This window comes from Phyllostomus discolor, chromosome 2 (assembly GCF_004126475.2).
Source record: "Phyllostomus discolor isolate MPI-MPIP mPhyDis1 chromosome 2, mPhyDis1.pri.v3, whole genome shotgun sequence".
Taxonomy (NCBI): Eukaryota; Metazoa; Chordata; class Mammalia; order Chiroptera; family Phyllostomidae; genus Phyllostomus; species Phyllostomus discolor.
In genome coordinates this window covers 192757025-192876111 of record NC_040904.2, presented here as the reverse complement: position 1 = coordinate 192876111, position 119087 = coordinate 192757025, and the positions used below count along the sequence as shown (strand labels likewise).

General features: G+C 38.5%; 5 protein-coding genes, 1 long non-coding RNA gene and 1 other non-coding gene across 11 annotated transcripts in view; 4 read left to right on the top strand and 3 right to left on the bottom strand.

Annotated features, from left to right (window-relative positions):
- Positions 1 to 2329: 2329 nt before the first annotated feature.
- On the bottom strand, positions 2330 to 24678 carry CLEC1A (C-type lectin domain family 1 member A). Of its 2 annotated transcripts, none has more exons than XM_028533231.2 (7): positions 24327 to 24678; positions 19678 to 19800; positions 9276 to 9374; positions 7742 to 7918; positions 5229 to 5380; positions 4417 to 4535; positions 2330 to 3340 (listed from the first exon to the last, which is right to left on the bottom strand). In XM_028533231.2, exons 1-7 carry the CDS (start codon positions 24505 to 24507, stop codon positions 3160 to 3162), a joined length of 1032 nt encoding a protein of 343 aa, XP_028389032.2. In that variant the 5' UTR covers positions 24508 to 24678; the 3' UTR covers positions 2330 to 3159. The 2 variants fall into 2 exon arrangements, with proteins under 2 accessions (XP_028389032.2, XP_035875246.1); XM_036019353.1 differs by having other exon boundaries at positions 4417 to 4532.
- A 6408-nt stretch (positions 24679 to 31086) lies between these two features.
- CLEC7A (C-type lectin domain containing 7A) lies at positions 31087 to 45979 on the bottom strand. Of its 4 annotated transcripts, XM_028533230.2 has the most exons (6): positions 45767 to 45972; positions 43885 to 43983; positions 40903 to 41040; positions 39247 to 39398; positions 37562 to 37680; positions 31087 to 31830 (listed from the first exon to the last, which is right to left on the bottom strand). In XM_028533230.2, exons 1-6 carry the CDS (start codon positions 45849 to 45851, stop codon positions 31695 to 31697), a joined length of 729 nt encoding a protein of 242 aa, XP_028389031.1. In that variant the 5' UTR covers positions 45852 to 45972; the 3' UTR covers positions 31087 to 31694. The 4 variants fall into 4 exon arrangements, with proteins under 4 accessions (XP_028389031.1, XP_035875243.1, XP_035875244.1 ...); XM_036019350.1 differs by lacking the exon at positions 40903 to 41040 and having other exon boundaries at positions 45767 to 45971; XM_036019351.1 differs by lacking the exon at positions 37562 to 37680 and having other exon boundaries at positions 31753 to 31830; positions 45767 to 45979.
- An 18723-nt stretch (positions 45980 to 64702) lies between these two features.
- OLR1 (oxidized low density lipoprotein receptor 1) lies at positions 64703 to 76788 on the bottom strand. Its single transcript, XM_036019349.1, has 6 exons — positions 76629 to 76788; positions 73113 to 73214; positions 71461 to 71706; positions 67264 to 67403; positions 66845 to 66960; positions 64703 to 66566 (listed from the first exon to the last, which is right to left on the bottom strand). Exons 1-6 carry the CDS (start codon positions 76648 to 76650, stop codon positions 66362 to 66364), a joined length of 831 nt encoding a protein of 276 aa, XP_035875242.1. The 5' UTR covers positions 76651 to 76788; the 3' UTR covers positions 64703 to 66361.
- On the top strand, positions 72268 to 92485 carry LOC118499144. Its single transcript, XR_004901664.1, has 3 exons — positions 72268 to 72281; positions 80017 to 80022; positions 91395 to 92485. It is a non-coding gene; the product is annotated as an uncharacterized LOC118499144 (long non-coding RNA).
- TMEM52B (transmembrane protein 52B) lies at positions 84625 to 90898 on the top strand. Its single transcript, XM_028533165.2, has 5 exons — positions 84625 to 85235; positions 87053 to 87099; positions 88757 to 88795; positions 89335 to 89501; positions 90426 to 90898. Exons 1-5 carry the CDS (start codon positions 85182 to 85184, stop codon positions 90668 to 90670), a joined length of 552 nt encoding a protein of 183 aa, XP_028388966.2. The 5' UTR covers positions 84625 to 85181; the 3' UTR covers positions 90671 to 90898.
- On the top strand, positions 92343 to 92449 carry LOC114514205. Its single transcript, XR_003685942.1, has one exon. It is a non-coding gene; the product is annotated as a U6 spliceosomal RNA (small nuclear RNA).
- A 19645-nt stretch (positions 92486 to 112130) lies between the features above and the next one.
- The window catches only part of GABARAPL1 (GABA type A receptor associated protein like 1), a 7986-nt gene continuing 1029 nt past the window's right edge, over positions 112131 to 119087 (top strand). The window contains exons 1-4 of the mRNA XM_028532652.2: positions 112131 to 112512; positions 116680 to 116758; positions 117825 to 117943; positions 118844 to 119087. The exon at positions 118844 to 119087 is cut by the window's right edge and continues 1029 nt beyond it. Of these exons, the coding sequence (XP_028388453.1) occupies positions 112423 to 112512; positions 116680 to 116758; positions 117825 to 117943; positions 118844 to 118909 (354 nt within the window). The 5' untranslated portion in view covers positions 112131 to 112422 and the 3' untranslated portion in view covers positions 118910 to 119087. The remainder of the gene's footprint in view (positions 112513 to 116679; positions 116759 to 117824; positions 117944 to 118843) is intronic.

Genomic DNA, 119087 nt, shown 5'->3' with positions numbered 1-119087 from the left:
TTACGGGTGGAAGATGTTTTTCCCGCAGGTTGCTTTTGGCCCAGATTATCAAGAGCTTTTTCAAAACAATGGAAAGAGACTGAGCCTTCGCTTGGCCATAACCAGTTCCATACCCTAGTCCCACCAATAAATAAATTGGGCATCTTGAGTCATCTCACTGAGTTCCGAGTCAGCTCTTAAAACAGGGGAAAGAAAAAGAAACATAAACCTCTACCCTACAAATGTAAAGAGGCCTTTGTAATGTTGTATGGTTAAAGTACATTAAGTGTGTAAAAAGAAAAACATTAGACTAGTAAGATTGAAAGAACAATAGGAAGTAGTATTAGATTCTAATAATCTAGTCACACAGTGAACCTTGTAAAAAGTTATGCACACTTTAAATCAGATTATGCCACTTTTTGTATTTTTCAAAAATGACAAGAATCCCTTTACAAAGTATTTGCCTCTCACATATTAAACCCTGAGACAACCTGCTAGACTTCCTATTTATTTCATAATCTGTTTATATCCCTGAAGTAAAAGCTCTCATTATACTTCTCTCACACTTCCTGCTGTTACAGGGCTCATGGCCTGTTTCCTGTTGATAAGTTTTAAGAGCTGGTTCAATATCCTCAGGAAAAGAAAGAGCTCATTGTGTACTCTGGGGAATTCAGGTTTACCAGGAAAGGCCACGTTCCTCGTTTGACTTTTCCTGCAACTTCTTCAGAATTACCTAAACACACAAGGTCTTCTCTTGCTAAAAAATCAATTCATGGGGGCTGCCTTCTCTGATTCTCAATGGGAAATTGATCTCAGCAAACCATATTTTCAAATTCATTATGATTACTTTCTAGTCATAGAATTATTTTACTTGTGGAGAGAATGTTGTGTCATACTCCTTTTCTGTTTTTTGAAATATTTGCTCAGAGTGTGATCAGTATTGTGAGTTTTGTTATACAGATGAGGGGATTACTGAGGGCAAAGATGTAGGAAAATAAGCTAAAAAATAGCCCAAAATGCCAAATAATTCTTATATTTTCCTTCTTCACTGTCTAAAGAGACACTTCACCTTAGACTGCAGATTTTTACTGAGAATACTACTCAATACCCACCCTTGGCAGCTGGACTCTTTCAGGCAGTGTCATTTAATGAGACTCTGCTCATCCAACCCTGAACACAGGGGTCAAAACTTATGTGTCTGTCTCTATTTGACAAGTCAGTCCACATCATTTGATTTTCTCATATTAACCATTATTTTCTTGCTTCAGTAGCAAGGCGTAAATAACACTTACCTGCTTAATGAAAGGCCTTATCCATATTTCTTGTTATGTACTTAGTACATTAACTGTGGGCATTAAATATCTGCACTCATCATAGAAAATATTCAGCAATATCCACAGCTCCCCAATGCAGGTGTATCTACAATTTGTTCATGAACACAGATCTCCAAAGAAGGTTATTTACGCTTGTTTGTGCTCCTCTATATTTTAAAATACCTGCTTTTTGCATATTTTAATATCCTTTAAATTTTATATTACAATTTAAATTATGGGACTAATTTCACATTTACCTTATTTCAGGTAACATTTCAGCAACATGAGGAAACTGTAAATATTTCCACTTTATATTTAATGAAATAAGCTTCTTGAAATAAAGTACTTTTATAATAATAAATTAAAATTAGGCATCTAAAATTTCTGCTTTATGATCACAAATGCAGTTCTCTTTGCACAACACAATAAATCAACACAAAATTTTTTTAACATTGAAAAATTTCCTAGCTAACAGGCAGAAAATTGAAAGGAAAAAATCTTAAGAAAGAAATCTATAATTCGTGATTGATGTGCATATTGCCATCCTGAGAGAGGGCCACCTCCACAAGAAGCCAGCTATGTATGTCACAGTCTCTCACTTCCCATGACCTGACTGAATGACTTGCCCTATTGCAATTCAGTTCACTCACCTTGAGCCACATGTTGATGGCAATCTGCCTGCCTCAAAGGATTTCATGTTAAAAACTGTTAAAACCATCCTCTTGAAGACAGCATGTATCTCAAAGACTTCTTATTTTCATCAAATATTCAAATAATTAGTACTCTTGTAGAGCCCAAAGTCTCAGTAAAGTGCAATCAGAACACTGACTTTTATGATCTTTTGAAGACCATTTACACACTGAATTTTTCCCGAAATCACAAATGCATTCTGAAATCACACATACTTCACATTATTTTAATTTATTATTATTAAATCTTTAGTACCTGAGGATATAAACATGGATCAAATGAAGAAAATATAAAATAAAACCAAACTATTCCAGATGCACATAAATAGACCGATTTTTGTTCTGGTCTTCAGTCTCTGAAGTGAGCATCAAGGATAGTAATTTTGACATGGAACTAGGTTGACAATATTTCTATCACAGAAGAAATTCCTTGGGGAAGGAGACAATCACTGGAATCTTAAATAGACATAGGGAGATAGGTTTGTAAAAGGTAAGATTCTAATAAAAAGAATTAGCCTGGTGAGAAGCAGGCCATGGACACAGCAGATGGGCTCTTTCCTGACAGATTGAGAAGGGAAAAAAATAACTTAAGCAAAAAAACCCCCAAACAAACCACAAATCAGTTGTGTACTTGGTAGCACAGTATCAGATTTCTCATGGACTAATTGATTGTTAGCACAAAGGATGTTACATACATTTATTTCTTCCATGTAAGTCCCTCACTCCTCTAAATATTAAGGAAGACATGGAAAAAGGGAAATGTTATTAGATGTTGAGAGGGAAGAACACTAGGAAGTTATCTCAAAATCAAGAAAGTGGCTAGTAATTTTATGGGTTTCCAGGACCAGTTGGTGATACATAATTGAGATTTCTTCATGCTGGTAAATATGTTCATGAACTCCCAAGCTCAGAAGTGCTGGTGATCTTGAGCTAAAAACATGAAAATCCTTCTTGTGCCAGTTGAGGGATTGCCTTTCCTGATCTTTTTTCCATTTCCTATGTCTCAAACATCCTTTGCCTTGACCTTGCTTTGGTTCAAGCTTTTGTTGAATTGTTGTATAAACGTGGGTCAAATGAAAGAGAATAGTTTGAAACCAAGTACACACAAAAAGATGAACTTTTCTTCTGATCTTCAGTTTGTCTGAAGGGAGTGCAAAGTTGTAGTTGCAGCTAGAGAGTTAATTAATTCCATGTAGTGGTTCAGAGGAGCTAAGGAGTCTCTCTACCTTGACTGTGGCCGCCATTTTTTCACATGCACACCGTCTCAACTCTTGGCAGTTTTTGGAGAAAACCTTTCCATTGAGGATGGTTACACAGTCCCTGTCTCTTACGCTGGTTATATCTGTTATAATCCTAAACCTTAAAAAAGAAAAAAAAAAGTTAATTTATTTACTGTTTATTTCTAAAAAGAAATACTAAGAACTTAGAAAGTAGGTAAGAAATACTCCTAGCTTGGTAAAATTATAGCAAAGGTGCCCAGAATGAGTTTACAGGGAAGATGGAGTCACCAAGCTTTCTTTTCAGCCCTTCAATTTCCATAATCATTCTCAGAAGCATCAGGTCACCCAAAACAACAAAAATAGTTTCTACCTAAAACTATGATACATGTTATAGTCCAACTTTAACATGTAATTTTATAGTTATCTGAGAAATTAACCTACCTTCTCTGTGACTCAGTTTACTTAACTATACAATAAAAATGATTATGTTGCATATGCCCTATTTCCTAGAAAAATAAATCCTATTTGTACATAGAGAAGAGAGGTGTCTTTTCAAATATGGCTTTAAATTATAATATATTTTAGCATCAATATTACACTGTCTTACATTTCAAAGAATATCATGCCTACTCTTATCCAAATTACATAAGTAGAACTAACTTTTGATAGCAATATTATTTATATTGCCAGTAAATCTATCCTCAGACACTGCATTTTTTAAGATGTGCTCCCTATTTCAGCGCACTGAAAGCCAAGAAATCTGAGGTCTTACACTATCTCTGGGTATTGACAAGTTGCGAAGTTTTGTGACCTTAGGCAAGTCACTATCACAACCTGGGCTTCAGTTTATTAATCCATAAAAGATCCATTTATTCTCATACTCTCTCTCTCTCTGTCTCTCTCTCTTTCTCCCCCTTTCTTTTTCAGTGAATTCCAGACAATTTTAATGCTCCAAGAAACTTCAGGGCCTGAAATGAAACTTCCTGAAAGCAACCAGACAAAGAACTTTCTCTACTATTGTATTAACACTTTTTATCTGTCTCCCTCACTGGTTCAGAAGCCATTAAGGAGCAAGCAGTTTTATAAATCCTTGGACACCCTCCTACAAATAAAGTATCTAATACAAAGCAGATGTTCAATTAATGCTTGTTGAACCAACTTGCTGCAGTGCCTCTCTATTCCATGCCTTTCCCACAAAATATTCTGATGGCTTACGGTTCAGAAGTATATGGTGTTCCATCAACCCACAGCCAGGCCTTGTCAGTGCAGTTGCGCGATAGCCCTATCCAGTAAGAGTAGTAAAACTCCGAGTAGCTGTGAGGCATGGCAAACTGCTGAAAAGGCACAAAAGAAAATGTTTAGCTTCTAGAGATGTTACAATAACATACATATACAGAGATGTGTAGTGCCAACCAACACTTTTAATATAAGAACACACGACTCCTGCCTCACACAGATAGTAGTACACATCAGAGGAAAGCATCTATGCTAAGGTCAGTTAATTTTGTCCAAATTAAAGAATTTCATTTGTCTTTATAAGTGCAGAAGATATACTAATATTCCGAAACCAAGAATCACATCAATCAAGCTTTTTAAGTGACCTGTTACTTTCAAATCACAGGATGAACACTGAGATTTGATGTAAAAATATGGGAGGCAGATTTACAAAGAGATGTGAAGTGATTCTGGGAAATGGAAGGAAAAAATGCAGGAATGCGGGAGTAACCTTTATAAATACATGTAAAAGGGACTGACCAGGAGGGAGAAGAGAACAATGAATACAATTTAGTGTCAAAAGAGGTAGAAGCAGAATTTGAAAAGATGGTTTATGTCTCATACTAGGAAAGGGAGAAAGAGAAATGTTTGTATGTTTTCATATACATAAGTGTGTATAAATTGATATATATCCCTGATTGAAATAAATGGAGAGTCTGTGAACCCTGACTGTCTAGATTCTTCTTGCATAGCTGTTTCAAAGACATCTTTTTGAGAATACTTCAAACACCGATCAAAACTCAGGACCTTACCAAGATTTCTTGTGTGTTTATCTTCAGCATGGTTGAGTTCTCAGCAATACAGAAATAGTCACAGTCCTGCCAGCTCTTGCTCTCTTTGTAGAATTGGTAGCATTTGTCCCCATACCATTTCCACTTTTCTGGGCAAGGGCTACACCTGTGCTCTTGGAAAGAAACCGATTTTAATAAGTTATTTTTTACCCAGGTCTGTTTTCTTTCCTCTCTTGAAATTACGTAGTATTTGATAAGCCAATAAAGAATGGATTCCCTTTCTCTTAGATATTCAATTGCCCAGGCAATGATACCTACAAATGTTTACCTAGCACCCATTATACACCAAGAATTGTGATTGGCCCTGAGCATACAGTGGAAATTAAAACAGAGACTACTGGCTTTCATGGATACTGAATCTAGCTCTTCCTTGTTCTTGGCTATGCAATTCAGTATACAGAGAGGATGTTCGATACATAAAGAAATTTTTGTATATTCAGAAACTCAGCATGCATTACACTTAAGAAACAATTGAAGTTTTTGCAATTTTATTCTTCCAAATCCTCTTATATACTAGTAAAAAGATTTTTTAATGCAATATACAAGCCTGTCCAGAAAATATCCAGCCATATACTATGAAAAATAGAGATATTTATTGAAGAAGATAAAAGATACAGGAAACATTGTACATGGGACAATGACACCACAGGCCCCTTCAAAGTAGGCACCTTGGGACCTCACACAGGTCTTTGTTGATTGCAGCCTGTACACGTTGAACATGCTTAAGTGTTCTGCTTATTGCAGGCCCTCCAGATCGTGGATCACTTTCAAAAGATTCTCAACCATCTTGGAAGCATTTGCACCACACTTTTATGTGCTCTCCACTCATTGCATCCTCCCTGAAAGGCTTCTGAATCATCTGAATAATTTCCATGGAGAAATGTTCAAGCTTAATGCAAAATTTGATGCAGATTCGTCGCTCTGTTCACTCAGTCATTTTGAATGGATGGCCACACAGTACACATGCTCACTCAATGGCATCTACCACACCCCCTGACTAGTACAGTGAAGTTGTCATTGTTCACACATGTGCATTCCAGTCCACTTTCCTTGGCTGCTAGGTTACATAGATGTCACACAAACTGTTCTTGTTATATTAACAATAGCTGGACTCTTTCCTGACAGACCTCAGTATATCAATAAGATATGAATTCTTTTCTCTTTCTAAACACAAGTAAATAAAATGTTAGAAAAAAAATAAATATTAAGACAAGTATTAATTGGAATGCTAAATCTCTATGTATCAGAAATTAAGATGAATGCCAAAGTTAGAGAATTAAGTGCATAGGTCAAGAGTAAGGTAGGTTACTGTGGGAAGTGGTTGTAAATATAGGAGCTAAGCCCTGACAGCTGTGGCTTTAGTACATATGTGGGAACATGGCTGTTGGCCTTTGAGAGTTGGGGACCCATAACTGAGTCCTTTGTGGGTATATGGTGAGATAGGAACTCAATAACTCCATTAAAATATCTTTATTATAAAAAACAATTTGGTGTCAAAATGTTAGCATGTTAAAATCTGAGTGGTCAATACAAATGGGTATTATATTATTGTTTGTATTTTTCTGTATATATGAAATATTCCATAAGGTAAAACAAAGTTTTAAACAAATAAATAATTTGCGAGATTTCTTAGTCAGTTTATATCTCTGGCCTATATGTTATCTCTTGTATACCAAACTGCCTCTCCATATCTCCACTTGGATATCTAAGTTATATGTATGTCAAATTCAACTTGCCCAAAACAGCATTCCTGGTTTCCTACTTTCCCCTTTATAACCACAGAATTCTTCCCCACTTTACTTGATCACACCCCTATGCCTCTTGTTGCTTTGCCCCAAAACTTTGGAGCTACCTTTGGCTGTCACGACCCTTTTCTCTCACAACCCATTTATTCCATCATGTGCTCATCTCCACTAGTCATATTCTAGTTTGAGCCACTAATATCTCTTACCTGGATTGCTGCAATAGCCATCTCATATGGTTTCTCTGTCCCTGTCCTTCCCTTTTCCAGTCTATCAATATATTTGCAGAGGGAGCCTTTAAAAATTCACATCAGACATGTAATGAATCCTCATCTTGCTCAAAGTAGAAGCCAAATCCCTTACAATGTCCCCTGATGTCATAAATAATACCTACCTCACTTTCTATTGGTCTTCTACTCACTCCCTCCAGGTAACAGGCTCCTTATTATTCCTTGAATATGAAGATACATTCACATCATAGGACTCTTGCGTGGTCTGAAATGTCTGAATTTCAAGAATCCCTTCATGTATTATTGCACAGATGTGTTTGAGCTAAATGATCCCAATAACCGGACACAATCTGTATGCTCAAAGTATTAAGTTTGTCAGACACCTAGTTAAATAATGCAGCTATTTAATTAATACATTGGTTCCCTGGTACACTGATGGGAAAGTCAGCCCTATGTTGACAGATGTCGTGAGGGCAGAGGGAGCCCAGTGACCAGGACTCACCTCCAGTTTTGTTATAGAGCTCACGACAGAATTTTTCAGCCACACGCTGCAGAGTTTCAACAAGCTTCCTTTTCTGGTCTTGGAGAGATTGCAACTGTTGAGAGAGATTCTCCAAATTTTCTTCCATTGTAGAAATGCTGTCTTTCTGAGTATTGGAGAGCTGGTAGAACTGAAAAACTAACCCAAGTTATCAAGTCAGACTAGACTGTTTATTTCTTCATTTCTATTTCTATTTTCTACATATGAAAAAGATAAAACAGTATATTGTTTATGATCTCAGGTTCTGAGATCTTATATTACATATTCAAGGTTGAAATGTGGTACATACTAAATACTATTTTTGTGGACAAGTAAATTTTCCAAGTATGCTTTCTTATGTGGAGTCATAGTAACGGTTTCTAACTTCAGGAATGAATTCCTTAATCATATTTACTGTTTAATAAATATTTGTGTATATTCTCAAACCGGTACTCAACACTAAACTACAAATCTATGCATCTTTTGAGCATTACATTGAGAATTGACAATGTGCATTGTTACCTCCTTCAGTCATTAAAATGGTCATATTACCATTTCTATATTTTTGCACATTTGCACTTTGGCTCAGTGAGAATAAGTAGGTTAATATCACTTGGCTAAAATATTTCCACACTTAGGGTTAAAACCCAAGGTCTCAAATTTAAGATAAAAGCCCTTTATGAATCATGAGCATTGCTTTACATCCCTAAAATGAATGGTGGTTGCAAAACAATAGTTATATTAAAATAAAATAGAAATTTTGGGGTCAGGGTAAAAACATTAATTTTGTAATTATAAAGTTTATGATAACAAAAGTTTGAAAATTTCCTATGGATCAAATTTTTGACATTAAAACCTGCTCTTTGATGTAACCTTTTATCTTGCACCACCTTCTTCAACCATTCTGGGAAACATGGCTGTAGTGTCTTGATCCGATGAAGAAAATGTGCCCACTTCCTTTTTTAAGTTTTTGAACTTGTCCTTGCTAGTTTGTAATTGACCTTATGCATGAATTTTTCCTTTTTAACTTTCATAGGCTTTTTTGCAAAATGATTTTATAACTTCCTGGACCTTTTGAAAAATATTACGGTGATTAAGGACGTGGTCTGTCTTCCTTATATTGCGGAGCTGGGATATGAAGGAAATCTCTTCCCTCTGTATCAGCCCAATGAGCCAGGCATGCTAAGAGCAACGACCACTGCAGCTCTTTTGTGGAAAGGAAGGAGCTGAAGCATGTGTTTATTAAAAATATTTGATTTTAAGTCCTGGCATATAAACAAAGAGATAAAAAACTTCTTATCTCAAAAAGAATATAAAAGTCCAGCTGACAAATGATTTCTGTATTTTAATGCTTCTTTCACTGCTCACCGTTTAAATAGATACTTTAGAATAAGGTACACTGAATTATTCATAGGTTGTAGAATTAAAGTGTAAAGAAATATTCCATAACGAATATTTCTCTTCCTAGACAAACCTCGGAGCCTGGATCCTCCCCCAAGTCAGAGTGCAGACTTACACACAAACCCCAGTGCGGCCAGGCCAATCAGCAGCACCAGGCACAAAAGGAGCAGGGTCAAGGCCACTGGACGCCAAGCCGAAGAGGGAGGCCGGCTCTCTGCAGGGAATAAAGGAAAGGCAGGGTTGCACTTTTTCATCCTCTTGGATGCATGTCAGCTTCAAGCGAGAGAGGAGCTGGTTCTGGGAAAGGGCACATTCTACAGGACAACAGTAATCAGGGACTAGATCACATTCCTTCTGTCCTCAGAAAAACATTGTCCGAAACCTGTGGGCCAAGCCTCACTTACCAGGGTTGGATTCTTTCACATGCCCCACCCACTTCTATTCCCCACACCCACCCGGTCCTGCTTTGTAGTAATCAAGTCATGCATTCCTGTTACCTTTATATAGTCATTTATATAACTTTTTTCATGTCAGAATATGAGTTATAAAAGACTCATGTAAATGTCTTAACAAAGAATAATTTTTTTACATCATCAGAGAAGAGATGAAGTTAATTTTTTATCACTTTTGCAAAACACCATCTTTCCCAAATTTCCATAAATGCTTTTCCCAAAAAGCAAACTTTTTTTCAGTAAAGGGAAACGATCATTTTACTGTTTCTTTTGGGGATTTCTTTGTCAAAAGTTCCTCTTTGATAATGATTTTATTTGTTCATTAAATTATAGCTTTCCCAAAAGAGATGGAAACATGACCATCAATTTCTCAAGAGAGAGATCCAAGCTATCTCAATTGTGAGCCAATTAAGTAATAAAAAAGCTATAGATAATATCCCTTGCCCACACCCCCACAAATTTACCATGTGGTAATTTTAGGGGTTCCACTTAGTGGAAAATAAGCCCATCACCTAATGAGGTCAGCCACTGATCTGAATGACCTCTTGTGATAGGTGACAAGGAGGACTCCTAACCAGTGCAGGTAGCATCCAGCTTCATGATTAAAATGAGACAAAGGGAGAGAGAAACCCTCAAACACACTGATTTCTTCATGACTTGTGAGTCTAACTTTACTGGGAATTCAAGTCAGATTCTAAAACAGAAAGATTAAAGATATGTAAGTTCATGTCCTCTTTAGAAAAGTCCACCACAGAATGTATTCTAGCTATAGAAACTTGTACAATACTAACTATTATTTACAAACAGGGAATGAGAAGTGGTCAAGATATGTAGAAGTAGAAAATATCGTCACTGTCCTTTGGAATTTAGAACCTAGTAGGAAATCATGGAGCAGGCATTCATACATTTTAAAATGTGATTCTTAATTTTTTCTTAATAATAATCTCCTTTAAAAAATTTTCAATGGCTTGCATTACAATTCTAATAAAATCCAAATCACTTTCCATAAAGACTCAAGTTGATGTTTTTTTAAAAAATGGAAGTTTGATTATTGTACTTCCCAACTTAAACTAAACACTTCCAATAGCTTTATTGCACTTAGAATAAAATTCTGTAAGACCCTTTTTCATCTAGACCCTACCTGGTCCTCTCATCCCTTTCTGTACCACCCTGCCCTCAGGCAAATGCTCCACTCACTGTGGCTTCTGTTTATCCTTGAAACAAACAAGCTTGTCCCTGTTTCAGTGCCTTTGTGTTAACTCTGCCTCTTCCCCAGCATCAATTAATCCACAGCTGGGTTTATTGAAAGGCTACTTCCAGGTATTCAGCTTTAGGTTTAAATGGCACATCCTTAGGGGAGGACCAGGTGTCCACCTCTAGCACATTACCCCACTGTGTATGTTTTTTAAAAATAAGATTATTAAGTGTCATGTTCATGATTTTTGTTTGTTTTTCTCTATCTCCTCCTCCTTGGATGTACGCTTCATTAAAAGACTGTGCTCTTGTCTACCTTGTTCAGCATTGTATTTCCAGTACTGAAAATTGAGCCTGGTGCGGAAGGGCCGAATACATATTTGAGTGAATAAATGAATGAAGAATGAAATCATAAAAAATGAATATTACCTAAACTACCTATTTTTTACAAAGGCACAGATTATCTCCAGTTAAACCTTACACATTGATTAATTTAAATCTATTGACTTTTCATCAATCTTTCTGTCAGCAGAGGGCAGACTTGGTAAATTCATCTCCTACCTGTACTGGATTCTATCCACTGACGTGGGATTCTGAATCTTGAAGAGATCTGAGAGATCTGGCCTGTGTGTCTGGTCTAAATTTTCCTGGAAACTTATGACTTCCCAAGACATTGACCTTTAAAGTATCTCAGATTAGCTGAGCATAAACACACAAGAGTAGAAACATCTTCTCCAAAACCCCAGGACTTTTTTAAAGTTCTACACAGCCAAAGAACATCAACCAGATGGATGTTTCTACATTCCGGAGATACATGTGCATCTGTGGACCAGCCACCAGGGTAGCTTTATTTTTCTCCATGTCTCTTATTACCATCAGATATAGTATATGTCTTATTTCTTTTGGTTTACATCTGCCTTACCCAGTAGAAAGCAAGTTCTGTCATTAAAAGAACATTGTTTGTTTAGCACATAGAACATCAGTTGAAATACATTCAGTTAATGTCTAATGAATGAAAGAATGAATGAATGTGTCTATTATACATAAGTATCTGTTAAATGCTTGTCTCCCCCTGCTCAGACCTATTTATATTGATACACATGTAAGGGCATAATTTTTAAAAACTAGTGTCCCTTTTTATGATTAATAATTCTTTGGACAAATTGAAAGTAATACAAAGGTAAAAAATAAAAACTATGAAATCAACCAAGTTATTTATTCTTTAAGAAAACTGTTTTTCTATATATAATAATATTAGGGGTAAGGAAGGTGTTGATTTTCTGTCCAAAGGATTAATAAGCATAAGCTTAAATCCTTATTGTGAAGTGAAGGCATGGACTTTAGGGATTAAAACATTATTTAATATAATAATTATATCCATGCAAAGAATAAATACACAATCCTTCCTAAAGCTGCTTCTGGGACAGAATGGGAAAGAAATGTAGCATATCTTTTGTTAAGGAAACAAAGTTTAAAAAATTAACTTCTAAGGGAATCATCTTGATCATTTGGGAATTTTTCTACTCTGACTTCTCTTTCTCTCTCTTTTTCTCTCCCTCCTTCTCTCTTCTTCCCTTCCCCCCCTTCTCCCTAAGTATTCAAAATATCTTCCTGTTTTAGCTAAAGATCCAGAGAAACAAAACCCTATGGAGTTTCTATAGCAAGTATGGTTATTTCTAAGAAACTAAACTTTCAGATGGAAAGACTATGAAGTTGCAAGCTTCACTTTTTCTTTTCCCCTCTCTGGGTATTTTTCCCTAACTGCGGGTTTAATATTCCTGAGTTTTAGTCCAAGGCCCCTGATTACAATGAGGTCTCTCTCTAGGGACTACCCCCACCTAAAAATAAGAAAAATAAGCTGCTTCAGTTTGGCTTGGCTTCATCGCATCTTTGTTTTTTGGAAGAGAACCCTATGCTGTCTCCTGAGGCATGTTTAGAAAAAGGTGTGGACAGGCAAAGGAATGATATAAACATCCCTAGGAATAATAGATATATATAGAAAAAAAGCAGTCATCTTCTGTATTCTCTTACTATAACTATACTATAAAAGGCTACAGTGCTAAGGTCAAGTTTTAAATACAAATTCCTCTGTAGCTATGAGAAACTTTGTGGATGAAGAAAGTTGTCACACTAAACCAGTTACTCTTCACCAGGCATTAGAGAGGGAAAATTGTACACACCCCCATTCTCTGGGCCTCTAAGAAATGAAACAGACATTACTAAATTAGTCAATTAGTATGCCTCCAAAATGGAAAGGATCATAAAAACTGGGAGAGACAAAGAGAATTTAAATAATTTGCATAAAGCCACCCTGTGCAAACTAGTTAAACTAAATTGCCACACTTAACACCACACTTTGTAAACTCTCCTGTGAACCAGGACTCAGAGAAACAGGGGTTAACATTTTAGAAAATACATATCTCATTCTTTAGTTCACTGTTCTTTTAATATTTTTCAATTATTGCTAGCTTACATCTGATCTTTGGATGTATTTTTGAATTTTTAAATTTTTTGGAAACTTCTGGTTTCCTTAATCTTTGCATGTAGCACATAGCAAACCTCCTCATAGGAGAGTGTTTGAAGCCCTTGGGTTGAGAGCATTTTTCAGTGTTCATAAGAATGCATGTTTCCTTTCTCTTATGAGTCTAGTTCAATGTTTGCTAGTTACATTCTCTCTAAAAGCAAAATGGTATTATTCTTCCTACAATTTCAATAGAATACACATCTGAAAATGTATATTATTTCCAGAATATGCCAAGTTTCTTATTTACAGTGATTAGATTTAGAAACTCAATTGTATTTTTTCTTTTGAGTAAAATTTAAGTGAGTCAATTTTATATCCCAGTCAAGGAATTTCATTTCTGAAATATGTATAATGCAAAACAACTATTAATGACAGTTGCTAATATTCCATGAGTTACTGAGATACATGCCTTATAAGTCATCTCATCTCTCCTTATGAAGACTGTAGGAGGTTGATGCTATTGTCATCCGCATTTCACAGATAGGCAATTGAGTCCCAGAAGGCTTAGCTTACTTACCCAAGAACATATAGCGTCTGATAATAATACTTATCTAATAATACTTATCAAGGGTGTTATAGCACCCTATAGAAATAGCTGTGCTATTTCATTTCAATCTCCCAAAAATTATTCAGGAGGGCAGTATTTTTTACCTTAATTGGATAAGAAATCTGAAGTACTGAGGAGTTACTTCATTTGCTTAGGGTTGAATAGCTAGTAAGTGGGGGAGACAGAAGGGCTGCCTAAGGACTCTCATTCTAGTGCTGAATGTTTCAAATCACTTTCTCATCCACCCAACAAATCCCACATTAATATTTGCCTCATACGGCAGTTCCATACAGTGTTATAGAAAGGCTCTAAGGTTTTGTCACTTGTAAATCTTTACCTCTATATAGTAAAATCTCAGTAATAGTCACCTTAAACAATACATTCTTCATTCTACCTCCAAAGTGAACATTATAATGTATATAAATTTAATCTCTTCCTTAAAGAAACAAAGTTTCTTAGCATGCTACATAAAGCCCTGCACAGTAGGATCCCATCCTACATTTTGCCTCACCTGCCCAAATCTCCCTCATTCACCGCTCCCTTCGAGGACTAACCCTTCATCATCCCAATTGTTTACCTTGTCATCATGTTTCACTTGTCTGACAATTCCTCAAATTTTCTTATCCTCATCTAAGTTCCAATCCAAAACTAACACTTCATCTTTTCCCTCTGAACTCTTGTCATTCTTAGTTTTACCCATGATTACACTGCACCAAGCTAGTTCCTCACCCCTCTGTTTTTACCTTTGCACATGTGGCCCTCACAATGGAAAGGCCAGCCAGTGCCTCATCTCATTCTACCTGAAAAACTTGGGCTCAGCCTTACAGACCAGGTCAAATGTCAACTTGTGTGTATTCAAAAATACACACATGAATAAACACAGTAAGTTATTCATTCCTATTTGCTTGTGGCCTCTTACATAGATTCCATAGTACTACATAACATTTTCTTAGAATTATTGATTCAGATTATTCCTTCTGCTTCTCTAAGCACCTAAAATAGATTCTCTATAGTGTCTACCATAAGGCTTGATATTTAGTAGTATGCTTAAAAGATTTATTGAGTTGATTAGATATGATTTATGCCATTAACACTTCCAAAGTGTTAATGTTATAGTTGAGAAAATAAAGCTAAAAAGGCAAGAAAATTATTGTCATTAATATAAGTAATGAAAAGTGGAACTTGAATTTGTCAATGATTTTTATTCATTAAATCCAAATAGGTTTTCATATTCATTTTGATAAGATTACATTTAATCTTCTGCAGGAATTTTGACCCATCAGTTTTACATCATCTTCTCTCTCCCCAATATATTAGTTGTGTGAAGTGTTTCAATTGTACATTTTTCAAGCTACAATTGATTTAGAACCTCCCAGACCTTAAATAATATTAAAAAATACTCACGTAGCTCCATAATACCTTAGCTCTAACATACTATCTTTTTGCTTTATATGTAGGCTATTGAAAGAAAGGAGAAAAATAAAAAAGAGAAAATGATGAATTATTTATTTTAACTATTAGTTGCTTTCAAATCCATGCTCTTAAAAATGACCAATATTCTATTTTCCTTTTTATTGTTAAACAACAAATTATTTGTAGCCTTCCTCTTACATGAACTCTCTGCAGCATTGATTGTTGTTTTTAGAATTCACTATTCACTACTGTTGACTTTTCCATTTGTTTTACTGTCTCTTGGCTTCCTAGATGCCTCCCTCTCCTGGTCCACTTCTGCCACTGACCTATTGAAGTCCTTTGCCCAGCTAGCTCCTCAATATTGCATTTCCTAAAGTTCTTTCATTAGCATTCTTCTTCTCCTTTTTTATTTTGCTTTTTGATTTTATATTCCCTTCCTCAGTAATATCACTCATTCTCAGAAAGTTTAACTCCTACCCAATACTGACAATTTTCACATAAATATGTAGCTCAGAATCCTTACCTCCAACCCACATACTATATATACAAGTGTCTCTGGGCAATACCAGCTGTATGTCCCTTCTCTTACTGGCATCTCACACTCACACTGAATTCATCATCTTTCCTATTCTGCTTGTAGTTTCCATTTCAGCTTGCAGCACCATCTACATAGTGTCAGCTGGAACATAGTCAACCTATGCTCTCCCTTTCCTTCTCTTCCCACTTGTACCCAGTCACCAATTCTTTAAACTCTTCCTCCTCCCATCTTTCATATCTGATTTCTTCTCTTTATTCCAATAGTACCTCAGGTCAGGTTCTTCTAATACCATGCTTATCCTAGAGCAAAATCTGTATTAGTTGATCCAATTTCATACTCCTGCAACCCATCCTTCTCATTTTAGCCCTGATGGTCTTCTAAAAACTCAAAATGGATTATGTTACTACTGGTTTAGATCCTTCAGTTAACTCATTTTACCTGCTGAATAGAATCAGAATACCTCAATGTGACATAAAAGGTGTTCTTTAACTTTCCAGACTTACCCTGTCATCGAGCTTCCCCCTCTCCAACTCCACACCTCAGCCATAACATATTGCTTATACTTCTCCGAAACACAAAGTTAATGAAGACCTCTTTGGCTTTCTCTTGTGTGTCTGCCCACAGGGCACCCAGATCTTTAAACCTTCCCATTCCTGCTTCCATATCATGAGGAACATCTCAAAGTCAACCCAACTGAATGGTTACCCCCTCTTTCAAAACTTCCCTGATACCCTCTTCCCCTACCACACAGAAGTGACCAAGGTCTCCATTGTCCCATGTGAATGCTTCCATCACGGCACTTATCACACTTACTGCTGAGTTGGGAACTGTATTAGAATTTAAGTTTTCTCATTGGCAGGGATCATATCACGTTTGGCATTATATCCTCAGTACTTTGTATCAGGTCTGGGAATAGCATGACCCCAAGCATAAATTTTTGGAAAGAAGGCATGAGGGTATTAACTTGTATTTTTGCTTTCTATCTTCCTAATTGTTTAGTCATATTTTAAAAATACAAACAAGTTTATATTGAAAAAATGAAAATCTAGAAAATAAATATGTGCATATCACTTATTTTTATTAATTCTAAAATGTTATAGTTGTAATTGTCTCACAGTATTATGTTGGACCTGAATCCTCTGCATTGCCAAAAAAAGGAGAAAAAAATCCCACAAATTTTTTACTCTGTCTTCTAAGCAACAAAAGTATTTCAGTCTATTTTTCTAAGAAACAGACTTCGATAGTGACATTGCTCTAAATACTTGCATTATCACAAGATGAAAACAAGTTATCATACATGGAAGGTAAGATAACTATTGTTGGCCAAAAAGTTCATTTGTTTTTTCATAAGATTGCTCTAGCAGTGCTTAGTTGTCTTTAACTTTATTTTAAATAATTTTGTTAGATTGTATTGTGACAGCTGTCATATCAGTGTGCATTTAAAAACAAGCTGATCAAAATTGGTGAATTTTTGTGTAGCCATTTTAATATTGAAGATGGAACAAACAAGCAACATTTTTGGCATATTATGCTTTATTATTTCAAGAAAGGTAAAAGTGCAAATGAAACACACACACAAAAAAAGACGTGTGCTGTGTATGGGGAAGGTGCTGTGACTGATGTAGCACGTGAAAGGTGGTTTGTGAAGTTCTGTGCTACAGACTTCTTGCTGGATGATGCTCCATGGTCAGGTAGACCAGTTGAAGTTGATAGCGATCAAACTGAAGCATTAATTGAGATCAGTCAACATTCTGTCATACAGGAGATAGCCAGCATACTCAAAATACCCAAATAAATAAAGTTATTGATGAAAATGAAAAATATATATTCTACTTTACAGAAAAAAAAATACGGACTTTTTGGCCAACCCAGTATTTTCTGATGCCATGTTTTCTTGGAAGACACTGCTTTGTAACCTCTACTCCTGTTTCAACTTCCACTTCTTACAAAAATGTTGCCAGATGTTTTAGTGAGTGTTTTATTCCACTCCACCTCCCTCTCCACCCTCAATCCTCAGCAGAATTTATTTGTACACCCTGTTCCTCATCATGCTGATCACTAATCCTTGTGAGAGTTCCTGGCTCTCATCAAAGGTGAAACGCGAAGTTATACACAAACCACTTAAAACTACAGCCCTAAACTCCAGCTCTTCACAGGATTTGTTGGAGGAAAACTGTCATATCCTATGACATGTATATAGTGGCTGCAGAAACTGACATTCCAAAGTTGTCACTTCGGTTCACACCCAGGAGGCTGGAAATCCCCCAGTATTCCCTCACAGCCTACTGGAGAGTTTAGGAAAAAAAAAACAAAAACTCACATCAGTGATTTTTGGTGGCAGATCATTCAATAAATAGAAGTTGAATGGAAAGGTTTAGTAGGAGAAAGGAATAAAACCTAAAGAAAAATGGGAGACAACATGAAAAAAGTGTGTGTATAGATTCACAAAGGTGAAGTAAAGCAGGATATGGTTAATAGAGAAAGGACATGTTAAGATACAGACAGTAAGTGAGGATTTCTCAGATACAGACTGACACAAAAATGTAAACAGAACCTTTTAGGAATTCTCAAGGGAATGGGTCACTGGAAAGAAACTCACATTTTTGGTGTGTGTGCAATGTACCAAGGACTTTACATGGCTTATCAACCTAAGTACTCATAGCCACCCTATATGTGAGGATTTGTTGTGTCTATGTAATATTAGTTAAAGTTAATATGAAATAACATGTATAAAACACTTAAAGCAATACCAGGCACATGTTAACCACTATGTGCATGTTTATCATCATTAGTATTTTATAAATGAAGAAACTGAGGGCCCATAATATTTAAGTAACATGTCCAACATCACACAATTTTTTAGTAAGTGACTTACCTGGTACTAGAACCTAGTCCTGTCTGTGTGGTAGTGTGAGGCCTTTTCACTGGACCTCAGGACACATTTTTACCTTAGATTGGCTGAGTTGCCTGGGAAATAAAATCCTTCTCTATGCATGTGAATTATCTCTTCTATAGACTAAAAACGTATATTTTGTTAATATGTCACAGAGTGAATCATTGAAAATAAGAGCAAAAGATGGAAGCTAAATGTAACAGAAGTTAAATAGTTTTATAATTTAATTCAATCATCTCAATAGTACTCTGGAACTCAGTAGAACAAAAGGGAAGAGGCGATGAAATGTAATTGCACTTGAGGCCACCATATAAATCACTGGATCACAGAATGTCAGAGCTGAAGCGACCTTAGAAGGCATTTGCTTTAATCCTCCCCTCATTTCACAGATGATAAAGCCAAACAGCTGATGCTGATATGACTCTCCCAAGTCCTCACTACTTCACAGTGCAGAACAATTATTACAAAATACCAGGTTTGATGTATCTGCTTGGAAACCTCACTCCAAAGCCATGAGTGCAAAACTAACAAAAAGGTAGCCTTTATAATCTAAGTGTCCAGATCAGATCACAGATGGTAAATAAAACAGCACTGGACTTGGCCTTCAATGGGATGGCAGGGAGGGGAAGGCACAGTGCTTTGCTTGTACATACTCTCGCACCTCTGTATGCTCTGCCTAACTGGTAAGGTGAAACAACACACCCTCGAATGCAAAGCACTTTGCCAGCAAGAGAACCTTAGAAAAACAAACATCTGTGTATATACTGAGTTTAATTTTTCAGATGTTCATATAGGAGGTCACATGCAAGAGGTGGAAAATGAAGGGTTCACATTAATTGTACATCATGAGAACATTCATCTACCTTCCCTCTATTTTGTACATTCCTTGGAGAGGCAGCTTATCTCATGCATTTCTCAAAGGATCTGGCCAATTTGGACCCCAGGAAACAGAGTACCTGTGTGCCCACGCTCTGGATGATGAGATGTAGTAGAAGCTCGAGAGTGCAGGCTCATGGTGGTGTCCCCATCAGCATCCAGGATGTTTCTCGTGCTGCTGTACTTGGCCTGCATCGGGATTCCTGCAGAGGTGAGGGTGAGCTGTGGTTAAATTGCTCCCCAGTGCCTGGCTTCTATGAGACAGTTCAGGAACCAAGGCACTGACAGGCATTCCTGATGTTCTTCTCTTCCAGCAAGTAGCAGGGAAGCCTCTGACTTCAGTTCCTGCCTGGCGAGGCCCAACCCCTCTGTACTCTGAATGCCAAATTGGTCAGGCAAAAGGGAAATCGCATGTGTTTTCTATTTGGGCGGTCTTCGTCTGAACAATTACCGAAGGGGCTGTGCCTCTCAGATCTCTTTTGCTCATCTGTTTGTACTTCCTGTTTAACTGCGTACAGGAGGCAGCACCTTACGACTGCAGAGGGATTCCTTCAGACTCTGAAAAACAACCATCTCTCAGAGGGATATGTTATGTACTTCTTACTCATCACACATTCACTGAGTCACTTAGCTTGAGTTTAACCTCTCTGTATCTTTGAGAAAGCAGAAGAGACTATAGGACCAGCCTCTTCCTTTCTCTAAGGCTATAGTACAAAAGCATCTTGTACATAGAATGTCAGCACAAAGGAGTGCTTTTGAGGGTATCCAACTGATTCACTCTTTCATTTTACAAAAAGGGAGATTGAGCTAGGTGAGAAATGGCTCTAAAGTCACATAGCTGCTGGGTGAGAGAATTAGCTTTAAAAATGCTTTCTGGTTGTCAACTCAATATTCTTTCTTCTTACAGTGTGTGGACTCAATTTAACATTTTTATAGCACATCAGGTACATCACGATCATGAACACATTTTACTGGAAGTAAAGACTTTTGGAATTATAACTCAAAGTTTTTAGGAAGACTTTAGTCTTCCTGTGACTTTAGGAAGCTAGGTAACAATTTGTGCCTAAACATCCTAAGCAGGGAAGGAAATGAGGTTTGTTTCAGATAATGTCCAAAAATTCCAAATCAGTACAATAGTATTATATTATTCTACTAATACTTTTCTATATTTGGAGAAACAGCTTGGCTAAATCAAGCATACTAAATATAGAGTACAGAAGGTCCTTGGATTAGAGGAGCCAGCCCTTATGAGGGATGCATCAGGGATTATATTGTGGATTCATCGTGTCACAAGCGATGTATTGTTTATTCTAAGTAAAACAAAACTAAAGAGACATTTCTCTTGTACAATGCCTTGTAAAAAGTAGGATATAAAAACTTATTTGGTCATTTTCCTTGAGTCGGTGTGTTAGAAAGTTTATAGAAGAGAAGGTAGTAAAATTTTTGAAGGAAACAGTAAGTGAAGCACATAATAAGAATGAAGAAGGAAGAAAGAATTTTAGAAATCCAAACAGCTGGGACCTGAAAAATATACATTTAGGAAGTACTAATAATTAAGATTCTAGTGAAGCAGCAATTAGAACCATTTTCCAAACATCAGTGATTCATGTAGATCCTTGACAATTTTTGCCAAAAAATCTGTATTAACATTTTGCTACATGTCTTTAAATAATTTTTTCAACAATGACAAAAATATTTTTGAACACTTACATTAATGCTGCTACTACTTTATGTGGCATATCAGTATAAAATAAAACTCTCTGTCCTTTTAGAGCCTATAGTCTATGGAGGAAAGCAGATGGTATGCAAGAAAGATGGTAAGTAAACAGCAGAGTTAACTAGACTATGATAATATATGAAAATATATGGAGGATAAGGGAGATTAAAAATATACAGGTAGGAAGGTTGCTAGTTTTAAATAAGGTACAGTTGGTCACATTAAGAAATAATAACTTGAAATAGGTGAAAGGCCTGCAAATTTCTGGGGTAAGAATCAGTCAGATAAGACAACAGGGAAGATCAAAAGCTGAGGTAGAAGCATGCCAGGTATGGATGAGAAACAATAGAGAAACCAATGTCCTAAGTGCAATGAGAGAAGAGATAGATTAGCTCAAAGGAGTAAGGTGGGCCACAGTAATTGTCTTATAGACAATTTAAAGGTCTTTTGCTTTTTTTTTCACTCTGAGATATATAGGAATTCATAGAGAGTTTTAGTGAAAGGCTGACATAATTTGTTTTAAATATAATGGAATCACTTTGTTATGTTTAGAAATATTGTGTTGGCCAAAAAAATCCATATTTTTTTCTGTAAAAGACACACTTTTCATTTTCACCAATAACTTTATTTATTTGAATGTTTGAGTATGCCAGCTATCTCCCCTGTGATAGAATGTTAATTGATCTCAATTAATGTCTGGATTTGATCGCTATCAACTTCAACTGGTCTACCTGACCATGGAACATCATCTAGCAAGAATTCTCTAGCATGGAACTTCCCAAACCACTTTTGATACATTCAATCAATCACATCACCTTCTCCATACACTGCACAGATCTTTGTGTGTGTGTGTGTTTCAGTTGCATTTTTACCTTTCTTGAAATAATAAAGCATAATACACCAAAATGTTCCTTATTTTTTTTCATCTTCAATATTAAAATGGCTACACAAAAATTCACCAATTTTGATAAGTTTTTTTTAATGTACACTGATATGACAGCTGTCATAATACAACATAACAAAATTATTTCAAATGCAGTTAAAGACAACTAAGTGCTACTAGAGCCATCTTACAGAAAAAAAAAATGAATGAACTTTTAGTCAACCCACTAGCTATAGAAGGACAAGGTGAATGCTAGGAGAACACTTAAAAAATTATTGCAATAGCTTAAAGAAGATAAGATGGTGTTTTCTCATTACTCATCTTGAGTTTACCCTTTAACCATAATTTCAGCTAGCAGCTATTTTCCTTTTCTGTGTCTTGGAAAATTGTGGATGCTGATCATTCCCATGTGCATTTCCATGTTACCTGTGGTATAAACGTGTGTTAACACATCAGGCATAACATGCCTTGGACAACCTAGAGCAATCTTCCTTAACACCATCATTGTCATTTTCATGCTCTTATGTTTAACTCATAGGTTATCATTGCCGAGTTTGTCCTAGGAAAGTAAAGCTGGACATTTGGCATCCATAATTATTGTCCTGGATTTTTATGATTCTTTGAAATCATCCACTTCATCCTGGGGACTAAGGAGAAACAAATCAAACCAAAAACAATGATCAAATATATGGCATCTCTTCGAAATTCCACCTTGTGTCTTAATTTAATTCTCACCCTGATTTATCTTTCCTGTGTCTTGGTTTCTTTTCAGAGAGTGACAAAACAGGTTTGTATATTTAAAAACTACTGTAAATTCACCAAAAACATGTATTTTCTTCTCTTTGATTTTTAAATATTTCAGATTCTAATTTTACTCTTCAACACAAAACTACTCCACTAGCTCTTCCCCGGTGCCAAACTCATCATCATTTTGGTGCAAAGACTAATTATGATAGTGTTTATTATACACATCACATAATTTGGCGGCCAAAGTTTGTTTGGCATTTTTTAAGTGAAACTTGGCCCTGAGTGGTGTGGCTCAGTGAATTGAGTGCCAGTCTATGAACTGAAAGGTAGCTGATTCTATTCCTAGTCAGGGCACATGCCTGGGTTGTGAGCCAGGGCCCTACTTGGGGACATGGAAGAGGCAACGGAGTAATGTAGCTCTCAAACATTATGTCAATGTTTCTCTCCCACTCTTTCTCCCTCCCTTCTCCTCTATCTAAAAATAAATAAATAAATAAATAAAAATAAAGTGAAATTGGCATTACATAAAATTTATCATTTTAAAATAAAAATCCAGGGACTTGAAACAATTTCTGTTCACATATTGGTAAACATGGGGCGGTAGTAAATGCCTCTCCAATAATATGGAAATCCCCACTGGAAATAAAAATAGCACAGTGATAAAATTTAAAGGAAAATAAGAAAAAGATAAATCATCAAGTGAGAAAATATAGTTATGCTCCAATAATACCTTTTTATAGTAATTATTAAGGAATTGCTGAAAACTGCAAAATAGTAATCATAAAAATAATAAAATGTGTTTTACATTCCAAAATGTTAATACCACCACTAATAAAATTGATTAATTTTTATATTCATTACCAGGTCTTCTTTTTGATTGATGGTATTTGAAAAGGAGAAAGTGAAGATGTGCTACCAAAGAGTTTTGGTACAAAAGGTGGAGTAGGTAGAGCTGTGCTCACCTCTTCCCATGACCAAATCAAAATTAGAACTAAATTATAGAACAATCAACCTGGAGGACCATCTGAAGACAAGATGAATAGAAGCTCTAAAACTAAGGACATAAAAAAGAAGACACTTCAAGACTGGTAGAAAAGGCAAAAATGCAAAATGGACTGGCCCCACACCCACATGTGTCAGCTGAGAATAGGAAGGGATATCTCAGCTGCAGAGGTTCCTCCTTGAGGAGCAAAGGGTCCCAGCTCTATACTAGGCTCCCCAGCCCATAATCCTAGTACCAGGAAGAAGACCCCACGAAACATCTGATTGTGAAAATCAGAGGCGATTCCATCTCTCCAAGTGAGAAGAAAGGCTGCTAGAAACCCAGGGATTTTCTTAGAGGGCCGGCAGACAAACACACAAACACGCTCCCACTCACTCACCCTGGGCTCTGGCAGAGGGACAGAACCTCAGAGTCTTCAGAGGCAAATGGAGAGAAACCGAGTTGTGTGGCCCCAGTGGAGGGGCTGGAGGGATGACTGCCATTGTCCTTGTGTTGAGTCCTTCTCTAATGCTGCTGGCAGGCAGACACCATCTTTCCTGTGTTAAGCTTTCCCCCAACATGGCCAAATCTGAGTCTGCACTAGCCTGGGGAATTCTACTTGCCCTACCCTGATGACTTTCTGAGACTCCACCCCATCTGACTCCCAAACCACCTCTGGCTCTTTCATAGGCAGGCAGCCAGCCTTAGCTCACAATCATCTTTTGTTAAAAATTCTTGAGGGGTTCCAGTCAAGCTTGAGTTGTGTGGCTTCAGGGAAAGGGTCACTATTGTCCCTGCGTTGAGCCGTCTGCCCACATAACCAAATCTGAATCTGCATCATCCTGATGAACTCCACTCACTCCACCCTCATAACTCTCTGAGACTCCAACCAACCACAAAAGTCCAAAGATGTCCAGGCAGGTGGCGGCCAGCCTCAGTGTGCACTATGACATTTTATGAGTGGCCACAGGCTCAGCACTGACACCAAATCTGAATATAGATTAACCTGATAAACAGGACTCCCCTCACCCTGGCAACTCTCACAGACCCTGCCTCACCCTACTCACATACCTTTGGGCTCTTACAGAGGCTGAGCCTTATAAGCAACAAACAGGCAGCAGCAGGTCTCAGGATGCCTTGTGACTTTTGCTGACCTTCTCAGGCCCAGTACTGGTAGCAGCTGACCTCAGTTTGCAGTGTGGACTTTTCCATGTTCACCCAGGTCCAACACAGGCAGCTACCAAGTACAGATCACTTTGTAGCTTCTAATAGGTGGCCCCAGGCTACTAAAAAGCAGCATTTAACATTGGCCTGAACTGGTGACTCCCAAGAGGCCTCAGAACCAACATATCTGATGGCCAGCTTCAGAACACAGCAGAATACCATCTGATTAGCTCCACAAATGGCTCTTCCAAAGGGTGGTAAGCAGGCGCCAGACCCTGCAGAGGCAAATCCTGCTCTGTAGGGTAAGCCCCCACACAGCAGCTCACATGCTGTGGCTATGGCAAATACAGACAGCCTGGGGGTCGATCTTACCCACTGATGTGCCAATAGCAATCGAGGCTCAGCTACAATAGGATGGCATACATAACCCACACAAGGGACTCTCCTGAAGAACCCAGCTCAGGTGATCACAGAGTTTGTGCCACTGGGCAAAACAGGGCACCTAATACATAAGGTCACCCTGCCAGAGGGGCAATTTAGTAGATCTACCTGATATAGGAACAGACAAAAAGGAAGCCAAAATAAGGAGACAAACATCCCAAATTGAACAACAAAAGAAATGTCCAGAAAAAAAAATAAAATAGAGGGAAACAATCTATAAGACATAGATTTCAAAACAGGAAATTCAAGGAACTTAGTGAGAATTTCAAAAAGGAGATATTATGCATTAAAAAAGGACATAAAGACAATTTAAAAAGCAGTAAAAAATGAAGACTACAATAACTGAAATAAAGAATATACTAGAGAAAATCAGTAGATTAGATGAAGCAGAAGATCAATTCAATGATTTGGAACATAAGGTAGCAGAAAACAATCAGGGCAGCTAAAAGAAAAAAGAATTTAAAAAATGAGGATAGCTTAAGGAACTTCTGAGACAACATCAAGCATAGCAACATTTGTATCACAGGAAATAACAGAAGGAGAAGAAAGAGAGCAAGAGATTGAGAATCCATTTGAATAAATAATATCTGAAAACTTCCTTATCCTGGTAAAGAAAAAGAACGCATGAGTCCAAGAAGCACAGAGAGTCCCAACATGTATCCAAAAAGGCCCACACCAAGACACATCATAATTAAAATGCCAAAGGTTAAAGACAGAAAATCTTAAGAGCAGCATGAGAAAATTGGTTACTTATCTACAAGGGAACTCCCATAAGACTGTCAGCTGATTTCTCAACAGAAACTTTGCAGATCAAAAGAGATTGGCACAAAATATTTAAAATATCCAACATGCCCTTAAATGACACAATAGACCAGGTGGATTTAATTGATATTTTTAGAACATTTTACCTGAAGCAGCAGAAAATACATTCATTTCAAGTGCACATGCAATATTTACTGGGACAGACCACATGTAATGCCATGAAACAAGTTGCAATAAATATAAGAAGATTGAAATTATATTATGCATTTTCTCTGGTCACAATGGTATAAAACTAGAAAGGACTTACAACCAATACTGCCTTACCCAGCAAGGCAAACATTTAAAATAGAAGGAGAAATAAAGAGCTTTCCAGACAAGAAACCTGAAGGAGTTCATTACCACCAAACCAGTGTTACAAGGAATGTCAAAGACACTTCTTCAAGAAGAAGAAGAAGAAAAAGAATGTAATTATGAATATTAAAATGGCAATAACTGTGTACCTATCAATAATCACTGTAAATGTAAATAGAATGAGTGTTCCAATCAAGAAATAGGGTAGCTGAATGGATAAGAAAACAAGACCCACATATATGCTGCCTACCAAAGACCCACTTCAGATCAAAAGACACAGAGACTGAAAGTAAAGGAGTAGAAAAATGTACTTCATACAAATGAAAACAAAACAAAACAAAACAAAAAACTGGGATATCAATCTGACAAAATAAACTTCAAAACAAAAGGTATATAGTAAGAGACAATGAAAAACATTTCATAATGATAAAGGGATCTGTTCAACAAGAGGATATAACCCTTGTAAACATTTACTCACCCAGCATAGGAGCACCTAAACATATACAGAAAATACTGATGGACATAAAGGAAGAGATCTCTAGGAATACAGTCACAGTAGGGGACTTTAATACCCATTGACTTCAATGGATAGATCTTCTAGGTAGAAACTCAACAAGGAAACTGTGGCCTTAATTGACACACTAGACCAGATGGATTTAATCGATATTTTTATAGCATTTCATCTAAAGCAGCAAAACATACATTCTTTTCAAGTTCACATGAAACATTTTCTATGACAGACCTCTTGTTAAGCTGGAATACTAGTCTCAATAAATTTAAGATTAAATATATATAATGCATCTTCTCTGGCCACAATGATATGAAACAAGAAATCAAATGCAAGAAAAAAAAACGGAAAAACACACAAACACATGGAGGTTAAATAACATGCTACTAAACAATGAATGGGTTAGAAGTAAGATCAAAGAAGAAATCAAACAATACATTGAGACAAATGGAAATGAAACCACAATGACCCTAAATCTCTGAAACACAGTGAAAGCAGTCCTAAAAGGGGAAATTCAGAGCCACACAGGCCAACCTCACAAACCAAGAAAAATCTCAAGTTAACCATCTAACATTACACTTAAGGGAACTATAAAAAGAATAGTAAATCACAAAGTGAGTAGAAGAAAGGAAATAATAAAGTTCAGAGTGGAAATAAATGATTCTTAAAAAATAGAAAAAATCAAGGCTAGTTCTTCAAAAAAATAAACAAAATCCTATAACCATACCCATTAAGGAAAAGAGGAATAAAACCCAAAGAAATAAAATTAGAAATAAAAGAGGAGAAATGGTAACTGACACCACAGAATATGAAGGATTATAAGAAATTACTACAAACAATTATATGTCGACAAATTAGACAATGAATTGGCATAAATGGATACATTTCTAGAAACATACAATCTTCCAAGACTGAATCAAAAAGAAACACAAAATCTGAACACATGGATTACTAGCAGCATAATCAAATCAATAATCAAAAAACTCCCAACAAACAAAAATCCTGAACTGGATGGCTTTACAGGTAAATTTTACCAAGCATTCAAAGAATAATTAACATCTATTATTCCAAATTATTCCAAAATAATTCAAAAGAAGGGAAGGCTCCCAGTCTCATATTATGAAGCCCCAATTATCCTGATTTCAAAACCAGACAAAGACATTACAAAAATAATTATCAGCTAACATCCCTGATGACCATAGATGCAAAACTCCTTAACAAAATATTAGCAAACTGAATTTAGCAATACATTTGAAAGATCACTCATCATATCCCAGTGGTATTTATTCCTGAGATACAAAGTTGGTTCAATACCCACAAATCAATTAACATGATATACCACATAAACAAAATGAAGAATAAATTTCATATGATCATATCAACAGATGTAGAAAAAACATCTGAGAAAATATAGCATCCATTTATGACAAAAACTCTCAGCAAAATGGGAATACAGGGAACAAACCTCAATATAAGGTCATATATAAAGGTCATATATGACAAAGTCACAGCTAAGTGATTTCCTTAAGATCAGGATTAAGACAGGTTGTCCACTTTTATCACTTTTATTCAACATAATACAGAAATAATACCGAAGGACCTACTCATAGCAATCAAAGGAAAAAAAAGGCATCCAAATTGGAAAGAAGTAAAACTGTTATTATTTGCAGATGACATGGCACAATACATAGAAAACCCTAAAGATCCCATCAAAAACTATTAGAACGAATAAATGAATTCAATAAAGTAGCAGGATGCAAAATGAATATTCAGAAATTAATCACATTTGATATACCAATAACATACTATCAGAAAGAGAAATTAAGAAAATAATTCCATTTACAATTACATCCAAAAAAATAATATCTAGCAATAAACTTAACCAAAGAGGTAAAAGACACATACTAAGAAAATTATCAAATATTGAAGAAGATACAACAAATAAATGGAAGTCTATACTATGCTCATGGATAGAAGGAATTAGCACCATTCAAATGTCCATACTACCCAAAGCAATCGATAGATTCAATGCAATCTCTATCAAAATATCAATGGCACTTTTCACAGAACTAGAAGAAATAATTCTAATATTTATATGAAACCACAAGAGATGTGAATGGCCAAGGCAATCTTGAGAAAAAAAGTTGGAAATTTTATTCTACCTACATTATAAGGCTGTAGTAATCAAAACAGCATAATAATGGAAAAGAACAGAGAGTCCAGAAGTACACTCAGACCAATGTGGTCAATTAGATTATGATAAAGAATCAAAATATACAGTGGACTAAAAGCAGTTTATTCAATAAATAGTGTTGAGAAAATAAGACAGATACATACAAAAAAAATGAAACTAAATTACATTCTTTCAACATACAGAAGGATAAAGTCAAAATGGATTAAAGACTTAAATGTAAATCCCTAAACCATAAAACTCCTAGAAAAAAACATAGGCAATAAACTACCATTGCTCTCAGTAATGTATTTTCTGACATATCTCCCCAGGTGATGGAAAATAAAGAAAGAATAAACAAATGGCACTACATCAAACTCAGAAAGCCACTTTTGCATAGTAAAAAAAATCAAGAAAACAAAAAGACAAGTTACTAATTGGGAGAATATATTTTCCAATGATACATCAACAAGAGGTTAATATGTAAAGTTTATAAAGAACTTATGCAACCTAACAAAAAGTTACCCTGGCCAGTGTGCCTCAGATGGTTGGTCGTTGTCCTGCAAACCAAAATGTCATAGGTTTAATTCTTCATCAGAGCACATGCTTGGGTTGCAGGCTCTGTGCTCTGCCCTCACTGGGGCACTTGCAAAAGGCAAAAGACAATCAATCGACATTTTTCCCTCACATCATTGTTTCTCTCCCTCTCTTTCTCCCTCCTTTCTCCTCTCTCTAAAATAAAATAAAAGTTATAAAAAATACGGAAAATGGGCAGGAGATCTGAATACACATTTCTCCAAAGAGGACATACAGATGGCTAATAGACATAAGAAAAATGCTCAAAATCACTATCAGAGAAATGAAAATTAAAACCACCATAAGATAGCACCTCAAACCTGCCAAATTGCTAACAGCAAGTGCAGTGAGGATGTGGAGAAAAAGGAACTCTTGTCCGTTGTTAGTGGGAATGCAAATTGGGTCAGTCACTATGGAAAACAACAAGGAGGGCCCTCAGAAAATTAAAAATATGACTTATTTCTCATCAATTATACTTCTGGGTATTTATCTGAAGAAATCCAAAACACAATTCAAAAAGATATTTGCACCTCTGTGTGCATTGCAATGTTATTTACAACAGCCAAGATATGGAAGCAAACTAAGTGCCCATCAGTAGATAATTGGGTGATGAGGGGTGATACATATGTACAATGGAATACTACTTGGCCATGAAAATGAAATTTTACCATTTGTGGAAACATGGATGCACCTTGAAGGTATTACACTTTGCAAAATAAGTCACAGAAAGACAAACACTGCATTATTTTATTTACATGTGTGATCTGAAGTACAAAATGAGTCAGCAAATGAAATGAGCAGGCTCAGAGATACAGAGAGCAAACTGATGGGTGCTAAAGGGGAGGGTCCTTGGAGGGCCAGATGGAAAAGGTGAAGGATTAATAAGTACAAATTGACCATTATGAAATAGTCCCAGGGATGTAAAGTGCAGCATAGGGAATATAGTCAAAAATATTGTAATGACTATGTATAGTTCCAGGTGTGTTAGAATTGCCAGTGGGATTAATCTGTAAACTATATAAATGTCTGTACACCTGAAGCTAATATAAAATAATATTGAATGCCAACTGGAATTGAAAAATAAAAAATGGAAAAAAATGTAACTAAACAGCAAAAACAAAAAAGGAGAAAGCTTTCTTTTAAGAGCAGTTTTCCTACAATGTCACATTATAGGAAACTTTATCATTCAGAGATGTTGGAGACATTTTCTGGGCTATTTGATTGAGATAAAAAGGTGGAATTGCTGCTTGTTATGGGCTTTTGATCACAATCATGATCATATTGACAAACAAAATAATAAAATAGCTCTGATTACAGTACAGTATTTTTTTTTCATTTCTTCATTCAGAATTGCATTGTGCCTTCCACCTGTGTCGGCTGCACTGCTGTAAGTGGAGGAACAAATCCCAGCAACACATCGTGTCTACTCCAGTGACACTTTTTCAGGTCAAGAATGACTCTGGGAGAGCCAGGAATTAAGATGTCCTCGAAACACCGAGCAATTGTGGTTAGTCCTAGGTAAGTGCCATGTCAATCGTAGAATAAATATTCAAGTTCTGCTGCTCTGATTCTATTTTTTGGGTTCTTTTAATTAGAACATAATATTGAACTACCGATAGAGTTAATGTGCAAAAAATCACAGTCTTTCCACTCAGTTTTTTGGCTAACATTAAAGATGACTGGGCTCTTTTGATAGTCAAAGCATTTACTTTGACTTCAAATACCCTTCTTTCCTGTGTTCTGTCCTCCTCACTGTCTTGCACATTTCTCTCTGCTCCTTCATGTCAACACCCCCATCATTGTACTGATTGCTTCTTCTCACAAATACTGTAGGAGGGTATATTACACTGCTGGTCATAAATTATTGACATGTGCATCCATACACAGTGATGAAATGAGATTTCCTGGGTAGCTGTGCTTCTGATTTGAAACCTGTTAAAATAAAAGACAATGAGGTAGTTAGAACAAACATTAAAAATACTGTCTACTGTCTACACGATGCTGAAATAAACTGGTGAAGATATTGATAAAAAGTTTCTGAAGTGTTTATATCATCAAAAGAGGGGACTTGAATTTAGATTGTAGTTCTCAAATGGTGACATACCATTCATTATTAAGGCATGAAAATGACTAAAAATGTAGTTTATTGAATTTATTGGGGTGACATTGATTAATGAAACTATGTAAGTTTCAAGTGTACAACTCAGTAAAACATCATCTTCACACTGCATTGTGCACCCACTACCCAAAATCAAGTTTCTTTCTGCCACCATTGATCCCCCTTTTGACCTCTTCCACTGCCCCCCACCCTCCTTTCCCTTTGGAAAACATCATATTGTGTGTTTTTTTCTTAATAGCTTCACCTTTTGACCCAGCACCTCACCCTCTGATAGCTGTGTCTGTTCTCTGTATCTATGAGATTGTTTCTAGTTTGTTGGTTCATTTTGTTCATTGAAGTTCACATATAAGGAAAATCATATGGTACTTGTCCTTCTCTGACTAGCTTATTTCACTTAGTACAAAACTCTCTAGGTCTACCCATGCCATCACAAAAGGTAAGATTTCCCTTTTTTATGACCAAGTAGTATTCTAGTGTGTAAATGTACCCTTTTTTATCCCCTTATCTACAGATGTGTACTTGGGCTGCTTATACTTTTAAGAACTACCACCAGTTGCATAAAATTAAATAAAGGTTATGACAAAAAATTAATATTCTATAGATGGCTCTTTGCTTATTTGTCAAACTCTTACCTAGAAGTATATTTATCAAATAAAACAACATTTAGTGAAATTACTATTGGGTATATTAGAGAGTAGACCAAGTAGAAAAATTATTGCTAAAAGGGATCTGGAACTAAATCAAGAATCAGAGATATTAAAAGCCACTTAAAGAAAAGGCCAAAAAACCCTATACATTTTAATGCATCTTGAGGGCAGAATTATGTTAGAGGACCATGTCAGATAATTACAATAACAACCATGGGTGAGTGGAAGCATGGCTCTGTTCTATTTGCCTTTCAGTCTCCTGAAGGAGCAGCGCTAATTAGTCAGGGAGGGCATTGCTGAGCCTTGGTGTGAAAACTGTAGCCATACTCTTCATCCTGCATATCTATCTTGTCATGGGCCTGGGCTTGGAGGACTGACAGGATTCTTCTGAAAAACAAGTGAGCTAAGAGCGTAAAACAATTTTGAACCAGGCCTCAGGGAGAATTCTGACCAGTGTTCTCTAAAAAATTTTTTTGACATTCAAGAGGGTTTGGATATCAAAGAGCTAGATTAAGTGACAGCCACCCCAAAATCCTAGGCATAGTAACGTATCAAAATATTAAGTTAGGCCCACTCTTGTGATTTTAGAAAGAGCACAGTATTTCTGATATATCTTGGCAGGCAAGGGAAGCACATGAAAGGATAAAGAAATGGCACTACGTTAAACTAAAAAGTTTTTTCACGGCAAAGGAAACCATCAAGAAAACAAAAAGACAACCTACTTATTAAAAGAAGAGATTTCCCAATGATATATTTGATACAAGGTTATTATTCAAAAATTATAGAGAAATCATACAACTTAACGATAAAAAATAAGTAATACAATTGAAAAATGGACAGTGGAAATGAATACATATTTCTCCAAAGATTACATATAGATAGCCAGTAGACATATGAAAAGGTGCTCAAAATCACTAATCATCAGAGAAATGAAAATTAAAACCACCATGAGATATTATCTCATACCTGTCAGAATGGCTATCATCAGTAAATCAACAAACAAGTTTTGGTAAGGATGTGGAGGAAGGGGAACCCTTGTGCATTATTGGTGGGAATGCAGAGTGATGCAGTCACTGTGGAAAGCAATATGGATTTACTTCAAAGCACCAAAAATGAATGTGCCTTATGACCCAACAATTCCACCTATGGAAATATATCCAAAGAATCCCAAAATACTACTTTAAAAGATATATGCACCCCTATGTGCATTGCAGTGTTATTTACAATAGCCGAGATATAGAAGCAACCCAAGTGCTAATCACTATTTGATTAAATAAAGAGGTGGTATAAACAATGGAATATTACTAGGCCTTAAAAAAGAATGACCTCTTAAAATTTGTGACAACATGGCTGGACCTTGAGGGTATTATTTGAAGTAAAAGAAGTCAGACAAAGAAAGACAAATACCATATGATTTCACTTATATGTGTAATCTAAAGAATAAAATAAATAACAACAGCAACAATAAACAGAAACAGGCTCATAGATACAGAAAACAGGCTGATGGTTGCCAGATAAAAGAGAAAGCTGGAGGGCTGGATGAAAAATGTGAAGAAATTAAAAATCACAGATTGGTAGTCAATAATATAATAATAACTATGCAGGGTGCTAGGTGGGTACTACCATTATCAGGGAGATTACTTCATAAAGCATACAAATGTCTAACCACTATATTGTATCTGAAACTAATATAGAATAACATAAAATATCAAAATAAAAAATAAAATGTATTTTACTCCACTTGACAAAATAGGAAGAGCCCACTAGTTATATGTTAAAATACCAAAAGAAAACTCAAGACAAATAAGTGCTATAGAAATGTAGGATATGTATTTTGTCAAGAATGCTTGTTAATAAATTCACTGTGCTTGTGCTAGTGGAAGGTGGCACAGTTAAGTGGCGTTAAAATCAAAACACAGTCATACTCAGCACTTTGACTTGATCTCACCCAAGAGTACCTACCAGAAGCAAATGAGAAACCACTCTGTAAACTTCAAATTAATTCTGTAAATATTTAAGGCCGGGGTCGGGGGGCAAGGGCTAGGTGGGGTGGGCAAATAGGGGGAAATGGGGAACATCTGTAATAGCATCAACAATAAAAAATAATGTTAAGCACACTGTCAAAAATAATCAGGCATATAAGGAAGTAAAAGGACATGAATGAAAAATGGGAAAAAATATAGTGGAAACAGAAACATATGAGTATAATATGTTGGAATTATCAAAGATAAATGTTAAACAACTATATATTTTTGGAGTGAAAAGAAAGTATTGCAATGATGAAAGCAAGCTAAGAATTGTAAATAGTGGTGGGGTAGATTTTAGAAAGAACTAAGTTGGAATTATAGAAATGAAATAGTCATTAATCAAAATGTAATTCCATGGATACTTATAACAGCAGAATATAAACAGATGAGAAAAAATTAACTGGAAGACATATGACAAGTAAATAAATAGATTAAAGAAAAAATGATAAAAATATAGGAAAAAATAAAGAAGACATAAAATGTTGTGAGTGGTTTTATAATGCATATAACTGGGACCCCAGAAGAAAGGAAGATAGGGTAGACATGCCATCTGGAGAAAGCATGGCTGAGTTATCCCAAATCTGAAAAGAAACATCAGATTTAATGCATTTATGACCTTCAAACAGCTGAACTTTTAAAAGCAATAGTAAAAAATAGAACACACTATAATAATACCTTTGAATGGCAGAGAGAAAGCCACAGCTGTCTAATTTTAAGAGAAATATTTTTTAGAAAAAGTTGAAATAACACAGTTTTAGACAAATAGAGAGTTCAACTCTAAAATTTTAACTCTAAAGGAAATATTAAAGAGAATCTTCAATTTGAAGGAAAATGATTTAAAATGGAAGGTAGGAAAGACATAAGGGAATAAGAAGAAAAGGAAATCATAAATATGTGGAAATATCTGGATGAACTGACAGCATAAACCTACACATCTAAGTCTATATATATCTAATAATATGGCTTCAGTACAGCAACTAAAATGTTTGCAGAATTTAAAGTAGAATCACAGTGGAAGATTTTAATATAAGTCTCCCAGTACAGGAAGAAGAAGCAGATAAAAAATCAGAGAACTTCAATCACACTTAGTAGGGTTTTCTTTTTTTTTCATTTTTACCACAATGGAGTTAAGCTGAAACTTAAAGCCAAAACTTCTTCCTTTGAAAGAATAATTAAATTGGATGACACACACACTGAGATTAATGGGCAAAAAGAGCCAGCTGTGTAGACACACACTCAGACACAAACATGCACCCTAATAATAGAAACCTAAAAGGGGAGCATACCATATTTTACCATGTATAATGTGCACTTTTTTGCCCAAATTTTTGAGGGAAAAATAAGGATGTGCATTATACATGGGTAATATTAATTCTGTATCTATATAAATGTTTTAAATTCTTTTATATATGCTTATGCATTAAAAGTATAACTCTAGAAAGCAATAACAATATATGTATGCAAAATAATACCCTGGAATATGATCATCATTTTTATATATAAGTAAAAAATTGAATTTAAAAATTAAAATGAAAATTTTTTTCCCTGAAAGTTTGGGTCAAAAACGTGGGTGTGCATTATACAGGGCAAAATATGGTAAGTTCATATTCTGCAGATATTAAGAAGAAAATGAATGACCATTGAGGTGAGGAAGATTTCAGCTCTGTGATGACTAATTTTATGTGTCAGCTTCACTAGCCACACTCATATTAAACAGTATTTCTAAGTGTCTGTGAGGGAGCTTCTGGATGAAATTAGTGTTTGACCAGTGAGCTCAGTAAAGTAGATTGCCCTCTCAAATGTAAGGGGGGCATCATCCAATTCATTGAGTGCCTAAATGCAACAATAAAATGAAGGAAGGAAGGATCTGTCCCTTTTTTGCTGCTTCTGCCGTTGTGTGAGCTAAGATAGCTCAGCTCATCTCACCTTGTCCTGCCCCACTGCTGGGTTTCACACCATCGACTCCCCTGGTTCTCAGCCCTTTATGCTTGGACTGAATTACACCATAGGCTTTCCTGGGTCTCAGTTTGCAGAGGGCAGATCATGGAACTTCTCAGCCTCCACAGTCATGTGAGTCAATTTCTCATAACAAATCTCTGTATATGAATTCTCCCTCATTGTGTGTTTATTGGGGGGTCTCCAGAGAAGACTTATGTAGATCTATATAGATCTCCTATTGGTTATGTTTCTCTGAAGAACCCGGATTTACTTACACACAATGAGGAAGAATTTATAATCATGCAAGTGTGAAAAATGTTTAAAGAACTTTATAAAATATGAAATGCAGTTGCTTTTAAAATTAATGATAATAGTTTGTATTACACATTTACTATGTGCAAAACACTATGCTAAGTGATTTTACTTTTTTATTTCCTTTATCTCAAAATCCTGAGAGGTAGCTGCTATTTTCTTTCTTATCTATAGGTGAAGAAAGAGGATCCCTGACAGGTTAAGCAAAGTATCCAGTTTCACACAGGAGTGGGCTAATCACTGACTCAAGCTGAGACATGACTTAAGCCCATGCTCCTCACCACAGTTTTACACTAACCAACAGTGACTGCTCCATACTGAACAACTTCAAACATGTGGCTGAGGCTCTCCTGAAGAGAAAGATGAGGGAACTCATGCTGAAAACACTAAATGGCCACTCAGCTCTTTTTGACTGCAAAAAGAGAAAAGAAGAGGGAAGAGCTCTGCTTCCCTCTTCTTTTCTTTTTTTCTTGGCTCATTTTTTTCTTTCTCCCCATCAGTATCCATGGTTCTCTTTGTCTTTCTTATATATGGTCAACACAAAGTCAGATTCTTAACTATTCGACATGCTCTTTCCTTTCTGAGAAAGGGTATGAGACATTGTCTCTCTAGATACTTACAGTTCCGAAGAGAATATTGAGCCATCCTCCCAGAGCCATGGTCCTTCAGTCTGAGTGCGAGAGAGCCCTATCCAAAATGAATGAAGAGGAGAGGAAGACATTTCCTTCACTATGAATTTCTGTAGGGAAACATAAATACAAATATATGTCAAGAAGAGAGAGAGGTAATCAGAGCTGATAGAGATAAAGGCAAATACAGAGAAGAGACAGAGGGAAACTCTTCTAGACGTTGAGAAAGAGACAACAAAATGAATCACCCTGGTGAAGGATGTATGCATACACTGGCATCAATTCTTGAATGCCAGTGAGTGTCTCAAAAAGCATATTTCATTTACTCAGAGGCATTGTTGTTTCATTTTCCACAAAGAATATATCCAAAATGTCAAAACTGTACTCCTTTTATTCAATCTACCTGACAAAATCCATGGTCCCCTTGGCAACTTTCATGGATGATTAATCACTATCTTTTCCTCAAGTTAGAAATATAAATTTATAGGACCTCTGTCAAGAAATGCTTCTCCAAGTTGGATGACAAAATAAAAACAATGTAAGGTGACTGCATGTTTTATGAGTAAGTAACTTGGGGTTTAATGAGGACATTTGAATCGTTGACAAATGTAGCACATGTAGTGGCAATAGCAGAAAACCCTAAAATCCACACAGACTTCCAGTTCCTTTCTTTCTCTTGGCCATACCTAAACCTTCATTAATGCTTATGTGAACTACAACTGTTGGGTAACACAAGATAGAAACAAAAAATAATTGAAAGGAGTGAAAATTAATGTAGAAATTATTGATTGTCTAGATTTATAGCGTAGGATGTTTCCACACTATTAACCTTTCTTATAGCACATCTAAGTTCTAGCCTTCATTAATGATGCACTATAAACCCCATGTTTTCTGTAAAACTTTTCCTGTCCGCAGAAATCTCTCTCTAAATTCCTATCGCACTTGTTGCCAATATCAAATATTTAACTTTTAATAGCTGTTGTTTCTTTTTTCTTACAAATTATCTGAGCATTGCAATATCAAGTGTGCTCTTTAAACCTCTCTACCTTTCCTAGTATCTTGTAAAGAATAAATAATTTATAAATATATAATACCATTGCTGCTATTTTTCTTGATAATTATGATGACAAGGGGAAGAACGGTCTCTCACCAAATTTAAAAACTGAAATCTAAACTCACAAAAATAAGTAGTGACCTGATTATTATAGTCATGAAAACTTGCAGTGTATTTGGAAGGAATTGCTTTAAAATACAACATGCTTATTTTTTAATCAATTAATTAAAAAGAAATGCATATATTAAAAACATTACCCACTTAATGCATGCTATTATAACAGTTATGGAGAACATTTTTTAAAGATTTTATTTATTTACTTCTAGAGAGAGGAAAAGGAGGGAGAGAGAGTGGGAGAGAAATATCAATGTGTGGTTGCCTCTCACATGCCCTCTGCAGGGGCCTGGCCCTCAACCCTGGCACGTGCCCTGAGTGGGAATTGAACCAGCAACCTTTTGGTTCCCAGGCCAGCACTCAATCCACTGAGACACACCAGCCAAGGCAATTATGGAGAATATTAAAAATCACTTTGTCTTAGGGAAAATTATCATTATCTGGAACCTACCTCTATCTTTCTGCTCAGTATAGACCACTAATAATTACAACAGAAATCTACACTTACCAATTCTTCTGAACTGTCTATCTTCAGGAGATAAGAGCCCAGCTGAGAACATTGTCTTTTACTTTCATTCCAGGAATACAGTATTGAGCTAAACAGATAACAGCTGTTCTCATGTGCAACCCACGTAGGAGGACAAGGGCTGGGAACACCTCCTGGAAATGAAAGATAAATATGATGTGATTTACATCACAACATTTCACTCTTTCAGTGCAGGCACCATCCATCCTGAGTGTACAATAAATAATTAGTGAATCAGTCCTGGCTGGCGTAGCTCAGTGGATTGAGCGCGGGCTGCGAACCAAAGTGTTGCAGGTTCAATTCCCAGTCAGAGTACATGCCTGGGTTGCAGGCCATGACCCCCAGCAACCCCACATTCATGTTTCTCTCTCTCTCTCTCTCTCCCTCCCTTCCCTCTCTAAAAATAAATAAAATAAAAATCTTTAAAAAATAATTAGTGAATCACCATTAAAACATTTCATTTTCAATTCAAATGATAAGAATATGACTTTATGAAAGAGGCCACATTGAAATGCCCCAATTCATTTAAAATTAAAAATGAATTAACTATTGAAGTGTTTCAGATAGTCAGACTTCCTTTTCTTCTTGTCTACCAATCCTTCAAATTCAGTCCAGAACTCCTTTTCTTCAAAACTTTTAAAATAAATCAACTCAAAATCAATCATTGAGTAATTTCGTGTTAACTTATTTTATAAATGTGAGATCCATTTCAGATGCTAATTTTCCACATGAGAAAAGTATTAAAACAAATATTCACATTACAGTGTACTTCTGTTTTGTATTGTTAGCTACTTGATGCAAAGCATGAGGAAGAATGTGTTCAGAGACAGAAAATTAAAGTAAAAATATTTTTATTGTCAATTATAATGAAATGAGAAGATCAAGTGTGTATAAATTGTAATAAAATCAATAAAATTGTATGGTGAAAGAAAAACAGCCCTGGCTGGTGTGGCTCAGTGGTTGAGTGCTGGCCTGTGAACCAAAAGGTTGCCAGTTCTGTTCCCAATCATGGTACCTGCCTGGTTGCAGGCCAGGTCCCCATTGAGGACAGGTGAGGGGCAACCACACATTGATGTTTCTCTCCCACTCTTTCTCCTTCCCTCCTCATCTGTATAAATAAATACATAATACATAAATGCATAAAAAAGAAAAGCAGATTTAACCAGTGTTTGCGGGAACATAGCTATTAGTTTTTTCTCTTCTACATGTATATAGTTTTGCTCTTAATTCTCATCAACATTTGTCTTCTTTCCTTTCTCTCTCCCTTTCTTCCTTTATGATGTGCTATTTCTTATTCTTACTGAATCACTTTAAAATGTCAGTTCCGCAAGGTGGAAAACATATTCCAAATTATACAATCTCCTGTAGGCCTAAACACACAGACAGTGATAAATTAGTTACTGGTTTAAAAAAAATTCAAGGCAGAACTGTCCAGCCAAGTGCATGGGGCGTTTATGACATCATTTTATCATATACGTGACAGGATCATGTTGACTGAGACAATACTGGTGTGAGCTCTCCTTCAAGGCACAACTGCTACATGTAAAAATGCTCTCTTCACCTCCCCCTCCAGGCCAAACACCAATAATTACCCCTCCCAAATCAATAATTCTATTATTCATTTAACTCCACCCTTGCCTGTGGTTGTGAGAGCCTTGGTAGAAGCCACACTGTCTTCTAAAGATGATTGTGTGGGTTGACTGTGGTTCTCTTTATTTCTTGATGGAAAATTGTTATTCTTCAGTGGGTTGCTTCCTGAATTGGATCTCCAAATACCTTCATTTACCAACAACAATAGTGACAAAAGGGTCATTCTAGTATGTTTGAAAATTGAAATTCCAAAGCCCATATTTTTGTTGTAATACAAAGACTAATTCAAAAGAATGCATGCACCCTTACATTCACTCCAGTGTTATTTACAATCACACAGATATGGAAGCAACCCAAGTAACCATCAATGGACAAGTAGATAAAAAAGCTGTGGTATATACACACAATGGAATATTATTCGGCCATAAAAAAGAATGAAATGTTAGAGAGTGTTATGCTAACTGAAATAAGTCAGACAGAGAAAGACAAATACCATGTGATGTCACTTATGTATGGAATCTAAAGAAGAGAATAAGCAAACAAATAAAACAGAAACAGATTCCTAGACGCAGAGAATACAGATTGATGATTGCCATAAGAGAGGGGGTAAAAAGGTGAAGAAATGCAAAGCAATACATTTTTGATTAATGATAAAGAGATAACATTTTGCTGATGAAGAAATAAAGATAGATTATATATATATGTGTGTGTGTGTGTGTGTGTATATATCCCTGGCTGGCGTAGCTCAGTGGATTGAGCGCAGGCTGCAAACCAGTGTTGCAGGTTTGATTCCCAGTCAGGGCACATGCCTGGGTCGCAGGCCACAGCCCCCAGCAACCGCACATTGATGTTTCTCTCTCTCCCTCCCTTTCCTCTCTGAAAATAAATAAATAAAATCTTTAAAAAAAGATAGATAATACATAAATAAAATAGATAATAGATTAAATAGATGGAAAAAGTAACTTCCTTGAAGATGGTATAGTAAAAAAAAAGAAAGAAGAAAAAATGAAGCAGTTAGAGAAGAAAAAAGAATATTAAGGATAAAGAAAGAACAAAGGAAGTAAAGTCAATTGGAGCCATAATAGATTTGAAATAGTAATAAATCTTCTATCTTGTGTATTTAAAAAATGAGAGCTCCTTGACAACCTTCCCAGTACCTGTAACATACACTGTACTCAATAAACATTTGAATAATTAAAAAATTTAATAAAGACTCTCTGAAAACAAAATATTTTATTGACAATAGGATACAAGAAATATAAAATCTAAGAAAATTTATTCATTCATTACAAAATATCTACTTAGTGTCTCAGGTAATTTCTGGTATTCAGTGGAGTTTAGATTAAAGATAAGATGTAAAATGGTTTTCTTAAATCATGAGGCATAAAAATAGCTTATAGTCTCATTAGGGAATATATTTTATTAGGAAGATAGCACCACTTTGTACTTTCTTTGTCACCTCCACTGGGTTCCTTCCATTAATTTTTCCTGGTAATTCTGGTTTTGAAACCAGCTCTTCAAGGAAGGTAGAAGAGTAATATAGGTCAGGTCTTGAGTTTTTTAAGACAGATTTGCCTAAATTCTTAATCATGGTCCTACCACTAACTAGATTATAATTTTAGAAAAGTAAACTAGCCCCCTAATCTCTTACTTCCCTTATAAATAAAATCAGAATTAACAGCAGCAACTCAATAGAGGTAAATATAGACTTAATTAAATGATGCAACCAAGCTTTTAAAATAGTGTCTGGCACATTATAAATGTTAAATATATGTTGTACTTACACCACCCCCACTTCCCAGCTGCTTTTCCATATGAATGGCTGGTCTCAGACTTCACAACTTCCTAAATTCTCTTAAACAACAGTTGGCCTTAGTAAGCCACAGGTCTGGAACTAGAAGCTTAGATTCACAATTTGGCTTCACCTGGAAATCTCTAAGCCCAGCACAAGTAGCAGCTATCTCAGATTGCTTTATAACTCAGGCAGAGTAGTCCTGGGCAAAACACAGGTTGGGGCTGATCTTGGCCTGCACCACCTGGGAAACCCCAGGGCCAGCGCACCAGTGGACAGCTACAGACCACAATGGGGTACCACCACTCTGCCCCTGCATAGCTGATCCTCCACAGAGGGAAGAGGGTTTCTACCTAATACATAGAAGCTGGCAAAATGAGGAGACAAACAAACATGGTTCAACTGAGAGAACAGATTAAAACTTCAGAAAAAGAGCTAAAGAAAATGGAGATAAGTTATCAGATGAAAAGTTCAAAACAGTTTACATGGATGCTCAAAGAACTTCGTGAGGACCTCAACAACATAAAAAAGACCCAGGGAGAAACGAAGGATACACTAATTAAAATAAAAAACAATTTACAAGGAAATAACAGTAGAGTGGATGAGTCTGAGAATCAAATCAATGATTTGGAATATAAGGAAGCAAAAAATAACCAATCAAAACAATAGGAAGAAAAAAGAATCCAAAAAAAAAAATGGGAGGATAGTGTAAACAGTCTGCCAGACAACTTTTAGCAATCCAACATTTGCTTCATAGGGATGCCAGAAGAAAAGAAAAAAAAAATGAGTAATTGAAAAATCTACTTGAAAAAATAATGAAAGGAAATTCCCTAATTTGATGAAGGAAATAGACATGCAAATCCAGGAGCACAGAGAATCCCAAACAATGCAAAGAGGGCCACTCCAAGACACATCCTAATTAAAATGCCAAAGTTTAAAGATAAAGAGATGGGAGGGTGGGGTGGGAGAATGGGTGAAGAGGTGAGAGGGTTAAGAAGTACAAATAGGTAGTTACAGAATAGCCATGAGGCTTTAAAGTACAGTATAGGAAAGGGAGTAGCCAAAGAACTTATACACATGACCCATGGACATGAACAAGGGTGGGGGATTGCCTGAGGGAGCAGGGGATACTGGGTACAGGGGTGCAAGGGGGGAAAATCAGGACAGCTGTAATAGCATAATCAATAAGATAAAACTTTAAAAAATATCTGTTGTTAATCTTCTCCAACAATACGTACCCATTGTACCCAGGACCACAGCTAGCACCAGTATTACCAAACACAGAATTCCAAATGTCACAGCAATGAAACGCCAAGGAGGAGATGCAGCACAAAGTCCTGAAGGAGCCAGAAAGAGCAGGGATTGAGTGAAGAAATAGGATGGTGGGTCACAGAGCACTTCAGTTCTACAATTCATCAAAACCTGGAAAATTCTGAAGCTAGACATTAATCATTGATACCCAAATTATCTAGCTATCTAGGTTCTGGAACTGTAATTTAAGCACAGTGCCTTGAGAGCTATGCACACCTAGTTTCAGTTCCACACTGATGTCTATTTGTCTCGATGTCACCAGGATTCTTGAAATCCTGCTCATTCTTAGAAGAGACAGCTTAATGTAGGGGAAGTAACATTGGTTACTAAGGATGATCTTCCATTTTCGCATAGACATTGCTTGATTTGGGGCATATTACTTCCTTTATTTTTTCACTTCTCTGTGAAAAATGAGGTAATACTTCAAAGGATTATTGTGGGAATTAAACAAGCTAACACGTGGAAAGTCATCTTGTTTGGAGACTACTGGAAAATTATAGGTAACTCACTGTTCGTCTACACACATCTGTAAAAACACACACCTCTCTACCTCTTACATCATCCAGTTTTTCCACTCTTTCCCAAAAGGTTACCCAAGAAAAGAATTGTGTAAGTGGAGAGTAAAATAATTGTGCAATGTGAATGACCGCAAAGCAGAAGAGACAAAATTATGATGTCAAAACCTGTGAATAATCTCTTTCTTGATAACAGGGAACTTATTCAATTTTAACTTTACCATATCAAGAACAATTTACCTTTGACTGAGAATAAGCAATAAGAACATTTCAAAGAGTTGTCAAATAGGAGAACTATAGAGGGGACTAAATGGTTCATTCTGGGAAGAGAGAGATTTCTCAATGCTCTTCTCCATATTTCACTTCTTTTTCATTTTGTCTAAGACTCATGTTTTACTAATAGGACCTTTTCATCTAACACAAATATTTTCTCCATTGGTATACAAAGAATTGCCGTTGGTTAAAAACAATAGTCCAAATCAAGCTTTTACTACAAAAAAAAAAATTCTTATTGAGGATTCTAAATCCTATAGTTTCCGTTTTCTCTTTGGCCTTTACCATAAAATCACAGGTTTGTTTTTATCTCTTACCTCCTTTCAATCTTTTCATTCTTCTCTTTTTAAAAAATATTTTGCTTATTTATTTTTAGAGCTAGGGGAAGGGAGAGAGAAAGAGAGGGAGAGAAACATCAATGTGTAAGAGAAATATTGATCTGGTTGCCGTTTGCACACGCCCCAGCCAGGGACCTGGCCTGCAACCTGAGCATGTGTCCTGAGCAGTACTCAAACTGGTGATCTTTGGTTTGAGGGGCAGTGCTCAACCAACTAAGCCACACTACTGAGGGCTCATTGTTCTCTTTCTTATTTCCAGTATCCTGATATTGTTTATCAGGATACACTTATACACTTTAAGTTTCTTTGACCTCCATTCTACAATTTACTTCCATCAAACAAACAAATCACTCCTATTGAAAGGAGTGACTCCTATTCTTTTATTTTTGCAGTTCATCATACTTTTATTCCTAGCTCCTCACTGTTGACCTATCTATTTCTATGGAACAGCTAGTGTGAGTATTTTCTGTCATCATCATCATTATTTTCAATATTAATAATTGGTCACTGAATGGTTGTTATGAGAAAAAGCTTAGTGCACATTCAAATTATCTTTAGTGGCTTCAGAAAACATTTTAAAATATATTAATAAAACCTCTACCACTCACAAGCCTCTTAAATTTTTTCTGCTTAAGTGTTGAGTTGTTGAGAATGAAAACGTTGAAAGCAGACAGAAAAAATACCTTTCTCTGAGGACACAGGTCTTCCGCTGAAACCTCGAGAGCTGAACTCCAACTGAGTATATCCATCTTCATCCAAATTTTCCATTGTTCTATTGGGTTTCTCAACTGGCAGAGCATTCAAGAGCTCTTCCCTCTCTTCTAAGACAACTGCCTGTGGACAAAAGAGGATCTATGAGTCAACTCATGTGAGACACATACAGATTGAGCTTTAGCAAGTTGAGCTTAAGTAGTCCAACCAGTTATCCAAAAACAGGAAATGTAAAGTAAGCTGGAAGTGCTCATCTCTACTTAGATCCTGTTTCTGAGACTGATGACTCTTAAGAAAAGTATGAGGCAGCACAATAAACAGGTGTTTACTTCAGAACAGAAATAAGAAACATGAAAACATTAATGTCTTATGTTATTTTCATTACTTTCACAAGTAAATTTGACATCAGAAATTGACTTGACCTATGTAAATTATCAAACAATTTTGGTACCTTAAGTTTACCATACATTTGTTTTACTATATACTTATTCACTTATTCATGTACTCATTCATTCACCAAACATATTGAATATCTATCTTTTCAAATGGCAGGGGCTGGGGATATAAGGATAAAGAAGAAAATTATTATCTGACAGAGGAAACCTATAGATGGGTAGATGAGGGATGCCATAAAGAGGTACATTGTTGTAACAACACAGAGATGAAGTAAATTTCTTTAGATTTGTCAGGGATTAATAATACAAAGTATAAATTATTTATTGAACAATTACTATGACCTAGGTACTACCCGGTAAGCATGTATTCTCATTCAATCCTAATTTCCCAACAAGTCCATGTGATAGGTATTACTGTTCCTATTTTTAAATGAAAAAGATAAGACAGAAATTTTAGTCCCTTGCTCAGTTTTAAGAAGCTAATAAAAATATTGAAGTAAGGAATCAAACCAAAGTCTACTCTTGCTGCAAAACTTATGATCTTTTCTGTTTTGCTGCACTGCTTCCTTCACCATTTGTACGTACACTTACATTGCAAGCTCCATTACAGAGAATTCTGAGACTGAAGTATTATGCTAAATGTTTCATTTTTTTCTCTATTCCAATTGTCATAGTAATGCCCCCCAAAACACTTATCAGTGCTGGGAACTAGAGAGGTATCCAACTGGTTTACAAAACTTTGAAGCAAGCCAAATGAAGGAAGAATACGAGTGACATTGAAGCAATGAGGACAGAATTCCTTCAGTAAGACAATTACAATAGAAAAGAGGACCCAACTTAACTGAATTCAACTTCCCCAAAATAGAGACATTTTAAAGTCTGGAGTATGCCAAGGAAAAAGCACTGAATAGCATTAAGGGAAGTTAATCCATGTGACTAGGCCATCTGGATTTTTTTGTTTGTTTTTTGTTCTTTTGTTTTCATCACCATTTATCCTCCTACACCCTCTTCTAACTCCACCTCCACCACCACCCTGCAATCACCATACTGTTCAACACATCCATTAATTCTTTCTCTCTGTTTTTTCTTTTTTGCTCAATCCCTCCACACCCACACCCTGCCCAAAGCCTGCTCTCTGAGTCTGTGTCTATTCTGAGCATTAGCTCAGTTTGTTTATTAGATTCCACATACGAGTGAAATCATATCATACTTGTCTTTCTTTAACTGGCTTATCCTGCTTAGCATAATGTTCTCTGAGATCAAGAATATGAGGCCTAGCTAGAAAAAGTCCAGCTATTGTTAACATAACAAGAATGGTTTGTGTGACATCGATGTAACCTGGCAGCAAGGAGAGTGAACTGGAATGTGCATGTGTGAACAATGATGACTTCACTGTACTAGTCAGTGGGGACAGTAGATGCCATTAAGTGAGCATGTGCACTGTGTGGCCATCGCATTCAAAATGACTGAGCAAGTAGAGCAACAAATCTGCATCATATTTTGCATTAAGCCCTGGCTGGTGTGGCTCAATGGATTGAGGGCTGACCTGCAATTCGAAAGCTCGCTGGTACAATTTCCAGTCATAGCACATGCCTGGATAGTGGGCCAGGTCCCCATTTGGGGGCATGCGAGAGGCATCTGATTGTTTCTCTCCCACATCGATGTCTTTCTCCCTTTCTTCCTCTCTTTCTAAAAATAAATAAATAAAATATTTTTTAAAATTTTGTGTTAAGCTTGAACATTCCTCCACAGAAATTATTTGGATGGTTCAGAAGGCCGCAGCTATGGGCAACTGGTAATTTGCAGCTTCATCACGACAATGTGCCATCTCATGCATCACATCTCATGCAGCCCTTTTAGGCAAAACATCAAATCACCCAGGTGACTCAGCCCCCCTACAGCCCAGATTTGGCACCCTGTGACTTCTGGCTTTTCCCAAAACTGAAATCACCTTTGAAAGGGAAGAAATTACAGACAATTGATGAGATTCAGGAAAATATGACAGGGCAACTGATGGTGATTGGAAGAACAGTGTGAGGCCCCAAGGTGCCTACTTTGAAGGGGACTGAAGCATCATTGTCCTATGTACAATGTTTTTTGTATCTTCTTCAATAAACTTCTTTCATATTATATAGCTAGATACCTCTGGATAGACCTTTTACGCTGGAAGGAATAAAAGTAGTTTAGATAAAATAGAAGATCAAGTCAGCTATTTGGAATACAAAGTAGAAAAAAATACCCAATCAGAGTAGCAAAAAGAAAAAAAGAATTTTAAAAAATGAGAATAGTTTAAGTGACTTTTGGGACAACATATGGTGTCACGTGTACATAATGTCACATCTGCATTTAGGGGCACCAGAAGGAAGAGAGAGAGAGAGAGAGAGAGAGCGTGCACACAAAGGATCAAGAACCTATTCGAAGAAATAACGACAGAAAACTTCCCTAACCTGGTGAAGGAAAAAGACATATAAGTCCAGGAAGTGCAGACAGTCTCAAACAAGATGGACCCAAAAAAGCCCACATCATGACAAATCACAATTAAAATGCCAAGGGTTAAAGATGTAGAGAGAATCCTAAAAGCTGCAAGAGGAAGTTACCTGCATGGATTTGTTAATTACAGTTATCCAGAAGAGAAACTTCTGTGATGACAGGAAGCAGCAGTGCCTGCTGAAGCTGGGTAGTGCATCCACTGAAGTTACACACCCTTATTCTGTCTTCCACAGGGACTGGGAAAGCAAGAGTTACCTCCCGAATTCCCTGAATGTTTGCATCCAAAGAGCTGTCTCCAAGGTCCTTAAAGAAAGTTTTGGGTGGTAGATTCTCATCTCAAAGGGCAGAGAAAGGATTTATGATTGCAAGCTTTCTAAAATAACTGCTCTAAGAGGAGCCTGTCTATCCCTAAGTTTTGACTGAAATCAACAACAAATTCTCCTGGAAGAACTGAGTTAACTGAGCTACCCAGCCAGGGCAAACATTGAGCTCTTTCTTAGGCAGGCATTTTTAGTGTTACCTGGGGTTACTTTTAGTGGGATTCTTGGGTTCCCCAAGATGAAAATTAAGGGGAAATCCCAGAGAAATTTTTAGACAGATTTTATTAAGCTTATGCGAAAACTCAAGGAGGCAGCATGGAGAAAAGGAATGTCCTCTGAACTGGCTTGAGGGCTGGCCACTTTTGTAAGTTGGGGACAAAGCAGGCTTGTGCAAAATGGTGGGCTTCTGGAAAAGGAGGGCTTGTGAAGGGTTTGGGAGTGGAATTTTCCAGGTCAGGGTCAGGTTCCTTATCCCTCTGTGAGGTAGCTAGGCAACTATCTTTGCGCCTGCTCCATAGGGACAAGATGGTACTGTTGCTCATTACCGCCGCATCAGAAAGGCTGTGTAGCCGTTGTACCTTGGTCATCTGCGCATGCAGGTCAGTAGGTTAAGCATGCAGTTAGAAGAAAGATACAATCAGCTACCTCTGCATTTTTGAGTAGGGAGTGGAAGACTGGTGACATTTTTACCATCAGTTTAGCCCGTGTTTTTTCTGACCACCTAGTCTTGACTTGACTTCCTTGTCACCTCCTATTTTCCATCCTGGGCCCAAGTGTCTCTGCTGTCTCAGCAGGGGCATGAGCTTGAACTGCTAGATGCCATGCCACAGGGTGTCAACAAGTCTCGTAGTGCAAAGATTTGGACGAAGCTGCTAAATGCCAAGAGTTCTGCAGTTCTCACTAACACACATCAAAATGAAAGAGAGTGCAATGAAGAGCATGTATGACAGTTTCTTTCCCTAATCCAACCTGCCAAAGAGCTTTACTAACTTTAATTTAGGCATTATAGTACTATGGGCTCTGAGTTCGCTGTTAATGAGTCAACAATATGTACTAATTAAGGTGTCTTTAAACAGCAACATATGTCAAACAAGTTTCTACATTAACCTGTCAACAGAAACGTGAGCAGATGCTCATAGGAACCTAACCCTATATTTTCCCCAGAAGCAATAATTATTCAGTGTTTTCTGTGAATTTATACAACTTGACTACCATGAGTTACAAAAAATTGACAGTGTAGATAAATAAACAGATAGTTTTAAAATTTAACAGTAAACAGTAAACTTTAAAAGTTTAAAGCTTTGGCCAACAAAAGCTATTTTCAGGGAATATTTTATCACTGACATTGTTTAGTATCGCTGGTACTTGTTGATAATAAGAGGCAGACTAACTTTCCATACAATTTACCATTTTTAAATTCTCTACAGACAATTCACCACCATCCATTTATTGCCTGCTTAACACTCCCTAGGATACCTTCTCTTCCCTATAAGGATCCAGATAATTTAAGGCCCACTATCTTTCTAACTTCATTTTCTAACCATCTTCCCTTCATTATCTTGGTACACTGTCCTGCTTTTTTATCACAAGAACATTGTAGGGGACCGGTTTGTTTCAATCTGGCAAATGTGACTCAGCTCTGTATGGAAAACCTACAGAAGCCAAGTGGTGGGCAGGAGCCAGACCCTCAAACCAAGTTTTCCCGTGGGAATCAGGCCTAGAAAATGCATACAGACTGTTATGGCTTGCTCTTGCTAAAACTCCATCATCCTGGTCTAAAACAACAAATGTGCATTATCTATCTTCAAGGTAACTTGCAAAGCTTGTGTGAATTTTCCCAAGGACAGAGCTAATCAGCTAACCGCCTTCCCTATCTGCATGTTACTTTCATTCCCTTGAATGTACCTAAAATGTAGACAATAATATTCTATGTAATAGATAATAAAGTCTTCTTTGATGTAAAACCTAAGAAAAACATAAAAAAGCTTGTCTAGGCAAGGGTCGAGGTGCTCTCCCCTTGAAATAGTGGCCATGCTGTCCACTTTTTCTCCACAGGATTGCTGTCCCCTGTGCATTTATTCTCGTCTTCAGCCACAATAGGCGGGACTCTGCTGGCCAGAGTCCACCACAGAACACACCGAATTGTTCTTGTCTCAGGGACTTTGGACTTACACTTGGGCTGGAATGCTTTGCCTTCAGGACTTTGCATGGTAGGATTTTTCTTGATAATCAGTTTTCAGTTCAACTATCACCCTCTCCAAAAAGTCTTACCTTACTACTCAGTCTGAATCAGAATACAATCAGGGTGCCTGCCAATCTATTTCAATCACATAATACAGTTTTTCTCTTTTTTTTTTCAAAGCACTTTGCAATATCCTAATATATCTCATCTGTTTAGGAATAGGCTCACCTGTCCACTTGTTTGTAAGGCCCATAATCTTAAAATCTTGCTTGTCTTGGTTACTGATACTTTCCAAAAACCTAGACTAACTTCTGATTCATTGTAGTTTATCAATTCATATATGTTGGGTTGATGTATAAAAGAATATATAGGAGTGAATGAGGATACTTTAAAAGTAATAATATATGTACAGAATAATCAACCCAAGATAAGGCAACTTAATTGCATAACGGAAAAATACGCATGTCATTGGAAGGATTTCTAAATCCAAAGTCCACGTTCTAATGAAGGCATCACGTTGCCTTGTTTCTGATTCTGTCTCTTATTTCTTGAGCAAGTTTATATGTGTTGTTTGAGTTTCCCAGCTTGTTTCCTCACCAGTGACATGCTGATGGGTCTTAAATCTCTGTTGTGATATTTGGGTGGTATGTAAGGGAAGTCCCGGATAACAAAGATGAAAACGGGTTCTCTGTGGTGTAGGATGGAAGTCAGGATGCAGTAATCAGGTAGGAGTGAATTAGGTGATGGCGCCATCTGCTGCTTTATATTAGAAATTTCAAGGCAAGTTAGAGGAATTTAATCTGTTTTATTCACTTGTGAATAAAATCAAAGAATCTCTGTAGGCTGTACTTGACTCATGCTAAAATTGTGACTTTCACTCTGCTTAAAGGAATCTCTGTTTCTTCACCTCTAAGGAACTGTGGCTGTTAGGAGGTATCTTCTATTATGAGCAGCCATTGGATTCCTTTAACAATTACTACATCTGTTTATTTTATTTTTGATTTCTGCAACCATATTGTAAGTTTCAGAGGACAGGAAACTTATCTTTTTACTACTAATACCCAGCATCTACAGTAGTACTTGCATGAATTAAATAAATGAATAAAATATCACAAATGTAGATCTTTTAATGTGTTTATTTTCTTCCTCCACAGAGGACTGTAAGCACCATGAGAATAGTTTCCATGTGTATGCATTACTGTCTACCCAGTTAGCACTAAAGAAGGAAGGCATTTGATAGAGAGTTTTTTTTCCTGAGAAACATTTTATTTTATTTTTTAACCTTTTTTATTGTTGTTCAAGTACAGTTGTCTCCATTTTCCCCATACAACTCCCCCTCAATCCAGCCATCCCCACTTCCCACCCTTGAGCCTACCCCCTCTGGTTTTGTCCATGTGTCTTTTGTAGATGTTCCTGAAAACCCTTCCCCCTTTCTTAAATGAATGAATGAACCAAATAAATAAGAAAAACTTCTATTACACATCTCTTTGTCAAACTAAACTAAAATAACTTGGAGAAACCAAAATATCTGGATACTATTACTTTGGTATTTAAGTTACTGGAGTACACACAGTAATATGTCGCCCAACGACAGGGATTGTTGAGAAATGCTCCATTAGGTGATCTTGGCATCACAGAGTCCGCTTACACAGACTTGGACGGTCTCACCTAGGCTGCACGGTACAGTCTATTGCTCCTAGGCTACCAGCCTCTACGGCATGTCACTGTACTGAGTACTGTAGGCAATTACAACACAATGCTAGGTATTTATGTATCTGAACATACCTAGACTTAGAAAAAGTACACAAAAATGTGGTAGAAAAGATTGAAAAAAAAGTATACTTGTGTAGGGCGCTCACTGTCAATGAAGCTTGCAGGGCTGGAAGTTGCTCTGGGTGAGTCAGTGAGTAGCTGTGAGTGAATGTGAAGGACTGTGGACCTTATAAAAACACTGTACACTTAGGCTACACTACATCGATTAAAATTATTTTCATTTCTTCAGAAATAGCCTCAACTGACTGTAAATTTTTACTGTAAACACTTAACTTTTTCTTATTTTAGTATATAATCTTTATTGTGTTTTTTCCATGACCATTAAGTCCCCTGATTTCCCCCACCCCCTAGCTTATTATTATTTTTTTTGGTTATTGACTTTAAGCTAAGGGTAACACTTAGCTTAAAACATAAACACAATGTACAGCCCTACAAATTATTTTCCTTCTTTATATCTTTATTTTATAAGCTTTTTTCTATTGTTAATTTTGTTTTTTTACTTTCTAACCTTTTTGTTAAAACTGAGACACAAACATACAAATTCGCTTAGACTTACACAGGGTTAGGATCATCAGTATCACTGCCGCCCACCTCTCCATCTTGTCCCACTGGAAGGTCCTCAGCTGCCATCTCCTAGGATGGCAAGGCCTTCTTCTGGAACACCTCCTGAAGGACTTGCCTGAGGCCTTCCTTGAGGAGGTGTCACTCTTTTCAGAAATATGTCCCTGGTGGTTGCTTGTTTTCTTTTCTTTTTAATCATAGTTTTGTTTGTAAGCTGATAATGCACCTTGAATAATTCTCTCTAATAATGGACACCTTTTGGTATTAGAGTGCATGTTTAAAAGCTTTTAAAGGAGCGTATTGAGGTCTGCAAAAGCTTCCACTAAACCCTTCACTGTCAATTGCTTGGGGGTAGTCTTCTCTTGCAGTTTTCTTTTCTCTTGCCTCTTTGGCTATGCATCCTAGTCCTGGTTCCAATGACAGCTCATTAGGCAGTTCCTCGGGAACTGCCTGTTGGAATTCCTCAATGTCATTCTCATCCACACTCAGGTTTAAAGTTTTCTGCCATCTCAGTCACTTTTTTGATTTTTGCAACTTCCTCATCTTTGCCAAATTCTTTGAATTCATGGCAGAACCTCTTGAGTGTTTTTTTCCAGGTATCAGTCACACACTTCTCGTTGACATCTCAAGTCCACACAAGGTTCTTGATGCAGTCATAGATGTAATCCTTCCAGAATTGCATCAGTATCTTCTCAGTGTCTTTTTTAGTAGGAGCAATACCCTGGACAAAAGTCACCCTTAGAATATAGGCATTAAAAGTTGCTACAACTCCTTGATTCATTGGCTGGATCAAAGAGATGGTATTTGAAATAAGAGACACCATTTTGAAATTGGGAAGAAGATCACCAATAAAAGGAGGATTTCAGGGACATTATCAACAATAAGCTTAATCTTAAAAGGTCTGTGTTTTTCCAAACAATACCTCATTTCACTGGCATAGCAATTCAAAGGGGCATCTTAGAAGATGAGCTGGGCCATGTGGAGAGCAGGATCAATAAAATGGCATCGGTCTGGTCAAGGAACATAAAGTATATAAAACAAAATGGACTCATTCATGTCAACCAAGATGGCTGCCAGTCAGCCATGACACTTTGGTTCAAGAGGGAAACTATCTAAGTCAGAGCAGATGCATCTGGCAAGGAGGCACACCTCAGATATGTGCACATGTGGTAGAGGAGACATGTCTGCAGGGGAACCACCCACAGACAGGCTCTTGGGGAAATTCCACACTTGTCATCAAGGGTGTCAAGCAGAATAGCCATGTACCACCTACAGGCTCATGGGAAAGTTCCACATTTGGCATCAGGGGTGCCAAGACATTATTCAAAAAGACCCAGAAGGGTGGAGTGCACAACTTTTAAGTTATAACTGAGGCAAGTTCCAGGCCACTGCTGAGTCAGCCAAGCTCCACACACCAGAGTGCTGCTCCATGCCACACTGATCTCCCTTGACATTGGCTGCTGGAGGTTCTGCCCTGCTGGATCGGAGACCTCATCTGCCCTGCGGCCCACCTGGTTCTGGAGATCCCTAGTGATCCTTCCTTGCAAGATGCTGACAACTCCCTTGACCATAGTACTGTCTCCCACACCTGCAGACTGAGACTCTTGGACTCAGGGTCATTATCCCCCATGGATTGCTCTGTGTGTGTGTTATAGTTCTCTTAGTTTGTTAGAGTGTGAGTAGCATATTAATGTATATTGATGTTTTACTTTGAATGAACCTGTGTTCAGTAACACTGAGTGCATAACATAGTTATTGCATGTGACTCTTCTCTGTTCCTTGGTGCCAGGCTGCTCAGCAGGCAGTTAGCTGAGCAGTTGCCTGGCTGACTTATAAGAAAGACTATATCACGAACCTACACTCGTGACAGGCCATCAAGGACTTACTGCTCCTGTAGCACACTGGCAGTGTGTGCTTATTAATCTGTTTCAAGGCTCTCAGGTTCTCACTGTGACAGATCACAAAGGGTTTCAATTTGTAGCCTGCAACACTGTCTGCAAGCAACATTGTCATCCTGTCCTTGAAAGCCTTGAAACCTTGAAGCCTTGACATTGACTTGATCTCTTTATCAATGAAACTTCTTTTAGGCATCTGTTTCCAGAATAAGGACATTTCATCCATTATGTAATAAATGATGAGTCTTGAATTGTTTAAATCACCCAGAGCTAGCAAGCAATTAAACACTGTAGGTGGGTCCAGCCTTTTCTTTCAACATCATAACAAACTTTTTACATTGGCTGTGATCTTCGTGGTGCTGACAGGGATACACTTCTGTATCTCGCCTGTAACCCAGGTCATTAGAAGTTTCTCTGTGACTTAAACAGACCCTTCTCAATTTTTTTTGGCAGGGTATCTCATTGCCTTCGATGAAGCTGATGCTTTAGCAGTGTCTCTCACTTTGTTCTTCTCTTCAAGATCATAGATATGGTGAAATGTGTGAAGGGTGAGCAGTAACTATCACAGATTCTCCATTTTTGTAGCCCTAATCACTTTTAATTTTGTTTTCAGATCAACACTTGATGTAACCTCTTACTGGCAAGATCAGCAGAGGACTTGGTATGCTTAGGGGCCACAGTAAATCTAATAACACAAGACTAAAATGCAAGAGAAAATGATGCAATCAAGAGACACTGTAAACACAGGATGTATGAGGCTGCTGCCAGCGTAACATGCCCTACTGTTTTGCAGTAAACTTTTTTTGTAAGTAGAGCAAGTTTACTCTAAAATAATGATAAAAAGTATTGTATAGTAAATACATGAACCAGTTACATAGTTGTTTGTTATCATTATAAAGTACTATGTACTATATACATAGCTGTATGTGCTTTCATACAACTGGAAGCACAGTAGGTTTATTTACACCACAGACACGTGAGTAATACATGCACTACAACATCATGACGGCTGTGATGTCACTGGGTAGGATTTTTTCACTTCATTATAATCTTATGGGACCACCGTGGTATAACTGGTTTGTGGTTGACTGAAACACCACTATGCCACTCATGACTACAATCAGGTATTTTATTTACTTGTATTTTTTTTAATTTAAATTATTTTATTGTTGTTCAAGTACAGGCATCTGTATTTTCTCCCCACCCCTCCTCCCATACCCCCAAACCCACCTCTCTCCCTTGCTTCCACCCTCTCCCTTGGTTTTGTCCATGTGTCCTTTATATTAGTTCCTGAAAACCCTTCTCCCTACTGTCACCTCCCCTCTCCACTCTGGCCACCATCAGATTGTTCTTAATTTCAATGCCTTGGGTTATATTTTGTTTGCTTTTTTGTTGTTGTTGATTATGTGGTATTTTAAAATTATCTGTTAATCATTCCACATCATTTTCAAAATATAACATACATGCTTAATAAGATGGGCACAATATTTAGGGAAAAAGTTGCTTATTTAATTATTTTAAATGTTTGCATTTGTTGTAAATAAATTAAAACGTTAGTGCTATCTCTACTTTTTTTTTTTTGTAAAGTACAGTACAGGAAATGGAGAAGCCAATGGTGTGGGGATTGCCTGAGGGAGTAGGGGGTGCTGGGTGGAGGGGACCAAAGGGGAAAAATTAGGACAACTGTAATAGCATAATCAATAAAATATAATTAAAATAAAAAAATAAAAAATACAATTAAAATAAAAAATTAGAGCTATCTCAGCATATCGCAGAAAAGAGCTTAGCAAATGAAGATGATTTGATGTTTCTGAAACTATTGAGGTAGATTCCTGCTGTCAGTTTTACAGGATGCTTCACTGAACTTAAATTATTTATATTATTATTAAATTTGTCATTCTCTAAGAGTAGGATTATAAATTATCTGTTGACTATGCTCTTAATGAAATAATGAACTAAGAAAGAGCTGAGGTATATGACTGCTCACTTTATTATAAGATGGACCAATAAGTTTAAATGTATCCTAAACAAGGACCAATTTAATAATTTCAAAGCCACTCTGATTTCATTATGGTCCAGATACAAGTCATATGCTTAGCACTCCTACTTAGAGTTGTGAGTTTTCCAATTGTGCAAATGCTTAGAACCACTTCTCTCTCATTACAAAAAAGTTGTTCCCAGAAACCTAGAGGCCCATCAGTTTCTGGTTTGTGGCACCTTTCACACGTTAATACTTTGTGCACCATGCATAAGGATGAGTGAGTACACAGAGGTGGAGGTTCGGAGGACTTTGTAAGTAAATGTAGACCTGAAAAAGATATACTTGGAGATAATTGCGATATAAAGATCAGATATTTTAAATTCACTCCTTTAACTTGTTGAGATTTAAAAACTTGAGCTGTTAAGCATACATACCCTGCTCAAGTTTCCAAACCACAACAGCCTAAGTCTGTGAAATACTCTAAGGTAAACCAGTATTTAAAACAATATTCATTTAAACACCATCTATTCCCACACTGACCCAAATGCCTTGCAGATCCCTAATCTACTCAGGATATCTCTACAAAGAAGAAACTGAAGAAATCCTGAACAATACTTTCTCTGGTTAAGAAAATAAATGCCAAGTCAGGGTAGTTCTACAACACACTATTTTAACAATGACACAGCAAATTCCAAGCAATGCTGATAAACACAATTAAACCTAAATTAAGAAAGTATGTTATTTGGTCAATTTTCTGTAATAGGTTAAGAATTTACTATCAAAAACAGAAACACTTTAAGGACCTCATAAAGACAGGGGAAAAAAATAACTAATACAATAAATAGCTGATATTTTTTTAATTCTTACCAAATCCTAGGCACTATTTGAAGTATTATATGAATATCCATTAACTAACATATAGGACATTAGGATCTATAAGTTACTAGTGTTATTTCTATCATTTAATTAAGAAAATCAAGGTAATAAGATGTTAAGTAACTTGACTTAGATAACAGAAATTAAGTGATTGAGATTTAAATTCAGGTAGTCCAAATTCAGAGTCATTGTACACTTCTTTAATGGCATGGAAAAAAAACACGGCATGAACAATAAATTTATAACAGGGGTTAGCAAACTTTTTTTGCGAAGGACGAGAAAGTAAATATTTTTAGATTTTTGCAAAAGATGACAGAGTAAATATTTTTGGACTGTGGATCACTTACAGTCTCTGCTGCATGTTTGTTAAATGACACTTTAAAATGTGAAAACCAGCCTTAGATTTCAGGGCATACATAAATAGGATGCAGCCCAAAAGCTGTAGTTGTAGCCTTGAGTTAAACAATGACAAGGATAAATAACATTTGTGTGGTTGGGATAAACAAGCCGCGTAAAAACCAAGCGACAGAAGGAAATCCCTAAGATAGATCAGATTGGGGTAATTGCTTCTGAACCTAAGATCTGGGAAGACAACATCTATAAAAACTGGAGACAGAAATAGGGAGGATGATAGGACCATGACTCACAGGCACTATCAGCTTGACTAAAGAAAATAGCTTTGACATCGACGTTGAAATAGAAACTATACCAGTTACAGAGGCGAAAAAATTCATCTTCTGGCCTTGATCTAATATTTTTTCCAGGGATCCTTTCAGCTCAACATGTCTTTGTTCAGAGATATCAGTAACTCCAACAGAAAGAGAAACTTAAGTACCCAATTGCAAAATCTTTCTCCTGGACTTTTGCCTAGAACTAAGATAGAGAAGCAAAAACTGGACTTACCTTCCAGCCTGGCACAACCAAATAAACACAAACAGGAGAAAATATATAAAGGAGGAATTATTTTAAGAAAACACTGGGTATGAGGAGTAAAAAAAAAACAATGATCTATGAAAGATGAAAACAAAGAAGGTGAGTTCTGTCATTGCCCAGCTGACCATGTTTACACAGTTTGCAAGCCACACACAGGGAAGGGGAACTGAGGAGCATATTGGAAAACACTTCAATTGAGAAAGACAAAGGCAGCAAGCATTCAGAGGAGAACACACAAGAGAAGACATGAGCTGCACAGATGGAGAACCCCAGAGATCTGCAGAGGGTCTTCCATGAGGTGTCAATAAGGTACAGATCAGAACATCAGTGTGAGGGAGCCAAAAGAGGGACAGGGGAAAGAACCATACAAAAGCAATAAAAGAAACAATAACCAGTGTTCACACAGATCAGAGAAAAGTGCCCCTTCCCTATAGCAAGGCTGGAAAAGATCATAATTTATGGAATATTGGATAGAACACTCAGAAATCTTCCCTTCTTTGTGGAGAATAATTAACCCAAGACTGAGAATTTCTTGCTACTACCTAACAATCATAAAAGCAATACCCAGGAGCATCACTGTGTTCTATATAACTTAAAAACATCTGACAAGCCCTGGCTGCTGTAGCTCAGTGGACTGAGCACAGGCTGGGAACCAAAGTCTCCCAGGTTCGATTCCCAGCCAGGGTACATTCCTGGGTTGCAGGCCATAACCCCCAGCAACCCCACATTGATGTTTCTCTCTCCCTCTCTCTCTCTCTATCTCCCTCCCTTCCCTCTCTAAAAATAAATAAATAAAATCTTTAAAACAAGAAAAAAGTCTGACAGTAAAACTCGGGGATATTTATAGAAACACAATAAAAGCTAGCATTGATCTACGTAAAATTAACCATGTCTGAATTTCAATCAAAAATTAGCAAGCATGCAAAGAGTCAGAAAAACAAGGCCCTGTGGGAGATAAGGTCATAAGGTGAAAAATAAAACCAATTCATAAGTTAGAATTAAAAGACATGAATGTTAAAATGGTTAATACTATCCTAATATAGTCATATATTTTTAAAAGCTACATGGAGACATAAAAGAAAATTTTAAAAAGCACCCTTCTAGAGAGACAAACACTAAAAATAGTGAGGTTAAAAAATGTACTGTATGGTATTAATGATGGATTAGACACCTACAGAACAAACTGATAAATTTGAAGATATAACAATAGAAACTATCGAAAATAAAATGAGAGAAAATAATTTTAAAAGGAAAGGAATGAAGGGAAGGAGGGAAGAAGAAAGCAAGAAGCATTAGGGTGCTGTGGGATAACTTCTGGCAGCCGAATGAGCATGTAGTTGGAGCCCCTTAACAGGGCGTGGGGTGTGGGGAGTGAGAAAAAGGGAGGACAGAAACAAGTATTCAAAGAGATAATAGCTTAGTAGCTTAAATCTTTATAAACTTCATGAAAAGGCAAGAGGAATTCCTCACAAACAGATGTGCACTGCAGGAAATGATAAAGTCCCTTAAGAAAAATGAAAATGTCACACTGTGATACTTTGGATCTAGAAAAATGATAAAGAGCACCCAAAATAGTAACTGAATGGGTACGTAATTTTTTCTTATTCTTTCAATATTTTTAAGAGATTTTATTTATTTATTTTTAGAACGGGAAGGGAGGGAGAAAGAGAGAGAGAGAGAAACATCAATGTGCGGTTGCTGGGGGCTGTGGCCTGCAACTCAGGCATGTACCCTGACGGGGAATCGAACCTGCAATGCTTTGGTTCACAGTCCGCACTCAATCCACTGAGCTACGCCAGCCAGGGCATTCTTTAAATATTTTAAAAAGATTATTTACTGATAAAACAAAAGTAACAACTATGTATTTTGGTGTTTATAACATATAAACATGTTATGTGTTATATGTTATATGTTATACATGTTATATAAACACGTATGGCAACATTTAGCATGAAGGCTGAGAGAAGAGAAATGGGAGTATGCTGTCATAAGGCTGTATTCCTGTATATGATATCATATACAGTGAGTTATAATGTACAGGTATGTGATAAATTCTGAAATGACTACTAAAATAACAAAACCAATGGTAAGAGGTAATAAGACAAGGATGAAATAAAAGTGGGATAGTAAATAATATTTAATTAATACAAAAGAAAGCAGTATAAAAGAAAACACAAATGAGTTGAGACAAAATGAAAACAAATATAAATATAATAGAAATCTAATTATATAAAAATTACATTAAATGCAAATAGCTTAAATGTTCAAACTAAAGCCAGAAATTATTGAATTGCATAAAATAGCAAGATGACTATATCGCACTTAGAAGGAACACCAAGTATAAAGACAAAAACATAGTTTAAAAGTAAAAGGATGGAAAAGGCAGCAGTGCCTGTATTAATTGCACTCAAATAAATTTCAGAACAAGTCAGAGGTATAGATGTTCATTTCATAATTATATAGGGCATAACTTATTAAGAGGGACTAACAAACCATGATATTTATGTCTCTATTACCAGACCTTCAAATTAAGCAAAGCAAAACTGGTAAAACTGCAAGAAAAACAGACAAAACTATAATTATAGTGAGAGGCTTAGATGCTCTTCTTTCAATAATTGATACAGTAACAGACAAAAAATCAGTAAGTATATAGCAGAGATGAACTGAGTTATCAGCTACCTTCATCCAATGTATGTTTTCAGAAAACTCTCCTCAGCAGCTGCAGAATAACCATTCTACTTAGGTGCACATAGAACATTCACCAACAAGTCTCAATAAGTTTAAAGATTCTAGTCATAAGGAGTATGTTTTCCACTATAATAGAAATAAATTGTAAACTGATTAATGATCTCTGAAAAAAAATCCCCAAATTTATAGAAACAAGTAACACACTTTAAAACAGCCAATGGATCAAAGAAGTACTTAACAAGAAAAAGTAGCAAGTATTTTGACTGAATGGACATGAAAACACAACATATCACTAAGTCTGTTGCATACCACTAAAACAATATTTCAGGGGAATTATAACATTACATTGCTGTATTTGAAAGGAAGAATGATCTTAAAACAATGAACTCAGCTACCATATTTTAAAAAGACACTAGAAAAAGAACAGCAAATCAAAATATAATTAAGTAGAAGAAAGCAGTAACAATTAAGTAGAAACTAATACAATAGAAACAAAAATAGTAATAGTGAAAGTAATCCAATAAAACAAAAAGTTTCCTCAAGAATAAAAAATATTTTTTACAAATGAACAACATCAGGAATGAGAGAATTTGCATCACTACAGATTTCAGATATTTTAAAATAATAAGAAAACAATTTTAAATGTTATAACAATAACATTTAAACATCTTACATGAAATGGACAAATTCCTTAAAAAACACTGATCACTGAAGCTTACTCAAAAGGGAATCATTTATCTAGCACTACATGTATTAAAGCAATTGAATTTGTAGTTTAAAATCTTACAACAGCCCTGGCTAGTATGGCTCAGTATATTGAGCACCAGCCCGAGAGCCGAAAGGTCTCAATTCTTTCAGTTCACTTGTTCAGTTCCCAGCCAGGGCACATGCCTGGGTTATGGACCAGGTCCCCAGACGGGGGTGTGCAAGAGGCAACAGATTGATATCTCTCTCACACATTGATGTTTCTCTCTCTTTTTCTCTCTCCCTTCCCCATCTCTAAAAATAATAAAATCTTTAAAAAAATTAAAGTAAGATCTTACAACAAAGAATACCCATGCCCAGATGACATTAGTGGTCAACTGTAATAAACATTCAATAAACAAATAGTACCAATTCTACATAAAATCTTCCAGCAAATTGACATAGATAAATAACTTTTCTGAAAAATAAACCAGAACAGTACAAGAAAAGTAGTTGTTCATGTTGAAAATATTAATAAATAATAATACAAGAATAAACTCTGTGTTTTACATATTCACAATTATAAAATTACTTTTGCCCCACCCGGTATATCAACATCTTTTATTAACATAGTTGAAAAAATCCTAAACCAAATTTTAGGGGATTTAATCTACTTACTTATTTAAATGACAATACTCGTAAATCACAAGAATCCAAGGTTGGTTTAACATCCTAAAACTAAGCCCTGGCTGGCGTAGCTCAGTGGATTGAGTGTGGGCTGTGAACGAAAGTGTCACAGGTTCGATTCCCAGTCAGGGTACATGCCTGGGTTGCAGGCCATGACCCCCAGCAACCACACATTGATGTTTCTCTCTCTCTCTCTATCTCCCTCCCTTCCCTCTCTAAAAATAAATAAATAAAATCTTTTAAAAAACATTCTAAAACTAATCAATGTAATTCTTCACATTAAAACACTGAAAAATAGAAAAACTAAATGATCATCTCAATAGGTATAGAGGAAGTATTAGACAAAATCAACACTCATTCCTGATAAAATTTCTTGGCATCTTAGGAATAAAAGGGAACTTCTTCAAACTGATAAGGGACATTTATGAAAAGTATACAGTTTACACCACACTCAATGGTTCAACATTGAGTGATTTCTTCCCAAGATCAAGAACAAAATAAGGATGTACACTTTCACCACTTTTATTCAACATTGAACTGGAGGTTCTAGTCTATTAAAACAGGCGAAGAAAAGAAATAAACAGCATCCAAGTTGGAAAGAAATAAAAGTGTTTTTATTAGCACACAACATCATTATATAAGTAGAAAATCCAAGAAATCCACAAAAATATTACCAGAATAAGTGAGCTTATGAAGTTTCAGAACACTGTTAAATATAAAATTATATTGTAATTTTGTATGCTAACAACAGAAATTAAAGTTACAAATTATTACAAGACCATCTATGGTAGCATCAAAAATATGAACTATACAAGGATAATCTAGAAAAATATATGAAACATCTGTACAGAGAATATTATAAAACACTGCTTAGAGAAATCAAAGAACACTAAAGTAAATGGAGAGATATACTTTTTTCATGAGTTTAACAAATAAAGATTTTTGAGATTTCAATATTCCCTAAATTTGTCTATAGGTTTAATGCAATTACATTAAAAATTTCTAAAGCTTTTTTTACAAATTCAGAAATTCAAAAATTTACAAAGAAATGCAAAAACCTAGATAAGTCAAAACAAGTTTAAAAAACATTAGACTAGCACTATGTTATTTCAAGATATATTTAAAAAACTGCAGGATTCAAAGTAGCATGGTAGAGTAAAAATATACAAGTTGATCAATGGAACAGAACTAAGTCCAGAAACAAACCCATGCAAAAATGGATAACTGATTGTTGGCAAAATGAAAGGCATTGTAGTGAAAAACAAATATTCTTTTCAGCAAATGTTGCTAAAATAATTGACTATCCATAAGTAAAAAAAAAAAGCCTTTGACACATAACTCACAAAAACTCAAAATTAGTCTCAGGTTTCTATGTAAAATCTGAAACTATAAAATGTCTAGAAGCAGCCCTGGGTGGTGTGGTTCAGTGGGTTGAACAAGTTTTTCAAGAAATTTGTAGGTGATTTTATCTAAGAAAATGTACAGATAATAAACAATCACAAAAGAAGATGCTTAAAATCATTCTCCATTTAGGAAATGCAAAGTAAAGCTAAAATGATATACCGTGGTATATCTATTAGAATAGTTAAAATTACAAAACTGATTATACCAAGTATAGACAACGATGCAGTGGAATTGGAGCATTAGTACACTGCTAGTAGGAATGTAACAAGCTACAACTTTGGAAAATAGTGTGGCAGTCTCTTAAGTAGCTAAACATACACTTAGTGAATGATTCAGACTTTACACTCTTAAATATTTACTCAAGAGAAATTCTGTTCATACAAAACTTAAACACGAATGTTCATAGCAGCTTTATTTCTATTAGTTCTTTTCAAGAATCCAAATGGTATCAACAGGTAAAAGGATAGACAAATTGTGGTCTATTCACACACAAGAAAAATATTCAACATTTAAAAGGAATGAAAAATTAATACAAACAAAAAGATAGATGAATCTTAAAATAGTTATGCTAAGTAAAAATAGCTAGAGAAAAAAGGCATACTGTATGATTTCATTCATATAATGTACTACAAAATTCGCCCTGAGATTGAACTGGTGGTTGCCTGGGGAAGAAGTATTAAGGAGGAACATGATGAAACTTTGAAGGGTGATGGACATGCTCACTGTCCTGTTTGTAGTGACGATTTCAAGGGAACAAGTTTACAAATGCGAAAAATTGTTGATTGTGCATTTAAAATACATGCACTGAAAGTAGAAGGAATATTTCCAATTCCATTTGGTATCTCTATACATGACTCAGTTTGTTCCACACTTGAGTGTCATTATTTTTTGGTCCTGTATGTTTCTGCACTATAACACAGTGAAACATATTGAGAAGAGTTTATCTATAAAAGTTATGTACTTTAGGGGGGAAAATTAACTTTTTTTCCTTCTGGGGCACCCACCCCATGAATCTAACAAATACTGTTTGAAAGAATTAAAGGCAGTAAGTTGTCCTTTGGTAGAGAAAAGGTGAAGAAATGACTGATTTAAGAATTAATTGTAAACTAGTTCACAGAAAAGACCATCAGACTTCGAAGTATTTCCCAGGACATCCCAATTGCACCAAAATGTGAAGATATGGGGGTGTGCGTATGTGTGTGTGTGTGTGTGTGTGTGTGTGTATGTGGAGAGCCTGGAGAGAGACCCGGACTTCAAAGACCAACAAGTGGTAGCTTTTGATGTTGAGAACATGAGCTTCTTGATTGCAGTATGGCCTTTCCTCTTTCTTACTTGTTCACGTGCTCTGTTTCCCATGCATTCTTCCCTTTTTTCCTCCTCTGTTGCAGTTGGGCAACCCCTCCCTTTTCTTTCTTCTGTGCAGGTTTGGAAGGGTGAGGAGAAGATGGCACTAAGGTAGAAAGGGTTCCCAAGGCTTGGAGAGGAGCGAAACTTTAAAATAAACAAGGAAGAGGGACCAAAGTTTGGCTGGGAGGCTTTAGACCAGCTAGGTAAAAAAAAAAAAATGTAGACATAGAATCAAAACTTTTGTCATACAGGTGTCAGGCAGCTGGAGGCCCGCTCTGCTAAGAAGCTCTGTGGTCTCCGGACATCTGTTCTCAGGGCTCTCATGGTTTGCACCAGACGGGGAAGAATAGCTTAAATTCCAGAAAAGCGTTCAAAGATCGGCTCCTCCATTTCTTCCAGAGACTTCGAATTCACTGTGCTCTCAATAAGAGTCGCCTTCTTCTGACATATACTGTATGCAGTTAAAATGCAGTTGTCAGCAAAAACAGCTCCCCTTTGTAGATAGGCACAAGTGTCTAAAGGATTCCTCTGGGAAATAGCTCCCTGGAGTCTCAACCTGGAGGTGGGGACAAAAGAAAAAAGAAAAAAGAGAGAGAGAGAGAAGAAAGAAACAAAAGTAGATTACTGCCACCTTGTGTTAGGAATTTACTCTTGTCTCAAAGTTTCAAATCAGTAATAACTGGAAAGCTCTGGAGAAGGCCAGCCCCCTGTGTGAGAGGGGTGGGGAAAGAGACTCTCAGAAATTCCCTGAGCTTCTCTCTGGCATGAAAAGCACTCTTTGTGGAATGCTGCAGTAACTTCACTAGGAGGTTGGACAAAGAACGGGAAACTTACACGTTGGGCATCAAAGGAGAACCATCCTCCCAGAGCCATGAGTAGCTTGGTTTCCTCCGAGACAACCCCGTCCAGAATGGGAAATTGGAATGGGCACTTGCTTGCTTGATGAATTCCTGTGGGGAGCAACATTTCTGAGTTGATGTTGGAGTCAGCATGGTTGTTTTACAGATTCACAAAACTAAAGAGTCAAAAGAGATCTTCGACATCCTCTCAATGGTTTCACAGAAATGTTTACTGAAGCGCAGAGATACTCCATAACCTGTCCTTCAAAGGTCATGTATGGAATTTGTGGCTAGGCTAGGCTAGTAAACAGATATTCTGATTCTCAAACAGAGACTCTTCCACACAGGACCTAAACCTGATTGATTTCCCTCTAAGCCAATACAGCAATCCAACACGCATCCTTAAAAACTCACCAGATCGTATGTGGTATTAATTTTCAGCAACTGGGCACCCAAAGACAAGCAGTTTTCCTGGCTTTTTTTCCAGTTAAATGGGTCAGCGGGAAAGAAGTAGCAGTTTTTTTCATGCCAGAGCCAGTCTTGGGGACAAGGACCTAGGAAGTGTGAAATATCTAATCAGTGAGTTATGCCTGAATAAAAATATTTCTATAATTCTTAAGTCTCCCCTCAAGATTCTCACATGAATACCATCAATTCTTAATTAGATTTACACTCAGATTCTGCAAATAACTCAATAGCTATAGAGTCTTAATGTCTCTGTTTTCTGGAGTAAAAGAAAAAACACTCTGATTTTATTAACCTAAACTAGAAAGCAAGGTTGTTAAAAACAAGGCTTGGGCTGGGATGTAATTTTAGAATCTGGTCTATTTTTTTTTAAATTAAGTTTGGGAAAATGAAAGTGAAAGGTGGGGAAATAAGTACTCAATACCTATTCTGCTTTTTAAAATAGTATGCCTATGTATTGTAAAACTTCATATCCTTGAATAATGAATTCAAGCTTAAATATCATGCCTCCTAATTTAGCTCCTGTGTGGTTCTTGAGTGCTTGAGTTGTGGCTAGTCTGCATTAAGATGTGCTGTAAGTATAAAATAAATGCATGATTTTGAAAACTTAATATGAAAAATGTAAAGTATCCCATGAATAATTTTTATACTGATTAGTGCTGAAAAACTCTTAAATACATTGGGTTAAATAAAATATGTTACTAAAATTAATTTCATCTGTTTCTAACTTTTAAGTGTGGTTACTAGGATATTTAACGATGCATACGTGGCACACACTCTATTTCCTTTGAATACAGATGTTCTATGAAGAACTGTGTATTGATGAAAGTGAACATCTTCATTTGAGTAAGATTTCAGAAAATAGGGAGTTTTCAGTTACAAAATCCTCACAGACTCCAAAAAACCCAAATGAGGGTCTAGGAAATAAACAAAATATGCCAATGTCTATGTTTATGGATATTTTAAAGAATCTGCCAAATCCTCTTCCTTCTCCTCTTCTTCCCCCTCCCCATCAATCATCATCATCATCATCATCATCTCTTCTTTGTGTTAGTAGCACTTGGAATCACTTTAATAAGAAACAGAGTCCTTTGGTCCATGCTATGACTAAAAGTGAAAAATACCAAAATCCTTGAGAAAGGCAGCCTTTTAATGTATATTATCATTGTGGCATAAAATCACTAGATAAACTTTTAAGAGCAGACTTTATCAGAGGACAAAGCAGGAGGGTGCTGAACTATGGAGGAGAAAGTGAATGAAACCAGGCATAAAAAGGCCAGGATGGAAGCAATGAAAGCAAATTTTATTGTATTTTTCAATTAGCCTAGTCCCGTCATTTCATGTAAAAGGAAAGAATATACAGGGGTGGAAAAAAATAGGTTCACAGTTTGAGTACACAAAACACAGAGTTTACTCTTGTATTATTATTTATTTATTACTGTATTATTTATTATTATTAACCTACTTTTAGCCCACCCATGTATTTCATTTTTGTAAACTAAAAGGCAGTATAAGCAAGTTTGTTAAGCTATGGCAAAGTGAGAAAGATATCTCCAAATATGGTATTCAAACAGTCTGTATTTATTTTAAGTATTATGTATGTAATCATCATTTAATTATGATTTTTATTTACCAAACGCAGAAATGGTTGGCAATATTCTATGTATATTAACTCATCTAATCCTCATAACAACACTGGGGCATAGGTTCCATTCACTTTCTTCACTTGACAGAGAAAATGGGAACTGGAAACTCGTGCGTCTGTTGACCTCACACTATTTGTCAAATGTCTGAGTTGGAGTCAATGCAGGAAATATTCTTTTTTTAAAAGATTTTATTTATTTTATTTTTAGACAAAGGGGAAGGGAGGGAGAAAGAGAGGCAGGGAAACATCAGTGTGGTTGCCTCTCACACGCCCCCTACTGGGGACCTGGCCTGCAACCCAGGCATGTGCCCTGACTGGGAATCAAACAGGCAACCCTTTGGTTTGCAGGCTGGCGCTCAATCCACTGCACCACACCAACCAGGGCAGGAAATATTCTTTATGTTCCTCAAGGCAATTGATATATAACCTTGGGGTAAACCTGGCAGTTTTAAGAAACTACTTGGGTAATAATTTTGTATACTGGAGGTTGAGAACCACCACTTATTCTGGGGCTAAATGTGAATGAAGTCTGTTACTGTGAAGACCCTGAATCTTTCCAGCTGGATGACCTCAAGCAAACCACATATGGCAATTTCTCAGAGTTCCTCTCTCTTCATATACACTCTGAGGACCCCAGACTTGTTGGTAAGAAAGACAAAATTTGTCTTTCAGAATACTGCGATTTTTGTGACAATCCTTAAGTAAGTTAATCAAACTTGAGAAAACTGACACTTATTTGCATATGGTATTTTATTATTAATGTTTTTTGAGAATCTTCTCAAATCTGCTTGATAAAAAGACAGTACTGTATTTAGTATTACAACTAGCCTTTATCTGACACTGTCAAGGAATGGAGCACATTACCCAGTTTATCTGCCTGTGAAAGACATACCACTTAATCTTTTTAATTAGTTATCCAGTCCTGGAATCTTTCAGAGATGGTTCTGTGTGTTTCTGACATAAATTTAATTCCGTGCCACTGATAAAATACAAAAATATTTTTACAGCTCCACCTTTGAAATAAACCTTTGGCTGGCATGTAGCTATGTGTGCTTACATAATCATTTGTATCCTTGATATAGTAGCTTCTTCCTTTAAACCGTCTTTGAAATGGAGTCAACAACTCCCTCCTTAAAGAGATAAAATACGTGGTTGACACTAGCTAAAGATTAGTTTGTCTATAAATTTCTGCTTATTTTGAAATTTAAATAACCTTGTAAATGTTAGAAGGATTTATAAACTGCAAAACTTTATACGAAACAACTGATCATCATTATTATCATTTAACTTATCTAGATTTCAGTTTTTCATCTATAAAACAAAAGGATCTATGGTTATCTGTGAATTGTTATTACATAATATTTATCCAAAGAAATGACAAGGTTGAGATTCCCTGAGTGTACAGCTGAGAAACTGGAGCAATGCATGCTTATTAGTGGAAGTTATTAATGCTTAGCGTAGGATTCCATACGCCTTCAAGGCAGTAACATACTCCATCTCACACCCCCCACCTCTCATTATGACTAAAATCATATGCAGGACAATTACACATCACAGAAAGACTAAACAAATCAGATCATTTCTGTAATAACCTCAGAGTTCACATTTTCATCTCCTTCATTTAGGTGTTACTATTTCTACCTGCCTCCTAGAATTCATTACACAGCTGAGATCAATTCAGTCCTTCTGACATAAACTGACTACCTGGGCCCCTCATATTTTTGTCTTAGTGAAGTACCTACCTAACACTTCCAAGCCAGCCTATCTTCGTTGACTCAATTTAAGTTGATCTAGTACAATCATGGCTGCTGTGGCTCCGTGGTTTGAGCACCAGCCTGTGAACTGAAAGGTCTTAGGTTTGATTTCTGGTCAAAGTACATGCCTGAGTTGCAGGCCAGGTCCCCAGCTGGGGGTGTGTGTGAGGCCACCAATCAATGTTTCTCTCACACAGGATGTTTCTCTCCTTGTCTCCCTCCCTCCCTTCCTCTGTCTTTAAAAATAAATAAATAAAATGTTTAAAAAAGGAAAAAAGTAAATTGATGTTGTACACTTTAAGAAATAGTGCCATAGAATAAAGCTGATATGGAGGTAGGAGTTCCAACAACAAAGGAGGCTGTTCAGAAAAGAAATCAATGATTAGGTACCTTGGAATGGAAAGAGAAGTGAATCGGTGGCAAGCAGTAAGGGTAGAAGGATTCTTCCAGAGAAATCTCAAAACTAGAATTTTAAAATGAAATTAAACTCCTATGAGGAAAGAAAACTTAAATCTACCAAAAGTGTGCTTAATTAAACCAGATACTTTAAGAATTTGATGTAGGATAGGGTGAGGATGACAGATACAGAGAACTTGCGGTAAAGAACATATGAAATGATGTATAACATTATGTAACTAATGATATATATATATCAATATGCTAATTTTGTGCCTAGAGGCTTTTCAAAAAAAAAAATAGTTAAGATTAGCTTCCAATACCTCTCCTGAACCCCTCTCTCACCCATACCTGAAAAATTTGCTGCTTTCTTCAGAGCTTCTTGGAGATTCAGGTTCTGCTGATAAAGTTCTGCTTGTTTTTGTGATTTCTCTTCCAGCTTCTGGGCAAGTGTTTCAACTGTTTCCTTGAGTTCCCTCTGTTGTTCGTAGCAAGCTTTTTCTCCCTGCTTCTGGGCTAACAGCTGTCCCTCCAGTACATTTTCCTGGTGAGTCAGGTTCGCTTGCTGTTTCTTTAGAAGGTCAGACACCTGGGATACTAAATTATAGCTGAATTAAAACTTCATTTCCAATCTATTGACAACAGATAAAGTGCTGGAAAATGACCCAAATTTACTCAAACACTACAGATTTCAAAGTTATTTGATATCCCTGCAATACATATATTTTTTATGATCAGGAAATTTCACACACACCATAATTTAAAAAAAATTATTTTCAATGTTTTATTTGCTGTTGAGAGTTACACACAAGTTAAAAGAAATCCCAAGATAAGTATCAGTGGCATAAATAAAATATAGACAGCCTAAAAATAGCCAGTCACCCACCAGACTCACTGACTATTAAGAAGAATGTCGTTAATGATTTACTGTATTTGTGTCTTCATTCCTCTGACCTCTCTCTACCCTTTCAGACTTCCTACTTTTATTTAAGAACTATGACACTCACTCCATTTTTTGAGACACCCTCCCACAGAATTATATTAAGTGGCTGTGTCACAGAGTCTCAAACTTTTTTTTGTTTGTTTTTTGCTGGAGCATATTTTAGGCAAGATGGGTGAAATAAAGGTTATGAAATCAAGCAGGCAACACACGTTAAGGGCCAAGTATCTCAGTTCTAGACGTTTGCTGGTTCAGTAAGAAGCAGTCTCCTTGCCTGGAAGGCCAGATTTAACCTTGTAGTAAAGTGGTCAGAGCCTCAGAGAAAGACCCTTCCAATCACCATCACTAGTCAAAAGCTCTTCTCTCAGTCATTAGGAAAGACCTTGGTGTTTATCGAAAAAATAAATGGTTTGTGACCTCAAACGACAACTGGAAAACAAATAGCACTTTAAAGGCCTTAATAACCTGGGTCTAGATAGCTACAATTACTTAGATCTACAACCTAAGAACACAGGTGGAGTAGGTGGATAATTGGCATCGTTTTCTTTCCCTCTTGGCCACTCTCATCCTTCTTTCATTTCTTTTCCGCTGAACAACCTCTTTCCTGTATGCTCATACTATAAATTTAAAATATATTTATTTTAAATGTTTTATTTATTAAAATTCTGTTCTTGTTCTTAACTTTAAATTAGCATTTAATTATCTCTATTAAAACTCAACATGAGTTAAATGAGGTTTCTTTTACTTTTGGATCTCTCAGATGACCTTGTGGATAATTAGCTTCAAATTATGTTCTTCCTCATTATTTTTGGATTTATGTAGGCTCTGTCTATGAAGCTATGAAAACTAATTGCAACAAAACCTATGATTCCTAATCTTCATTCCCTGCCTCAATTTGAGAGACTAGCACAATATACCCATTCACCTTCCCACTCATTCTAAAAACAGTTTGCCTAAAGTGTATCTAAATCAAGGTTGTTTGTGGGTATTCTGAAACCAACTTGCAAACCATGATTGTAAATTCTCATTTTTTACTCTATCACTTCCCCATGTCAGCACTTACATTGTGTTGTCAGCATTATAACGGTCACAATAAACCCAGAAAAAGAATCCCCAGAGTCCACAGCCACGGGGCACCACCACCGGGAAGAAAGCAAATGAGGACCTAGAGTGACAGAAGAAAATCAGACAGATGAAAAGGACAGAGGCAAATAATCAAGCAATTCTTTGGATCTTGTCTGTGCCTGGTGCTTTGCATTACTTACTTCTAGTCCTTCCAAGGACTCTGCAATAATTCATTACCCATATTACAGATGAAAGCCTGGACAATTCAAGATATTAAGCAATTTACTCATTGTCACACAACTGATACGATAGAAAATCAGATGTTTGACTCTATGTATCTGATTCGAAAGGTTACACAGCTACTTTGGCTACTCCCCTGACAATGACTCTTCAAGAAACCCTCAGTCCAGCTGGATTGCATCAACTTTACCCACAGAACAGAGAATCTGATGTTTTTATAGACCAAGTCTGTGCATGTACACATGCACACACAAGTACATGCAGTGTGTATTACACCACATACCACAACATACCACAAATGAGGGTCTGATGTAAAGCAAATAAACTTTAGTCAGTTAATTAACTGATATCGTCTTAAAGAATTACAAGATAATTTTGTTCTATTAACCTTTATTCCACTAAAATTACATATAGGAAACTGAGATTATTGAGCAAAGAAAAACTAGAAATGAAACCTCAATACTCACTTGACTTATATTAATATTATGTTCTATACTTACAGCAGCTGTGGTCCTATTGTTATAAGAAAAAATTCACCATGAATTTACAAGCACAGAAATTATGTAACTCGAGTGTGTGTGTTTAATTATGTGTTCTACCACCTAACAAAAGGACAGACATTTTGGTTCAGCAGGAAAATATCTCATGTATTTGGACTCCACACCTTGTGAGATAAAACAAGTAAGGCATTGATAATGTCCTCTTGTACATACAAATAAGGAAATGGAAAGATTTAGTGACTTTCTAAGATCACACAGACATTAAGGTCTGGGCATAAGTATTTAATTCAATTGTAAGTAGCTACGTGACTTGGAACATCACATTACAAAATACCCAGTGTGAATGCGTAGTGATCTAAATCAATCAGTGGTCAAATACATTCATAGTTGTCATGTGTCAGAAGCACTTCTGTTAGGCCCCGCAGATGATACAAACAAAACAGAAATTTTGATAGAAAGGAATATGCCTCATTTACTGATTCAGACTTATTAAGGTCCTAGAGTGTGTGTGGCAGTTAGTAGAGACGAAGTAGAAAATAGTTGTGTCTTGTGCAAATGACCTAATCCTACTCTCAGGGGCAAATATGTCTGTGTCAGTCTTTCAAACAACATTGCCCTTGGTCACTATCTTAAAGGTACAGTCTGTAGATGATCAAGTATGTCCAACGTTCTTGAATGATGAAACACTGCTGAGGTTCTAGAAGTCACGGGACCCACACCAGTGCAGGGAAGGCACATGTTCCGTTTTCTACAGTCCACCCTTCGTCCTGTCTCCTTGATCGGTAGAGAGCACTCACCAACTCCTCGCTCCTCCTATCGATCATCTAATCAGAAGCAATCAGATGTATGGTAGGTGATGATCTACACAGGTTCTAAGAAATAATTTACTTAATAATTGTACTAATAGTCAGGCAACCAGTAAATACTGGAGAATATAATGAATGAATGAATGAATGAATGAGCAAATGTCTACTGTTAATTCAAAGATTTATCTATAAATGCCATACTGCTTTTATATTAGGCTAAATTCATCAGCTAAAATGTTAAATTATTACACGTTCACACTTGTTTTTGCTATTGAGAGAAATTTTCATTTTGTTGATGGAACATCCCCTGGAATGTCTTATCTAACTTTGTATGGCTTCGTTTGTATAACTTTCCTTTTTTATATTTTATTCCTTTCTCTCAAAATGGATATAAGATAAAAGGCAATCTATCTAGATTGTCTATGGATTTTGGGATTATAAATTAACTTTTACTTAAGCAGTTTAACTACTGTGTATATTAAACAAATAATTTTTCAAAAATGGTATGTAATAAACAAATTATGCTATACTATACTGGATATTATTTTATCCATTTTGTATAATTCATAAAATATATATTTTTGCAGTGCCTCAAGGACTATTACAAAATTGGCTTGTATAAACTGGGTAAATTCAACATTTTTTGACCCATCTGATGCATTGGATCTTACTCGTCATTCTAGACAATAATGGGAGATCATGATACAATCCTAGTTCTACCATTTACTAGTGCATTAAAGTGGATAATTCAGTGAACCCTGCTCCCCAGCTAGTTCTCCATAAAAGGATGATTATAACCTAATGTTGGGAACCACCTGCCTGGTTTCAGAAACTGTAACCCCCATGGCTAAGGCTGAGTAAAGAGACCTTGGGGCCATAAGTCACTAAGGAGACAAAGCTTATCCCCCAGGCAGGAGCACCGCCTCTGCCCCCTTTTACTTTCACCCTGCTTGGCCCAGGTGGATGACTGGTTAGCCAATGATGAGTAAGGTTCCTCAAGGGAAAGGATGACCTAAGACAAGCATGGTCACCAAGGGGCCCTCAAGGAAGGACTTGGGGAGGTGCAATAGAAAAGAGGGGGTGATGGACCCTCGACCCTCGGCTTTGTCATAACCCGAGTCTCATTTCTGTCTGTAAGAACTCTCCTAATCTCTTGGCTGCCTTACTTCCCCTGCTAGATTTAGCCTGAAACAACGTCAGGAGGGTGGTGCAGCCCTGTGCTGGAAAGGGCAGGTTCCCCAGGGCGATTGGGCCTCAGAAGAATGCATAAAATCCTGTGAAACCTGCTTTGCTAAGAGTGTCCTTAGTTTTCTGATAAGGGTCCAAACATAAAATGAGTTTGTTCCCCAAAGTTTTATAGCCCTTTATCTAACTGACCCTGACTCAGAATAAGCCTTCAGAGTTCTTTGTATGTTATCTGTTGTTTGATCCTTACTGCCTGACATGATTGATGAGCTTTACCTATATTCCTAAGCAAATTGAACCCAATGTAAACCCATTGAGGAACAGGCTCCTGGCCCCTTCTCCTTTGAGAGGTCGACCACCTTTCCTCCCCAAGCAGATCAGGTCTTAGTAGACTAATTCTCATCCGTGGCGGACAGGGTAGGGGCGGCGGATGGGCTCTGTGGGCAGAGTCCCCCCTACAGCCTTAATCTCAAGGAGTGAAGATTCAGGGAACTAATGCAAGTAAGTGAAGAGCATAGAACATAGTAAATGTTCAGTAAAAGTTATCACCATTGTCTACTACACCATCATGCAAACCAAATTAGTTCATTCTCCTTCATCATCATCATCTTTATGATCATCATTTCCATTGTATTCAACTTGCTTTTCTTTTAAGTAAAAGTATATTAATTCTTTACTCTCAAGCATTTTAAGTTTCTAATCCTATATTTCAGTTTAATTCACATGTTTTAAGTTAATCCTCTGCCGATTCTGCCCCTGTACACATACACCCACTCCTAGTACCTTGTATAGCTTTTCTCTCCATTTGCCTTCTTATCAGGTTGGTCCTTCATAGTCTGCTCTTGAGGTCATCACAAGTCATATCCCAGATTCATTCCAAGAATGAGAAAGTGAAGCAGTCAGGACCTCTACAAAGTGAAATGTGACGAGCTTTGGCTGGAGTGTTTAACTAGTGACTGCCTATCACTAAGCAGAGTGACTCAATCATTGGTTAGGAGGAATGGAGATGGCTTTTTGCCCTTCATGTTTGCTGACGCAAATTCTTGGGTTATTTCTATTGCAGGCAGGGAACAGTGGTGATTCTGATAGTATTTCAGGATATTTCACTAAGTGATTTATTGATATAGGAAAACTGTACCTATTTCAACATGGCATTAGAGGAGAGGAAGTGCTTACCCAGTCTTCAGGATAAGGGTACTGAATTCAAATGGGTGACCGATACACTGAATTTGTGAAGAAGTGTATGCACTTGGACCAGCCTTGATTCCAGTGCTCCCTAATTTTGCTTGTTTTTCACCTTGTAGGTAAGGTGTATCTCTATACTGTATTGCCTTTTTTTGTGCAGGGTATCTGAGACCAAACTCGAAAACAGCTATCTACCATTTAAAGTGTTACTCTATGACACAATTCTATATACACCCACAGATACAAAATCTAAGAATGTAACAAATATATTCCAGTCAAATAGCCTGAACATATCAGTGTTACTTACCTTTATCACTCAAGCCCTATCTATCCCAATCCCCTTGACTAGGAGTGCCAGGAAGCAAGATTGGATCCATCTCTGCATATACCATGGCGACTTTCACATAATTAGAATCTCAGGAGATTGTTTTTATTTTAAGATTTTATTTATTTATTTTTAGAGAGGGAAGGGAGGGAGAAAGAGAGAGAGAGAGAGAGACATCAATGTGCAGTTGCGGGGGCTGTGGCCTGAAACCCAGGCATGTGCCCTGACTGGGAATCGAACCTGTGATGCTTTGGTTTGCAGACCGAGCTCAATCCACTGAGCTATGCCAGCCAGTTTTTTTTTTTTTTATCAGAAGATTGTTTTTAATAATGAATTAATAAATACTGAAATGATACCAAAATGATGATGCATGTTATCATCCCCACAGTGACTCAGTTATTTCATATCCTATCATATTCTCGTGGTGGTGAAGTGAGACATGTAAGTACACTTGTTGATGAAATTGGACATGGGACATATTTCTGGTGAGCACATCATCTCCTAGCATTAGTGGCAAAATGGGCACCAGATATTACCAGAGTTGGGACCTCAGTTCTTGAGTTTGACAATGGAAGAATCAGAGCTAAGGAATTCAAATTATAAGTGAAAGTTTATTAGAAATATGACAGAGGCCGTGGATGTGAGCCAGTAGGGCTGTGTCAGCTCAAGAAATGAGTTAGAGGCCAAGAGGAGGTCCTTGGATTTAGGAGAGAGAAAGGCAAAGGTAATGTGCCTGGGAGGAAGAAGAGGGAGAAGGGAAAGGTGTGGTGTGCTACAGAGGGGAGGAGCTCCTGCTGGGTCATTTGTCTTAGGGTTTTTGTCTGTTTTCCAAAGGGCTAAAGGCAGGAATTCTAGGGGAGGTTTTAGGGGAGGATCTCGACCAAATATTCATCAGCTTTATGCTGATGTGCCAAGAAGAGACTTATTCCCAGACTTCATCTGTCCATGAGTATGGTTGACACAAATGGTACTAATTAGACCTCTGTTATCTTTCGGAGTAGGGTGATTTAAACTATTTACCCTCTGGGTGGGATGAGGTGGAAACCACTTACTCTTAAGTGTCCTTGGTTAAGGAACACAGGATTTTGTGATTTACTAGGCTGTAAACCGCTTGGCCATTTACCTATGTCTCAGTTTTCTCTCTTGTCCTGGCTTCCTCACCTATCTGACTGGTATATAATATAGTTTATGGATTATGGTGGTAAGAAGTGTTTCAAAAGGACATATGTGACTATGTTTAAAGCACCCAAAGATACACACAGCACCAGAAACAATTGTATTCTTTTTAAAAGAGATTTTGTTTATTTACTTTAGAGGATGGGGAAGGGAGGGAGAAAGAGAGGGAGTGACACATCAGTGTATGGTTGCCTTTATTTTAGCACACCCCATACTGGGATATGGCTTGCAACACAGGCATGTGCCCCTGACTGGGAATCAAACCAGTAATGCTTTGGTTCACAAGCCTGCGTTCAATCCACTGAGCTACACCAGCCAGGGCCAGAATTGTTTTCCTAAGAGGAGGCCTAAGATTGAGCTAGATCTCTTACTTGTTTTTTTGCTTGTTTGTTTTTTTAGGTTGTAAGTAAATATTTCTTTTAATTTTTAATTTTTTAGAAGTATGTATGAAATGTTACTTCATTGTTAGCACTTTTAATATTTGACAATTTGAGAAGATTTCTATATCTATTTCTACTAGAGAGATGTCATATTATGTCTCTTACCATTTGTATTTTTTTCTTTTGTGATTTTGTGGTTATGTCCTTAATATGTTTTTCTAATGGTGTTCATATTTCCTTTTTAAAATACTATTTAAGTTGTTACAGTTGTTCCCCCTTTCTCTCACCTTCTCCTCCATCACCCAGCCTCACCTTCGCCCCACCCCCAGCCAATCCCCACAGTGGTTGTCCACGTCCCTGAGCTGTGCATAAAGGTCCTTGGTTAAACCTTTCACCACCTTTCTTCCCTTCCTCCCCAACCCCTCCTTTCCCTCAGCTGTCAATCTGTTCTATGTATCTAAGCTTCTGTGATTTTTCGTTTCTTAGTTTATTGTGTTCATCAGATTCCACATATAAGTGAGTACATCTCTCAGACCTCTGATATTCACCACCACACTTCAACAGCAAGACTCGAGAGAGCATAATCATCCATGTTTGGAGGGGTCAACACTCATGGAAGTCACACTAAATAGTTCAGGACCTGGTAAAGAGCTCTATAAATCCTATACGTACTTCAAATACAATACATTTTTTTTCTTTAAAAAATCTTCTCTAGTTAGCATCTCCAAGTAGAATTATCATCATCAACTCCTTTTCTCCCCTTATTTAATGTATCTAGCAGTGCTTGTATCAATTTTCAATTCCATTAATGTTATTTCACCTCACCAACTAAATCACAAATCCTTTAATAGTAAAGATAGACCCGTTTATGTTAAGAAAATTCATTCTTCCCTCCCAGCCTGGCATATCATAAAAACTGTGTAATATTCTGCAAAGAATAGATAGTTAATATATGAGATTCTTAATTGTAAACACATAGCACAAGCTGGATTTTTTTAAGTACAAAGAAATTTAACAGAAATCTATTTTAGTTCCTTTATTTTGAGGAAGTGGAGCAGAAGCTCAGAAAGTTTAGGTGGTTTGCTGAATAACTCTTTTTTATAAGATGCCAGTCAAGAGCTCGGCTCATAGTTTTTTCCATTATGTCAGTTAATTGAAAACAAAAACATAGGTGATGGCTGACGTAGTATACATTCAGTATGAACATTCTTGAAATAACTCAGTGAGAGACTTTTCAGGTCCCTGAGGCAGAGACAATGCACTCTCTGGAAGACTTTAACAGTACAGTGTGAGGTAGAGAACACCCAACCAGGGTCACCCTCAACATTTTTCTGACTTCTCTCAAACTAGGAGCTCATATGGAGGAGCCACAATATGGAAAGTTTGACAGTCGCCATCTTCTGGGTGATCTGGCTCCTCAGAACAGCCTTTTATGCCTTTCCCTACTCAAGCCTGTCAGAAAAAAGTGGGCTGCTCTTTGTTTGGGGTAAAAGTTATCTAACAAGACACTTGCCATTTTCACCATTTTCAGGTATACAGTTCAGTGGCATTGAATGCATTCACATTGATGTACATTCACATCACCACGCTTCATCCCCAGAACTTTTTCATCTTCTGCAGTGGAAATTCTGTATTTATTAAACGGTAACTCCTGTGATGGCTATTTTTGTGTGTGGACTTCTCTGGGCCACAGGGTGCCCAGATATTTGGTCAAACATTGTTCTGAGTGTTTCTTTGAGTATATTTTGGGGTAAGATTGATATTTTAATGATGGGAATAAAGCATCCCTCCATCCTTAGTGCGATGACTGGGCCTCATCCCATCATTTCAAAGCCTAAGTAGAACAAAAAGGCTGACTCTACTCCAAATAAGTAAATTTCTCCAGCAGACAGCCTTTGGATTGGAACTGTGTCACTGGTTTTCCAGGGTCTCAGATTTGCCAGTCTCTATACTTGCATAAGTCAATTTATTATAATTAATCTCTTTCTCAGTATATACATCCTATTGGTTCTGTTTGTCTGGAGGACCTTGACTAATAAAATGTCTCTCTCCTTCTTTCTCCCAGGTCCTGGACAGCACCATTCTATTCTCCGTCTCCATGAACTTGCTACTGTAGGTACCTTACATAAGTGAAAGTATGGAATGTTTACCCTGTTGTATCTGACTTATTTCACTGAGCATGATGTCTTCAAGATTCATCCAAATTATAGCATGTATCAGAATGTTCTTCTTTTTGAAGACTAAATAATTTTCCATTGTATATATAGACCACACTTGGTTTATCCATTCATTCATTGGCAGACACACTGGATTCCCCCTGTTTTTAAAGATCCAGGCGGGTAATTCCATTATCCTTGTGTGACAGACAGCTGGGCAGACTTGACAGACTTTAAGTGGCTCTCATTATCCCTGCCACCTTGTAACAGGGTGCAGCCAAGAGGGGATTCCCAAATAGGGATTTGTAACAGGGTCTGGAAGAGGTTGGAGATAATTGGTTCCACACCTTAGGGCCACACCTGCCCAGAATGCTGGCAGCTGTAGCCAATTGTGGGAGGAGCCAGAAATGGGGCTGCAGAAGAAGATTGGTGCTGGGATTTAAACCCAGCGAGGCAGCCAGCCATTTCGCATCTCTTTCTTTTGGGACCACATGTCTCTTTTTTGGGACCACACATCTGTTTAGGACTATGCAGCTTTGGTGTCTTGATTGGGACCATGCGGCGTGGGTGAGAGTCAGGACCACGAGGCTTTGGAAGTGCTCCCTTTTGCCACGTGGAGGGTGCTGGGAGGACTGTGTGCATTTGTGAGAGACTTTAGTTTGTGTTATTTTGAATGAATAATAAATTCCTTTCCTTTTCACTGAATCTCTAGTATTAAGAGATGTCTTTCCTCTGGTGGCGGACATAATGAACCTGGGGGGTTCCTTTTGGTAATAGTATATCGTCCCAGGTCCCCCCTTGTTGCTCTGTAACAACCTCATAGTCACGACCTTGGGTAATCTCCTCACTTTGAATGTGGGTGCAATTTGTGTCTGGGAGTGTGACAAAGGTGATGGAATGTATGTGGATTACATATGGGAGAGTTTCTCTCCCTCTTCTCTTTCTCTGCCTAGATTTAAAGAAGCAAACTTACATGAATATGACTACCGCAAAGAAATGAATTTGCTAGAAACAGCTTGGAAGTGTATTTCTCTCTAGTTGCACCTTCCTATGAGAACACAGTCCAGCAAACACCTTGATGGCAGCCTCATGTGACCCCAAGGAGAGAACTCGCCTAAGCTGTGCCCACACTTCTGTCTCACAGACAGTGTGAAAAAATACATGCTGTTTTGCAATAGCTGTTCATATAATCTGTGGTAATGTATTACAAGGCACATAAAACTAATACTCCTATGACAAACTTCATCCTCCTATTTTGTTAAACTTCCTTAAACTTAATCTTGTTGCTGACTTTCAAGACTGTGAAGTTGCCAGTTAATCCTCAAGCTGAAAAACTGACTCATCTGCTAGAGACACTTTGCAGTGGAGGGGTTGCAAAATGGGACTGGGTTCTTCTACCATATTACTCATTTTTGAAGCCAGGATCGTGGCTCACTGCTCAGCTCTTTATAATTCATGCTTGATGCTTCAGAGTAATAATAGTCCTGACCTCTATTTCACCAAGGCACAGAGAGGAAGGGAATCTGGTCACCTGATTTAGGCAAGGTCAAAAGGAGAATATTCAAAGGAGCCACGACTAAGTAATTCTTTAGCCCCACATGTTACAGCTATTGTATAACAATTCTCTGAAGCGTAGATGAAAAGGCCTGTGTGCATGTCCCCTCCATTGGTTCCACTCCAAGTCCTTAACGGCCTGTGTATAAGCTAATGATTCACAAGCTTAATGGATATGAGATTGTGTAGGATCATAACAAGATCAGTCCCCTTTCCCGCAGCTACCTGCCCTTCCATTGTGTACCTTCTTCAGTCTTCCCTCTTCTATGGGGCTGAGCTCAGAGCTAAAATTGTCACTTCCATTAGGATAAACAAAAAGTTTATTCCTCCAGGAAATAATCCAGTGAGGTAAAAAAAAAAAAAAAGGTGGCACTAGTAATTCTAAGAAAAGTAGCTAGGAGGTCATTAACAGAATCCTATTTTGTTCAAACCTGTAAAGAAGCTGTAGGGCAGAAAGTTGATGGTAATCACATGGCAGGAAAGTGCTCTGGGAGGGAAAGAAAGTCATGTTAATTGGCAAACCTGTTTGTGCAGGTGAAGGCAGGCATGATCAGGAGAAGAGATGGCCAGGGTAGCAAGGGAAACTATCCATGAATTGAAATGTCAGAAAAGGTAAAACATGGTCATGGTAACAAAGATAAGCATGGAGGACATCAGTTAGCCATGAAGGTGAAGGTCACTGGTAAAACTTGGTGGAAATCAAGGTCATCATAGTTAACACTTATAAAATGCTTATCAGGATGATTATATGCATTTTACACACATTAACTTGTTTAATCTCCATAAATCTATGAAGAAAGATCATCATTATTATCACCGCATTTTATATATAATGAAACTTAACCAACAGAGAGATGTAATAACTTGCCCAATATAGCACAGTTAGTAGGTGAGAAAACATTTATTTAATCCCAGAAAACCAAGCTGGATTCTTAGCCATGATGCACTACTGTCTTTCTGACAAAAGAAAGAAGAAGAAAGGGTGAATGATGCTGCCCATGTACATGGCAAGAAATATTATAATTAAAATGCCTTTGTGTCTCGAATTGCATTTTCTCCATAAAACAAGATCTACGGCAGGTCAAGCGGACATTCCACTCCTGTTTTATGAATGAGAAAATTAAGGACTGGAAAAATGACCTAATAACTCAGTGCAGGGCCTAGATTAGAGTTCTGCTCTCCTTTTCCTGTGAAATGCCCCTGACCTTTGCCCAGCTTTCTGCTAAAATCTGGAAAATCCTGTTCACCAAACACCAACTTTCTTACCCTTTTTTTTTTAAGTAAAAAAATGGTGCTGTTTGGTAGTTTTGAAACTGATTTCAAATCATTAATGTCACATTAGGCTTTTCTCTCACTGTTTGATTTCCTTAGTTAAGAAAAAAAATTAAGTTTATATTCTCCATCCTCCCACATTGCCATGCTGTGTGAGGGCTCTTAGAATCAATCCCACTCAATAATTTCCCTTAAAAAAGGATCTGAAAGGCAGTTTCATTCTGTTTGTATGAAATAAATATATCTTCATAAATTAATGTCTGAGTTTCTTATGAAATACTTTGTGTTAAAAATTTTCCATACTTAGTATTAAGTAAGAGATTACCAACTTAGGTACAAATCATTTAAATGACATTTATTTGTTCCTACAGATATGTTTCTTTACAAACATTCTATGATTCTATGCCTTTTCCATATGTGCTTAATTTTACTCTTAACTTAGATTTTATTTGCGAGAGAGAAATGTTTTGAAACCCAGTTTGTTTTTTTAAAATATGTCTGTCTGACTTATGTGTTTCAGTGGGAATTTAAGTCAGAGTGGAGGGGGGTTTCATGGACAACCCAGAAATTCTAATCTTTAAATCTGCTCTCTCCAAAGATGGGGTGGATTTCCAGTTCATTTGGCAAACTCTCAATCCCACTCCAATGATTGGAAATAAATGACCCAGAACCAGGAGAGTTGATTATCAACACAGCGAAGGGGTTGGGGGTGGGTTCAAAGAGTAAGAGAGGAGGGCTGATCACGTGAAGGATGAGTGAATGGAGTTTGGCAGGGTGCGTTCAACCTTCAACAGTCACTCTGGTGCGCTGTGGCGAAGAACCCGGAGCGTCACTTCTTTTCTGATGGAGAAGAGCCGTCTGCCTTGGATCCTCCTCCAAGTCAAGTTTTTCATCACTGCCTAGAAATACTTAATTCGGAAGACTGATCAGTCCACCTCGAATGTCTTCCTTTTGCCGGCAGTGGGAGAAACTTAGTGACATGTAGAAAGGATTAAGAGTAAAAGGAAAGAAAAGACCAAGGAAGCAAATGTGGAGACCCTAAAACCAGAAATAGAAATAAAGAAGCCAGGATGAAAGGGATGGGGAAGACTACAGAAAATAAAAGCCCAGGGGAATAAGAGAAGAGAGAGAGAGAGAGAGAGAAAGAGAGAGAGAAAATAGTGATTTACTGCTAAGAAAAGTTTCTCTCCTAAGTTCTGTAGGTCAAGAAGTCAGACAAGGCACAGAGCATGGAAAGGAGGTAGGAGACGCCCAGTGAGCAATCCTCAAGAAGCAGGAGCTCAGCCCGATGGGAGTGAAAGTCCACGCCATCTTGGTCTCTGCCCTGGTCTATTTCATCCAGGTAAGTTTTGAAAATACAGGAATAAAGTTTTTGTTTCTTTCCTCAGATAACCCAACTCTTAGAAGAATCTGGGGGGAAAGGAATGAGGGGGAAAGACATACCTAAAACCAAGGGGGGAGTAGGAAATGAGTAACTGGAATGTTCCCTCAGTGTTGTAGGGTGACATAGCATGGGTGCGACGAATGACATCTGTGAAACAGGACAGGTATCAGGGTGACCATAGATACAAGTAAGATAGCTCCAGCAACTCGCAAGTGCTGCTTCTGAATGTTTACATTTGAACATCTGCTTCGTCTCTCAAATATCCAAGTAAATTATCACAACTAGCTATATAATTTTCCTAAACAGAGTTTCCCACGTCAGCCCTAATATTATTCTTGAAGTTTGTAGGAGCCTCCAGATAAGAAATAAGAGAAGAGGGAAAACACTTCAAAAATACTTGGGATCTTTTATTTCTTCCCACTAAAATTCGGAAGCCCCTGAGTAACTAACTCTTTAACTGGGAAAGGGGTCACTGGCTTGAGGGATTCTGGACGATTATCAAGGGGAAGTTTTCAGAGCTATGAAATCTATTAAGGAGAGCAAATGAAGAAACTGCCTGCAAGCAGGTTCCTGTACAGCTAGCTCCCAGGAGGGAGGGGGCTATCAGTTTCACTTCCTATATAACAGTTAAACTAATTTCTGAAAATCCATTTCTTTTTCTTTTTTTTACTTGTTGCTTCCTTTTCTCTCCCTTGACCTTTCCTCCCTTTTCTTTTCTTTTTTTCTTGTCTTTTTGCAACAGACTTGAAACAGGCATTTTATTTTCTGAGAAATTTAGGCATTTTCAGCCTTTAGTCAAGAAAATGAAACAAAGTTCCAAGGCTGGGTTGAAGAAACATAATTTGTCATGCTAGTGGCCAACTATTTTAAACTGAAACAAAACCCCAAGGTTCTCACATGTTATCAGTGGAGGAGGACAGCTGTTAGTCTTTTTGCAAAACCTTTTCTCATGTCATGAGTATGTGTGTGTCCACCCACCCACAAAATCCCAATAAGCATAAATCTGTCACTTTTAGAGGACTTTTGTGGTCTTAGTTGTTGATTTTGTGAAATGTTGAGTCCTTCAAGTTATTGGAAGAGAGTAGCTATTCAATAAATACGTCTTCCTCCTCCTTCTTCTCTCATATAGTGAGTTATTGATGTACTGAGGGATGAAAAGGAGCAGTGGGTTAGAATTCAATTTGCCCTGGGAAAGAGTTAGGAAGGCAATAACAACACCCTAGGCTGAAGGGGCAGATCAGGAAATTTCTGTGAGAAACAGATTGATATAAAGGTTGCCTCTCATTCACACAGGCAGTGATGCTTAGCCCCACTACCACCCAAAAAAAGAAAAAAGAAGAAGAGAAAAGAAAAAAAGAGAGAGAAAGAGACAGAGAAAGGAAAGAAGGAAGGGAGGGAGCGAGGGAGAGAGAGAAAGAGAGAAGAAAGAAAGAAAAGAAAGGAAGGAAGGAAGGAAGGAAGGAAAGAGAAAGAGAGAAAGAAAAAGAAAGAAAGAAAGAGAAAGAAAGAAAGGAAGGAAGGAAGGAAACAGATTAGAAATTTGCTCTTCTAGGTTCTCCCCACTCAAATGTAGCAGTTCATAGGCATGGAAGAGATGAAAACAAATAGTGCTAAACATGGCTGACCTTATGACCTTGTCCTTGTATGTATTCTGCCCTCACCAGCTGATCCAACAGCATAGTCATGAGGGACGGATAGGCTGCTGGGCAGAGATGATCAGACCATTTCCCTGTCTGAGACCATTTCCCTGTCTGAGACCATTTCCCTTCCTACAGCTTCTTCCTTGGGCAAGATGTGAAGAGAACTGTGTCAGTCCTGAACAGTAAGTATCTGAGAGTCCAAATTAGGAGGAAGGAGAGACAGACATAAACATCAATACACAGAATAGGGTCAAGATGTCATCAGATATCTGTGACTTCCCTTATTTCTACTTAAATGAGCATCAGTTTATTTATCTCACAGACTGATTACCCTAAAAAAGACATGCATATGAGTCATTCTAAGTACTCAAAATAATACTGCTGATAGCATTTTCTTCCAAAGCCAATCATTGCTTCACAGTAGCAGACTTAATCTCAATTTATGCTGTCATAGAGATGTCCAGTAAACTTTCTTACTCTCGTGTCTCAGTGACTCATCAAGACCAACTGGATTCAATATCTTAGTCACAGGCAGATAGATGCATTTGGGTGATTTCCAAAGATGCATCACCACTTCAAATCTAAAGAACATTTTCTATTTTTTAGGACAGGTTAATATTTATTACAGACTTATTTATACTTTGAAATAGTCCATAATGTAAACCTGTCACACTTAAGTCTTATGTAGACATGGAGGACATAGATAAAAAGGGAAAAAAATCATCCAGTTGGAGGTAAACCAGTAAAAAGAAAGTCAGGGACAGTTTGGATAAAAGACTTACTCAGGCTGAAGGAAAACACATATTGAGCCATGGGAAGGGTTTCCCAATAGCCAAGTGTGTTACACCCAAGAAAAATGGGGATGGCTGTGGTTCCTTTCATAGCATCTCAGAGGTTTTAGACCTCACTGTAGGAAGTCGTTTTTAACGGAATCAGAATTGTGATGTGGTAGCACTAGAAAGGGCTTTAACAAATGGGGAATGTGAGAAAACCCAGAGGAGACATTGTTCAGTGAAGAGCCCAACTGTATGCTCCAGAAGAGATGTAGAATGCATTTCAGTACATTTCAGTAGATCAATGTATCAGAAAGCATTATTAATTTTACTCATCTTTATAAGTAAACATTTTTCTCCCTTCCCCTTCCCATTCCTGAGCTTATCCTATATTCCTTCTCTTATATAATCCATATTTTTTTATCCCTATAGAGAAGATTTATGACTGTGCTAGTTAATTCAGAAATATTTACTTAGTTTTCATCATGGTGAAGTTGGTTTCTACATTTTCCCCCTGTTTTGTTTGGCCTCAGCCATAATGTATATCAGTTTTGATTCTTAATGTGAAAATTTAAGACCTTTTTTATGGTGGGAGTTTTTATGGCTTTTTGGTGGCCTTTTTTTTTCAACAACTTGCAAAACATAAATTACAAAAGTTGTTGCCTTGCTTTCATACTTATAACTGAAATTATCTTTATGTTTAAATTTATTGACCTCAAACTTATAGAAACATTAACTTTCACATCCACTTTCAAACTCACTCTCTGTACATTAGCATTGGAAGTTCTTTCTTGGTAACTGTCACCATACGTTTTACAATGGTCATGGTTATATTTTCTGTTAATACTATTTCATGACCACTACTTTGGTCTATCTTAAAGTGACTTACAAAATGATTTGCACAATGCCATCTATAGCATAAAACTATTTAAAGCATCCCATTACATGATAGATTCAGCTGGTTACATTGAAGTCAGCATAACCTGTAATGCTTTTGTTACAAGAAGGTATCATAACAGGCATTGACTATATTTTTATTGCAAAAAACTTTGTTCTTTCTTCATAGTTGCCTGACCACAGACTGGGTACATCTCTGGTATATATGGTAAGTTTTAGCTATAATACCTACAAAGATATTAGTAACGGACTTTATTTTTCTCAGAGGTATATATGTTTTTAGTTTTTTTAGTTGTAAAATATCTGACAGCAGGAAAATAAATGTGTGTGCGACAACCAGCCTACTTAACCTGCATCACATGGAATCATGATGCTTTTCCTCATCACTACCCTATGTGACAATATGCCAGGATTTCCTATTTCAATACCACCTCCCCGGCCACATCAACAGCTTATTGTGTACATTCTCAGATCAATTCTAGCAGAAGCCTTGTGGAGATTACTTCAGTTAAGTAAAAAGCAGCCTTCCAAACCACATGAAATCTCTTGCTAATTGTTCAACAGATTGACTTAGTCTTGCTGACAAAATAAGGAAGAATGTATGTGAAGTGAAAGCCTTGCAATTAAAAACCTTATAATTACTCTGTAAAGAACCAAAATGCAGACACGGAAGGCTGCTTGTGCCAAGGTTGGGAAACAAAGCAGGTCCCAGGGCCCTCACTGCCTGCTGCCTGGGGCTCCTCGCAGGTTGCTGGTGGTCATCGGAGCGCTGCTTCTCCTGTGTGGCCTGACTTCCGTGTGCTTCCGCTGCTGTCTGAGTCGCCAGCAAAGGGGGGAAGATGAGGGCCGGCCACCCTACGAAGTGACGGTCATCGCTTTTGATCACGATAGCACTCTCCAGAGCACGATCACTTGTGAGTACTCTCACATTATATGTGGGAAGTGAACCCAGGTTTAAACAAATGATTAGGATGGCACAGTGGTATAAAAACACTAATTGGGTACCAAAGATTCTAGACCTCAGAGTGAATTGAATCACCAGAAACCTGACAAGGCAGTGACCTGGTCTCTCACGCATGCTGTGTTCGCAAATGTTGGTCCTGCCTGATGATAGAGGGAAGGGGAAATGAAATGCTGGAGACAATGTCGGAAGTGTTTTGTAAGAAGAATTACCCAGTCCATACTTATTTTAAGCTCTGACCATATCCCTTTTCAAAAAAATAACTTGGATTTTGTAAAAACCTATATTTTCTATCTATATTTGTATATATTTAGAGAAATTTGTCATCTGTACTCTCGGTTGTTTATTCTCCAAGTCTTGATTCACTAAGTATGAGCCCCAATATCCCTTTGATCATCATAAGACATTTTATTTTCTCCTGGTCTCTTCTTTATATTATATCCTTTATTAAAACTGAAGAGTAAATACCAGGCAGAACAGCACATGGCAAAACACTTGTGATATTTATTTTGCAAAGAGAATAATCTTTCCTGCCTCCCAGTTCTCACAGTCATTTTGAGAAAAGATAAATAAGACAAGAATAAATATTTCAAAGGAGTGTGCAGTATCAATGGATTGGTCTAAAAGGTTGTAAATCTAACAAGGGTGAGAGATGGGAGCACAATTTCAGTTATTCGAGGATGCCAGAGGAGACAGAATCTTCCAGCAGAAAATGAAATCGGTTTCTAAGCAAGCTTCACAGGATTTTTCACAACATCTGTGGCAAAGACTGACAGTGAGTTTGGACACTTGTTAAGAGTAAAGGGAAATTGTGTTGTAAGTCTGGGTTCTGAGGATGTCGGGTTTACTTTAGCTCCATTCCTTCTCCCCTCACCAGCCCTGCAGTCAGTGTTTGGCCCTGCAGCTCGGAGGATCCTGGCGGTGGCCCACTCCCACAGCTCCCTGGGCCAGCTGGCCTCCTCCGGGGACACCCTCCCTGGGTATGAGGAAGCTCTTCACATGAGTCGCTTCACCGTTGCAAGGTGTGGGCAGAAAGCACCTGACCTACCCCCAGTGCCAGAAGAAAGGCAGCTGCCTCCCATGGAGAAGGAATCTCCTCAAGTAGAACACTCTTCAAATTGACGGGAACTTTGGTTTTATAAATAGGATGGGGTATCCCTACAGTTGGTAAAGATAGACAAATGGAGCTTTTTTTAAATTACCTTTCAGAAGATTTAGGATGACCTCTAAACACCATTCGGTAGGAAAGCTGGATTCCAAGTCTTCATTTCCAGCCACATATATATTCTGGTGTGGAATGCTCTAATCAGGAACTTCCATTCTTTATCCAATACCAAAATTTGCAGCTAACCTCTAGCAATGCTGACTACTACCAAACCAGAAAAGCATCAAAGTTGCTTGGATTCCTTCAACTATTGAATTCGTTTACCCAAAGGACACTGCGAGTTGCTTTTCTCTGCCAGCTCATAGATAGAATACACTTGAGGAGAAAGACAGTTGTAAGCATTAATGCACCAAATTCATGCTTTCTCTTGAGAGAATACCCACTTTTATACTCAGTGACAATGATAACCTTGGATATCACATAATACTTAACTGGCTTACAGGTATGGGCTAGGAGAACACAGTATATACTGAAGTGCCAAATATGAAGGTCTTTCTCTCATGTTGGTCATACCTACCGGTGGTCTTGGACACAGCGCAGAGTGCAGTAACAGTTCTATTCCTTTTTCAGTTCCCCTGCCATGAACACACGCATGCACGCACGTGCTTGTGCTTGCACACACAAACTGAAAGAAGGGCATTGCTTTGCTTCTCTCCTCCTTCCTGCTTTGACTACTTAAAGCCAAGAGTCTGTAGTGGTGGCATTTACTGCCACCTAGTGTAGCCATAATAGAAATGCATTCTCCTATTGGAGCCAATCTGCACTCATCTCCAGCTCTGACTGAACTAAGACTGGATGAGATCCTTCCCAAGGCACCATCCTGTTGAGTAATGTTAACCCTTCCACCTGACATACTACATCTAAAATATACTACTATATTTGGTGAAAAACTGCTCACAGTGACCTTAGATAACTCAATGAAATCATTAAAGCACAGTCTTCTCATCCGTAAGATAGGCAGGCGATAGTAATATCTCACAGCTTTGTTGCAAGGATCAAATAAGCTAAATATATGTGACAAGATTTGTAAAGTAGTATGTGCATGTATTTTTGTTATTCTTGATACAGATGTCTAATTTTTACTTTGCTTGTTATGATTTTACTGAAAATTATGTTCTGACTTGTCCTTTTGCTGTGTTATTGCTAAATCATACCTGAAGTAGCTTTGTTTCATCAATAATATTTGTTAATTGAGGTAAACAACTACAGATATGTGATTCCTCTTAATATGCTCTGTGTAGAGGTAATGAACAGATTTATCAGAAAACTTTTTTTTTAAAGCAATTAGCTCCAATACTCAGGGAGACATTACAGCGCCTAGGGATGGCTGATTAATGTAGTGCCTCATTAAATATATTTTTTGGAGGAATGCTCACTCACCCCAGCCAGAGGGGAAATTTCCCAAATATAAACTTGCTGGTAATCTGCATTTATCCTGAGTCATTTATCAAATTGCCTCTGGAAATTGTTGAAATGCATGACTCGTTAATAGCACCTGAGGTGGCCTTGTTGTGCCACTGCCACATGAATCACTTCATTACCACACATGCCATAAAATATTCTTGGTTTAATCATTCTGCAAGACCATAGTCATAAGTTAAAATGTCATCAGGTATAAAAAGATCTCGGGTACTCACTTCAGCAGCACATAGGCTAAAACAGAAACGATACAGAGAAGATTAGCATGGCCCCCATGCAAGGATGACTCACAAGCTGGTGAAGTGGTCCGTATTTTTATAGATAAACAAAAATAAAAAAGATCTGGGAAGAAATCTTGTCTTGTTTTAAAGAGATCTCTCTGCCCCACCCCTCCCTGCCCCTTGGCCCTTCTCTTTGTCCATGTGGAGTTCCCTCGTGTCACCATTCCATTTTGTCACCAGCTAGTAGCACTCCTTGGCTTCATTTCTTTATCCTCTCAATGTAAGACAACAGTTAATCAGCTCAATCGCTTTCGCCACTGTTCTCAAAATATTTTAACCCCATTAAACTTTCCTCACACCTATTATTCAAACTTTAAATGTTGGTTCAATGAAGCTAACTGATTTTCCCCCAAAACCTACACTGCTGTGCAGAGAGCTGCAGAAAGTCTCTCAACTCTGTTGATTGAGGTCATTTACAAGGTCATGGTTTCCAACACTCCTGAACCATTTACCATTTCTTCTAGATTTTTCTTTAGTCATTTCCACATTCCTTTCAGTAGTAATTTGAATTTCAATATCTCTCTTCAAACTTAACCTACTCATTAATTCTGGAAAGGGGATTTGTCCTCCTAGTTTAGAGAGAAAATCAAAGCTTTCAAATACCTTCCTAGCTCAAGGCTACAACCCTTGGGGATCTGTACCTCTCCTTTCCTCTTCCTTCTGGTCTCAATTAAATAAATCTATTTAATTGATTTAAATCATATTATTGGGAAGCCTGCCTGCTTCCCAATAATAACACTTCTGATTGTGCTTTGTATTAACTTGATTTGACAGTTTATGCATTCAACAGGTATTATTTAGAAAATCATGCTAATAGTGCAGAGGCAGCTGGGGGTATAAAAGTGTATAAGAAATACAGGTATCTGATTCCTGGTCCTTGCAGAGCTTAAGAAAAAGCAAAAATAAAATGATTGCAAACACGAACACTGTAAAGAACTCTTGGGAAAGGCAGAGTGATGGAAGTGCATGTTCAAAGATACAGTAGAGTTTGGTAAATTTGAGGAAATGAAAAAAAGAGAAAGACTAGAGTAGCTAATTTAGTGAACTCAGGAGAAAGCTGCAGAAGTGGAGCCTGAGAGAGAGAAGGGGCCTTGGGGGCAAGGAGTCTACACTGTATTTCACATGCATTAAGAAGCCATTGAAGGATTTTAAATTAAGGTGCAATTTGAAGTCAGTGTAGCAGATGGAGCAAGGTTGTTTGTAGACCAGCTGAGTCCTCCTGGTTTTGTTCTCAAGTTGTGAGAGCAGAAAAGGTCACCCAAGTGCCTGCATTTTCACATGCCTCCCACTGACAGACAAAGCCTGAGCCTTTCAGGGAAGCCACAGCCCAGGACCCACCCTGGCATGCTCTCCCCACTGACAGTCCAGCATGGGTGGTCTGAGGTCAATTTTGCACCTGGCCAGGCACTGTGGGTGCTCCCTGTGTGTCTGGCATAACCCCTTCCCACAAGCCTTCTTGTACCTTCACTTCCATTCCCATGCCTACCTCCCCCACTTTCTCACCCTTGGACTCCTCTTTTGCTGCCATGTCATCTGGCCCTGTTTGTTTAACGTGAGCAAGATGATCCACGTTGGGGTGGGAAATCAGCTTCCTGTGGAGCCTGGGCAGCCTCAGGCAAGATGTTCTTTTCTGTCCATGAAAGCACCCTGGTTCCCCAGGTTACTGGGTGGCAACAGTGATCTCAAGATTATTCTGGGTCTCAGCGGTATGGAGCTCCTTTCCCTCCCTGGTGGAGACAGACTCTGGGTCTTCATTGACCACCTGTTGCTCCTCCATGGCCTGGGTTGAGCTCAGCAATGACAGTGACCTATAGCCAGTTTGGAGGCCTCAAGCCCTACTTGGTCCTAGTTGCTGCTGTTTCTGTCTGTCTGATTCATATTTTCATGATTCCTTTCCTTTCAGGTAGTATATGATGAAGTCACAGAGCTCTAAGCACTTGCTTCATGTTAATTGTAAAGAGCAAAACCACTTTTGTGGGAGCAATTAACATCCAACTTTGTAGTGTCCCGCTCAGTGAGGAAAAATTTCCTACTTACTAGGAAACGGTATAATTTGACCACTGCTGTGAAAATGTGCATTATCCATTCCCTGCTTATGCTTTTTTCCACTTCTGACCCTTTCTATCACAAGCAGGACATTTTTGTTGTCAAAGATAGTGTAGTATATTAAGGACATAAGGAAAAGAAACCAGAATCAGTCTTTTGTATTTAGTTATTCTCACTTATTTTCCACTCATTCTTTAGAATTCGTTCTCCTTAAATAGAATACTTATTGTATAGAATTCAATATGTAAAGTAATAAAAGAACATTTAATTTAAATACATCTTTCAAATTAAACATATGTTCACACTTTGTTTGAATTGTGTGCATAAAATTAAAAGCAACATTTTTCATTTATTTTCAGAGAAACACAGGAAAATAAATAAATCTCATCGAGTAATTTAAGACATATATAGATATCTGCAATAGATTTTAAAATTTGAATTCTTTCTTTTGTTTCCCTTGCCTAGGGAAGCATACCAGAAAAAAAGATTGCTACCAGCAAGGTTCAAGATGTAACTGTCTATGTTGTCTCCTAGGGTTTTTAAGGTTTTGGGTCTAACATTTAAGTCCTTGATCTATTTTGAATTTATTCTTGTGTGTGGTGTAAGGAGGTGTTCTAGTTTCATTTTTATATACATATCTGTCCAATTTTCCCCAAACCATTCATTAATAAACTTTCATTAACCCATTGTATGCACTTACTTTCTCTGTCAAATATTAATTGTGGGTTTATAAAAGTGTGGCTTTCCTTCAGGGCCCTCTATTTTGTTCCATGGATAGCTGCGGCTGTTTTGATGCCAGTTCCATGCTGTTTGCATTACTATGGCCTCATAGTGTAGTTTGATATTATATACCATGATTCCTCCAACTTCATTCTTCTTTAAGGTCACTGTTGCTATTCAGGTCATTTTGTAGTTTCATATAAATGTTTGAAATATTTGTTCTAGTTCTGTGAAATACATCATAGGTGTCTTAATAGGAATTGCATTGGACCTACAGATTGCTTTGGGTACTATGGGTATTTCAATGGTGTTAATACTTCTTATTCATGAACACGATGGGTACTTCCATGTATTTGTATGTCCTTCAACTTCTTTCTTCAGAGCTTCATCATTTTCTTAGTACAGGCCTTTTATATCTTTGGTGAGATTTATTCCTAGGTATTTTATTTATTTTGATGCAACTGCAAATGGCATTGTTTTCTTACCTTCCCCTTCTGATTGTTCATTTTTGGTGTATATAAATGCAACTGATTTCGGTATATCTATTCTTTATCCTGCTAGCTTACTGAATTCAGTCATCAGTTCTAGCAGTTTTTTGTAGAATCTTTACGGTTCTCTATATACGGTATCCTGTGATTTTCACATACACTTGTCTGCTTGTTGAAATCACATGTGTGTGGTCTAACAGGTGGGATCTTGGATGCAGATGGTTGCACCACGTGTCTCAGGTGAGAGGACCCCTGAGGTCCTTATCTGTTGGCACCACTTTAGCAGCTGCTCAGCTTTCCTCAATATGTGTACCCAGATTGGTGGGTTCTATTCCCTCTCCATGGATATTAGTGTTTTTACCAGCTCCCAGCTGTTTCATCAGTGCTCTGATGGGTAGTCTGGAAAATACATCTGTGGAAACTTGTGCAAGAATTTCTGTAGGGTAGCCCCCTAGGATGAGCACCACCCAGTGAAGGTGAGCACCTGTGAAACGTGCACAGGTCCTGCACACTGTCCTCCCAAAGGAGGCACCTTTCCCTTTTTCTCTGTGGGGATCTGCTGGGGCCTCTGCTTCCTCACTCTGTGCCCAGGGCTGGTTGCCGCCAGACCAGGAGCTTGCCATTCAGATGGTGACAGTGCTCTTTCCTGAGTGTTGACAGTGTGTGGATCCCCATTGGCGAGATCAGGAACCTGTGACATGTAGTGTCAAGAGCACTGCCACTCGTTGGAAGTGCACACACTTGTCCCTTGTCCCTTTGGAAAACACGGACTTTCGAGAGTTTACTGCATCTTAGGGATGTTGAAACTTTCTCTGGCCTTGGAGTGCGATGAATATTTTCCAGCTTGTGGTTTGTGTTTCCAGAATTCTGCATTTTTCTAGTCTTTTGTTTGGGTGACAACAAGAACCAGCCATTGTCTGCCTGGTTCTCAGCCCTGCAGACACAATTAGCAAAGAGGTCTCTACCTCAGCATTATGCGCACATTGTCCAAAGGGACAATATTCAAATGTTTTCTAACATTTGATCTCTAATCCACCTGGGATACTCCTTTACAAACATATGTGAGAAAGAAAAAAAGACACCTATTGTAACATTCCATCTATAGGAATCATCCAGAGGAGGTAAAGGAAGACACGGAGCTGATCAGGAGTTGCCATGGACAGGAGGAGTGGGGCTCAGTACACTTGGTGCAGGGTCTTCTTTTCTGAGATGGAACATGGTCACATCGATAGAGGTAACGCTTGCACAGCATGTGAATGTACATCATCCTCACAAATAGCATAATATATAATAATAATAACAAAACCTTTTCTTTAATATTTCAATTGAGGTCAGCCCAGTGACACAGTAACATGCAACTGAAGGAATAAGGTTGCAGCGGTGAGGAAAAAGAGTTTCTGCAGGGAGTGGGATAGCTGATTGAATGAAAATGAGCTCTACAACTGACATTAAGTATTTCCAGATGAATGTCTTCCTCCTTGGCGGGAACAAGGACAGGATCAAGGGAAGGTATTTCAGGAGATCCTAGTAGGACAGGCTCCATGAGGGGCAACAGCCTGCTCCCCGTAGCCCATAAGAAGCTTGTGGATTCCACAATGTCCTGAAACCTTCGAAGTATGCAGCATGCCATGGTCTAATGAGGCACCTGATTCCACAGATGGGTGTGTGAAGCTCATGACAGCAACTTTGACTGAGCCCTGGGTGGATGGTGTGCCCCGACCTTCACCAGCACTGAAGGGGCTAAAATTTTTGTTCTTGGGACTTTCAATGCGGCCAAGGGCTGTAGTTGCAAGGGGAGAAGTTATCATTTGCATGCCCACATACCAATGACCCCACAAACAGAGAACACCCCTCCAGCCTTCTAAAGTGGCTGCTCATGGTGTTCCCCCACAGTATATCCTCCTGCAGGTGTCCCAGCCAATTTCTCAGACTGGGTTCTGACTTCCCCCTGCAGACAACTTGAGCTCTCTGTGTGTCTGGCACCAGCTCTTCCTGAATAGCTGTGCATCCACTCCTTCACCGTCACACAAGGACCTGACACAACTCTTACCTATCAACCTGGGATCCAGTGTCTCCTGGCCTCCTGATATGGCATAAGGAGAGGAAGCAGCTTGCTCCACCTTGGACAAAAATGTCTCCTTTTTTTCCAAGACACCCCTGAGACTTCAATACCTGGGGCCTATCATGGTCAGTCAATGGTAGTGGTTCCTGAGATGGGTGTCTGCAGTTCACGTCAACAGCTTTGAGTAAGCCCTGGGTGGATGGTTCACCCTGCCCCTCACCAGCTATGAGAGGGGTGGGCTCTTCTCTCTTTGGCTTTTCAATGCATTTGGTGGCTGCATGTGTGAGAGGAGAAGTTATCAATTGCATGCCTACATCCCAGTGATCCAAAACACAGAGAACACACCCTGAGACTTCTGGAGTGACTGGTCATGATGTTTCCCAACAGTATATCCTCCTGCAAACACTCCAGCCTATTTCTTAGGCTGAGTTCTGTCTTTGCCCATGCTACCAGCTCGAGCTCTCACTGTGTGTCTGGCACGTACCCTTCCTGATAAGCTGGGCCCTGCTCCTTCACCATCACTAAAGGACATCACCTCAAGTCTAACCTTTCCACCCAGAATCCAGTGTCTCTTGGTCTTCTGATATGGAATAAAGAAGGGAAGCAGCCTGTTCCACCTTGGCCAAAAAGATCTTCTTTTTTGTATGACACCCCTGAAACTTTGATGTCTGGGGCATATCATGGTCGATCGAGGGTCCTGGTTCCTGAGATGTGTGTCGTCAGCCCATGAAAGCAGCCTTGAGTGAGCCCTGGGTAGGTGGTGCACCCTGCCCCTTACCAGCAGTGAGGGGGCTGGGTTCTTCATTCTTTGGCCTTTCAATGTTGCCAGGGGCTACATTTTGAGAGTAGAAGTTATCACTTGCATACCTACATCCCCATGCACCTGCAAACATAAAACACAATCGGAGCTTTCATAGAGGTTGCTAGTGATATTACACCCTGAGGACACCACTCCGCACACAGTCCAGCAGATTTCCTAGGCTGAGGTCTGTCTTTGCCCCATCATACCGGCTTGAGCTCTCGCTGTGTGTCTGGCACGTAGTCTTCCTGATAATCTGGACACCCACACCTTCACTATCACACAAGGACCTCACCCTAACTTTTACCTTTCAACCCGGAATCTCATGTCTTCTGGTCTTCTGATAAGGCATAAGGAGGGGAAGCAGCCTTTACCACCTTGACGAGAAAGGTCTTCTTTTTTCTATAACACCCCCCGAGACTTTGACATCTGCCGCATATCATAGATGGTCAAGTGTCCTGGTTCATGACAGCAGCCTTGAGTGAGCCCTGGGTGGATGGTTCACTCTGCTTCTCACCAGCTGTGAGAGGGCTGAGTTCTTCACTCTTCCACCTTTCAATTAGTCCGGGGGCTGCATTTGGGGAAGGAGAAGTTGTTAATTGCATGCCTGTATCCCAGTGGTCCAACAAACAGAGAACACACCCCGAGCCTCTAGAGTGACTGGTCATGATGTTTCCCAACAGTATATTCTCCTGCAGACATCTCAGCCTGTTTCTTAGGATGAGCTCTGTCTTTGCTCCTACCACTGGCTCAAGTTCTTGCTAGGTGTCTGGACCCACTCATCCTGATAAGGTGGCCACTGTGCTCCTTCCCCATCACAAAAGGACCTTGCCCCAGCTCTCACCTTTTGACTTGTAATCCAGTGTCTCTTGCTCTTGTGATATGGCATAAGGAGGGAAAGCAGCCTTTACCACCTTGGCCAAAAAAATCTTCTTTTTGTGACGAAGCCCCTGAGACTTTGATGTCTGGGGCATATCATAGTCAGTTGAGGGTCCTGGTTCCTTAGATAGATTTCCACAGCCTGTGACAACAGCCTTGAGTGAGCCCTGGGGAGATGATGCACCCTGCCCCTCACCGGCAGTGAGCAGGCTGGGTTCTTCACTCTTTGGCCTTTCAATGCTGCCAAGGGCTGTATTTCGAGAGGAGAAGTTATCAATTCCATACCTACAACCCTATGGCCCCACAAACAGAAAACACAATTGGTGCCTTCGTAGAGGCTGCTAGTGATACTACACCCTGAGGACACCACTCTGCACATATTCCAGCAGATTTCTTAGGCTGATCTGTCTTTGCCCTAGCCACCGGCTCAAGCACTCACTGTGTGTGTGGCATGTACCCTTCCTGATAAGCTGGCCACCCACTCCTTCACCATTACACAGTGAACTGGATCCAACTGTCACTTTCGACCCGGAATCCTGTGTCTCCTGGTCTTCTGATATGGCATAAAGAGGGGAAGCAGTCTTCTCCTTGGCCAAAAAGGTCTTCTTTTTTGCACAAAGCCCCCTAGACTTCCACGTGTGTGATGTATTGTGGTCGGTTGAGAGTCCTGGTTCCTGAGTTGGGTGTCCACGGCCCATGATGGCGACCTTGAGTGAGCCCTGGGTGGATGGTTCCTCCTGCCACTCACTAGTGATGAGGGTGCTGAGTTCTTCAGTCTTTGACCTTTCAATCTGTCTAGGGGCTGCAGTGGTGAGAGGACAAGTTATCACTTGTATGCCTACATCTCAATGGCCCGCCAAAAGAGAGCACACCTGAGTCTTCTTAGTGGCTGCTAGTGATACGAGCCCCCAGGACACCACACCTCAGGTATACAGCAGATTTCTTGGCTGAGGTCTGTCTTTGCCCCTGTTCACTGGCTCGAGATCTTGCTGTGTGTCTGTCACGGACTCTTCCCGATAAGCTGGTCACCCACTCCTTTACCATCACACAAGGACCTCGCCCAAACTCAAACTTTTGAACTGGGATCCCCATGTCTATTGCTCTTCTCTTAGAGCATCAGGAGGGGAAACAGACTGCTGCACCTTGGCAGAAAAGGTCTTCGTTTTTACACGAAGCCTCCATGATTTCAACATCTGGAGCATATCGTGGTCGGTCAAGTATCCTGGTTCCTGAGATCAGTTTCCCCAGCCCATGACAGCAGCCTTGAATGAGCCCTGGGGAGATGGTGCACCCTGCCCCTCACCAGCAGTGAGGGGGCTGGGTTCTTCACTCTTCAGCCTTTCAATGTTGCCAGGGGCTATATTTTAAGAGGAGATGTTATCACTTGCATACCTACATCCCCATGGCCCCGCAAAGTGAAAACTCAATCAGAGCCTTCATAGGGGCTGCTGGTGATATTACACCCTGAGGACACTGCACACATTCCAGCAGATTTCTTAGGCTGAGGTCTGTCTTTGCCCCAGCCCACCAGCTCACACTCTTGCTGTGTGTCTGGCACCTACAGTTCTTGTTAAGCTGGCCGCCCACTCCACCATTCCACAAAGAACTCAGCCCAACTCTAACCTTTCGAGCTGGACTCCTGTCTTCTCTTTCTCATCTGTTATGACATCAGGAAGGGAAGCAGCCTGCTCTACCTTGGCTAAAGAGTTCTTATTTTTTGCATGATGTCCCTGAGACTTCAATTCTAGGGCTCATTGTGGTCGGTCAAAGGTCCTGGATCCCCAGTTGGTTGTCTGTAGCCCATGACCACAGCCTTGAGTGAGCCCAGGCTGGATGGTGCACCCTGCCCCTCACCAGTGGTGAGAGGGCTGAGTTCTTCACTCTTCAGCCTTTCAAAGTGTCCAGGGGCTGCAGTTGTGAGAGGAGAAGTTATCACTTGCATGCTTACATCCTAGTGGCCACAGAAACATGGAGAGATTCAGAGCCTTCCAGAGATGCGGTTTAGAAGCCCCACCTCAGGTGTCCTTTAGGTGGGAGGTTTAGTAGTTAATTGTTTCTAGGCATTCTTTGGTTTTTGGCCCTGTATGTTAGTGTTCATTTCTCCAACCTGTTCTCCTCACCACGACTCACCTGCTATACTCCTGTGCACCCCTACCTCTCCTACCTTTATACCCTTTGACTCTGTCTCTTTGGATTCAAGGTCATCTGCCCCGCCTTTTTTTTCCTGTAAGCAAGTTGCTCCATTGTGGGACTGTAACCCTCTTTCTGTGGATCCTGGGCAGTTTCAGGCAACATGTTCTTTTTTGTCCATGAAAGGGCCCTGGGTCCCCAGAATCCTGGGTGGCGACAGGGATTTCAGGGTCACCTTGGGTGTTCTTGGTTTGGAGCTCTTTGCTCTTGATGGAGGAGCTGGGCCCTGCTTCTTCCTCCATTGCCTCTTTCTGTAGATCTGTGGTTGAAGTCTGTAATGACAGTGACTGGTAGCCAGCTGGGAGGCCTGTAGTGCTATCCTGCCCTAGTAACTGCTGCTTCTTCCCACTGCACTTTCTGCTTCAGCTCAGGCCCAGCCTTTTGTTTGCACACACCTCCACCAGGAAAGTTAGATTCACCTCCAGGGCTTGGGATAAACCTTGTGCAGAGGACCCCATCCATACTCCACATCCATCCCGCCTGGCTTGACCTGGTGTGTGAGCATGAGCAGCCGCTCGCCAGTGTTCTCATCAGCTCCTGCTTGGGGTAGACTTACCCATGTGAACCTCCTTAAACACGCACATTCATACAAGTAGGTGTCTTAGGGCTGCTCAGGTGTGATCTGAGTGGTGGCCTTGCCCAAACAAAACCACCTTGGTCCTCCCTCTTTTACCTTTTTATTGCACCTTGAAAAGGCCACATGCATCTGGTGTGAGCCCTCCATCAGCTTCATCCATTTTTCTCCTCACTTCCTCTTCTTGTGAGGCCATGGCCTCAGGACGTCCCCATACAGCAGCAGAACATTCTTGCTGTTAAAACGTCCCTAACCAAGTGACCAGGGTAGGGGCAGCTTTAGAACGTGGCTGCCCAGTTACGAGGGTCACAAGTTCTGGCAGGCTCTGTCATGAGGTCACTGCTCAGGTTCCTTACCCCGAGCATCTCCTCAGACAAGAGCAGTGATTTCACTTCCTAATTACCAGTGACCTTACCACACCGAGCAGGAACATTCTAAGACTGCCCCTATCCAGCTCTCTTGGCTAGAGACATTTACACCACAGGCTGTCTTCTTGTTGCCTGCCCACCTCCCAGGCTGCTGGAGGTTCAGCAGCTGGTTGAGGAACACCCCGGCCTTGTCTCTACCAGTGATAGGCAGGAGCACCAGAGCACCAAGGGCCAGAGCAGGCCAGAAGTGACTGTATCCACCTGGGGGTCTGGGAAACCAAGGCCCCTGGATGGACAGAGGAGGATTCCTCCTCCGAAGGCACCCAGGATCTCCAGGCAGCTCATGCTTTCCAACTGCAACCCGGAACACGGTGCCCCTGTTAAATGAACTGAACCAGATGACCTGGAGCCCAAGGAGGCAGAGCCCAAGAGTGAAAAGGGGGGAAGTGGAATTGGGTGGGAGAGGGGAGGGAGGTTGATGTGTGCTTATGGGGATGGGTCAGTGCCAGACACTTAGGGAGCATCTGCAGAGGTTGATCAGGAGCAAAGACTGGCCTCAGGGCACCTATCTGCTGGACTGCTGGTGGGGAGGTCATCGTGGGGTGGGTCCTGGGCTGTGGCTGCTCTGGAAGGCTCTGGCTGTGTTCTGTCTGTGGGGGCACATGGAAATGCAGGCACATGGGTGATCTTTCCTCCTTTTGCAACTTCAGCATGAGCCCAGGAGACAGAGCTGGATCCTGCTTTAACACCTGTTGAATATGCCAAGGAGCCCAATGCAGGAGCAGACAGGGGGTGCTGCAGACCTGGAGGGTGTGCACCTCCAGAGGTCATGCCACCTCTAGCAGCTGCTCCAGTCACAGCTCTGGAGCCCAGACCCACCTGTGCAGCACCTCCTGACCTGACTGAGGCCTCTCCAGCCCTGCCTGAAGACCCATCCTTCAAACCTGCTCTGGTTCCTGCCCCAGAGGAGGGGCTGCCCCTGGAGAATGCATCAGGGTCAGCTCTAGAGATCTTGGTGACCGTGCTATCTCTCTCCCATCAGAAGAATTTGTTTTACTTTCATTCTTTAACTTTTGTCTTTTATTTTTCTTTTATTGCTATGTTTTATTTTTCCTCCATGGCATGATTCAGTGTTTTATTTCATTATTATTCTTTGGGGGTTTGGGGACTATATTTTTCCTTTTTTCTCCTTCTATCCTTCATTTTTCCAGGGTGTGGTTCATTTTATGTTATAAATAAAATTTATTGTTTATATTCTAAATTGTGCCATTCTTGAGCATGATGCACCTTCACGATGCTGTGCCAGTGTTACTGCTGTCTAGTTGCAGGGTGTTCCATCTCCCCAAAAGGAAACACTGCCTCAAAAGTGCTCACTCCCTGCTCCTCCTGCCCCTGGCAACCCCCAATCTGCTTCCTGCCTCCACTCCTTTACCTGTTCTGGACATTTCCTATAAATGGAATCTTACATTAGGTGCCTTTTTGTGTCTGCCCTCCTATGTGTGTTGTTTATATCTGAAATAGCATTTTTGTTATTTGAAAAGGAAATCCCAGAGACATTAGAGGTCAGATGTAAAAACAAAAATGAAGATTTTTTGGTAACGTGTGCATAGTATCCAGGTAAAGACCTCTTTGCTAATTGTGTCTACAATCCAATTAAAAAATGGGCAAATGAACAGACACTTCTCCAAAGAGGACATACAGAAGGCCCAGAGATTTGTGAAAGGATACTCAGCACCACTAGCCATTAGAGAGATGCAAATCACAGTGAGACACCACTTCACACCGGTCAAAATGTCCATCATAAACAAATCAACAAACAACAAGAGTTGGAGAGGATGTAAAGAAAAGAGAACCCTAGTGTGCTGTTGGCGGGATTGCAGACTGGTGCAGCCACTGTGGAAAACAGTATGGAATTTCCTCAGAAAACTAAAAATGGAACTGCCTTTTGACCCAGCAATTCCACTGCTGGGATTATACCCTAAGAACACTGAAACACCAATTCAAAAGAACCTATGCACCCCAATGTTCATAGCAGCACTAAGCAACTCATTGGAGCTCTGTGACTTCATCATTTACCACCTGAAAGGGAAAGGAATAATGAAAATATAAATCAGGCATACTAGTTGCATCTTTACAAAATAGTGCTTTTAATAAATATATTTAGCTGCTAATATCTTTGGAATGGATAGGTTAATGTTATTAGGATCCTTCACTTCTAACTTTAATTCTAAAATGCTAAAGATTCTGCTACTATAATGAAGATTTTTAAAAAGATTTTTTAATTGTTATTCTATTACTGTCGTCCCAATTTTTCCCTTTTGCCCTCTTCTGCCTATCCCAACCCCCACTCCCACTCCCACAGTCAAGTCCCACACCATTGTCCATGTCCATGGGTCATTCATACGTGCCCTTTAACTAGTTTCTTCCCTTCTTTCCACTATTATCCCCACCCTTCTCCCCTCTGGTCACTGTCAGTCTGTTCCATGTTTCCATGCCTGTGGTTCTTTTTTGCTCATTAGTTTATTTTATTCATTAGATTCCTCTTACAGGTGAGATCATATGGTATTTGTCTTTCACCTACTGGTTATTTCACTTAGCATAATATTCTCCAGTTCCATCCATGCTGTCGCAGAAGGTAGGAGTTCCTGCTTTCTTTTTCCTGTGTAGTATTCCTTTGTGTAAATGTACCATAGTTTTTTGTTCCACTCAACTACTGACGGGAACTCTGGCTGTCTCCAACACTTGGCTATTGTAAATAGCGTTGCAATGAACATAGGGATATTACACTGGGAAAACAAACAAACTGACCAGAAAACCCACCTTTTCAATCACTTTATATGTGCCCAAACTGAAACTTCTAAAAACAATCTGTGTTGTATCTAGTGTGACAACAGTATCCAGAAGTATCAATATCTACATCGCTGAAGACATGCCTCAATGATCATTGCATACTAGTCTCCCCAGGAAAATACAGGCTCTCTTTTTCTCCTGTGGGGGAAGGTGAATCTGAGAACAGATTGAGCTCTGATGCATGCTTTTATCTGTGGTTTGGATGGAGGCTTGAGTTGGCCTTAGGGGTATAGCCAATACACTTTTATTAGAGGGTCTGATTTACACATTTAAGTTTACTTATACATAGGCATATGGAGATGAAGCAAAAATGGGATTTATGTAACCAATTTCAGAGACAAGCAAGAAAAATTGCAGAGTCTGGGAATAGCCAGCTGTGTTTTCTTTTCCTTGCGTAAACAGATTGACTGGAAGGTAATAGGGAGGCCATGATGGGAAGTCTGCCCTTGAGCAGGCTGACCGACTGGGAAAACAATTCCAGTGATTTATGGACAGTCCAAGACACACTGAGAGTTCATCTGCGGAAAGTATTTTTGCCTGCTGTCTCTGAGTAATGTTGGCCAGTGTTCCATTGGCACCGTCACCCTGGCAAAGCCAGAATTACACTGTTTCCTACCTCAGAATTCCTCTTGATTTTCAGAGTTTGGAAAGGGTATTGTGAAAGTGGCATTATCTGAGTTGAAACCTGAGGGATGATAGAATTTTAAACACCAAATAAACAGTATAAGAGCATATTCTGTCTTTGAGCAAAAATAGAAATAATGAGATTATGAATCATGGAGAGTGTTAAAAATTCTAAGGGGGGTATAATAAGAGTGAATCAGGAAAGATAGGTTGACATTTTTATCGAAAGCATCACACAGGAGCTTAAGCAGTTTGATCATTATCCTCTACAATGTGAAAGCCATTGTTAAGTTTTTGAATAGGGAAAATCATGTGACTTGTAAGATGCTTGGCTGTCAGGAGAGGATGAATAAGAGAAGTGAGATGTAGAAGACGGGGAGGCCGTTATGGCCGCTGAGCAACCCCACAGACAATACTTTAACTTCTTTCCTAAAAGTTGTTATAGGCAAAGTTATGGGGAAAAGGCAGGCTAAATTTAACACCTCTCCTCTTTATTGCAGCTCCTCAGTACTCATCCTTTAATTGCTAATGTTGCCCTTTAGTTATTGCAATCCTTGTCTGACCAATGATATCAATGGTCCAAGTATCTAGACCTTTTTTTTTTTAATTTATTTTCAGAAAGAAGGGAAAGGAGGGAGAAAAACATTGATAGGTCACTTCTCACACACCCCCAACTGGGGACCTGGCCCACAACCAAGGCATGTGCCCTGACTGGGAATCAAATCAGCAACCTTTCAGTTCATAGACCGGTGCCAAATCCTCTGAACCCCACCAGCCAAAGATAGACCTTTCCTGAGTTCTCATTTGTATATCAAAGTTGTCTGTACAGGATTTCTCCTATAATCCCCTGTTGCATAAGAATTTGCTCCCCGCTATGATGTTCACACTAATTAGTATAGGTGGTAATGCTGAGTACCGCCCTTTTCCCTCTCCCAAATGATTTATACATTCAAACTCAGAGAATATCAAAGTAGATAAATGCAAATCCAATTCAAAGGGGACAAAAGTTCATTGAAAATCAAGTAAGTGTTAAGTAACATTACCAATCAAATGCCTACAGTGCACCATTAAATTCCCCAAACTGTGCTCTCTTTTATCAGCATTGGAGGCTGAATTGTAGAAAAGCAATGTACTGTGCAGGGAGCTGACTGTCTGAGCTGGTTTTATACTCAACTTCCTTGAACTTCAAATACCAAAAGAGAAAACATGTTGCTCTTATTTTTTTAATTTAATTTTTATTCTTTTTCAATCAAATGAATATGGAGCACCTTCTCACCACTCTTACAAAAACTACTTTTTAGACGACTTTGTAAAATTTACATTTCTCCAAATACTATGCATATGCTGCTATTCTTGATTTTTATTTTCAGTTTGGAGCATCAACTATTAACTTTCCATTATAAAAATGAATATTTAGCCATTTTTAATTACAATGATTCCTACCTTTGCTACTGTGGAATATGGAAAAACATCTTTTCCTCCTCTGGTTCTTTTGTCTGGCCCAAGTAATCAGATCAATAGGAAGCAGATTGACAAGAGAAAAGTTAAATTTAATTTGTTGTGCACGGGAACCCCACATACACGAGAGAGAGTTAGAGACCTTGCATACATGAGAGGTTCAGAGAAAGAAAGGAGGCTTGAGATATGAGAGACTTCCTAAGCTAGGGTTAAGATAGGTGTCTTGGGGGCTTTGCAGGATGATAAGGTCATTGCAGAATGATAAGAAGAGCAGATGTTCAGTTAATAGTAGTTTGTCCTGATGTACAGATAGGTCAAAAAGTTCTGTCTGATATTCTTTTATGGATAAGATCTAGTTCAAATTCTTCCATGTAGTCAAAGCAGGGGGCAGGGGGAGGAATTTCTCTTGAGTCTAAGCTTTTTTATTTTTTTTAATTGAATTTACTGAAGTAACATTGATTTGCTAAACCATACAGGTTTCCAATGTACAACTCAATAAAGCATCATCTGCACACTGCATCGTGTGCCCACCGTCCCAAGCAGTCTCTTTCCGTCCCCATCCTCCCTTCCCCCTTTGCTCTCCTCCATCTAGCCCACACCTGCCTTTTCCTCTGGCTATCGCCACACTGTCGTCTCTGTCTATGTGTTAAGCATATATGTTATTTGGTTACTCCCTTCACTTCTTTCACCCATTCCTCCACCCCTTCCCCTGACAGCTCTCTGTTTGTTCCTTGTAACCATGCCACTGTTTCTATTTTGTTTGTCAGTTTATTTTGTTCCTTAGATTCCACATATACGTGAGAACATATGGTATTTGTCTTTCTCTGACAGACTTATTTCATGTAGCATAATAATCTTTAGGTCCATCCACGCTGTTGCAAGAGGTAAGATTTTCTTCTTTTTCATGTCCACGTAGTATTCTTTTGGGTAAATGTACCACAGCTTTTTCATCCATTCTTCTACTGATGAGCACTTCGGCAGTTTCCAAATCTTGGCTATTGTGATTAACACTGCAATGAACATAGGGGTGCATATATCCTTTCCAACTGGTGTTTTGGGATTCTTAGGATATATTCCCAAAAGTGGGGTTGCTGGGTCAAAAGGCAGTTTCATTTTTAATTTTTTGAGTAAACTCCATAGTTTGCCATAATGGCTGCACCAGCCTGCATCCCCACCAACAGTGGATGAGGGTTCCCTTTTCTTTACCTCCTTGCTAGCACTAGGTTGTTTGTTAACTTAGTGGTGATAGCCCTTCTGGAAGGTGTGAGGTGATATCTCATTGTGGTTTTAATTTGCATCTCTCTGATAATTAGTGAAGTCGAGCATCTTTTCATATGTCTATTGGCCATCTGTATGTCCTCTCTGGAGAAATGTCTATTTAGGTCCTTACCCATTTTTAATTGGATTGCTTGTCTTCCTGGTGTTGAGTTGTATAAGTCCTTTATATATCACCTTTAGCTCAAAGTAATCTGCATACCACTGAGGCATAACTTGGGGTGGCTTCTTCTGAACCCCTAAAATACCATGATACATCTAAACCTTTCTTGTGCCCTCCTAGCTTCTAAATATCACAATTTTGATTAATGAGTATAATGGGAAGCAGGGTTTATGGGGTAACATTTTGGTATTTTCCCTTACTACTTGTCCAAGAATGGTGTAGTCACTTAATCATTCTATGCTTCAATTTCTTGTTGTAAAATGAGGACAAAATGAGTAAATATACATTACACTATTTTATGTGAGGATTATGGGGGTTAATATACCAAACTATTCATAAAGCTTGTAAATTAAAACAGTAAGAACTATCAACCACTTACACTATATCGGAGATTATCCTCATTGTGTGTTAAATCCTGTTTCCTACGTCCCATGTCTTTTCCTTTCTTAGTTTCCTTTCTTATCTTCCAGGTGTTTTCTGAAACCAGATGCACAAGAAATGAATTTTTGGAGAGTTTCCATGTCTAAGGAATGTCTTGTGTTATCCTCATACTTTAAATGATAGTTTGGCTTGTCACAAAATTCTAAGAAGAAACATTTTCCCTTAGGATTTTTAAGGCATAACTAGCTGTTACAAATGAAATCTGACCTCCCTTCCTCATTTCCTGAATTCTCTGTCTCTGAGACTCCTAGAATTTGAATGTTCAACCTCTAATTTACATCCTTTGCCCTCTTTCTATCTCTTTGTCTTACTGTTTTGCTTCCTAAGAAACGTCCTCACCTTTATTCTAATGTTTCTACTGACTTTTCTCCAAAGACTACAGAGAATTTATCACCATTGAGTGATATTGACACATGAAAGAAAAGAAATGACATGTGAAATATGATTACATTATATTTAGTCTGGCTTCAGGGGGCTAATGCACGCTCTCTCTCTCTTCTGGAAACGATGAACACAAAAGTCAAAGACTAATTAAGAATGGGTTTGCCCTGGCTGGTGTGACTTAGTGTATTGAATGTTGGCCCCAAAACCAAAAGGTCACCAGTTTGATTCCTGGTCAGGGCACATGCCTGGGTTGTGGGCCAGGTCTCCAGCTGGCAGCATGCAAGAGGCAAGCAATTGATACATCTCTCGCACATTGATTGATGTTTCTCTCCCTCTCTTCCTCTCTCCCTTCCCCTCTCTCTAAAAAAAAATAAATGAATACTTTTTTAAAAACGAAGAGTGAGTTTGAGTAATAGCAGTGGTTTTAAAACATGCTCACAAATTCTCTAATATTCCTCCCATCTGTGGGTTGGGGCCAAGATCCATTCACCTACTGAAGGACATTTTGATTGCTTTTAAGTTTGGGCACCTATAAATGAATGTGCTTAAAACATCCATATGCAGGTTTTTATGTGGACAGGAGTATCCAAGCTCTTTTGGGTAAATATGAAAGAGGATGATTGCTTGTAAGAGTATGTTTAGTTTTCTAAGAAAGCACACAAGTGTCTTCCACACTGGCTCTACCATTTTCCATTTCCATCAGCAATGAATAAGAGTTCCTGAAATGTGAGCTTTTTAATATATATTTTTTAATTTGGTTATAAAAGGAATGTTGAAACATTTTATCTGATGGAATGTGGTAATTTACAAAGTTGTCTTCTGTACAATATTTTAAACTTTAAGTTGAAAATGATAGCAAATTTTAGAAGTTGACAGATTGGGTATTTTGAAGAGACCTGAGGCAGAAAGATGAACTGAAATTTAATCTCCAAATGATTTTTCGTGCATAAATTGTCACTATGCTTAGGTGTTTTTTAAAATAAAAGTTAAAACCAGCGTTTTAACTAGCTAGGATTTATTTCCAGTAGATTTGATCAGAAAACAACAGTCTTAAAATACCAATCTCCACTGTAATTACTTTTCTCAACTGGTTGTAACGTACCCCTTTTGAGAGATTTTGCTATATTTGGGTCAAAGCTAAAATAAGCTAAAATTTTAAAATTGAAAATAAGGACTAAAAAAATGTAAACATATAATGTGATAAAGTAACTATTGGATTGCCACACATAAAAAGAATTGAAAGGTGCCATCAAGAGGTATGGCTATGCAATTCATTTTTCTTGTTTCAATAATGTGACTTACTTTCTTTTATTTTGTGGTTTATTTTTAAAATCAGAGAACCTGGAAACTTGATACAAGGTAGGTGCCTGGGGCTGCTCTTTGTCTCACATAGTTTTCAGAACTTCCTAAACTTATTCTGGGCAAAGCAGCCCTTATTCACCCCTCTTTAATCTTTCACAATTTCTACTCCTCCTCCCCAGTAAGACCCTGGAATCACTGTCATTAACAGTGGTTGGAAAGGCCTTAGACCATTTTCTTCTTGGTGAGGTAAGGGGATGGCCAGAGGGCAGCAACACTGGACCCTGGCCCACCACCCTTTCCGGGGGCGCTTTCTGTTCACACTGGGGACACAACCAGTACTACTATTCGCCAGGTTAATTTTTGTATAAGAAAAAAGGATGTGTGGGAAACACTACTGAATTAATCACTTACATCTCTTGATCTTTTCCATAAGACAGGCCCAACTTCTGAGGTAATAGGAGAAAGTGCATCATTTCTATATTTGAGCACGCTCGAAGCCCTTAGTAGTCATGACAGACACCGATTCTCTGGACCTTGATTACATCTGATGTCCTTCACCTAACAGTCCCTTCGAATTCCTGAGTCACGTTTTGTTTCTGTTCCTGCTCTAGGAGCAAATTGCAGCACAGACCCAAACAAAATGACGCCCAGGAGGTGAAGGAGGGGTCACGGTCGAATGAATCCAGACTAGTTTCCAAAGTGCCAGGCGGCTGCAATTGAAGGAGCAAAGGCCAAAATACAAGCATGGTCATTTCTGCACTGGCCTAAGACACCCCTGGACCCTCAATCCCTCTTCCCCCAGATTCCAAACCCCAGGCAGCTGGAAAAACCTCGATTTTCTCCTCCTAAGTTTGTTTTTGGGCGAAACCAAGAAAAAGCGATGGAGAGGGAAGAAAACATCTTTAGAACATATGTTTTGTTTTGAAACCATCTTTAACGTTCCATTTTTCATAAAATAAGACGTAAAAACTGTTTCCGTTTGCAATGAACTCTAATGAGCGAAAAGGTTAGATAGGAAGAAATCACACTGAAACCCACAAAGTGCCTGACCCCCGGGTCCCCCAAGGTCCGGAATGCTGGGGGCGGGGCGAAGGGTGGGGCGTCGTGACATCACCACATCGACGCACCGCCCTGTTGTTTTTGTGTTCCCAGCTCCTGGGAAAAGCCACCGGAAATTCTTTACCTGGACACCCTCAACCTGCAGACGGTAGGACTCGAGATCCGTTCCGAAAGCTCTGCCGAGCTGCGTGGCGTCGGGAGCTTCTGTCTCCGTAGCGAGTCTGATACCCGTTGAAATTTGGTGGAGGGAAGCGAGGCGGGAGAGACGCAATCATCAGCGAGGAAGGCAGGCCCGGTCCGGGGATCTTAGGAACCCTGCGGTCCATCATGAAGTTCCAGTATAAGGAGGACCATCCCTTTGAGTATCGGAAAAAAGAAGGAGAAAAGATCCGGAAGAAATATCCGGACAGGGTTCCTGTGAGTGTCAGGGGAGCGGGACGGGAAGGGCAAAGGGGAATGTGGGAAGGTGGGGGAGTCGTGATGGCTGCCTTAAGGCACAGAAGATCGCTGGTCCCTAAAATTACTTAACCCAGGGCGTCCTCCACTGCGAGGAGGACCAGTGCAATGGACGTTCTGACTGCGGACCTTTTAAAACGCATACACTCAGGGCCCGTACCCATCTTTGGAGCTGACCGCATCCTTAGAGCGAAGCCTACGTTTGAATGACTCAGCAGTATTCAGAAGCTGTGTGGGTTGGGAGGTGCTTAAAATGTGGCCCTTGTGTACATTTGCTCCCTTTAAGACTCAGAAAAATTATTTTGGGAATAATCCGTGGTTCGCCCCCATAGATTTATGCCTCAGCTGGCTCTTCCTTAATTAAGCTGACTTTGGTCCTCATTGGACCAAAGCATTGGGTTTGGGAGGCTAAGATTCGGAAACCAGCTTTTACTTATTTATTTATATGTTAAATTGTGTGAAGATAGGAGGGGAGGGTGGGGAGTGCCACAAGACAGGCCTGGCCTGGAAAACAAGGTCACGTTCTCTGCGCCACAGCCGGATTGCCTCATTCTTGGCTCCCAGGGCGAGTGTGGGGCAGCCAGCTCCGCTACTTATTCTGATCAGATTGTAATTGGACACAATCAGGAAGGCCTGAGGCGTGTTTCTCTGTTTTTTGTTTTGTTTTTTTTTTCGGACCCTGGTAAATGTAATAAAACTCGTCCAGTCACTGAGGTGGAACTGAGAGGGTATCTCTCTGCATCCGGGCGTTTTTCCCGTCACCCCTCCCCCGCCACTTGCCTGGTTTTCCTCTCACGTAGGCTGCACAGCAGGATTGGGAGGCAGAAGACTTTTGTGTTAGAGGGAACAATAACCGTTGGATTTTGGAGCTGAAAGAACATCATCAGGTCGGGAGGGACATTAAGATGAACGCCTGCTTACAGATAAAGGGATTGCGATGTTATGATGTGCTTTCTTTACCAGCAGGTGCTCCTGGGCCTCCTCTCCAATCCTTATCTAATTGTCCTGGTCTCATAGCTACCAGAGCAATCTGGGCCTTAGGCCAGCAGCAGAAACCCCGAGCGGTCCTTTTCCTCTAAGAAAGAGGAGACACGAGGGCCATGTATTCTCTGGAAATTGTTCACAAAAAGGGATCCTTCACTAGTTACTCTGCTGGTCTCTCAACATTGGATGACTGCTTTAAAAGTTTCTCCCAATTCTGGTGGTATTATACTTTCTGATAATAACATATAAGTGTGACAGTTAACTTTTATTGATGGTTTACCATGCACCTGGGCATATTCTGAGTGCTCTGTAGTCACTCGCTCTGTAGCCATGTTCACACCATTATAATCCACACTCCGCAGATGAAAACTTGGGAGCAGAGAGAAATGATGTTACTCCCTGAAGGCTTTACATGGTTGGTCTGTGGAGACCTTGGATTGCAGCCCTGCTGTTGGGTCCTTCATGATATATTTCCCAGTTTCTAGTACAATTCTATTAGAATGAAGTGTATACTGTGTACCTCACACCATGAGGTATTGGAAATAGAGAAATAATCTGTTGCTTCTATCAAGAGTTCGCAGAGTAGTGTGAGACTCTGTTCTAGCAACTCTGTATAAATTACAAACTCTGAAATGTACCTGTTCATCTAGTTAAAACTCCTATGTTTCCTTAAAATCAAGCCCATCACATTTCCCTTTGCAACCACCCAGAACATTTCAGGTAATTCTCCCTATTCTCTTCCTGCTAGGTTCAGTGTTAGATGATTTACAAACTCGTATAATGTGTAAACTCAGGACCATCACTCAGAACTTGTCCCTCCAGTTAAGTGTTAACTAGTGTTAAGCCTCCCAACTGCTCCTTAGGTACTCGGCCTGTGACCTTCTTTCTAGTTGTGACGCAGAAAGAGGAGTTGTGCTCTCTGAATTCTGAGATTTGATTCCAGTTTTGCGCAGGACACTTAATCACGCTGAAGTGTTCTGTTTACACAAAAGGTTGGAGTAAATGATTTCCAGTGCCCCTTCCAGCTGGACCGACCGTTGGCAGTGTGAAATTAGTCATGCACTCTGACTGCTCACGTAGCTCAAGCTTAGCGCCAACAGTGTCTCCAGAGCTGCCACACCTGGATGGACAGGTGTGCTTGTGCTTTGAGAGAGGAGGGTTTCATGTGTTCTTGAAATGATCTTAATAGCTACAGTGTATTGAAAACCTGCAACATTGCAGGAAACTCTTAGGCGCAAGGCACCGGGTTGTCTATTTTTTTTAAATTCGTGAATAGCTCCAAGGGGTGTCAGCCACATTTCATTTCACAGATGAGAAAAACAGGACCAAACAGGCAAAAGCCTCTGGCCCAGGGCCCACTATAAGTGAGTTGGGATTCTTTGAAACAGATACTTTCTGGTAAACCAGTGGTTTATCCCTCTCCTTCCTCCTCCAAATCTTTCCCACCCAGTCTTGCCCCTTCCTCCACACTGCGCCATGGATGTCTCCTTTGCAGTTGGTTTTATTGCTCTTTTTCTGCTCCCTTCTTGTGGTTCCTTCACATATTGACCAGAGCTGGAAATTCAAGTTTCAAAGTTCCTGCTGGACACAGTGCTGTATGTCCTGTTTAGCTTTGAACTTATTACCATGCTGCCTCCTGGCCCTCCTCATTGTTGGACCTTCATCGGTCTCTCCCTGATCCTCTTCCTACTTTTTCTTTTTAATTTCTGATTCACATGTCACTACTCTAGTTTTTTTTAAAGATTTTATTTACTTATTTTTAGAGAGAGAAGGGAGGGAGGGAGGGAGGGAGAGAGAGAGAGAGAGAGAGAAAGAGAAACAATCCATGTGCAGTTGCTGGGGGTCATGGCCTGCAACCCAGGCATGTACCCTGACTGGGAATCGAACCTGTGACACTTAGTTTTTATTTTTAATTGTAAGTGTTATCTCGCTCTTCTAAATGGAATAGTATTCTTTTTCTCTGTATACATAAACTAAACTTTCCACTATTTTAATTGGTCCCCTTAAATTTAAAAGCTTCAGACCCCTCCCTCTAAGCCAGTTCTTATGTTTAGATACTTCTACATAATTTACAGGCATTTCACATAGAATTCTATGGATTATTCTAGCTCACCATATCAGTACCATAACTTTCTAAAGAAAGTGTTGGAAAGTTATCATCTTTTACTCATTGGAATGCTGAAGCTCAGAGAGGTTGAGTGACCTGTTGAAGATCACACAGCTACTAGGGAAACTTGTCCAGTGTTTATATCTGCTTCTTTAACTTTCCGTACCTCCCATACCCTCTGTCTAGGATGATATTTTCTAAATGAAAAATCTAAAGCTCATGGGTTTACAATAGATTTTTAAATATTTAAAATTTAAATATGTAATATAATGCACATAGTTTATAAATCTGTAAATACTAAATATATTTTTGTAACAATTTAAATATATTTAAATATTTTAAATTATAAATGTCTTCTATTTTATAAATTTACATGCATAAAAAGTGTTTAATTTTTACATTGCTTCATTTTTTCTTCTCATTACACAAATATATGATCTTTCTAAACCTTTAAGTGTTATAGAAATATTTATAGATGTTGAAAATCCCTTGAAATTCTAACATACTCTTGATAAATAGGTTATTGTACTGATACTTTATTGCAGAATATCACACTATAAGAAGTACTTTTTTATTTAAAGTGTCTTTTTTTGTGGTCATTCTCAAAAATGTTGACAAAATACAAAGTTTAAACTCTGTTTTCTGTAGCTTTAATAAATGGCATTTGCAAGAAAGGAAACTGATAGAGACTCTGGACCATTTGGGAATGGGCAGACAATCTTAATGCTCTAATGAAATACCAGAAAGCATGTACCCTAGTGTATACTTTACAAGTAATTTATAAATACTTAGAATCAAGGTTCTTTTTCCTTTTCATCACATGCCCTCTCCATTGTTATTGTAGTAATAAAACTACAGCCTTTCTAAGAAAGCCCATTTCCCCCATACACTTGTAAGGGGTGAGGGAGAATAAGAAATGGAACAATGTTATTGGCACTAGTCACACTCACTTCCAATAGGGTAATTGTAGGGTGTGGAAGGGAAAATAGTAGGTTAGATTCTGTAGTTTTCACTCCCTACTCTCTGCCCCCTCCCAGGTGATCGTGGAGAAGGCTCCTAAGGCCAGGGTGCCTGACCTGGACAAGAGGAAGTACCTAGTGCCCTCTGACCTCACGGGTAATGCTCTTCTTCCCCTTGACCCTTCCTCCCATGGCAAAGCATTCCCAGTCCTTCTTGCAAGCATGAGGTTGTGAGACTGAGGAAGGGGGGCTGAAGAAAGGGAGTTGTGCTTCCCGGAGAATTAGGTGATTCAAAAACGGTGGCATAATTCTTCCCCGTCACTGCTTCCCTCAAGTGTGTTTCCATCATAGAGCCTCGCGTGACTTAAACATTGAAAGAGAAGATCAAATGTCTGTTAGTGAAACCACTTAAAATCAGCTTTGTCACGGTGATGCTAGTTTATTCCAAAAGAAAAATCCAGACAGGTTTCTTGCGGAGGATCACATTTTAGAGATTCTCAAGTGAATAACTTTTTTTCTCAAGCTACGTTTTCTTTGTTTTTGGGTTTTTGTTTGTTTGTTTTGTTAACGTTTTATAGATAACTATTTGAAATTGCTGAGGATATATTCATTCTTCACCTTGATCCTTTGTGGAATCACTGCATCCATGAGAAACTAGAAAGTTTTCTAGATGTATTTGCTTCAGAGTTCCCGGATTTAAATATCAACCTTCTAGAACTTTTTCAGTCTTCTCAGTAAAAGGGAAAGCTGTGAACTCCACTCATTGTCACTACATTGAGTGACGGTAGTCGGATTGGTTACTGGAGGTCAGAAGACCTCTTCCCACAGCTAGTTTGTATGAGGATGGAAGTGTGTTTCAAATCACATTAGATGGGGATGGGAATGTTACAGTCTGGACGTACATGGTATGTACGGCTTCCTCAGAGCTGTCCTCAGGCTTGAGTGGGTATGCTAACATTAGGTCTGAAACTGGGTAAAGCATGGGAAGTGTCTGTTTTTTGAGGAATAAGCTCCTCAGTGGCATGTTGGGAAATGCAAGGCTCCTTTGAGTTTCACTTTATTTCTGCAGCTATAGGACAGTACTGGGTTCTGTGCAGATAGTATGTAAAGCTGGCACTTGAAAGAGATGGGGTATAGGAGAATTTTTTTCTGGGTCTTACCCTTCTCCCAATCCCTTGTATTGTTCCCTCTTGCTGTTTCTAAAACCTTCTTCCTTCATCCAGTTGGCCAGTTCTACTTCTTAATCCGGAAGAGGATCCACCTGAGACCTGAGGACGCCTTATTCTTCTTTGTCAACAACACCATCCCTCCCACCAGCGCTACCATGGGCCAGCTGTATGAGGTAATGGTCCCGGTCACAACAATACTGACAGGTCGGCTGTTCTTCAGCTCTTGTTCCAGTGCCTTTTGATAACGTGCCCGGGAAGTGGAGCAGGAGGTGTTGTCTGCCAGGATCCACTTACCCGTGGCCGTGTGAGGCTCTGGGAGATTAGATACCACTTGTCCTTTAGGAATGGAGCAGCTACTGGATTCAGTGCCTTTGAATTATTTTTTCAGTCTTGCCTTGGTCGAGTATTTTAATTCGAAGTTATCTTTATTGAAAGCAGGAAATAGTTTCTGATTGTGAAAATTTCAAGTAAACTGAACTTTATAATTGAGGCAAAAATCTTTAAATTGTCTTAAAAGATAAACTCAGCTGGAAAGAATATGTTATGTGATTTTGTTTGGCTTAATTGGTAAATTGTCAGAATCTATTACGAGAAAACTATAGTAAAGGACTTTATCATGCCATATCACCTAAGAGTGTAGCTGTGTTATTCCTTCAAGGATTTCACACAAGATGCTGCTGCCTTCTTGTGTCTCATTAGTGAGTGCAATAAACTTCTAATATGGCTAACCTAATTTTTATTCCATAGCATATATACCCTATTGGCATATATTTCAGTATGTGTGTTTTGTTGTATTTGTGTCCTTCTTGCTAGGAGGAGCTTTTAAAGGTAAGGACTATGCCCTAGTCTTGGTTGTATCCCTGATATCTACGTGTATGATACTCTCCATGAAGGTTTTTTGTAGACTCAGAGTTGAATCCCACCAATTCTAAATATTCATTGTTCTTCCTTTTAATGGGGTCTATAATAAATATACCTTCCATACTTACTTTACAAGGTTACGTGAGGATCACAGTCCTGGAGATAAAGAATGTGGTTATGTTTGTAACCTGTCCTCTTCTCTCTTCCCTTAGGACAACCACGAGGAAGACTATTTTCTGTATGTGGCCTACAGTGATGAGAGTGTCTATGGGAAGTGAGTGGCGGAAGTCCAGCAGATGGGAGCACCTGGACTCGGGGGTAGGGGGAGGGGGTGTGTGTGGGACTTGGGGGAGAGAAGGGGGGGCTCCCACGATGGAGGAGACAGAAGGTGAAGACATCTGGAAACACTACACCGCACACACCGTCACCATATTTTCACCTGCTCAATTGATATTT

Coding starts and splice junctions, on each gene's coding strand:
- TMEM52B (XM_028533165.2), top strand. CDS start 85,182: ATGGGAGTGAAAGTCCACGCCATCTTGGTCTCTGCCCTGGTCTATTTC. Junction 85,236..87,052: donor CCCTGGTCTATTTCATCCAG/GTAAGTTTTGAA, acceptor CCCTTCCTACAG/CTTCTTCCTTGGGCAAGATG. Junction 87,100..88,756: donor AACTGTGTCAGTCCTGAACA/GTAAGTATCTGA, acceptor CTTTCTTCATAG/TTGCCTGACCACAGACTGGG.
- CLEC1A (XM_028533231.2), bottom strand. CDS start 24,507: ATGTTGGGGGAAAGCTTAACACAGGAAAGATGGTGTCTGCCTGCCAGC. Junction 19,801..24,326: donor TCCCTCTGCCAGAGCCCAGG/GTGAGTGAGTGG, acceptor TCACCTCTGCAG/GAATCCCGATGCAGGCCAAG. Junction 9,375..19,677: donor TCCAGAGCGTGGGCACACAG/GTACTCTGTTTC, acceptor TATTCCCTGCAG/AGAGCCGGCCTCCCTCTTCG.
- CLEC7A (XM_028533230.2), bottom strand. CDS start 45,851: ATGGAAAATTTGGATGAAGATGGATATACTCAGTTGGAGTTCAGCTCT. Junction 41,041..43,884: donor TGTGGTCCTGGGTACAATGG/GTACGTATTGTT, acceptor TGGTAAATGAAG/GTATTTGGAGATCCAATTCA. Junction 37,681..39,246: donor TAGACAGTTCAGAAGAATTG/GTAAGTGTAGAT, acceptor GTTTCCCTACAG/AAATTCATAGTGAAGGAAAT.
- OLR1 (XM_036019349.1), bottom strand. CDS start 76,650: ATGGAGAGAAAAGCTATACAAG. Junction 71,707..73,112: donor TATAATGCTGACAACACAAT/GTAAGTGCTGAC, acceptor GCTATAATTTAG/TATCCCAGGTGTCTGACCTT. Junction 67,404..71,460: donor GAAAGCAGCAAATTTTTCAG/GTATGGGTGAGA, acceptor CACACTTCCTAG/GTCCTTGTCCCCAAGACTGG.